The sequence below is a fragment of the Lissotriton helveticus genome, chromosome 8, assembly GCF_964261635.1.
Source record: "Lissotriton helveticus chromosome 8, aLisHel1.1, whole genome shotgun sequence".
Lineage (NCBI taxonomy): Eukaryota > Metazoa > Chordata > Amphibia > Caudata > Salamandridae > Lissotriton > Lissotriton helveticus.
In genome coordinates, this window is record NC_136069.1 from 1,690,423,090 (window position 1) to 1,690,567,268 (window position 144,179).

A 144,179-nucleotide genomic window follows, 5' to 3' on the forward strand; every position below is an offset into this window, starting at 1 on the left:
GAACTTCTGAAATGACAATCACTGCATACCAAATGTGCAAAAAAATTGGAATGCATTCTTTCCTTTCTTTACGTTTCTTGAAGTAACATTCAAGATGATAAATTTACATCCAGGGAAAAATGGTAAACAGGACTCTTGAAAAGCTGAATGACAAATGTATACTACATTCCTGCATGAGATTTCTAAACTACCAAGAAAATAAAGATACACAAGAATCTTGTGATTTAGAGCACAGAATTCCCAGAGCCCACATCGAAGCCTCCCAACCCGTATACAACTGAATCAAAGTGAAGTTAAGAGTGAGGCATGTAGCGAAAGCTCAAACTTGGTAGAAACAATCATATTTTAGAAGTGGAAATTCAAAGATGTCCATAGACAGTATGAATGAGAAAGTAAGCGATTCCTTACTTAGTTTAAGAGAGAGTCCTTTGTTCTTTTCCAAATAAAAAAAAAATTAGTTAGTAGATCTTGGTGTTGGGACCAATCTTTTGTAGAAGTTCTGGAAATGGTGAGTAGGTTTCCTTCAAACGTCGCCAGTGTAAAATTAAGTAAGATCATTCAAGAAGAGATGATTTAAAATGAGTTTATTCCAGAGTAGGAATGGTCCCATCCACCTGTCAGCTGGACTCAGGGAAACTGAACAACAGCAGAACATGAACATTCCGTAACCATGGTAATAATCAAAGAAAAACATAGACATGGTGGAAGCATGCAAAACAGTTTCAGATATAAGAAATACGATTAGATTAACACTATATTACAATTATAGTTCTTCGTAAATATATATGGAGAAGAAGGGGGAACACATCTGTACCACTGTGGGGGATTTTCAAGAATACAGGAATGGATGATGGCAAGAAGGGCACCACAAGAAAGCTAGAGATAATCTCATTATTAATGGCACACAGGTCCTGCACTTATCTGTAAATGTTGGTCTTTCCCTCTATCTTGATGAGAAATCTGGACGTGTTACATCTGAAAATAATTGCCAACTAATCACCTTGGTAGATGAGGTGTCTGTTGACTGGTCGAACTTCTGCTTCTCTCTTTAAAGGATGCTGTGGAATAGAGGGCAGATGCACCCCAATATTGTGGACAATATTGTGAAGTCCACTTGGGAAAACAACTCCAATACTTATTAGACATTTTAGGGTTATTGGTAACAAGCTGCCCATCTGTTTTGCACAAAAGGGCAAGGACATTCTGGGATACACTGAAGTGGAGTCCTTTGGATATACAGAAAATGGTGAAGGTTAGTTTGCAAAGTATGTCTTGAACCAATCAATAAGCTGGTGAGGTACCTGGGGTGATTTAAAAAAGGTCAGACATTTAGTGTGGAACACACTGATTTCAAAAACAGACTGTGTCTATGGACAAGCCAGAGAGAGGTAATGAAGGGAATTCAGATGTTTTAAGGGCACAGCAGTTTGCATCGGTATCAATAAGTCAAGTGGTATATTTACCATTTATCAAACAAGTAACATAGGGCCCCTTCTGATCTATGGGAATCAGGGTATTTTGAGTACAGCCAACACCTTTAGAGCTGTCCTAGTGGGCAGGGTAAGAGCGTTGTGAGACTTGGTGAAATTCAGGTGGGTCTGTAAGGCAAAGCACATTTGAAACAGCTTCAGGACAATGCCTTTTCCAATGCCCCAAATGCCCACAGGCCAAACATGACTCCCCACACCTGTGGCTTCTCCTCTGTCCCTTCTGTTTCCTCTTGCGAGGTGTCCTCCACTCTTTCCCCTCCTTTGGTCCCCTGTGATGTGCGCTTTCCTTCCTCTTCTCTTCACATTTGTTGTGCATGTTCTAATTTCACGGACATCAGTTGAGTTTCAATACTCTTTTTCTTTTGTTCCCTAGTAGCCACACAATGGTTTGCAATGGTTATTAATCAAGCAATCGTTTTAATGTATCATGCACTACAAATATTCATCAACTGACTCCACACCTTCTGTAACACTCTGCACATAAAAAGCACCTACAGCTTCCTGAGCCAACCCCATTAGACATGCAATGCCTGAATATCTTTCAAACACATTCCAATGCCTGTCTAGATAATGTGCTGGGTATTCTACTTTAGTTTGGTTGCAATTCAAAATTGTAGTATTTTACAGGGCACTCATTCAAGATCTCGTTCAGCAATGTACCCTTTGCCACACCAGAGTCCAATCATTCCCAGGATCCTGCCTCAGCCAACCTGACTTGTCCACCAATCCATCTCTCATTTCACTGGGCACCACCAGGTGCAACAATTGATCCACATCCACCCAGTTATGTCTTTTTACCTCCAACAGCCTTTGCAGTTTCTCATGGAACTGGATAGGGTTTTCTCCAATGTTGGTGGACTGTTGTTTAATACTCATTAAATCAGAGTGGGTACAAGGGATGTGGACAGTGACACACCCTTTGGACTGAAGTTATCTCTTAGCAGAAGAAGTGTGTCTGGTACAGGTAAAGTGGGGTCCAAAATGTCTCGGATAATAGCGGGGCTGCATTTGCGGGGATCTAGATGACCCGCAGGGTCTGAATGCATTCTCCATCTAGACTGTTCCACAATAGTGGAGTGTTCATCTCATCTGGTTATTTCAGCTCCTCCATCTAGCACTTAACTGTCAGTGGATCACATAGCATCGCTTGCTTGTTCGTTACCTTCTTTGTGCTCCACCCACTGGCACCCCACTGGTGTTGCCCTGTTTCCAGGTGAAGCCACTGGAGCATGGGGTATGATTTTTCTTCATGCTTTCTCCAACTGAGAATTTTAACAAGATTTTACACTTTAGTCTCCTCACAGCCTTAATGGGTTGATCAGCCATTAATTTTCAACTCAATTTTGAAAATGTCTGTTATTGGGACCTTCCAGCTAGATTGATTGATTGTACAGGTCGTAGATGATACAGAACCCCTCAGCATTCCTCTCCCGCTCACCCTTTATTCCTTCTAAGACCCTCATTAAAAACGGTCCAGTAAATGTTGTGATGTTTATAAGACTTGACAAATAAATTTCACCCAATTGTGACTTCTTGTGGAATAACGTCTGTCTGCCTGTCTGCCTGTCTGTCTGTCTATCTATCTATCTATCTATTACAATGCACATATTGACATGATTTTCCGAAACGTTCAATTACTCCACTTGTCAATGCCAGCGCTAAATGTTATGGAACTCTTGTCCCCCTATGGGAAATCCACAGTATTGTGCTTGTGTGAATGGAACATGTGTGCAACTATGTGGAAAGTGACTATCTTAGCATATTATAGAAACTGGCAAGTGTCTGAATTCTTGTTGAATTACCTAAAAATTCTAATATGTTATTTACATTTAGTTTGAAATACAACTGTTGCCCAACTATCACTAGGAATTTTGTGTTAATCTTTGAGTTAGAGCTATATTAATACATTTGCTCTGATCACATTCATGGCAACTGATTTATATTAAGCTTTAATGTCACTTATTATTGCGTGATTTAACAAACAGTTATGAATTTTTAGACTTAGAAGGATCAAGGTACAGTGCTTTTATACAATGACTCAATAAGTCCATGGCAACCATATTGTCCAACGTGTCAAAGTGTTGATGTCTAAAGTTTAATCATTCTCCTTTTTTATGGCCAAGTTTATCTTTTCCAACTAAGTGCTGCCTTGTGTTCCTGTCTGGCCTCAGCAGTATAATATAACACTTCGGAAAGAATATACACCCGAGTAGTCCAGCACTGGAGCATAGGATTGCAAACACCTCCACGGCCACCATGTACTTCCCCCGTGTGCTCAGGTACGCCGGGATGAAGGAGATCCACACACTGACAAACACCAGCATACTGAAGGTGATCAGCTTGGCCTCGTTGAAGCTTCCAGGCAGATTCCTTGAGAGAAAGGCCACTACAAAGCTGACTGTGGCCAGGAGGCCCATGTATCCCAGCATGCAGTAGAAGAAGACAGTGTGCCCTTCATTACATTCAAATATTATCTTTCTAAAATCAGACTTCATGTTGAATTCTGGGAAAGGAGGAGACTGGATCAACCAAATGCAGCAAATGCAAACTTGGACCAGAGAGCAGAAGATGACGGTACAGGAAGGAGTTGTTGACCCAATCCATTTCCTTGCTGAGCTGTTGGGATTGGTCGCTTTGAAGGCAATGACCACAATGATAGTTTTAGCCAAAATAGACGACACACTGAGAGTAAATATGATACCAAAGACCATCTGCCGCAGCATGCAGGTGAGCTTCCTGGGGCGGCCGATGAAGATGAAGGAGCAGAGGAAGCAGCACATGAGTGCGATGAGGAGCAGGTAACTGAGCCCACGGTTGTTGGCTTTGACAATAGGAGTGTCTCTGTACTTGATAAACACACAAAGGACAGAAGCAGTGAGGAAGGACAGCAAACCAGCTGTGATGGCCAGGGTTAGGCCCAGTAGCTCTTCATATGACAGGAACTCAACCACTTTTTTGATACATTCGTCATTTCTCTCATTAGACCATTCTTCATCAGGACACTTTTGGCATCGGGCAGTATCTGAAAAAAAAAAGTGAATTTATAAAATTCCCTTTCTAAGGCCATCATACAATGTAAAAGTAAATACGATATACAGGAGGACCATTCTTAAAATAGTAGTTCACAATTGCTATCATTATTAACATTTTTTATTCTTTATTCACAATACGTTCACAGTGATCTGCAACAGGCAAGTAGGTGGTGCAAATTCATTGCAAGATGTAAAGTAAGCGTTCACCTAAGGAATGGGGGGAAGATTCTAATAGTAAATGTATTAAAAAGAACAGTTTTTGCCACAGTTATTACAATTTCTAATCCTCTCCAGGCCGATATGATATTGGGTTCATTTCCAGAATTTTGGGACAATTACCTTTCTTGTACAAACTAATAGCTAACAAACTCTGGGATGTTTTTCCATAAACACCTGCGTTCCTTCAAAGTGGCTTTCTTCCGGGTAAAGCAATGCATTTCCTGTACCTTAAGTAGATAAATGTCTATGGCTGTTAAAATGCATGTACTATATATTTTGAATAGCATTCACATAGTCCCTTGGCCCCTCAAGAAATCGTTTGTAGTTGCGGATGATCTTGTTAATAGTTCCCTCCTTATGGCACATTCCTTGAAATACTTATGAACAGCTATTCCAAAGCACAAAAACATCTAACCCACAATGATCATCTTTAAAGCACAGCCACCAACATCAATGTATAACCACCGACATCAATGCACCACCACTGACATCAATGTACCACCACTGACATCAATGATTCACCACCAACATAAATGTACCACCACCTACATCAATGCTTCATCACCAACATCAATGCACCTCTACCAACATCAATGCACCACCACTGACATCAATGCACCACCACCATCAATGCACCACCATGGACATCAATGTACCACCTCGGACAGCAATGCACCACCAACATCAAAAAAACAACATTGACATCAATGTATCACCAACAACATCAATGCACCACTACTGACATCAATGTACCACCGCCGACATTACCTCACCCCCACCGACATCAATGAACCACTGTAGACATCTATGCACCACCACCGACATCACTGTTCCACCACAAACATATTCATCAGTAATCAATCTTGGATATGTGTAGTCATCAAGACCTAGCAAGGTGATTTTCTTTTGTGCAGCTCCCCACACCTCATCTGTTTCTGCATCTGTGAGGAGCTGTACAATCCCAAGATTATGGAACAGCAAGTCTAGAGTGGCAACACCTGATTTCTAAAAAGTGTATTTATACAGCAGATGTGAGTTCTTAATTTGTGTTGTGAGGTTGAAATGATCAATCCTATTGTTAGCAGATCACTGTTGTTACATACACATCACTCAATGAATGCTAAGGCTGCTAGCAGGAACATTTTAACTATTTAAATTTTGAAGGATCGTTAACATCCTGTAGCCATGTGTATGGCCAGAAGTCACTTGGCAGAAGTTCTAGATATCTTGTAAGTTATCAGCTCATAAGTAGAGTATTCAATTCTAAATCGCAGAGAGTTCTCCCAAAGTGGGTCTCTTCCATCCATATATCAAGGCCATGGCATGTCTCCAACTATAATAAATTGAAGCCAATGAATAATCCTGGTGATTTCATCAACATGGGGCTAGAGCTGTATTAGGTTACAAAGCCTGACAGGTCACAATTTCATCCATGATTAAAAAATATTCACAACTTCTCATAATGTGAAGCTGATGAATATTTTTTATATTTAAAAAAACCTGAAAGAAAGGTGCCCTACTCTGCAGTTAGAACATTCATGCTGCTGCTCAGAGTGTATCCCAAGGCAGAACTTCGAGGAGCAACTACGGATATGACACAGTGGAACACTGTACATTGTGGTGCCGATTTATTAAGGTTTTGGGTAGCCCTTGCACCTCACAAGGCAATGCAAAACCTACAATAAGATTTAAAATGCCACACAGATACATCCTGCGTGGTCCTGAGTGGCTTGGTAAATTTGGTGTAATGCCAGGCAGCGCAGGTCGCTTTACACTGCAGCACGAAGGCATTACATAGGTGGAGCATGGGTGTTCCAACACATCCATCCATGTATTCTGACACATCCTCAAATTGACCCAAACTGGAAGCCTCAGAATGTGTCAGAATTGAACGCCTTCCTGATAGAGGTGCAATGAGGAGTAATATCTTCATTTATCATTGTTGTTTCCTCCAGTGGCGTCACTAGGGTTGGAGTCACCCGGTGCGGGTAACTCATGGTGTCACCCCCTCACGACCTACCGCATGGACCTCCTCCGCTCCAAGTCTGCCAGTGAACACAGATGGCAAATACGGGACCATACAGAATCCTTACTAACGTTTGTAAATTTAGTTCCTATATTTCCTGCATTTTTATATTGATAATTTCATCCATGTAGTGCATTGCTACATCATAAGTGAATCCTCAACAAAAACAAAAAAACAGATCAATGCCATTAAGGGCATTGTACTTGCACACTGTACCCGGCGCCGGAGGCGTGGTTGCTCAGGGCAGGCCTGGCCTCAGACTCGTCACTCAGTGGTTCACTTCACAGTTCACTTCATACATATGAAGTGAACTGTGAAGTCAATCACTGAGTGAGGAGTCTAAGGCCTGCCCTGAGCAATCATGTTTCCTGCGCCGGGCACCGCGTGCAAGTACAATGCCCCGGGCCAGGACTAGGAGGCTGGAAGTGAAATTAAATGTGAGCTTAAAGAAGAAACATTTGTGGAATTACTGAAAAGAAAGTGCGCCCACAGACTAAATAATAAAATGATTTTTCTATTCTGTTTGCTTCATATTCTTGCCATTTTGTAGCAATGTAATTAATAATTTCCACTAATGCAAAAGTCGCTTTATTTTTTCACCTTTTGAGAATGAAGGTATTAGTTCAGCTCTATTAGAATTCACACTTGTTCCCAGCAGGCCTTAGTCGTGTAGTGGCAGCAAGCATTTAACTGACTGAACAAACTAATGGTCATTCACAATAGAATAGGTTTTTGCAGCATGTCCAAAACAATATTACTGCTTATATAAGGTCCCAGCAGTGAGAAAACATCACCATATCTGACGGGGTTGCAGTTTGTCTACTGGGAAGATCGTCACCTTTTCAAAGACAGCACATAATTAGTTATTTATCCCATCCTCCCAGTCCCTGAATCTGTAACATCTTTAAAACACACACACACACACATATCCATATATCTATCTATATATATATATATGTGTGTGTTCATACAGTTTCTCTTTACTGCGGCATGTAATTAAATCACAGAACCATATTTTCATCTCATGATTGACTGTCTCTTTCACTTTAAAATCTGGTTCCTCTTCTCTTTGTGGGCACTTGAAAGGCGCAGCATGCATGCTCTATTTTCTAACTGGTAACCCCATAACGCCAATTTTACCTATAACAGACCAGAAACCCAAAAGAGAAATGGCACAGCCAGTGTGTACCCAGAGAAGCAGGGCCCCAACCGAGGGAATGACCAAAATAACAAATCACAAGTCAGCAGAAACACAAATCCACAGCCAAAAGCACAGGGACATAAAAGCTATCAGGATGGACAATAAGGCAGCAGGATGAAGACCGGCCAGCAAAGCAGGCATATTTCAGCCAAGCAGTTCACTTCATAGTATACGTATGAAGTTAACTGCTGTGAAGTGAACCACCTGTAAGTGAAGTGATGAGTTCAAGGAAAGGCCTGGCCTGCTCCCTGCCTTGAGCAATGAATCATGCAGGCCGGCCGTGTGCAACTGCAAGCACAATGCACCGACCGGGTCAGGACTAGCCTAGGAGGCTGGAAGGGCGTGGCCGGACAGGGCCTTCTATATATTTATGCGTTTTTATATAGCGCAGACTTTACCCAAAGTCATCCGAGCGCTTCACAATAGGAACAGTAATGAAACATGAGGAGAAAATTACAAGTGAACAAATTACAAAAGCAAACGTTAAGTTATAAGAGGCAAAAGTGACAATTGTGAGCATACAAAATACATGAGGTTGCAAACGGTGCATTACAGGAGGAAAAAGTAACATGTGCGCAGGTTTAGGTTACAAGAGAAAACAAAGTACAACAAAGTACAATTAGAGGTATAATACTGCAATATATGGTAGACACCCAAGCACAAGAACAAACGTTACGTAGGCAATGGTGGCACTTGTGCAAGTATCAAAAAGCAAACAAAATGCCATTACCGCAGTCCCCAGGCCTATCGTGACTGCCCAATGAAGAAAGCTTTAGCCTGGTGCGCTAGACCCGCCCGAAGAGGGCCGTGTTTTTGTTTGTGCGAATGTGCGCCCAAGAAAAAAGCATTGTTTGTACTGAATCAGATTCATTTGTGTGCCACTGCACTGCCACATTTCTATCTTAGTTCATGATTCATATTAATTTATAAATAAATGATATTATTTCCCTCTCACCGACTGCCTCCGAGTCCGGAACCAAGAAGTCAATCCCAGATTTAAAGGGGGGAGACCACGTTGGTGCTCGCGATATCAAAGAAGATGGTGGTATGGTGGTGTTGTGATGTCGGTATTAATTCTTTATTCTAGTAGCAAGCACTCCCCTGCGCTGCTGTCAGTTTCGTCTCCTCCCTGGCGCGTGACCGCCGCAACCCGTCAGAGCAGGAGCGCACAGCACGCGGGGGCTGTCCAGGACCGTCATTGGTAGCGCTAAAGATTGACGGCACTGGGACCCACAAATTGCTGGGTACGCCGGCGCCACTGCTGCTTGCACACATGTGAACATGCTAATTCTAAAACAGTACAACTTTTACTGTAAACAAAAGAAAGGTCTGCCTTAAATTGAAGTCGAATAACATCCTCATATGTCTGGAAGCTTTGGTAATGAGGCTCGAGGATGTAGCAGCAATGTCTAGGTCTTTAGTTCAGGAGTTTGTGCAGAGGCCATAATTCAGGAGAGGGTTTGCCTCTCGTGTGCCAGGATGTCTAACAGTACTGGTAAAAAGCTTATTACACTTTGCACATCTGCATTTATGGTTTAATGCCAGGCCATTTTTTCCATATGTATTTGTTTTAAAATAAACCATTTAACCAAAGTCAGTAGGCAAGTGTTAAATTTGTGTAGTAAAGTCAAATCCATCTGAAGAGGCCAACTCACTATCAGGATAGCAGTGTAAAGTCATTGTAACCTGGCTGAAACAGTGGATAAGAGTGCAATGAGTTAATGGCTGCAAGATACATTTCCTTTGCAGCTGATATTTCAGGATACAGGGCACAACCCCGGTGTCCTGAGAAACAATTTCAAGTTTTCAAGGCCACTTAAGTGGGTAGGGCGAGTACAACCTGGCCTATAGACCTTAATTGGGAGACTCTCAAAGGAAATCGGCTGGTTTACATAAAAAATAAATTAATAAAATAAGTTGCCGTTTTAGAGGATCCTTTCAGGATTCATGGAATCTTGACATCTAAATTGGCGTCTGTTGTCCTCAGTCTTTGACTGAGTGTCATTTACTGCAGACACTATTTCTGGTTTCAATGTAATGCGAATCCTGAAAAAGATCCATCAACCAGGCAAGCTTTACGCCAGAGTACCGCAAACCCATGGTAAACTTCAACCCATACCTCACCATTGGGGGTTTACCATCATAGGTTAGGACCACAGAACCTCACATGGTGAGGTATGGGTCACAGAAACTTGCTGTGGGTTTGCGATACTCAAGGAGGGTTCACTGAACTCATGAGCCATGCTGGGGCAAGGCCCAGCATCAATGCACAACTAGGTTTACCTGCATGTATATGGTTGTATGCAGGGCCTAGTCCTGGCTGTGCGCAATTCAGTATGTCATTAAAAAAGTAGGATATTCACTGAAAAAAGCACAGTTATAAACTGACTTATACTTCGTTCTCAAAGACGCAAAACCACTAAACCTTGCAGTTTTGGTATGCAATGCATCCCATAATTCACACCACCCCAATCAAAACAAGCATTTAAAATAAGACAATAAAGAAAAGGTGACTAACAAGCGCAAAACCTGGTGAACGACTTGAGTTATGGCATTTTTCACTGATTTTGCTCTATTGGTCAAGAACCATAATTAAGGTACCTAACTATTTTTTTCATTGAGAGAACACAAGCAGAAGTGTGTGTGTCCTGGAACAGTAGTAAGTTTGCTTCGCCATGAGGTGGCATGAAACAGTCCCACTGCCACACACGTCAGTCTTGAGACATATCCAAAGTGGAAGATAACCAAAGGCACAAAGAAGCTGGAAATGTAAGGACCATACCACTAGTCAGGGTGTTGCATTTTGTCCAAGAAAAAAACAGTTATAATGCTTTTTGACTAGGTAGCATGCCAACAGGTCACCACCACCCCATGCAGGGTCAATTTTAAGCACGCAGCAGGCTGATTTTCATTTTTGATCCAACCAAATTGATTTACAAATGTTTTAATGGCACATAGGATCCCTAATGAAAATCACGAAGATATCAATCTGGAAACATTTGTACAAGAATGGCACATTAAATCTGCCAATAAACGCATGCGCCATCTGTGCGCACAGGCATACCGCCACCATGGAACAATTGAGTCCAAATATAGAGAGGGTAAACATTGGGACACAAACTTTATACCGCAGTAAAGATTTCACACAGGCTCCCGTTCCCATGAGAGGCAAAACAAAAAGAAAGTCTGCTAAGTTGATGAATGAAATACTACACAGTTTCTCAAAAGCCTTATACTAGCACCGTCATGTTTTCCACAGACGTAATGTTGACAGACACCTCCAACAAAATAGCGAGTTACTTTTCTCAGGCTTTGCAGAAGCAGACATTTCTTTTGATTTCAAAGTATTTTTTCATTCCTCTTGCGAGGAACCCCTTCACTGGCATCTTCCCTTATGCATGCAGTGGTGGTGGTGGTAGAAGGCAAAATGATGGGGCCCCTCAGCAGAATGGGGAGAGGGGGCCCCCGAGACTCCCATATCTCACTAATATTCATTGGCATGTGACCCTCGTTGAAGGGTGCAGGAACTGGCCGCGCGACGCATCCGCATCGCACCAGAGACCAGCATCATCACAAGCATCTGGTGCGTGCGTGCGTGGCGAGGTGCTGCTGCAGTGAGTAAACACACTCACTGCACTGACTGCAGTAGTACAGTAGCAGTATTTTTTTTTTTTTATGGCGTGCGCTTGCGGCTTGCACGCACTAAGCAACAGCGTAATTAACCGGATTTGTGTCACCCCAGATGGGGTGACACCCGGTGCGGTCCGCACCCCCCGCACCCCCCCTAGTGACGCCACTGGTTTCCTCTTTGTAAGTGTGCTGCATTCTACAGCATGCTTCAAAGATGAAAATGCCTCTAAGGATTGTTTTCATACTCGAACTTATCCCCGTAGTCGGGTATATAAAGCAGGAGAATATGAAATTTGAAGACATCAACCAGGAAATCAATGGGTACCGGGACTACCTGATTAAAAAAAAGATCATGAAACTTAAAAAGGACATTAATAAATTCAGCTATGAGTTAGCTTACCCCGATCCTAATAAAGAATACTACCAAGAAAGAAAAGATCAGACCTGGGAAAGACAACCTAGAAACAAATCCACACACTTTAAAGGGGGGAAAACATGCAACTGTGTCTGGCTCCTCTAGGTCCAGAAGTGAAGAAGAAGGCTGTCCCATGGGACATAGCTCAAAAAGTGAATATGGGACTTTTATAGAACAGAGACAAAAGAGGAGAAAGAGAAACAACCTGAACAGAGGGAGGGGCCAGTTTATGAGTAACCAACCTCCTCAAGATTACATAAGAACAGTAAGCCAGAAATACTGGAGGTAGACAAAGCACCCATCATTAATAAATCCAGTAGAATATCCAGAAAACAGAGAGGGAAGTTTTGGAAAAATAATTCAGTTTTGTACCCACCACAGGCATAAACAGGTTTGAGATTGAAAGGGATCTTAAATGCTTCTTTAGAAAGATTTGGCTATACTTTTCTTTGAGAGCCACAATGAGAGGCAATACACCAATAACTTGGGACTTAGATCCAAATCAACTTTTACTCCAACAGTAGCACTGGTAGGTAAGAAAATGGACACCTTTGAAAGAGTGATTGAAATGATTATACTAAAAATCACGGATGAGGCTTGTTTTCAGGCTAATGATCTAGCAACATTTCACAGGAAGCAGTTGATTGGTTGAGGCAGGATCTTAGTATTACATATTAACCTGTAGAAAAGGGGGGAGGGGCAGTCGTTTTTGATACGATAGACTATGAAGCAAGGGCACTTGGATTATTATCCACTAGTGAGTACTCTCAGAGTGTCCCTAATACTAGATTTGCTAGACTCAATAGAGAGATATTCAATCAACTTGAGGAGGCCAGACATGAAGACTGGATCTGTGAGAAAGAATATAACTTATTTAGAAATAATGATCCTATCATTCCGGCATTCTATGAATTGCCACAATCCATAAGAGTATACAAATCCACGCTTGAGACCCATAGGGACCCATTAAGATGTCGGGCGGATTGCAATCCGCCCGACATCCACACTCGTTTCCCCCCCGCCATATTAGTATGGCGGGGGGACCTCGGTGGACGGAAAAACCGCCCGCCACTTTTCCGTCCCGGTCGCCTTGTGGCCGGGGTGGAAAAGGAATAATATGGTGGCGGTGTCTATCAGACACCGCCAGCCATATTAGGATGGGCAATTGACGATGCCTTATTGCCGCCACGGAAAGGCATGCGGAGAATCCCTGCAGGGGCCGGTTGTGGGCCCCCTGGGACTCCGGGGGGGTGGGGCTGCACATGGTACCCCGCAGCAGTTCCATGCAGAGTATGGCAGGCACCGCGCGGTGCCTGCCATGCTGTGCACGCCCGCCACAATGGTAGGAATGCAGGATGCGCCCGCCACAGTGGCGGGCGCATCCTAATGCTGGCCACGGGACCCCCGCCCTTAAGGCGGGCGGTCCCTATTACCACGAGGATGGCGGGCGACAAAGTCCGCCCGCCATCCTAATGAGGCCCTTAGTCTCTTGTTTGGTCTCATTGCTTGAACCCCTTAGCAAATATGCAGATTACTACTTAAAACCCCTAGTAAGTAAGTAGACTTTCTGCGTAAAAGACTCAATACACATGATCTCAATATTGGAAGGAGTTCAATTTAACAGCAATAGAGAATTCTTAGTTACCCTCAATACCAAGGCGTTATATACCAATATCCATGAGGGGGGTGAATGTAAAGTGTGTGTCTGTGGTTCTTAATAACAATATCTTTCTTTTCAACTCAAGGGCGCCAGCATGGGAGCCACCTGTGCACCAAGATTAACTCTCTTATATGTAGGCGATTTTGAAAATAAACACATTTATAAGGGACTGGATCCCCTGTATGAAAACATTAGATGTTGACATTGTTTTATCAATTATATTTTCTTCATTTGGGATGGCTCAAAACAAGACCTGGATGAATTTTTTATTTGGTTCATTTTTGGGGATGCAAAACTGAAATTCAAAGCACATGTGAGTAATCAAAAAGTGGACTTTCTTGACAATGAGATTAAAGAAATGTCGGGACATCTAGAAGTGGAGCTTTTTACAAACGCCTCTGATAAAAATACGTTGCTCCACTACTGGAGCTTTCATCCAAAGGCACAAAAGGACAGTATACCATTTGGACAGTTTCTGCAACTCAGGAGAGAGTGTTTACCAGTAGATGATCTGCAAACATGCATAAAATTTTAAAAAGAAATGTAAGGAAAGAGGTTATCCCGCAAAAATATTCAACCACTCCTTCAAAAGGGCCTGTTTTTACAATAGGGACAATATGTTCTACAAACCTAAGAGGTATGAAAATAAGAACGGAATTGTTTTTGTGAGTCAGTTGTCTGGGATAACCCCCTATTTGCCTTTCGGTGGAACAAAAATTAAAAACATTCCATAATGCTAACCTATAGAGAAGAAAAAACCCTGTGCACAGGTGCCTCTAAATATGGAGAATGCCACAGGAAATTACAGTCGTGAAAACTACAGTATCTACTACAAATCCATAGTTACTAAAATGATTGAATGCTAGGGACTTACTCCCTTAACAATTGTCGCAGCAGTAATGGTGTACATCTTTTGATTTGCCTATGTAGTTTAGGCTATGTGGGGGAGATGGGCAGATAACTGTGCTTGATGGTGTGTGGACATAGGTCTGCAATCAGGAAGAGAAAAAGTAATGCTCCACTAGGTGATCAAATAATAGAGAATGGTCACAAGAACAATAATTTACAGTGGTTTGTCTTAGAAAAAACCATTGGCAAAAAAAAGAGGTGACAGCACAGAAGAAAGAATCTATTTGTAAATGTAAATGTGGGTGTACTTGTAAAGCGCACTGCGACTCCATGAAGTATCCTGGCGCTAAAGACCGCTGGGGAACCCGTCCTGGTTTTCCCTGTGAGATGGTCCCTTTCTGGGTATCTCCAATGTGAAACCAGGCATCCCCGGCGTCTGTGGGGGCCCGTTGTAGAGATGAGGCAAGCTTAATGCCCAGAGTTGCCGAGTGTGTTCCCTGGTTAGAGTAGGCACCGAGGCGAGAATTATCGAGTCCGTTTTTGACCCTGGTCCACGACCCTGCCGCGTCAGGAATTGAACCCTGGTCCCGGGCCGTTCTCTGCTTACGGGTCTGCCGCCTCTAACCAGTGAGCCACACCACTCCACTCCATTTAGGGGAACAATTGGGGAGAGGATGTGGCCTAACAGCTACAGCGGTGGACCTCGAAGCTGGGGAACTGGGTTCGAGTCTCGGCAGGGACACTCACCATCCTGTGATGCTGGGCAAATCATTTGTTCTCCCTGTGCCTAAAAAAAGTGAATGTGTCCATCTGTAATGCAACTGGTGCTCATGTAAAGAGCCCTGATACCCTCAGGTCGAGCTCACGTGATAAGAAGCTCCCAAAAATAAATAAACATATGGTTTATTTCAAAGCTTAATACAGTTAGGCGAGGATTAAATCAGAGCAAGGACTGGGAACGTTTTACCCCCTGAATGGCGGGCACCGGTTTTGGAGGAGTATTTTAATTCCACATAGCCTGTGGGTCAATTGGCTGATCAGTTGTATCGCTTTAAACTTGTCGATGACAACTGCTCCCGGATATAGACAGGAGCGAGTGGGATGGGTTACTGCATTCAGAAGGAAATGGGAAAAGCTAGACAATCTTAATTAAAAAGTAAATAGAAAAAAAGATCTGGCAAGGCAAGAAATTCTCACTAGAACTTATGAAATATTGCCCAACGATTGAATATAAATCATACATGATACAAACAAGGGCAATTTAGATACTTTGAATCTATTTTTTTTAATGACCTTGCTCTATGTATATGATTGCTTCACTTATGAAATTATATATTTCTTAACTGACGAAAATTGATTAATAATATGAAGCCCGATTTTGATATCGCCTAAGGGAGTGAATGAAACCATACAGTGACGTTTAACAATACAAATTATGCAGTAACATCAAGGCAGAGTCAAACAACACCCAAGATGGCGTTTGTTTTATCTAAACAAATAACGTGGGAGGTGTATCGCATGACAAATGGGACATTTCCCACAAGGCGTGAACTCACCAATCAGTGGGTATTTATGAAGCCTGGTGTCACGAGGGATTGTTTTCCCTGTAGAACATATACCTGCCCCGCTGGAGCATCAAAAACGAAAGGTATCAGAATATCGGACAATGGGTATATGCTCAGCCCTGCAAAATGCCACGCATCAGGGGTTAAACTAACACCAATTAAATCATTTTCCTCCTTCATTCCAGCACTTTACCAAATTGTCACGCAAAGTAAAGTGCTCATTTCGAGCTCCAGGAGAATATTCAAGCTACTTACAGTCCAAATTCTGTTGCAGGCCCTTCATGGGTTAAATCTATCATGAGCTGACTCTGCTAGCTGCAGGCTGAGGGTGGAACAGAGCCAATTACTATGGATATCTATCAATCAATCACTTCTAAAACACTGCTTCTCACCTGAGAGGGTTTCAAGGTGCTATACTGTGGTCTCAGTAAAAAAGCCCTTTTGAGACCCTTCCTGAAGTTGGTCAGCGAGGATGAAGTGTGGAGGTGGAGGGGAAGGGCGTTCCAGGTCTTGGCAGTGAGGTGGGAGAAGGAGCGTCCTCCGGCCCGGCAGCGTCAAATGCGTGATATATATGTGAGGGTGAGATGAATGGATCTGCGGTTCCTATGAGGTTAGTGGAAATTTAGGCAGTGGTTCATGTAGGCAGGTCCTTAATCTCGGAGGGATTTGTAGGCATGGTTCAGGAGCTGAAATTGACATCTTTTCTGGGTGATGTGGGTCCTCTTCAGCAGGCGGAGGATGAGTCTGGATGCTGAGTTCTGGATAGTCTGGAGTCTCCTCATGATTTCGGTGGTGGTACCTCCATAGAGTGCATTGCAGTAGTCCAGGTTGCTGGTGATGAGTGCCTGCGTCATGGTTTTCCTGGTGTTGATGGGGAGCCACTTGATGACTTTGCAGACCATGCAAAGAGTGTGGTAGCATTCTGGGGAGACAGAGTACATCTGTTGTTTCAAGGAAAGTTCACTGTCTAAGATAATTCCGAGGTTGCGGACATGGTCTCTCGGAGTGGGGGTGGGTCCGACTCCCAATGGCCACCAGGAGTCATTGTAGAGGGAGGTGTGTCTGCCGAAGATCAGTACTTCAGTTTGTCCGTGTTGAGCTTCAGGCAGTTGTTCTTCATCCAGGCTGAGACATTCTTCATAGAGTTGTGGAAGCTAATCTTTGTGGTGGTGGGATCTGCTGAGAGCGTGAGGATGAGCTGGATGTCATCGGCATAGGAGACTATGTTGATGTATGGGCTCCGACAATGTCTGAACTGAGGGAAGAGCCTTGAGGGATGCCACAGATGGTGTGCTTGAATTCACAGGTGAAAAGAGGGAGACACATTCTCTAGGTGCATGGCATAAGAAAAAAAGCCATCCATTTGGGTACATCTTCTGTGATTCTGATATGTCGTAGCCGAGTGATGAGTGAGTAAAGGGAGGTGGTGTTGAGGGCTGCAGAAAGGTCGAGAAGAATCAGGGCGGCTGATTCTCCTCTGTCGAGTAGGGTGCGGATATCGTCTTTTGCAGTGATTAGTGCTGCCTCAGTGCTATGGTTGATTCTGAATCCTGATCGAGAAAGGTCCTGCAGGTTGTCTCTTGCCAGGTGGCCGGTGAGTTGGAAGTTGGTGGCCTTCTCCAGGACTTTGGCAGGAAACAGGAGCAGAGAGGTGGGACAGTAATTCTGGTGTTTGCTGGGTCTGCCAATGGTTTCTTGCGGAGGGGTCAGGTCTCTGCATGTTTCCAAGCATCTGGAAAGGTAGATGCAGTGATCAAGGTGTTGAGGACGGTGGTGAGCTGGTGGCTGATCTCTTCTCTTCCATGGTTGAAAAGTCAGTGGGGGCAGGAGTCGGTGGGTGCTCCAGATTGGATGGAGTTTATTCGCGTATTTGTGTTCTGTGTACTGAGCTGTTCCCATGAGGAGAGTGGGTGGTCGGCGGCGTTGGTCGATGGGATGCTGAAAGAGGTCAGTGGGTTGAGGATTGAAGTGTCTGTATATGGTTTCTATCTTGTTGTGAAAGTGGGCTGCGAGGGCATCACAGAGTTCCTGTGAGGATTGGATCAAGTTTTTGGTGGCAGACATGGATGTGAACTCTTTGATGATGACAAAGATTTCCATGATTTGTTTGGCACTGGTCTCAATCAGGCGTGTAAAAGCATCCTTTTTAATGGCTTTGAGCTGCTGGTGGTAGTAGTTGTTGAGGGCTGATTTATAGGTGGCTCGGTCTGTGTTGTTCCTGCTGGTTTGCCACTTTCTTTACAGTTGTTTACATCTGTGTTTAGTTGAGTTAAGTTCTGGGGTGTACCAGCTGGCTCATTTGTTGGATATGTGTATTCTGGCAGGTTTGATGGGTGTGACTTAGTTGGTGGAGCTGGTTATCAAGGTGTTGTAGATCTCTACTGCCATGTTCAGGTCTGTGGTAACGTAGGGTTGGGTGATGCTGAGGATGTTGGTGCATTGGTGCTGAGTGACCTTGGTCCAGCTGCAGAAGGGTGCCCTGTGAGGGTCTGGGGTTGTGCAGGGAGGTCCGGTGAAGGTGAAGTGCATGATGAAGTGGCCTGATCAGGTGAGTTCAGTGGTGTGGCTGAATCTGATTCTGGTACTGGATGTGAAGATGGGGTCTAGCGTGTGTCCTCCTCTGTGTGTGCGGTCTGTGACCAGGTGCTTGAGGCCAATGTTGTCCAATCGTTTGAGGAGGTCTGATGATTTGGTGTCTGAGGGGTCGTCCAGGTGGAAGTTGCAAGCTCCCAGGAAGACTTAGAGCTCTGATTCGATGGCAACCTGGGTGTGCGTAAGGCCAGGGTTCCTGGCACTGGTTGTGTACCAGGGACAGTGACTGGCACATGGGGCAAACAGCAACAGTAGCTTTCAAAAGTGAAAGCAAGAGGAAAGAGGAGGAACAACTGGGTAGCGAAGTCCTGCGTGGGAAAATAACTTTTGAATTGTATGTGTGTTCTGCCCTCTGCTAATGTGCGACATTATGCCAATCAGGTTGCCCTGTAGCCAGCAATGCCTGTGCCACTGTAAACATTGAACGCAACTTACCCAGCAGTCAGCAGGTGTTAAGCAGAAGTATAGATAGAGAATAGAACTCCCGGTGCAAGGTATGCGGCCTAGGAATCTCGGCAATTTCTTAACGTTATTGCGCTCCTGAAAAGTCAAACTTCGTTCAGCTCAATTAGAGGGATGTATGACGTTACAACGCATGCTTTTACCACGCATGCTGCTACAACGCAAGTATTACAACGGAAACCTTTACAACGCATAGCGCTTTGGGGTGCTGGATAGTGAATAGTTTAATTTACTATTCCAACTCCAGTCCCCGTGGACACTAGGGAAGGTGTTGGATAGTAAATTAAATCTATTCCCTATCCTAGAGCGCCCCCCCCAGCGCAATGCGTTGTAATGGTTTTCATTGTGAAACCTGCGTTGTAAAAGCACTGCGTTGTAAAAGTTTTGTTGCAAAGGATGTTTCCCCAATTAGAGAGTTTACAATAAACATTCATCGTTTATATTAATGTGTCCTTAGAATATTTTCCCTAACAGACGGGTGTAAATAAATCATATGCATCACAATTGTTTCCTCCTTGCCCAGCCCTTCATTGATTGCCTCACTCGTACCCTCCAACAGTGCCCCTCATCTCTCCATAGACCCTCTCTCACAAATATTTATTTTATTTTATAGCACCTCTCATACTAGTTTAGGGTGTTGGAGCACTTTACATCCCACACCTATACACAGACAATGAATCATAGTGTGTAAATCAGTGTATAGGAAATGTTACAATAGACACATCATTCATAACAGTAGACATTTTTTAAGAGCACTTGCTCTGGAGAAGCACAAATTCAGGATTCAAATGTAACATAGTGGTTAAGGTTGGCTTTCCTAATAAGAATGTATTTCTAACCAAACAAACCCTTTTTAGGAAAATCAGGATAAATGAAAGACTGGAAAATAATCATAACTTTCTAACCTGTACCATGCAATTTGCTTAAAGCTCTTTGATGTCAGTTCAGAGCTCACTGTGCTATATTGCGATTGTAATTTATGAACTGTGAGGATAAAAACAGTAATGAATTGAACTAACTATACAAAATGCAGTTCTGTGATCTGTATGGGACATGTTCTCTGCAGCAGGCACATTAAACCTCAGCCCTACTTTAGTTGAGTCAAAACTGCCACTAGAGAAAACTCCAATCTCTCTTCAGAAGGAAGATTAAAAACTACAGGTATCTTGGCAGATTTATTGTTGCCTGAGAACTGCTGGATATACAAGGAACTCTGCAGCAAGTGCTTTTAAACCCATAACAAATTTCGAAACACAGTGCCTCAACCCTCCCCCTCTTAGCTCAGTTAACAGTGTGGTGGGGCAGCAGCTGTCACATTGGCCTAACACCGGAGTGGTTATGCTGGCCTGATGACTATGTCACTGGGGGGGTGATATTGTAGCACTGCTGCAAACCAGACCCCAGTGCATAACAGACCCCCACCTTACCAGCCTCACAGGGAAAATCCTGATGCCCTGTACGGCCAGTCCAGCCTTGCCTGTGCCTCTGATGCAAAAACGTACAGCAGCAATGTAAAGCTTCTTGGAGCTCTGCTCCATGGCTGCTGCAGGCAGTTTTCTACTTTGGATCTCCTCATACTGAGAGATAGTTCTGCAGCTGCCACAATCAATTATACATTTGCAGGATTTATAAGCAGTACACGACAAACAAGTTCCACAAATCCAGCTATAAGAGAAGAATGACACTGAGAGTAGAGACTGCAACTCTATATATGATGAGAGACAGAGAAAATACAATAGATAATTGTGTAACAGGGACCAATATTGCCATTGAGGGCTCCTGGTGACATCATAAACCAGAGGCTGCAAATATACTTGGATTGGAAACTTATGAGCACTGGAAGAGACTGTACACCCCTGCAGAAAGGCACATTGTTTCTTATATGGAGGTAAATGTTGAGAGGAAAATATCTACAGCAAACTTACCATTGCCATTACTGATCTCTCCCTGGGAGCAGGGGACACAGTCAAAGCAGCACAAAGGCTGCCCCTCTCTGGCAGCCTTCCTGTACCCAGGGGGACAACTCTCACTGCAGACAGACAGAGGAACCTGCAGGTGGGCAATAGAGAAAAATATATAAACAGCAAGAGAGAAACAGAAAGAAGAGACAACAACATGAATTAAACAGAGATAGAGGGACAGTGGCAGTGAGAGAGACAGAGAGATAGAGGAGAAGAGGTAGAGTTAGTGATAGTAAATGTATGTGCTTGTGTGTGTATTTGTGATAGAGAGAAAAACAGAAGAAGCGAAAGGTGAGAGGGAAAAAGAGTCAGATAATGCACAATAGAGCAATGAAAGGATGGGGGAGGTGAAAGAAGAAAGAGAAAGAAGGTAAGAGTATGAGCAAAGATGGAGTAAGTAAGGATTCAAATGAGAGATAGATTGAGAGCGAGAGAGGAAGAAGAGGTTGTGTGAGAATTCTAGGAGAGCGAAAGAATGGAAAGAAGAACAGTGAGTGAGTGATGAACCTACAATACATGTATAGACACAATAAAGGAGAAAGGAATTCAAGAAATATATAAAATAAAGCAAACAAATTTTGACATATCTGAAATTACCACAGAAAAATAAATAAATCTACGATTTGCAAAGCAGGGCTAATCAACCCTGAGTATCTCAAGGGGCTGAAATATAGGCACGTGGAGATTAAGGGCCAGATGTAGGTAACTTCAATTTGCCGATTCTTAAATACCGAATTTTACCGATTCGGTAAATTTGAAGGTGGGAGATGTAGGTAATTTTTAAATGTGAATTACCGAATCGGTAACATTCGGTATTTCCCATTGATTCCTATGGGCTGTGAAGCCCATAGGAATCAATGGGAAATACCGATTCGGTATCTACCGAATCGGTAAATACCGAATCCTGCAAGGGTGCAGGGGGTGTCACTTTGACACCCTCTAGCACCCCAAGTACAGGCATGTGTGACATGTGGCACACATACATGCCCTAAGGGCATGTCTGTGTGTCACATGGCACAGGTGTGCATGCACAGATGTTCATGCACACCTGAATTCGGTATTTTACCACCCAATTGGGATTAGTACTACTGTTTAAGAGCTTCCTCGGTGGTCGGCGGGCTCTTCGCAGCCCACTCCCTCAGCTCCCTCCCATTGTCCAATCAGGAGAGCGCAAAGCAAAGGCAAGGGACTGGTCTGCTTAGGTTGTTGCAACACCCACTGCTCTGTCTTGAGAGGGGTCGGCCCGGCCCCTCGCCATTCATTTCAGTGACGTGCTGCTGAAGTCGCCTGGGGCGCAGCATAGGCGCCCCATTTGAAAGCAGCCATTTTCCGCTTTCACTGGCCACTCCCTTCACGATGACATCACTCCTCTTGCATGTGCTGTGAGGGCGAGCAATAGCCCTCGCCCCAGCTAGCATATGCGCAGGAGGTGTCTCTAACCTGCTGTTACCTCATCCCTTCCTAGGAAAACAGTCACACAAAACAGTATTTGATTTTTTTTCGACACGGGGCAGCCAGTTAGCACTTTATTTGAGGCTGGTGGTTGTTGCATTGCGTGTGGTGTCTCTTTCTTGTCTCTAGTCCCGATCCTCGTCTGAGTCTAATGGGGCAACGCCCCTTTCGCCCCTATGCACCAGCCGCCACTGTTTTTAAAATCAGGGGTTAATACTACAGAAATACTAGGTTAAAACCTAACTGTAATGAATATGATGTCCCTAGTATTGGGTTGACATGTTTCGAGCTGTTCCCTAAAAGCTCTTCTTCAGGACCACTCAAGGGTCAGCCACATGTGTACCCCTCCTCAAGAATCCTGTGAATAGGAAACAATGAGGTGCCCACCAATGTGTATACACCTAATACTTAATGCATACGGTTAAACACTGACTCACTGTATCTGTAGAAAATAAAGCAAAAGGAAAATTAAAAGTCGCCTGCCTACCAGCCAAGCTGGCCGACCCTTAATACATGCAGCGTCTTATCTCGATTAATGTACTCCTCTAGAGTGGGTGTACTTATCAGCTACTTTGTGCGATCAACCGTCATGGAAGAATTCTATCACACACGATGTCTTGTGAAAATAAGTGGTTATGAACAAATTAAAAACAACCGTGAAGAGAGACGCCACATGACATACAACATATAACAAGCACGTTTTAGTTGTTGATGCAGCCCCCCAGCGCCTTGAGACCCTAATGGGTGAGTAGTACACTTTACAAACCCCTGATTGATTGATTGATTGAGTGAGTTGATGTTTGAAGATAATCTGAGCTGAGGTTGGTTGGACTAATAATAAAACAATGGTGGAATTAATGAACATTTTGGACTTCCACATTTATTTCTGTCTCGAGAAGAGAGAAAACTAACTTTGGTCTTGAATTGGGCCCATTTTGGAATATTACATTCAAGCCGCTATTACGTGGATGACTGAGTGGCCTATTAGTTTATTGAAGAGAGTGCTGGAAAGAAGTTTCTAAAACGATTATTGTTTTGAAAATATTCGTTTTCTAATCTGCAACTAGCACCTTTTGGTAGTAAGGTGGCTGGACCTACATAGCACCTTGAACTGAATGAGGTTTATTCACACAGTATTTATTGGGGATTACATATAGTATTCTTTTTGATGTGTGGTATGTTCCTGTTGGGAAACCACTAATAGCATTTTGGGAAGTGATTATAATCTCTGATGGGATCATCTATAGCCATTTTGGAGAAGTAAAAGTGACTTTATTCAGTGAGGAAGATGGCCAAGGTGGCTCTCTGGAACAGTTCACATATCATTGGTCTTGGTGTCAGGCTGGAACAGTGCAGGCCATTTGAATATGGAACTGCATTGATGTTGGATAGAGCGGGCGAACATTGATTCATCATATTAAAAATAAGTTCAGCGTATGTGCAAGGTACAAATGGTGGAGGAGAGGCCTTTGTCAGGGGCAGACCTCTGAACAGATAAAGACAGATATGAGTTCATACATGGGAACATTGGAAAAAAGTCCAACATTGAGTTGTAAATCAAGAGGTTTATGTTAGGATATTCGGTGACAGGAGTCCGAGGCATATTTTGAGTGGGGGAAGTAAGGGACCAGGAGATGTTTGAGTTAATCGTGCTGGAGATAGTGAGAGGCGCATCGCACACATTGTGACAGAACACGTCATCTTCCTGCAAGGATACAGGGGTCATGATATTACCTGGATCTGATTCAGGAGACTAATCTGGGTAGATCCAAAAGAGATTTTAAAAGATGGAAAGCCCAAGTCCGGGGAATTTGGACAAGAAAATGCAGTTGGAAAGAGGATGCAGGAAGGAGTGGATTTGAATATGGAATAACTATTGGAATCAATGACACCATCAGGAGAGAGTGTTGGGGTATTGGAGTCACTAAAAATATGACGGAGACTTTGAAAATGAGGTAAGAGATTGAGCCTCCCTACCTGTGGAGAATCGTTGGGACGTTGAACCCTGGTCCTGCGCTGCTGTTTGTGTGTCCCTCCCAACGCTGCTTCTCGCGGAATCCGCTTTGCGGGTCCCGCATCGCTGTGTGCACAGTGTTGGTGTACCTTGCACCGAAGGAGGTCCCGGGTGCTTGGTGACTGCTGCCTGTGGGGTGTGTAGCATCGCAGCAGGGCTGCGAGCGGTAGAACCAGGGACTCCATCTTCCAGGAGTCCCTGCGAGTTCAACCCGAGACACCTGGGCCGCTCTCCCTGCTTGCCCCGCCCCCACTAACTAACTATCCTATATCAGAAGGGCACTTTCCCCGCTGCGCAGGAGCGCGCGGGAGCCCCCCGGGAGAAGCCCGGGACAAGGGCGGGACCTTCTGTGGCCGGCCGTGGTCGGCCGAGATTGGGTTGGGCCACCCCCCTTTTGATTTGTTTGATTCGTTGTAACATCTAGATATATCCTTTTTATGTTATTGGTTTAATTATGCTTCTACGCTCTGGAAAAGAACGAACTGTTCAGCTGTAGACCACCAAGGGGGTGGTCTCTGGCCCTTTGGATGCATTTATTACCAGGGCAACAGGTATTTTGGAAAAAGAGATTGCTATGGCTGAAAAACGGCTCTCAATTGACCTAGTTGGTGGGAAACGCTCTTCGTTGGGCACAATTGCCGCAATACCTAGTCCTGAGGCATCGGCACCGAGTGCTAGTCTTCTTTTGGTCGTAGCATCTGTGGATGTGCATTGTGAGGCGGAGGGGGAGGGCTCGTCCGTGATCTCCTCTGACAGTGAGATCAACTCTGGCAATGCACACGGCAGTAGGGCAGAGGGTAGTGTGCTTCTGGCTAGTCAATCTCAGCCGGATTCTTCCTCGGATGAGGACCCCATGAGAAATATATCACGTAAGAGGAAAAGATGTAAGGGCCGCCAGAGGGGAGGCGCAACCAAGATTCCAAAAACAAACGGTCTATTTCAGCCAACTATTATTCCTGAAGCTATCCCTAATCCACCCACTACCTCGGTCCTAAATGATCCCCTGCATCCTCCAAATTATCCTTATGGGTCTTCAGATCCTTGTCCTACGTGTTATAACAGTGATGGTGGCTTGTTGGGTAAAATGGAAGCTTTATTTAAAACCCTTTTACTGCCGGTTTTGGAAAGAACTAGATTGATGACCGCAAAATTGGATGCACTTGAGAATTTTGCTAACATCAACACCGGTCTTTTAAAATAACTAGTTAATTCTCAAAGTTCTTTGGCGAACCCGATCCCCTCTAGCAATTTCAAATCACAGGGAGCAGTGGCTACGGGTAAGTTGCCACCTATAGTACCCGCTAAGCCAGGATCCATAAGGTCTGCTCTAAATAAACCCGAAGGGTCAGGGGTAAGGGGTGGAACCACGACGAATAATGATAACATACCCATATTGGCCACGACTTTACAGGTCCCAAAGAAGGCTAGTTCTAAATCCAACCACTTGGGACAGCTGAGTATCCCCAAGCCCGTTGTGACTACATTGGCCCAAACCCATGTGAGGGGTGATTCCAATACATTTACACAGCCCAAAAGAAGTAATGTAGTATTAGGGAGTAGAACTACCAATACCTCGATACTTTCCTCAAAGGTCAAAAACGGGCCCCCCCCTGCACAGATTTACCTGCTGAAGCCACCCCATACATGATTGTCCAAACAGGTGTCGCACCAATTAGGGAGGATCAAACTGAACACTTTTGGGGACCTCAAAAACAAAGTCATATTTTGGTTAAATAAACATCGTCCCCTCCCTCCGTCCTCTTCCACAGACATATTGTATGTGAGAAGAGTTGACTGGGTGGGCCACGGCAGTAAGGACTTAGAAGGGGATTGTGCTATCATATATTTCAAGGACCCTTGGGTTGTGGATTTTATACGCAGGGAAGCAAGGTTTGGCAGATTGGGTGATGTGCAGACATTGGGCCTTGGGTATTTTTATCCTCATCGTTTCTGTGAGTTTCCCCCCAACCATATGATTCCAAGAAGACCTATTAGGAGATTCCAAGCGGATAGAACTCCCTCTACCCCGTATTATCCCACACTGTTTAACCGCTTCGAATCCCTTTCTGGTCTGGAGGGCATCGATTGACTTCATCCTGTTGTTGGAAGCGAGAGTGACCCCAGCAATCATGTAGGAGGGGCTGATGTAGCCTGTAACACGGCATTGAGTCTGGGGGGAGGTACCCTGGAGATAGAGAAGGGGACAGCCCCAATATATAAGATGGATGTTAATCTGGAGGTGGGTCCTCAACCCAACAAGAGCGAGATTTTGGGAGTGGTTCAATGTGTCCAGAATGCCACTGCATCCCCCAGTCAGGCAGTGTCGCTTAAACTAGCTTCGTGGAATATAGCGGGGTTAAAGGGGCGCTTGGGCTCAGAGGATTGGGTAGAGTTCATTGACACCTATGACATCTTATTGTTTCAAGAGAGCTGGGCTCCCGGTCCAATGCATAGGGTGGGATTTTTAATTTTTTTCAAACCAGCAGTGAAGGGTCATAAGGGTAGAGCTTCAGGGGGCCTAGTTATCTGGGTCAAACAGTCCGTTGGCTACAGGCCAGTGAAAATTGATGTGGATAACCCGGATCTCCTGGGAATTAAATTATGTAAGGAAAACTGCCAGGATGTAGTAGTTATTAACATCAATGCCCGAGGCCGCCCTGGAGGGCGTAGCCCTGCTATATTAAATGCATTAGATTCCTACCTTGAAGGGATAGGGAGAGACAAGTTACTCATTTTAGCGGGGGACTTTAACTACACCTTTGAACCTTTGCTCAGCGCGGGGGAGGACCTGGGGTTGGAGGACGACACTGTGTAGAATATCCCGATGCTGTACTTGAATAACATTAAAAGGGGTACAGAGGCGGCACTACATTGGGCGGGGTTGTGTCTGGACTGGGGTCTGAGAGCAGCCAATGGTCGTACGGCCTCTGACAATGCCGGAAAACCCACTTTTGACAACGGGGTTAGTAAAAGTAGAATAGATTACATCCTGTTAAAAATGGAATACTGGTCATTTCTGGCCGACATGGAAGTCATGCTTCGCCCCGAAAGTGATCATAACCCATTGTCTCTTAGTCTAAGACTCCCTGGTGACCACGGTAGGTCTACCTTTGTTGCACACTTAACGGGTGATGCCCTCCTGACTAATGATAAAAGAAGGCTTAAATGGTCAAGGGTTGTGGAAAATTCCTCCCTCCTAGATGACATATCGGAGGCAGTATCATCGACTCTGAGTGATATCTTGAAATTATCGCCCACAGAGGCTGCTATTGACCAGATCTGTGACCTCCACGAACAGTGTTTTAATAAACTTAAGGCCCTTCTAACCCTCCCATTAACACAAGGAAAGGCGAAGGCACAGGGTTGTCAGGAAAAATGGTAGAACAAAAACTGTGGGGTTGCGCATAGCGCTTTAATTAAAGCATTTAAATCCAGGATCACCAGCGACATAAAAGAGGCACGTTTAAGGTACAAAAAAGTACAGTGAGAGGCGAAAAAAGAGTGGGACGAAAGTCATTGGTCAGATCTACTAGAGGCTTGTAGCTCCTCTAACCAGGTTAGATTTTGGGAAATAGTGAAGTGGGGTAGAAACCCCGATTCACAAATCCCTGCTAATCATGTGTCTGTGGAAGCATGGGTTGAATTTTATTCCAGTCAGTTTATGGATCCTGATTTGGAATCTTGTACTGGACAAGCTAAGTGGGAAATCTCCCTACCCACCCACAACCAAGTGTTAACTTTTACGCTCTTAGAAACTGAGTCTGCAATCCGTTTGGTTCAGCGTGGGAAAGCGCCAGGGATGGATTCCATCCCGGCTGACTTATTTAAAACTAATCTCCAACTCTGGGTTCCCTACATAACTTCGGTAGCGAATGCCATTGCTAAGGGGGCACGGATTCCGGTCTCCTGGAAGGGGGCGGAAATCCTTCCCATCTTTAAAAAAGGGGACCGTTCGGTCCCGGGTAATTACCGCCCCATAAGTTTAATTGACTCCCTACAAAAAATCATTGCTAGGATGGTCCTTGCTAGAGTCCAGGGTTGGATGGAGATGGAAGGTATCCTGTCTCCCTTGCAGGCCGGCTTTAGATCAGGCACCAGCACCATCGACCAGGTTTTCAGATTTACTCTGATATACTGGAAGGTGGTGCTGCTGGGCGGCGGATCCATCTACGCCACCTTTATAGATCTAAAGTCGGCCTTCGATCGCGTGCCAAGGGCAAAATTGTGGGCCGTCTTGAAAAACCTGGGACTGCCACCGGAACTGCTTGACCTGGTAGTACGATTACATGAGGGCAATTCCGCTAGGGTGAGGTGGGGAGGCCAAGGGCAGGTCATGGACTGCTTCCCTGTAAACCGAGGCGTCCGTCAGGGGTGTGTATTGGCACCCACACTTTTTCTGTTGTTTATCGATCAGGTGGTGAAGTTTTTTGCTGACACCCCCACTGATGCTCCTTCACTTGGTGGGACCAAGTTCCCCATGCTCATCTTTGCCGATGACACTCTGCTCCTCTCAAAGACCCGTAGTGGTCTGCAAACTGCACTAAATAGATTTGAGGAGTTTTGTTTGGCCAACGATTTGAAAATTAACGTGAGCAAGACCAAATTCATGGTCTTAACTAAAAGTCGCCCCATTAAAAGTTTTGTGAGCATGAATGGAGTAAGTCTCGAACAAGTAGAGGTTATGACCTATCTAAGAGTAACCTTGGACCACCGCCTCAGTTGGAAACCACAGGTTGACACACTTTACCTAAGATTTGCACGCCTTACTGGTTGTCTTTTTGCAGGAGCAAAAAAGGTCTCTAACCAAACGGGTTAAACCAGCCCTTAGGATATATGATACTAAGGTCAGGTCCGCAATTTTGTACGGGGCAGATCTTTGGGGGTTTACGGACCGATCAACTTTGGTAAAAGTTCAAAATAAATTCCTGAGAAAACTGGTAGGACTTCCCCAATCCACTCCGATAAAACCCCTTTGTTTGGATATGAGATGCAAACCAATTAACGAGATGGCCCGATATCGGTTAGTAGCTCTGTGGAGGCGCATTTGGACATCCCCAGATCTAAGCCTCTTTGCCAGGGAATTAGAGGAAGTAAGATCAGTTTGGGGCTCCAGTAATATACCCTGGCTGCGCGAAGTGAAACTGATCTTGGAAGATATGGGCTGTAACCAGCTGTGGGTCTCTCCGGGGACCACTATTTTTCCCTCTAAACAAGACTTTAAAGCGCTATACTGGGCCTTTGTTCGACAGGAGTCTGTCATTAGCTCAGATGTTACCAGCCTAACTGGTAGATTCCTGTCCCACAACTTGGATCACTCTTTTTAGAACTATTGGGACGTCATAACCAAGACATTAGATAAAAAGCTTTACCACCAGTTCCGAGTTGGTTCTTTGCCTTTAAGGTCTTTTACTAAGAAGTGGTCCGCCCTTCTAACTGATTGTTGCCCTTGGTGCATTGACCATAAGGAGAGTGTTGGACATTTCTTATTTGCATGCCCTGCCTATTACGTACTAAGAAACGAATGGATTAGGCCCATTTGTTACCATCTCAGAGTCGGAGGGAGTGCCGAGGCGTTGTGGGCGCTACGTACGACCACCTCTGAGGTGGTGGTCGTAGGTGTTGCCAAATTCCTGGGTTGGGCATGGGTTATTAGAGCCAGACATTTGCAGGCATCCTGATTCTTAATAATTTTTTGGGTTTTTTGTATATGAGGTCTTTATCACACTGTTTAATTCTTTTTTAACGATGAACTGTCTATGTAACTATGAGGATTTTAAATTAGTATTCATGTATGTCTTATTCCTATTTTGTCGTAAATCGTCTTTTATGACGTAAAAATCGCAATAAAGACTTTAAAACCTGAAACCTGAACCTGAGATTACATTCTACAATGTACAAACTGAACACGTGTCCGAGAACGTGATGTGGAAACAGAGGGGAGAGTTAGAAGGAGGAAGGTTACTAAAAGTGAGTTTCAGGTCAGGGAGGTAAGCAAAGAGAAGAACAGTGGGAGCGTGTCATTTGACACCCTTCATTAGAATGAAATACTGCAACTAACATATTTGCTGTTTTCAGATCTGTGTGGTGGAGCTAGTGAGTTGAAATAGAGAAAGTACAAGGCATGAGTGTAGTGAAGCCTTATGGAAGATAAGATGAAGGTGTTTCGACTAGGTGCTGGAAAGAGGCGTGTTACATAGAGGAATTAGGGCTATTTCAAAAACAGAAGCACAAGGGACTATGATTTTCCAAAAGAGGTGAGCAAGGCAGTGTGGGCAGCAGGGTCTAAGGCCAGGAGGAACACTGGAAAAAATATATCTGTCACATTGAAAGATTGGTTTACTTTGTTGTCTGCAGCTCATTACGTCATCAACTAGGGTGGGGCAGAGGGCTTCAAACTGATCAACCTGTCTCCCAAAGCCCAAAGAGTGACAGGCACCTACACCTCTCTAAGTCCAAACCTAACTTCAATGTAATAAAAGGCTGAGTATACTAGCCACGCCTTGAAATAAGGACACCCTTTATTTGATACTCTGTATTTCTTGCAGCAGTGAACAGACAGCATTGACCTGGCTCTGATCTCAATGTTAAGGACACATCTAATATGTGCATGGGAGTGAGACGGTGACAAATCGAACTGGAATGATAGGCGTTCAATAAGGGATTGCTTTATTGGTGCACATTCTATAGATTTCCCTCGATCCAAATATTTTGTGAACTGAAACTGTACCACAGGGAATCATTATTAGAAGAAAATAGCCTGATAAAGGAAATTCTTAGGTGTGAGCCAGCCTACTCTTCAATTTATAACCCATGATCCATAAATTACTCATTCATTTATGAGGTGGCTCTATAGTGTACAATATTGACTGATTATTGCACATTTTTAGGTCAAGCATTCAAGACCTCTAGTATACTTCAGTATATTTTTTTAGGGGCTTATAGATATCCCCTGCTTTTCATTTGTTTGCTTCGGTGTCCTTTAAAAATCCTTGCTTGCTAGTGGTCAGTCTTGCCTCTTTATCCCTCCTTTTCAGGTCTTGCCTAGCGTTGCAGCACCCATGCCGTGCTCGCTCTGCAAGACATATTGTGGATGAGGAGATTTCAGAAGGGGACCTGAAGCCCCGGCCCTCATTTTCATTTGCTGGCGATTGAAACTGAGGATTTTTGATTTCCACCCTCTCCCCTTTTTGTCTAGCCCATCAGTACTAGATCGTCTGCTTTTTTGGCTGCCGTGAAGCAATTTCTTATGTTTAGGAGGCCTGTACTGCTGGATCATATTTCTGACAGCTTATTTTCGGTTTGGCACGGCGGAGATTCATTACTGTGTTCCGAATACCTGATGTGGATCGCACACCCTGGCTTGAACCGGGTTCCTTCGCTTTAAAATCAGAAGCTTTGACTGTAAGGCCATAATCTCTTCCATGGTGTATCCTTCCTCCCATCCCCTCCCATTGTCTGTACCCGTTCCATTTATTCCCGACCGCCTCCTGTGGTCTGTGTTTTCCATGCTCACGCTCCCCTCCTGTTGTCCGAGTTCCCTTTGTTTCCGCCCCACTCTCTGCGCTTGAGATCCTGTTATGTTGTATTTGGTAATTCCAGACCCTTGCAGCGGTTTTTGGGAACAAAAGCCCATCCACCGTGCCCTGTGTTTCTTTGTCTGCCGCTCACTCGCCGAACACGTGCAGGCGCTGGCACGTGGCGCACTCACTGTGTACCATACAAACGGCAACGCCTGGGCTGCCAAGACGGCGGCCCCTTCCTGCAGCCTCCTTGCTCTGGGGTCATATTACCAAGGAATAGCGATATTTATCGCAAACTGCGCTTAGCGCATTTTTTGTATCGCTGCCTTTCGCTGGATATGTTAGTGGAGAAAACATGCTATTAGCAACGTTTTTCTCCATTGTGCTAAAATATCCAGCGATAGCGGCGAAATGCGTGAATATCGCTGAGAATACAGCGATATTCACGCATTAGCGACGAAATGATCTTACCCATGTTATCCACCTCCCATTGGATAACATGGCTAAGAACTGGTCTGAGCAGGTGTTAGTTTTTGGCGATAGCGGGAATATTTCCATCGCTACGCCTGCCTTTCTAATAGGCGATAGCGACGTTAGCGACAGGTTGGGTATGCAGACTTTGCATGTCATTAGCGATAAATATCGCTCACATGCAAAGCGGGCCCCAAACCGCTCACTATCGCCTAAAAGCTGTCGCTAACATCAGTTAGCGACAGCGTGCTAATAGAGCGATAGAATTATCGCCGTTTAGCAGCCGAAAACAGCCACTAAACCGGCGATAATTGCCTATCGCCACCCTTGGTAATATGCCCCTCGGTGTTTTGGTTTAGCGCTTAAAAATGTTACTAGTCGGGAAAAGTCCTGGAAGGCGCGGTTGTTCCCTCACACGGGCGAGCAAGCAGCTCACCTGGGCTGGGGTGGGGGGGGGGGAGGGTGTTGCAGTTTTTGTCAGGCATGACGGGCCCGGATTTCCACTGTATGCGTCTTGGTGGGAATATAGACCGAGGTTGTGAGTCGCTTTCACCAGGTGTGTGGAAAGGGTAAACAAAATGTAATGCGATAATTCCTTTTTTTTTTTTTTTTTACAATAATTTTTATTGTTTTTTTTACAGACATATAATACACTACAGTACAGAAAGGCGCAGCTCGCTGTCTGGTAACGCGATACTTCTTTAATAAAAGAAAATGTAAGCATAACTCTTGCGTCTGCTCCTTGCATGCATTCTAGGACACACAATTAAAAAAAAAGCTCTGAAGCAGATGAGATGAGAGGGCCATTGGGAGCAGCAGGTCAAACGTGGCCTATTTTTCCAGTGTGATGCTTTCTTTATCGCCATTAACACCTTCCATGCTGGTGACGGAACTGCTCCGTCACCAGCCTTGGTCGCGCTGTGCTGGTGACGGAGCGATTCCGTCATGAGCATGGGAGCTTGATTACACCCGTTGATATGTCTCATGAGTTTGGAGTTAGTCCATATGCGCCCTTTAAAAGTACATTCTCTTCCCTGCCCTGACAGTTGACACGCAGAAGCCCTTACTCATTGGTGACTTGTTCACAGCTGTCTGGCCTGCCCCAGCTCGGATCCACCGCCCGGGGGTAGGTCAACATGTGCAGGCGTCGAACCTGCCGAGGCAGGCCTGGCCTCCGAGCACGTGAATGACGACACGGAGGAATGCAGAGCTGTACATATTCTCAAGGAGAAGGAGCCTGGACAATCTAGTATTATAGTTGTATATTTGGGTGGGGGTTAAGTGCAGACCATGGCAGAATCTGTTGTGCACTCATGGGCTGGTGAACCCTTTACAAGCCACCACATCCTACGTTTTGAGGGCCTCATTAATGAGGCCTTGCTTCAGTTTTGCGCTTCTGATGCGTCACTTTTTGTGACGCATCGGCGGCGTAAAACATGCCTCCTATTGCACACTATTTGCAAAGTGACGCATCTAAGCAGATGCGTCACTTTGTAAACCCCTGCGCTACATTATACCTGCATCAGGTATAATGTTTGCAGAGGGGGCGTTACCCCGCAAAAAGCCTCGTAGAAGTGACGCAGTGAAATCTATGAGATTTCACTGCGTCACTTTTAGGACGCTGTTGCGTCAAAATCTTGCGACTGCCTCACAGCAGGCGTAAGACTGATGCAATCCCTTTCACATGGCGCTTGCCCCATGTGAAAGGACGCATTGCTGGAGTTGCGTCACTTTTGTGACACATTCCAGCAATGCGTGACTTTTGCGCTTACAGATACGTCAGAAATACTGACGTATCTGTAACTCCTTACGACATGATGCGTCATACATTAAATATGACGCATCAGGTATGCCGCAAGGAGTGCGCACTGAGAAGTCACGCATCGCTGCTTTCATGCAGCGATGCGTCATTTCTCATAAATGAGGCCCTGGGATTTTAGGAGTCATGTGTGTGCGTGGTTTTTGTCTCCGTGCCACTCCCCTTTGTGAACAGTCCTCTTCCTTCCGAGACTTCTTTGCCGGTATGTGGTGTTTGAGCGGGGGGGCTGGGTGCGCTCACATTTCATGGACAAATTAATCGTCCTACTGCCCCCTTTTCTCAGTGAGGGGTGCAGTATTAGAGCACCAAAAAAAAAGGCCTTCGAGCAGGTTAAAAACAGGTGGGATTACAGCACATTCTTCAGATTAATGTGCAGCCTTGAAGTTACAGCCTGGAGATAAATAAAAGGCATTGTCATTTAAAATGCCACTAGCTTAAATATGTCGCAAATGCAAGACCTATTGCATTGCAAATGCTTGTTGTCTTAGGGAGCAGGAGCCGAGTACTGTATCATTACTCTTTGTGTGATTACCTGGGGCCTCATTTATGAGAAATGACGCATCGCTGCGTGAAAGCAGCGATGCGTCACTTCTCAGTGCGCACTCATTGCGACATGATTGATGCATCATATTTACAGTATGACGCATCATGTCGCAAGGATTTACAGATACGTCAGTATTTCTGACCTATCTGTAGGCGCAAAAGTGACGCATTGCTGGAGTGTGTCACAAAAGTGACGCAACTCCAGCAATGATCCCTTTCACATGAGGAAAGCCCCTTGTGAAAGGGCCTGCGTCAGTCTTACGCCTGCTGTGAGGCAGGCGCAAGATTTTGACACAACGGCGTCCTAGAAGTGACGCAGTGAAATCTCATAGATTTCACTGCGTCACTTCTATGAGGCGTTTTGTGGGGGAACGCCCCCCCTTGCATACATTATACCTGGCGCAGGTATAATGTGGCGCAGGGGTTTACAAAGTGACACATCTAACTAGATGCGTCACTTTGTAAATATGGCGCAACAAGGCGCATTTTTTACGCCACTGGTGCATCACAAAAAGTGATGCACCGGCGGCGTAAAAGTGACGCAAGGGCTCATAAATGAGGCCCCTGGTGTTTTGTGGGACTGTTTTCTTGTTTGCTGCCTGCTGGGGTTACTGTTTGCAGCCTACTTCACTTAATCCCCCAGTACTGTCTACAGAATGAGGAATGCAGCATCTGGGTCACTGCCCCAGGCTCCCCCCATAAACAGGCTTGTAAAGATTACAATCTCCTCACATTTGCCCAAGGGCACCCAGCGTGTGCTATCAACCCAGTCTTGTTCCAGGCAAGGCTCTTTATTTACTTTCCACATGCTCCCCTGTTTCCCTGTAACCTCACCATGCAGAAGGGGAGACAGAGAGGTTCACATTGTGCCTGCTTTAACACTTTCTGGTGCGTGGGCAGGAGCAACCGGACAGAGTTTTGCACTTTTTGGAAATTACCTTGTATAATTTTGATCCCGAATTGAATTTGTGAACTGCCACCCGGGCCTGCTCGTAAGTTTACAGTAATACAATTCACTATGCAATGAAATGTTCCAGAAAGAAAACACACTAAACAGTGCTGCCACCTGAAGAGCTTATTTCAGTTTCGTAGCCGCACGCTGTCAGTTAGTTTGTGGCTTCTTTCGGGATTTGGTTCATTTGTAGATACAGCTGCATGAGCCGCGGGTGCCAACTCTTGCCCCTTCAGAGCGGCATGGCTACCGACTGCCTGTGAGCCCCTTGTGCCCAGTTTCACATCTGGGGGCTGTACATACCTGAATGCAATACCAGCCAAGGGGCAGTCGGTGTGAGCCAGTTGTTATGTTATGTTACAAGATTTATTTCAAAATTGCATTATTACCTTTCATTGGTTAAATTTCAACAATAATATTTCAACAAATTTTTTGTATATGTGCCCACATACACAACAAGGAAGGGGGGTGAAGTGAGGGAAAGTGTCAGGGATATAGTAAGATTGGGGGAATAGTCAGAATCATTCGTGACTGATATCAATCATAGCTTCACAAACAAAGTTCATGTGGTTCCTTGAACCAAGTGCCACAATATTATGCTCGTATAGAGTCCAAAGATCAAATGATGCAACCCACCTAACTCTCCTTCAGCTGCTCCCGTCTAGCTTGGGGGTAAGAGTTGGTGAAATTTTTATGGTCTACGTTTCGACCCGAAAGATGTGTAGGATAGTAGTCCTTACAAAAGGGGTCTTCTTCAGGACAGAATGGTTGTGGGTGGGCAACCTCCTATCGCACAAGAGGAGAAGGACCGGGATAGATTACTGGTCCTAGATTCACACAAGACTTGTGGAATGGTTCCTCAGAATTTAGTCTGTATTGCACCAATGCGTTAATTAAACGAGCCCTCCTGAACCAACGGTGCAGAAGTCAATGTATTTAAGCGCCCAGGTCTCACTTGCATTCCTAGCCATGTGGTTCCACTCTCTCAAGTTGAAACGGGATGCACCCATGCGTTAATTATTATCAATGGGGTCCGCCTGATTCACTGGTGCAGGAATCAATGTAATTCAGCAGCGCATGGCTACCCCAGCAACGGGGCGTCCCAGCGCTCGTGGACATGTCAGAAGGTGCAACAGCGCAGCCGGTGAGAGTGAGTTAAATGGAAGAAAACAACCAGGTTTTGATCTGTTTCCGGAAGATCAACAGGTGTGTTTAATGTTGTGGGCCCTAGGCCCACATGCTTAGTAAATAATGACACAGACACTATGATTGCTATAACTGGACCTGCCCACGAGCGTGTGCACCCAGGCCCTTTTATGAACAGGCTGTGCTCTCTTCTGACGCCTCCCGTATCCCTCAACGAGGGAGCATCGGATGCCAGCCGCACAAGGAGAAGCAAACACTTTTCTCACGGCATTGGGAGACCGCAGCATTTGTGCATTTCTGTTATATTACCATGTCTCAGCGTACACTCAGGCTGTCGTCAACGAGCATGCTACTTAAACACGTTTAAAACAGTGATTTGGAGTAAAAGGTTTGTAGATAATTGTTTCTTTTTACCATCCCATTCCTTGCTGTTGTACTGCATCTTCTGCCCAGTGAGTGGCTTGGTTTGCCTGTGCCCTGTCTGCTGCTCAGTAAATGCAAGTAACCCTTTCCAGTCCTTTCCAGTCTGTGAGGGTGACTTCCTCCCAATTACAGAGCAGCAGGCGGCCCTTGTTCCCATGTGGTGGGGAGGGATGGGCCATTTGTTTGACCCTGTTTATAGCCATTGGGTATCTTTTTCTCTACCTTACTGCGTTTATTTTATCATGATTAATTAAAATCTTTACAAAACTATAAAACATTACTAAAAATTGTTTGGAAAGTTCACTTGTGCGCAATCTCTCTAATTAAAAGTTGATTAATATCTATTCATGATTGTCCATAAAATCTTTCAATGTTCATCAGGCGGTCTTATATCTTCTTTCTGCTAAATCAGAGAACTTTACGACCTGGCAGTTTAATTTGGTTTTGCTGGGGTTAAAACACAGTTTAACAGCCTGCCTGCATGTCTGAAGGACCGTAATATATTGTACCTCAAGTCATTTAGTTTGGAACAAATACAAATCGCGTGGACAATATCTTCCTTGTCTGCTTTGCACAGGTGGCACCGCAGTAGTTTTTAGGTTCATACCAATGTTGAGGTATGCTTGTGGTTACGGTTTTCTGTAATCACTAAGCGTGATCCAGCCATGTGCTCTTTTTGCTAATGCCCCCTTGCCCTCAATAGCTGAAATAATACGTGCTGATTTTTTTGCAACATATTTCAAGGACAAGAGGTCTGTTGGGGTGTCCCAGATATACCTAGGACTTGAAATGAGTCAAGTAGGCAGTCTCCGGCTGAGGATTTATGGTGTCGAAGTAGCTCTTCCCATATGTTGGAACTTAAAGAGCCAACCTCGGCAGTGTGAATCTTATGCCAGCTGGTAACATACGCACTCCGCCTTTCTAGTGTTTGTTTGAGAATACCGAATTCTAGCCGGATCTGTGCAGGCGAGACGTATCTTGGCAGGTTAAAGATAGCCCTGTATGAGTTGGCTATGACTGTGTCCAGTAATGTGGCATCCTTCCCTTGAAGGGATTCGCTCCCATATTTTGGAGTCGGCTGTAACTTTGCACATAGGATCTGGAGGAGAGGGTTCAGCATTAGGTCAGGGAGTTTGGCCTTTAAGGATTTTATAGCCAGGTAGGTCATGGTTCCCTTTCCTCGTAAGGAGTCTAATTGAGGCTTGAACGTATACTTGGTGTCCAGAATTACACCTAAGTACTTGTAGGTAGTTACCAGGTCCAGTCTTTCTCTGTTTTAGTGCCAATTAAGTTTCCTTTTTTGTAGTTCACAGCCATGACCTTTGATTTGTTGAAATTTATTTGCAGGGCATATTTTACTGAAAAGGAGTGGGCTACATTCAGGAGGTGCCGGAGGCCCATAGGTGTCCGGCTTATCAGTACCAAGTCGTCCGCATATAGCAGATTGGACAGGGGAATTTCCCCTAGTTTAGGTGCATGACTAAGGCATTTATCGAGTTCCCCTGGTAGATAAGCAAGGAAGAGATTGAATAAAATTGGTGCTAGCACACACCCCTGTTTAACCCTTTTGTTGTCCGGATGGGTTTAGATAGGTGTGTGCCCACCCCTAGTTTGACTTTTAATCCAGGTGTTTGAGTGGAGTAGTATCAGCACATCTGGGAGGTGTTTAGCTATTCCCCAGTTATCCAGTTTCTGCCAAAGCTTGTTGCGATCAACATGGTCAAATGCAGCAGTATAGTCAATGAAGGAGAGGTACAGTGTTTTTTTTTATCTCTTTTGCTGCTTCCATCAGCAGGGTCAGTGCCATGATGTTGGTTGAGGTCCCTTGGCCCCTGCAGAACCCCGTTTGGTTGATTGGGATTACTGAGTTTTCAGATGCCCATAACGTTAACTCCTTTAGGATGGTTCCTGCAAAATACTTGGCCTCCACGTCTATGAGAGCGATAAGCCGATAATTGTTTGAGTGTTTCTTGTTGCCATGCTTAAAAATTGGGCTGATAATTGACCCATGCCAAGACTCAGGAAGAGTCTGGGTGTTCTTTATGCTATTAAATATTGGTGTTAGTGCTGCACTCCAGAATTCCGCGTCTGATTTGTACAACATTGGTGGAATCCCATTTGGCCCGGGGGCTCCTGTCAGTCTACCCCTTGCTATTTGCCTTTTGAGGTCAGCTGGCACAGTCATCGGTAGTCCAATCTCAGTGTGATAAGAAGAAGTTGCTTCAGGCGTTAGTTTATCAGGTCCGGGTGGGAGCATGGCCCTATTCTCACAAGTTTCTTCAGTCCTTGTCGCCGTATCGCAATTATCTGTTTTTTCCCTCAGGGCTTCTTTACTTATTTTTTTTGACACCACCTCTTCAAGGCTATCCTCATTGTTAAAGTGCTTGAATAGATATTTTGTTCATACCTCCTCCGATATATTTGAATTTAGGCCGAGATGTTCTGGGCTCTTTATACTTTTAATCATTTGCCAGAACCTAGAGCTATTTTTCCGTTTTCCTTCGTAAAGAAGTTTTGCCCATAGGTCGTCATTTCTTTGTTTCTGTTTTTCCCATTTCTTCCGTTTTAACAGTTTTTTCGCTTTCCGTAAAACAGTTTGCAGGTCGCAATTTGTTGGATCCTTTCGCATCTGCCTCAGTGTTTGGTTTATTAACCGTTTTTGCATTTTCATTTCTGGGGTAGGTTGTAATTTATTTGAAGTTCCCTTCACTTGACGTAGACAATTTGGCGAACTTTTTAGCAATTTCTCACTGATGTTTTGAATACAATTTTGCCAAACTTCTGACAACTTAGTTGTAGAGTTAGCGGTTTGAGTGAAAACGGTTTTTGCTGCAAGGCTTATGGAGTCGATGTTATCGGTGTTAAACTGAAGCCGCCTTAGATTCGAACTTACTTCAATGTCAACACCTATGTATGGATCATCTTCCAGTTGTGGGTTGACTTTTATTGTGAATTCTTGAGGCAGGTGGTCACTGAGGTCGCTCGTCCCTACTTTGAACGCTGTTACCCAGCCACACATATTTAAAGATGTGAACGTATAGTCCAGGTGGGAGGATTGTTTATTGGAATGAAATATTGCAACAGGTGGGTCGTCTTAGCGTAACGCCCGTTCAAGGCTCTTAAATTGAGGTGTTCTAGTTGTCGAAGTAAGTTGTTCGAATACTTTGTTGGTTTGTTAATTTTTGCGGAGCCTTGTCTTGGCACACCCCATGCAGCGTTCAGTTCTTGGATTAGGTCGTCATCTGGTTCTGAACTAACGAGGAAAATGTTGAGGTCTCCTGCCATGATGATCAAATCGGAGTCCTCTTCTTCCATTATTTTCCATTATTTTTTCCAAGGCTTTTGTCAGATTGTTTGCCGCTTTTTGTTTCTGTTTGGGATGGATATAAGTATTGATTATTATTACTTCCTGAGGCTGTTTGTGTAACCGAAGTAAGATCTTTACCACCTGTATTGCACTAGGAGGAGGTATGTGAGATTCTATTGTCTTAATCTCGCCTATTGTTGCTATTGATGCAAAAGTAATTAGGCCTCCCGATCTGCGACCAAAGATGGAGTTTTTGTTTGCTGGAAGGCAACAAGATGTAAACCCTTGTAGCTCAAATGCCTTTTCCTTCCAGGTTTCTTGGAGCAGTAGCAGATCAAATGAGTTCAGATATTGTAAGAACTCTGGATCGTTGCTTTTACTGGCTAGGCCATTGATGTTCCAGGAGCACGCGCTGATTACCCTGGCCTTCTCTGAGGGATTATCAAGGTTTTTTCCCCTTTGTCAATTTGTGTCATTAGTTGTATTGATTGTTCGTTGAATTGACTTCCAATTATGGAGGGTGACTGGCGAGACGTGATCACAGTGCCATGGTTCTTGTTCGGGTAAAAATATTTTTTTATCATGGGAGTACACCTTTGGAGAATTGCTCCTAGTTCCCTTTAGTACTGAGTTGGTATTTTTTCGCGCCGGTGGCTTAAGAGGGGTAAAAACGGCGTTGGATAGCGAGGTTGCTTTTCAAGTCTCAATTTTATTCCCAATTGTTGGAACGTTGCTTCTTCTTCCAAAATTTTCTTAGCTGTCTCAAAGGAGTTCCAGGTTGTTTTTGTTATTTCTGAGCTTTGTGAATCGTTGCTTGGCAGGAACTCTATTTGAATGAGATCAGAGGAGATGATGTTTTCTAGGCTTGTAACCGAGTGTAGAAGTCTTAGTATGTTTCCCCTGTTCAGTATGTCGTCCCTGCCTCTGGACGTATATTTAGGGGTGAAGAGGATGATCATCGGACTGTCCTGATTGCGGACTGTTATTGGGCTTATTGATGGTCCCTCTTGGCTATGTTGACCAAACTGGGGGGGGGGGGGGCGGCTTGGGCTGCCAATATGTTGGCAAGTTGATTGCTCACTTTGATTGTTATCTGTCCTCGGTGCTCTTGTATTGCTATTCGATCTTCGTATTGGTTGCTGGGTTAGCTCTGTGTAATTGATCATAGCGTCGTCCTGAGTTTCTATTGTTGGAATGTGTTCGGGTGTGGTTAGGTCTATATTGTGTGCTAGGTGGATTGTTTTTGGTTGAAGAAGCTTCTGCTTGCTCGGTCGAGATTTCTTGGCAGAACTGCCTCTTGATTTTGTTAAAATTGCTGGAGGCGATGGTAGGAGACGCTCTGGGTCCTTGTACAAGGATATGAGTAGAGGTTGTTCCTTGTCTTTGGATTTCCGACCACAAGTCGTTACTACTGGGGATGAATTTAGTTGTGTTTCTGTACTGGATCTTGCGTCAGTTGAAAACCGGTTTCTTCCTTTCCTTTTTTTCTTTCTACAGGTCTTGTTGAGGGCCTGAGCGTTGACTGGTGCCGATTCAACTAGAGTTGCGGTGTAATTCGTGGGTTCAATTTCCATGACCCCTGACAATGATGGTACAGCTTCTCTACCACCTGGGGGTGAATTGATACTTACAGTCTGTTCGGCTGGCGGCTCGGTCACTGACGTTGCTTGTGTCTCAGGGTGTTCTGAGCTAAGATCTGAAATATGTGGGACTGTCGATTTTAAATCGCGTATCAGGTCCCCTACATGGATGGTAGAGATGATAGTTTGTCTAAGATCGGGTCACAGGGGTATGGTGGTGGTATCGTTTGAGTCATGTAAACCGTGTCTTGGCCCCTCTTTATGAGCCCATTTAATTCTGAAATTTTCCAGTCGATTCCTGAAATAGAGTCGGCCATTGTCTGTAAGACGCAGAGCTGCAAGTCCATTTTATGTGATTGAAATTCTAGAGCTGTAGCTGAGTTTTGCAAGGTGTTTAAAATTGTTGTCCATACGGATTCGGGGAGCAAATTTCCAATGTTGTTACTTTTATCTGGTCTTGGGAAATTATTTGCTTCGTTGGGTGAGTTAGCGTGGACTGGTTTAAGGTTAAAAGAAGCAACAAGTTCTTCCCATTCCTGCATTGCTATAAAGGTTATATCATTGTTTAAATAGTTGTTCATGGATTGGGAGTCATTATATGGTAATAAAACACGGCGTGCCGATGACATCTGTACTGTTGGTTTGCTATTTGTTACTGTTTGTTCCCAGGTGCCATTTGAGAATATTTGAGATGTCTTAGTTTGAATAGGTAGGCTGTTGGTTGATTGGCAAAATTCCTTTTTTTCTTCCCGGCATTCCTGCTCTTTAATCATTGTTGGTTGTTCTGTCTGTATTTCTTGGATTGTCTTCATTGGATTTGGCGAACTACTAAACAGTTGGGGTAGAAGTGAGCCTTGACCTTTTCCACCATTGTGTATCTGAGCCTTGATTTTGATTAATGAGTGTCGGTTTTCTAAATGCGATGTGCTTACTTGGCTAGAGTGTGTCTCTGCCTGACTGGCTGAGTATGAATAGGTCGCTGTCTCGGCAAGCCTGACTGTCTTCAGTGGACTCCGTGAGCAGTCGTTAACAGTCTTTTTTCTGGAGCATGCCGTGTCCAAGTTATCACTGCTTTCGCTGTTTTACTTGTTAGCTCCTTCACCTGCTAAGTAGGAGGATTCAACCTCTCTTCTGGTTACAGGTGATGTTAATGCTACAGACGTTACCTCAGTGATGGGGTGACTAAGACCCCTGGCGGAACGGGTTGAATCAGCTAGGTTGCTGTAAGTATGACTGCAGTCATATTTGCTTGGTAGAAGCGGTGTATGCAGTCCTTTTATGTTCCCCGTCTTGGAGTAGATGGCTGTTCCAGGGTCTTTTAAAAAGGAAAACTTAGTGTATATCTTTGGTTGATGGGTGCATTTCTTTTTCCTCACTGGCGTTCCTTCGATAGTTATGAGGTCGTTTAGGTCCTTTAATGATGACTTTGATGTAGGGGGCGATGAGAGCTGTGAAATCTGTGGGAATTCCTCTAATATGTTTGGTGGGGTCGATGATCTTAATGGCTGCCGATGAGCCATAGTTGAACATGTAGTGGAGTCGTTTGCCGTCGGAGGTACAATGTCCCTTTTGTTTTCATTTTCATTTGAGGTTATAATTGAGGTTATAGTTATGGTTGCAGTTGGCATTGAAGTTGCTATAGTAGCTCCTTCTTTGTCTGTATTATAGACATTGGGGTTTGCTTCCTCAGGGTTGACTGGGTGTAATGACATTATTGCCTCCAGTTTCCTTTTCCTCGACTTGGGCTTGGAGTTGGATTTTGGTTTGAGTAGGGGTTGCCTAACTCTACCGGATCTCATAGCTCCTATTTGTTGTGTAGTTTAACCCCTTTTTCCTTTTGGTTAGTTGTGTCGAGTTTATAACTTGAGTGCTTAGTGCTTATGGTGCCTCCCCCTTGATGACCCCCCCCCCCCGGCAAGGTCAACCACGGGGGTTCTCACTTAGACCAAGTCTTTTGAGCCTTTAGTATTGGGCCTTGAATGTCGATAATGTAACTGATTTTGGTGCTGGGACTATAGTTGTCGCTAAAGCCTTGAGCTTTAACTTAGTACTTTTGGTTAGAGTTAGAGATTAGAGTACGTTAAGGACATTGACTCATCCTGACCTCATCCTGATCAGCTCCCCTCGAGAGATTACTGAGGTGTGAGAAAAAGATTGAAGAGGTTAACAGAGCAAGGGTAAGATTCTTAACTGATCAGTCTGGCTGGCCAAGAATGCCCCAATCCCAGTCCGGGGTACTAGCAGGTACTAGCAGGCGCTAGGATGCCCTAGGCAAGCTCAGAAGGCTCTGTAAACAATGGGGCAGTGAAGGGTAGTTGGAGGAAGGCAGCAGGAAAGCAGCAATGTGGTAACTGATGGTAGCTGAATAGTAACAGGATTGTTTGAGAGGGCAAGGGCGGAAGGCTGGGGCTAAATTAGAATTGCAACAAGCTGATACTAGCTGGAACGCTGCTCTCACATACTGAAACGCTGCTTTTGCACTTTGCACTTTCCATTGATGAATTAGGCTGTTTAATATAATTTTTATCTTGAGTTGGTAACTTTTTACAATTGCTGCCTAAATTAGCGGTTCACGTGAGATTTTCATTCCGCTTCTTGTCCACTCCTTGCCCGCATTGCCTGCACATAAAATTGAATTATACACAACTCACCATTTGGGTGAGCCCTCGCGTCCTCTCTGCTCCCAACCGCCATTTTGGGTGAGGGACCAGGGACTCCAGCACGCTTCCAAGACGCCATCTTGGTTAGCGCACTAGTGTTGCAGGGAATACTGCTCCAACACTATTTAGGGACCAGGGATGCTAGCGCGCTGACAATTAGAATTCCAACACGCTGATACTAGCTGGAACGCTGCTCTCACATACTGAAACGCTGCTTTTGCACTTTGCACTCTCCATTGATGAATTAGGCTGTTTAATATATTTTTTAACTTGAACTGGTAACTTTTTACAATTGTTGCCTAAATTAGCGGTTCACCTGAGATTCTCATTCCACTTCTTGTCCGCTCCTTGCCCGCATTGCCTGCACATAAAATTGAATTATACACAACTCACCATTTGGCTGAGCCCTCGCGTCCTCTCTGCTCCTGACCGCCATTTTGGGTGAGGGACCAGGAACTCCAGCACGCTTCCAAGACGCCATCTTGGTTAGCACACTAGTGTTGCAGGGAATACTGCCCAACACTATTTAAAGATCAGGAATGCAAGAACTCAGTGCGCGCGCAGCGGGCGCGCCCCTGGCGTGCCGGTGGCGCGCCAGAAGCAAGCCCGTCTGCGCCCGTCCGCTCCCTGCCGGGCCCAGGGGCCAGGACCCCTGTTCAACACCATATTTATTCAGCTGAGACACTTCTAGCACTGAAAACAGGCATTGAGGTGTTAGAGGGTACCGCGCAAGTTAGGCTACAAGAGGAGTCATTATTGAGGGATTCCATTCAGGGAGGGAAAGGATCTACACTGGCTCAGAGACACTCTCATGTGAATACGGTTCAGGGCCTGAAGGTAGCAGTGCTCAATACACGCTCTCTGCAAAAACACCAGCTTGAAGTGTTCTCCCTCCTTTTCGAAGGGGATATTGATATCTTAGCTCTTACGGAAACCTGGTTGGGGGATACTTCCATTCCAGATATTCTGACAGCACTGCCTATAGAATTTGATGCGCTATGGTATAACCGACCTGGGGATTCTAGGGATGGGGGAGTTGCGCCTATTTTTAAAAAGAGTCTCATGGTGACCCAAATTGTAGCAGAAAACTGTTACAGTGCAGAGCTTCTGGGAATAAAAATCTCCCTGAAATCCTCCTGTATTGTGAAGTTGGTAGTGTATTGCCCACTGAAAGGCTCTCCAGACTTCAATGATGCTTTTCTTGGTCTCCTAACAGATCTCGAATCAAGATATAAACATCTCCTGGTGGTAGGGGATTTTAATGATCACTGGGATAAGTTACCTAGAGACTCTGTAGAGGCTGGGTTCGAAACACACATGACCTCTCTGGACTTGCTACAATTGGTAATTGGCCCCACTCATGTCAAGAGCCACACTCTTGATTTGATCCGGTTCTCTATACCTCGGGTGGAGATAACTGACATCAGTCCTTGTGTCTGGTCGGATCACTTCCTGATAAAATGCTGGGTCCCGTGTGACTGCTCACCTTTACTGTCAGTCCCCTTGTGGAAGAAGGTTAGATCTTGGTAGAAAGTGGAGGCTGAATCTTTAGTCTCTTTACGCTTCTTTCCACCCCACTCCCAACCATGCGTGAGGGTAATCTAGATCAAAAAAGTGTAGCATTAATATCTTGGCTCCAGGTCGCAATTGATGCACTAGCCCCTGAACGGATAGAGAGGGTTAGAGTGAAAGGGAATGGAGCCTCTTGGTTCGATGCCACTTTAAGAGAGAAAAAACAAGCTCTACGCCAAGCAGAGAGGAGGTGGAGACTTAACTATAAGCTAGCGGACTCTGACACCTATAAGGCTCTCCTATCTAAATATAAAGCAGGCATCCTACTCAGGAAGGCAGCCTTTTACGAGGACAGAATTGGCCAAGCTGGTAACAAACAAAAAGAGATCTTCTCCATTCTGAAGGAACTTACGCAGATGGGGGGTAAAGCTCCAATAAATGACCTCCTGGACTGTGACACTTTCCAGGAGTTCTTCCTCCAGAAAGTCCGGGATATCATCCTGAATATTACTAGAACCTCGACTGACCTCAGTGTATTAGATCCACCCAATCCCCCCGACCTGAGCAGGAATCTGAATAGTATTCCATGCTTTGATGAAGTGAGTTTGGCGGTAATAGCTCACCAGATCAAATCAGGCTCTAGAATGGACCCTTGTCCCCCGAGGATATTTCAAATGGCCCTGCTGGGTTTGAAAAAGCAGCTGCTGGATCTACTCAATTAGTCATTAGACTCAGGATATCTGCCAGTGAATTTGAAGGAAGCTAGGGTTATCCCCCTTTTGAAAAAAGTAGGGGCGGATACAAAAGTTTTAAAAAACTACAGGCCCATCTCCCAACTCCCTTTCCTGGTGAAGATCCTGGAAAAGCAGGTCCTGAATACTCTGGCTAGCTATTTGGAAGATCATGAACTTCTCCATCCCAGACAGGCAGGTTTTAGATCACACCACAGCACTGAGTTGGTGATGGCCTCCGTTGTCGACAACCTGAGAATCAGGGCCGATAACAAACAGTCATGTGCCCTGATTCTCTTAGATCTGTCAGCAGCATTCGACACGGTCAGCCATGCCATCTTGCTGAACCACGTATCGAAACTGGGAATAAAAGGGCACGCATTAAATGGCTTAAAACCTTCTTAACCGGCCGGACGCAGAGAGTGCAAATGGGAGATCAATTATCATCTGCTAGCTCAGTGACCTGCGGCGTGCCCCAGGGATCTGCATTGTCCCCTCTTCTATTTAATATCTATCTGCAACCCTTAGTGGAAGAGCTAACGCATAGAAACTGCCAAGTTTATAATTATGCAGATGACACTCAATTGCTGGTCCAACTGGATAACACCAGCCAGGCTCAAGACTCAGTAAAGAATCTTCTTATGTTCACGGTTAACTGGATGGCAAATAATTTCCTGAAGGTTAACCCGGATAAAACTGAGGTGCTCATCATCGCAACACAAGACAGCCCCTGGTGTGAGCTTTTCTGGCCCCCCGACTGGGGGAGGTACCAACCCCAGGAAGAGTAGTAAAAAGCTTAGGACTAAAAATTAATGCAGATCTGTCCATGGCCCCCCGAGTCTCCACGGTAGTGGGGTCCTGTATAGGCCTACTTAGGCAACTCCGGAAACTTGTTCCTATTCTCTCTGTCCCGGCATTACAATCCATTGTGTCTGCCACAGTCATCTCTCGGCTGGACTATGGAAATGCTCTTTATCTGGGCCTCCCTCGGAAGCTTCTTAGGAAATTGCAGGTAGTTCAGAATGATGCAGCCAGGCTCATTTTCTCCCTACCGAGGAGAACACAAGCGACGCCCCTTTTACAGAAATTGCACTGGTTGCCCATCGAACACCAAGTGCAATTTAAATGTCTCTGTATAGCCCATAAAGCCATTTATGGAGAGGCTCCCAAATATATTAAAGATCGCATTTTTCCATCAGCGGACGGCTGACACCAGACCTGGGACCACTCACCTGCCTGTTGCCTCGCCGCCTCTGGGGTGCTCACGCTGCAGTTCTCTCCCGCCGCAGCGGTCCAGTGAAGCCTGTGGACGCCGCGGGGAGACTACAGCTCCCAGAGTGCTCGGCGAGCACTTCCGCCCACTTCCGCCTGACAGCGCGCCCAGAGGCGCTTCAAAGGGCGTAGGCTCCATCTGAGGAGCGGGGGCATTTTCCATCAGCGGACGGCTGACACCAGACCTGGGACCACTCACCTGACTGTTGCCTCGCCGCCTCTGGGGTGCTCACGCTGCAGTTCTCTCCCGCCGCAGCGGTCCAGTGAAGCCTGTGGACGCCGCGGGGAGACTACAGCTCCCAGAGTGCTCGGCGAGCACTTCCGCCCACTTCCGCCTGACAGCGCGCCCGGAGGCGCTTCAAAGGGCGTAGGCTCCATCTGAGGAGCGGGGGCATTTTCCATCAGCGGACGGCTGACACCAGACCTGGGACCACTCACCTGCTTGTTGCCTCGCCGCCTCTGGGGTGCTCACGCTGCAGTTCTCTCCCGCCGCAGCGGTCCAGTGAAGCCTGTGGACGCCGCGGGGAGACTACAGCTCCCAGAGTGCTCGGCGAGCACTTCCGCCCACTTCCGCCTGACAGCGCGCCCGGAGGCGCTTCAAAGGGTGTAGGCTTCGTCCGCGTCGCGGGACGTGCGCGGGCGTGCGCCGGGCAAAGGGCGGGCCCTCTGAGGCCCTCAGAGGTCAACAGTGGTCGGGCGGGCCACCAATCTAACCTCTACTGGAAGGTGAGACTTATCGTCCATTATGGGGGAATGTAACAACACCTCCACTAGTGCAATTAATATAGACACTAAGATTACCGAAGCCCCTGCATCACTACAACTTTCCTTTGAGAGTCTCCTGGAAAATGCGTTTAATGAGATTGCTGAGACCGAAAGGAGATTTTCTCTGGCTTCTCAAAGTAATGGCCAACCGACCATTGTTATAAGTCCTAATCACACTATACCCCTATTGCCAGAGGTAATTATAGTAAAATCTAGCTCTGCGGTGAGCTCATCTGTTGTATCGCAAGAAGGAAATACCCTTGTTATAGCTACTGATGTTGCTAGCGAATCTGCACCTTCAACCGTAAATATTAAGACTGCAGGAGCAAAACGTAAAAGGGGCCCAGCAAAGACTGTTATAAACAAGAGGAAGCAGGCCCCTAGGAGTGTTAATCAGCCTACCCCACAGAGTATGTGGTCTAGGGGGAAGAAGCGTCAAACAGAAGCCCCAACAGTTTGTTTGGACATAGGGGAACATTGTGATACCGTGAAAATAAATGATGGTACTAATTCAATCTGCACACAGACGGATTTTCCTATTGAAAATGTTCATCAATTTAAACCACAGGGAAACCTTATAGAGACTGTTGCAGAATTTTTAAACAACTTGAAGGTCAAATGATGAAACAATTTAATATTATTTTTAAAAGGTTTGACAGACTGGAGACTCTTGTGAAAAATTATGAAGCTAAGAGGAAAGGGATGGTTTGTCTAGACCAAATTAGAGGTGACCGTTTGTTAAAAGATTTAGAGTCTATTACCAGTACTCTATCCAACGGAGAGCCCAATAAAAATTGTAATTTAGCTAAAATTCAAGGGGTCACAGGGGTACCAATTGTTAACATTCCCTCCTTGACACCAGCGGAAGCTAACACAAAGCAAAATGACTCTCCACAAATTTTGCAAATCTCGCCTCCCATTCCTCCACCACCTTCCGGTCTGATTAAAATCACAAACATTACCAAAAAGAGCAACCCCCCACCGGTACAGCTAAGCAGAAAGTACCTACCAGACCAGGCCAGCACAGGGCTCAACCTGAGGACAATAGACCAATAAAACATCAAGGTCCAGCTTTACATCTTCCTCCTGAGTCGTGCCCTTATGTCTTGGTCTTGGCCGGTATACCACCACTTAGGGAGGGCCAAAGCGAATCTTGGGTACAGTTACACAACAAATGTATTGACTGGTTAACTAAGCACAAGGGGGTTGGCTACGACATAACAAATGAAATTCTCTCTGTTCGCCGGGTGACCTGGGTCGGTCCCCTGTTTAAAAACATCAATGGGGATTGTATCACAATCAACTTTAGGAACCCGGGCGTAGTAAAATATTTACTAAACAGGAAGAATACTCAGAATGGTCCATCTACCGTGGTGACCCCCTTACCTCTGAATTACTTTTACAGACCCCCCAACAGATTGTTGCAATCACCACCAACATTTCCGTTACATAATAGATTCTCAGCATTATCAGACCAGGGCACTTTAGATTGACTGCCTGCAACCCTGGAAGATTCTGCTGCAGTGTTGCCCATTGCTGATGATTTTTTAAAGACTGTAGATTCTGGGATGGTCTTGTCATTTCCCCACCCTCCTTTGCCATTAAACCCTCAATGTGATCAAGTGTCTAATTTAACAACTATCGTCACTTATGATGTTTGTCCACGTGTTTATGAGAATTTGTCTATTGTAAGTTGGAACATTGCAGGGCTAAGGGCAAAATTAGAAAACAAAGCTTGGAAGGATTGGGTAAATTGTTATGATGTTTTAATGTTCCAGGAAACTTGGAGTACAACTAATCTGTTATTAGAAGGGTATAGCTGTCACAACAGTATTGTGCCATCCCCACCCTTAGGCCGTCCAAGTGGGGGTTTATCAATTTGGATAAAAATAATAGCAGAGGTAAAAATAGAAGCAATACAAACTAATAACCCAAGTTTTATGGCACTGGTATATGTAAGAGAGGTAAAATTATGTCTGATAAACTTTTATAATAATGATTTTTTATCCCATCCGAACCGTAATTTTTTAGACTTGTTTAATTTTTTCGATGATATAATAGAGGGGCATAAATACGGGAAGTTTGATGGGATCTGTTTAGGAGGGGATTTTAATGCTCACATCCATTTAAAGAATCCCCCATGCAGGAGAGGCGTAGAATTATCCGATCTCCTTGCAACTAGAGAACTCATAAACTCTATAGAATTTGCTGGTAACGATACAAGCACTAAACCAGTCCCTACTTACATCGGTCATGGGAGTGCAACAACTATTGATTATATATTTGTTTCATCTTCCCTTGCCGATGTTTTATCAAAGGCAGAGGTAGTGTGCAATGTATATAGTGACCACTACCCAATTGTGATTCATCTGAAATTGCCAGGGGGGAAAATATCACATAGGGAAATTGGCGCAGCTAACTTGGCGGCGACAACGGATGGATTAAGGGTTGTCTGGAGGGGAGTGGATAACAGAGGTGTTTTGGGCACCGTAATTAGGAAACATCCTGTATTGATCTCGGACTGTCTAGACATCGATAACTGCGGGGGCAACTTGATTAAATCTTTTGGGGAACTCTGCCTCGCAATAAAAAGCGAAATTTCCAAGCCAACATCAAGGAAAGCTGAGGGAGCCCCAAAATGGTTTGATGCCTCTTGCTCAAAGGCAAACCGGGATCTAAGGGTTGCTCTCATGGCCGAACCACGGGATATTTCCCAGGTAAGGCTTCTGAGAGCAAGATACAAATCCACGCTGCGCATTAGATCAAATGAACTAGTTAAAGGTCATTGGGAATCTTTAGTACTTTCAGCCGCCCTAAAAGACACCCCGGGTTTCTGGAAGGAGGTAAAGAAGTTAAGATCACTTGGTTCGAATATAACATCGATTAATTGTAATATCCTGGGACCTGCGTGGGTGGAGCATTTTTCAACGATTTATACTGTATCTGATCACCCTGTAGTAAACCTTCCTTCCCCAACTCCCCTAAACATCACATTGCTTGAGGTAGAGGATGCTATTACCGAATCCGCCAGTAGTAAAGCACCCGGCCCAGATGGTCTTTCCATCGACCAATTAAAATGTGAAATTAATTTCTGGGCTCCATTATTATGCAATGTTTTTAACAATTTAACAAATGAATCCATCCCTGAAACTTGGTCAAATAGCACTATCGTCCCCATCTTTAAAAAAGGCAATAGGCTTGACCCTGGGTGTTACCGCCCAATATCATTGATTGATAACACCCTGAAAGTATTGGGCAGGGTAATTTTTAAAAGAATTAGAACTTGGGCGGAGGAAAGTTCTATTCTACACCCAAGCCAGCTAGGGTTTCGTAGTAAGGTGGGCACGGTAGAACAGTGCCTAAATTTAAACTTGATAATGGCTAAATATACAATTGCCAAAAAATCCCCCTTATATTTTGGTTTTATGGACCTGAGTTCTGCTTTTGATTTTGTAAACCGCTCCCGTTTATGGACTGCCCTTCTTACTTATGGTTTAGATGAAAATTTGGTGCATTTCCTATCTTACCTTCACAGCAACCTAAGAGCCCGTGTGCGCATTAACTGTTATGGTGAAATTTCAGATGATATTTTAATCGACAGGGGGGTCAGACAGGGTTGCGTTCTGGCCCCGCTGCTTTTTATTTTATATATTAATGAATTGAGCAGCTCATTAGGAATCCTAACTAAAGATGTACCTTATATTAAGGGCATGCCGTTACCCACTCTTCTTTATGCTGACGATGCGGTCCTAATGGGCCGCACTCCAAAGGCCCTGCGTACTCTAATCTCAGGGTTCGTTAGTTTTATGGCTGATCTGGGTTTAAGTACAAATTTCAAAAAATCCCTTATTATGTCCTGTGGCCCAACAACGCATAAAATCACAAGGATAACCTCAGGGGAGAATGTTTTACATAGCACATGTACTTTTCCATATTTGGGGCTGGTGTTTTCGAACAGCGGTTCATGGCAACCGCATGTTTCTTATGCCAGAAACAAATTTGGTAAAGCCATTAACTCCATAATTTCTTTACGTCAACCCAACCATGTGGATGTGATAACACCATTAATTAAGATTTACCAAACACAATGCATCCCTACCGGCACTTATGGTGCCGAGGTATGGGGATATACAAATTGTCTCCATATCCAGACGGAAGAAAATAGATTCTGTCAGAAATCGTTGGGAGGAGTTATCTGTGCTTCAAATTACATATGTCATAGTGAATTAAACATCCCCTATATTGAGGACTTTGTTAGATCAAGGCCTGCCCTTTTTTGGTTAAAGTTATGGACGAACCCGGCAGCCATATTGACCCAAGACATAATATTAGACTGCCTAAAATGTGATAGGGCACATTATATACCATGGTTAAAAGCAGTAAAAGAAAGCTTAATAGATGTTGGGTATGGCTATCTGTTTACATCTCCTAACCTTATTGATCGTTCTCATAGGAAGTGTATTCAAGGGGTTTTGTACAACCTGTACAGAGAAAAACGGGAAAGGATACACTTCCCTAAATGTACAGTTGCCAAATATTTGGGCCATTCAGAGCTCATTTCTAGTTACACTGCCCCACCCCGGAAATACCTACGTTTAAATCTTGGTAGGTGGAATAGAAGTTTACTATTCCGTTTCCGGGACGGCAGTATAGTAAATTTGTTAAATTTTCCACTGGGTTATAATAAACATTTGGAAACATTAGGTTGTCCTTGTAACCCGTGTATGAAACAAAGCCTCATGCATTTCATGTTTTTCTGTGATTTTTATAAATTGTTTACTATGCACTTTTTAATGCCTTATTGCAGAAACACGATCTGGTTGATTTTAAGATTTCTATGAGGAATCTGTTAATGTTAGGTACTGATGAAATTATATTTAGAGTGAGCTGTTTTTTAAAGGCTGCTGTTCGCTCACGAGCTACTTTGAGCATTGATTGATAGGAACTTACAATCTGCATATTGCACCTTATATCACCTTCGTTTGTTATATGTTTTAAGCTGTGTATATATATATTTATATGTATCTGTTTGGATAATTGTCGTTATTTTTAAGAATTTTTTTAGAATTGTATATATTGCCTTGTCTCTTTTTTAAAAATGTTTTTGCACTTTTTGCACATCAGACATAACCTCATATTTGCCAGTTGTTTCATTTCTTGTATTGTATTGCATGTCATAACATTTGTTGTGTACTTTTATGGATTTATTTTTTTCCGAATAAAGATCTTTGACTTGACTTGACTATTAAAGATCGTCTGATAAAGTACATCCCAGGCAGAGCCTTGCGCTCCTCTAAAGCCTGTAAGTTAACCCCATTGAGATTTAATCTTAAAACTAAGGGGTCCATTAGGATTGCGGTTTTTCCGCATCCTCCCGGTCGGCGGAAGTGTCCGCCGGCCCGGAGGATGCGGAAAAACCGCAGCGGAGACTTGAAAGACCCCCCCGCCAGATTAGGATGGCTGGGGGGTCAGGAAGACCATCCGCCGCTTTTCCGCCGCGGTCGCCTTCCGACCGCGGCGGAAAAGCTCTAACATGTCTGGCGGTGTCTATCAGACACCGCCAGGCATAATAGGATGTCTGCACTTCTATGCTTTTCCGCGGCGGCTTTTCCGCCGTGGAAAAGCATACGGACCTTCACTTTGGGGGCCCATTGCGGGCCCCCTGGGTGAAGGGGGGCTGGGGGTGCACATGGGGGTACCTATGGTACCCCCTGCATTTGCGTGCACAAAGCAGCAGGCACTGCGCGGTGCCTGCTGCTTTGTGCATGCATTTTTAACCTTGCGACGGGTGCAGCTTCAAGCTGCACCCGCCGCAATGTTAAAGATAGAGGATGTGACCGCCACCCTGGCGGTCACATCCTAATCTGCTAGGAGGGAACACCGCAGCCCCTGCGGACATTCTGCTGTGTTGGTGCTGAGTGGTGCTGTGGTGATGCTGAGTGATGCTGTGGTGGTGCTGAGTGATGCTGTGGTGGTGCTGAGTGGTGCTGTGGTGGTGCTGAGTGACAATGTGGTGGTGCTGAGTGATAATGTGGTGGTGCTGAGTGATGCTGGGGTAGCGCTGAGTGATGATGTGGTGATGCAGAGGGCAGAAAGGCACAAAAAGCAGTCTAACAAAGGGCAAAAGGGCCGAAAAACAAGGGAAAAACGAGTCTAACAGAGGGCAGAAGGGCACAAAAAAACTGTCTAACAGAGGACAGAAGGGCAGAAAAACAAGGGAAAAACGAGTCTAACAGAGGGCAGAAGGGCAGAAAAACAAGGGAATAACAGAGGGCAAAAGGGCACAAAAAACGAGTCTAACAGAGGGCAGAAGGGCAGAAAAACAAGGGAAAAATGAGTGTAACAGAGGGCACAAGGGCACAAAAAATGAGTCTAACAGGGGGCAGAAGGACAGAAAAACATGGGAAAAACGAGTCTAACAGAGGGCAGAAGGGCAGAAAAAACGAGTTTAACAGGGCGCAGAATGAATCCCGCCCTGCGTGTTTGTCCACGAAGATTTCACCTTTTTGTGCAATACCTCTACTCAACTGGAGTACTTTCTACTGTCTAATCAGTAAGTGCTCCCTCGTTGGCTAAATGTATAGGGGCAGATTTCCAATAACTGGCGCATCCCCAAGGATGCGCCAGTTATTGTGCGCCGCAGCTCCGCCACCCATGGTGCGCCGCATTTACAATGCGGCGCACCATGTGGCAAAAACGGCACAGATGCGTCACGCATCTGTGCCGTAAAAGCGCATTGCTGGAGCTGCGTTGCGAATGGTCTGGGGGGCCCTATCTCCCCAATGCTGCGTCAAGCCTTGCGCCTGCTTCAAGCAGGCACAGGGTTTTGATGCAGCATTGGCCTAAAAGTGACTGAGTGAAATCTTGTAGAACGCCCTCCCCTGCGCCGGAACGCCTCCTGTTGGCGCAGAGCTTTACAACGTGACGCATCTCTCAGATGCCTCACGTTGTTAATACCCAGCACCATTGCAAATCTTTGGTGCTGCCGCTGCGTCACAAAAGTGACGCAACTGCGGCGCAAAAGAGGCGCAAGCGGCTTGTAAATCTGCCCCATAGTGCTTTTACTACACTGTAGCTGCGTAAAGGGCCAGAAGATGTGTCCCCAGTGACCATGTGTGCCTGTGTTACAGGCACACATGGTCACTGGAGACACATCTTCTGGCCCTTTACGCGGCTGCAGTGAAGTAAAAGCACTATACATTTACCCAATGAGGGAGCACTTACTGGATTAGCTAGTAGAAAGTACTCCAGGGCAAATCGCAAAAAAATCAGCGATTTCGTGGATTTTTTTTGCGATTTTGCGGGGAAATCTGCGAATTCGCGGAAAGCAAATTCGCAAATTTCGCCCATGCTTAATTATAAGTAGTATTTTATTGATTCAAAATAATTTAAAAAATGCAACCTCCCCTATCATGGATTGTGGGTGCTGTTGTATGAATGGATTAATTATGTGTTACAGGATTTTGCCAGTCACAATAAATTGTTGCTTTATCGTAAAACTGTTGTCCAGTGGGACATTTTAATATTCAACAATTTTTTTTACCACCCTTCCTATTTCTTCTCTTAAAGTCTTAAAGTCTCAGCAGGAAGTCTTGGAATTTAGTTGGTCAGAGACTGTCACTTGTGAGTGTGATCTGTCAATTCATTGGGGCAAGTACTGCATTTGTGCTGGTGGTTGCCGGTACCAGTACTGCATTTATGCTGGTGGTTGCCGGTACCACTACTACATTTGTGCTGGTGGTTGTCGGTACCAGTACTGCATTTGTTCTGGTGGTTGCCAATACCAGTACTGCATTTGTTCTGGTGGTTGCCAGTACCAGTACTGCATTTGTGCTGGTGGTTGTCGGTACCAGTACTGCATTTGTTCTGGTGGTTGCCAGTACTGCATTTGTGCTGGTGGTTGCCGGTGACAGTACTGCATTTGTGCTGGTGGTTGTTGGTACCAGTACTGCATTTGTGCTGGTGGTTGCCGGTAGCAGTACTGCATTTGTGCTGGTGGTTGCCGGTACCAGTACTGCATTTATGCTGGCGTTTGCCGGTACCAATACTGCATTTGTCCTGGTGGTTGCCAGTGCCATTACTTCATTTCTGCTGGTGATTGCCAGTGGGCATCAGCACCCCTTACTTTGGGGGGCCAGGATTCTTTTCACTTCTTACCACATTGCTGCCCCTGCCCAGCCCCTAGCCAAAGTGCCTTGAGTGCCTCTGCTTCCTGTCCCTTATGCCCACCACCAACTCAAACTGAAACTTTTCTGATCATCTCAGGTGCACTCACACTGTACACCGCTAGCTTTGCACATCAAGAAACGTGTCGTCTCGCCTACCTTGTTGTGCTGCCAGAAAATGGCGACAGCCTGCCCGCAGTGCTGCTCCCTGCTTCAGTCTACAGCCTGAATATGAGTCCGGATCCAAGCCCCCATGAAGTTCTAGGAGGTGATCTTCTGGGCAACAAAACCCAACACCTGAATCAGATAAACTCACCAGTAGCTATTAAGCAATGTTGTGACGTTGGCCAAAGCACCTATTTTTAAAAAAAATAGAATAAGCACTGACTAGAGCACCTAGCCATCTACTTTCACTCATTCTACCATCTATTCATCCATGCATCAATTTTACATATGTACATCTATCCATTAAAATAACGGTTTCCATCATCCAGGGCGTTCGTCTGGTCCTGCATGCATTCATCCATCCTTCTAGACAGACTCTGCCATTCACTCATCTACCCATCCATGTACACATTCACACAAACATCATTCATTTATTCACATGCAATTTTCATCCTTCCTTCTATCAATCTATCCAACCACTCATCCATCCATCCATCTGTCCATCATGCAGAGCATCCACTCTTGCAGACACACTTTCCTGGACACTGTTCCAATGCAGCACCAGTACAGTATCACCTCAGCATCACCTGAGCACCACCAAAGCATCACTCACCATCATCTCAGCATCACCCCAGTATCACTAAGCACCACCTGAGCACCACCAAAGCATCACTCACCATCATCTCAGCATCACCTCGGTATCACTCAGCACCAACTGAGCACCACAAAAGCATCACTCACCATCGTCTAAGCATCACCTAAGTGTTACTCAGCACCATCTGAGTGCCACCGCTGAACAAGCAAACCACCACCTCAGCACCTCCTCCATATCACTCTGCACCAATGCACCACCACCTCAGCACCAGCACATCAGTGCATCACAACCTCAGCATCAGCACAGCACCACCTCAGCCCCACCTCTGCATCAGCACAGCACCATGTCAGCATAAGCATAGCACCACCTCTGCATCAGTGCAGCAACACCACCATAGCAGCACCAACTGAGCAACAGCACAGCACCACCTGAGCACCAGTGCAGCACCACATCATCAGCACAGCACCACCTCTGCAACAGTGCACCACCCCACCACAGCCCCACCTCAGCACTATATGTGCACCAGCTCAACCCAACCTCAGGAGCAATCCAACACCAACACAGAACCACTTAACCATCAACACAGCATCACCTCAGCATCAGTGCAGCACCATATCAGCATCAGCATAGCACCACCTCAGCACAGCACCAACTTGGCATCACTCAGCATCACCTGAGCACCAGCTCAGCACCACCTGAGCACCAGTGCAACATCAACACCTCAGCATGACTCAGCACCACCTGAGTACCACCACAGTGTGAGCACAGCACCATCTCAGCATCAGCACAGCACCACATCCTCATCAGTGCACCACCGGTAGTGCAGCTCCATCTCAGCGCCAGCACAGTAACACTTCAGCGCCAGTGCAGTACCACCTCAACATCAGCACATCACCATCTCAGCATCAACACAGCACCACCTCTGCGTCAGTGCACCACCCCAGCATAGCCCCACCTCCTTAGCAATATAGCACGAATGCAGCACCACTTCAGCATCAGTGAAGCACAATCTAAGCATTCGCGCTGCATCACCTCAGCACAGTACCAGCTCAGCATGACTCAGCACCACTTGAGCACCAACTCTGCACCGCCTGAGCATCATTGCGGTACTACCACCTCAGCATGTCTCAACACCACAGCATCAATCACTACCACTCAAGTGTCATTCAGCATCACCTCTGCACTAGCACACCACCACCTTAACATCCCTCAGCACCACTTAAGTATCATACAGCATCACCTGAGAATCACTTCCACAGCAGTACACACCTCAGCTTTACTCAGCACCACCTGAGTATCACACAGCATCACCTGAGCATCACCTCAGCACCTCTTCAGTCTTCCCTCTGAATCTGGCATCTGTTGATTCTCCCCTAGTGTTCGTCCACTGTGCGAGTTGTAATTCAGGCACTATTTCCCAACCTCCACCATCCCATTGTTTATTCCATTAGAACAGACAGGAAGTAATTGCCAGCATTACAAGGACAAAAAAACTAGAAGACATTTTATTTGCTAATTCTTTTTTTAATAGGGCCGTTCAGTTGTACATAATGTATTCTTGGTTATATATACGCTAACAAAAATGCCTATAACACTTTATTATAACTATTCAACATTCTACACAGCAGCCACACTGCCCCACAACATAGTTTAAAGACATTTGCAAAGCCAAGAGCTCTGGCTAAACACTTATAACGTCTTAAATATGAGACCTATTGGCTATGCCAATGCTTGTTCTTATTTCCATTGACAAGTTTAGATATGTTAAATGTGTAACTTCTTTTGTTCAGGACATTGAAGATGTTTTAAATAGGAATAGTGGTTTCCCCAGGGTGAGCTGGCTATGAAATTAGAGTTCTAAAGATTTATGACTTACTTTATGCTACAAAACAACCATTCTAAAGCCTTTCAGTTGACATGGTGAGCCCCACCTGGGCAGTCATACTGTCATGCGTGGTGGTCTGATGCAAAGTCTACCAACGCAACTCTACATAAAAGGCCTCTAGCACCTTCACCCCAACATGGTCTCTGGCATTAACAGGTATTTGATGTTCATTGTTACCCAAATCGAAGGCTGCGACAAATAGGTGCTTCTCACTAGGATTCCGAAGCAAGGCCTTTGTAAAGATCTAGAGGCTCTGTAAGTTTCTGTGAATGTCCTAAGTTTAAGAGACCCACACTGTTCATGGAAATGCCCACTTAAAAAAAGAAAGTCTCTTTTAATTTCTTTAAAAATGTCATACTGTCGAAATATGTGCAAAGCGGAAAACCAGAGTAGAGCAGACCATACTCAAGATATGAAACGCATAGAAGTTGGCCTATGGGAGAAACCCAGAGATTAGGAGATGCAACTACTGTAAGGTATCCCAGCTCCAAGACCTTATAGCCCTATACTGATTCTTAATTTTAGGGGAATTTTGACCAAGGGTTCTCGCTCTGACCCAATCAGCATCTAAACACCTTTGAGTCTCATGTTTTCAGCACCGCCTGTTGCCAGGCTTCCCCAGTTTAGGGCCAAGGGACTCACTGGCCACAGACCTTGCACAAGAGAGGCTGTGACCAGTGGCCTCTGACATCCTGGCCCAGGTAGCTTTGGAAAAGAGGGTGGGCAGCGGTAAGTTTACACTCTAAAGAGCGCTTTCCCTGGAGCCTGCAAAGCTCACCGCTCCCAGGAATTGCAGCCAGTATGGAATGAGTCGCCCATCACTAGGTGTCCCAAGTAACCCTGCTATTCCCAAGCACATCTCTGCAGAAGAGATAATACACCATTATTGTAGATGAATTCAGCAGAGAAAGATACAGAGCAAAGGTATTTTGGAGGATGGTGAACACAATCACAGTCAACCTGTGTCCTTGGTCATATGTACCATTTCTCATTTTTTAAGGAAGCCTCGCTCATTTTCAATGGAGCTGCATGAATTGGGACCTCTAGAACTAGACACTTGCATAGGGAGATAAGGACACTAAGATGCAGACCCTGAGATAGAGACATAAACACTGTGACTGGGGAAGTGGACACGTACATCCTATAAGAAGACACAGTGGGGCACTGAGACACTTACCTGGATTGCAAAATGGGAAGAACAACTTGTATAGTATGAGATCCTAACATAAATATTATCACAGGGAGACACAGCCTCAGGAAATAGAAACAGAAGAACAAAGGCCTAATTGTGACTTTGTCAGAATCCAGGTGCTTTTAATCATCTGAGATAAATAATGTAACATTGGGGCAGGTTATGTATTGGGTGAAAGTCATAGCACCTATTACGAGTTCCTGGGGGAAAACATGGATTTTGGGGCTTCTCTACTAAAATCCACATGGTATGGTAACTACCATACAATTTTAAAGTTCAGGCAAGTTTGATTTGCTAAATTTTAATAGAGTGAGATATTTAACATACCTGGTGATTACTGGATGCAGTAAATTCCCCAACCTTGTATGTTCAACCCTTGAGCACACATCAGTTTATGTAGGGGTCAGAAAACACTAACCCAGTTGTAATCAGGCCAAAAGATTAGTCATGGGAGAGGTACAAACAGGAGTGTGGAAATGCACACAAGCACAGGGAGACTTAAACACTCAATCAATCAATCAGGATTTATAAAGATAAGTAAATCACCCGAGAGGGTATAAAGGTGCTAGAGTTGCTAGCTGCTTCATGGAGAAAGCAGTGAAAATGAGGCAGAAGCAGGAGAAAGCACTTAGAAGAATGTGGGGGGGGCAGAAAGCAATACAATACAAGTTAAAAACAGGAGAAAGCATTCAGAAAAAAGGGGGAAGGAAGTAAAAAGCAGTAAAAAATGTAGCAACAGCAGGAGAAAGCACTCGGAAAAACAGGGGCAAAGGAAGGAGAAAGCAGTAAAAAAACAAACACTCCCAAAGCAAGAGAAGGCGCTTAGAAAACCAGAGAGGAAGCACAGCAGTGCAGCCACACAGGAGAGTTGTGCCTGGGACTTTCTCAATGGGGTCGCATGGCAGCCTCGAGTAAGTACATCCGAGAGGGAGGAGGGCTGCTGGGAGGAGTTTGGCAGGGCTAGGTAGAAGGTGGGAAAATGGGCGAGTGCAGAAAATGAGCAAAAAAACAAAGAGAAGCCGTGAAAAACATGGGAAAAACAGGAAAAAGCACTCAGGGAAATGGGGGAGAAAAAGGAGAAAGCAGGAAAAATTAGGCAGAAGCTAGAGAAAGTACTCAGGAAAAGAGGCAAATGAGGAAAAAACAAGAAGAAGCAGTGAAAAACAAGGGAAGCCGTGAAAAACAAGGGAAGCCGTGAAAAACAAGGATAGCAGGAAAAAGCACTCAGGAAAATGGGGAGGAAGTTGAGCGGTGCAGCTGCACAGGAGAGCTGGGCCTGAGATAGATAGGCAGGAAGAAACACAGATAATAACCAATAATACAAAAACTGGCAGTGAGTGTGGCAAGCAAAGTGTGTGCAGGTGTCTCTACTAGATACTTATTCTCAAAGTTCTGATCATGCTATACTTTATCTGGTCCCACCGTCTTTGGGCCACCAACAATAACTACAAGCTATACAAAAGGAGCTTGTGATTCATCAAAATAATGATAGCGTTCCAAGCAGTGCACTCATATATCATCCATTCTCTGAGTCTTGTTTAATTGGAAAGCCAATTCCAAATGTATTATTCAATCCAATTATCAAACACAAAGGTACATTATCCAATTTATCCAACCAACGTGTTTCGTCCTACATGAGCATCATCAGGGCTTCTAATGTCATAATCGCATGTCTTTAAATTCCATGTTGTGCCCCCCTCCTCCTTCTAGTATCAATCTTTGTTTATTGCAAACGTCTTCTAATATCATGATAATCATATGTCTTTAAATTCCATGTTGTGCACTCATCCTTCTTCTAGTATCAATCATTGTTTATTTATTTTTTTATTTATTTATTTATTTATTTTCGTCCTCATAAGTGCAATATTTGAAGTAAGGAGTTGTCGGGGCCCCTTTCTCTCATTGAATCTTACCCTTCACTGTCCTAACATAGGGTGTGTGTAACTGGACAGTTCCCCTGGAGCGTCAATTAAGAGAGAGGAGGGTCCCCTTGTTTCCAATACTTTGTAGAAGGATTGAGTACGGGGGGTGGAGCTAGCCATTATGGCTACTCATGCAGGCCTTCTCCTGCGTTTCCATTGCTTACACATAATCATTGGACTTATGTAAACGTTTGTCGTACCAATCACACAGCCAGTTTTACATCTTGGATACCTCCATTATTTAATTTGCACCTTGCTGGTAATTTTCCCAGATTTCCCAGAACTTGAGTTTTTTTCTGGGGGCCTTTCTTTTATCAAGTCTATAGATTCTTAGTATGGAGGTCAACCAATCACTATGAGTTGGAGGAGCAGAGCTTACCCAATTTATACAAATTTCTCTCCTTGCAAGCAAAATTAATAAAAAAAGGAGATTTTCCTGGAGAGTAGAAAGCTTATCAGGTGCATTTGAGCTCCTTACCCCAAAGATAATTAAGTCGGTACTTACATTTAGATGTCTTCCTAACACCCCATCCAAAGTCTTACCCACATCATTCCAGAAGCCGTCGAGAAGGGGGCACTGCCGAAACATGTGTAGATCGTCGGCTCTTTCCAGCCCACATTTGGGGCAGGCCTTCACCGTTGACCCAGCAAACTTCGATAACTTTTTAGGGGTCCAGTAGGCTCTATGAGAGGTGAAAAGATGGTTTCTCTTTAAGGCAGCTGAAGACAAGATTGTCCAGCATTTACTCATAGATACTTGCCATTGGTTGTTCAACTCCGGCGTCGGCAGATCTTTCCCCCATACTCTCTCCGGAATCCTGAAATCTTCCTCTCCTCCCAGAATCAAGGCCCAATACCAAAGTGCGATTTCTTTATGAATAGTGTCTGTTTTCTGCATTTCACTTTCCAGGGAAGGGTTCCCAGATCTAGATTCTTTTAATGATTTCGACCAACCTGAGAGTTGATAGAACTTGAATTTAGAAAGTGTGCCCAAAGTCTTGGAGGATAGGGTATTCCACTCCAAAAGGTTGTTTCCAGACATCAGTTGACCCCACGTGGTTAGACCAGCTGCTTTTATAGGGAGAGCTAGTTTGTCTTTAAGGCACTCAGGGGTGCCAGGAGAATCCCAGATGGGGGCCAGGTCGCTATAATAGGGAATGTTTAGAGTGCATCTTATGCTAAACCACAATTTGGCCGCGGATTTCAGCATCTTTAGTTTAATTTTTTTAAAGAACTTCGGGTGTCCGAATTTATATAGAAAGTGGCTGGTTTTACCGGTCATAGTCTGGAAATACAAAGGGTAGCAATTAAAAGCACATAGGAGCTTTCTATTAGATTTAAATTGGAAAGCTCTACAATAATCATAGAGATCAGGGCTTGCAATGCCCCCCTGGATTTTTTTCCTTCTTAACTTGTTCCAGGCAATTCTAGGATTTTTTGAAGACCATATAAAGCTTGTGATCTCGCTCTGGATTTTTTTTAGATTTATTTTATTAAATTCAAAGGGGATAGCACCAAAGATGAAAGTAAATTTTGGCAGGATTGACATTTTAATTAAGTTCGATTTGCCTTGAAACGACAAAGGGAGACCCCCCCAAACTTTCAATAATCTTTTAACGTCCTTGTCTATTCTTTGGAGATTTATATGGGTGACTTTGTCTAAGTCTTTGACTAGGTCTATACCAAGATATCTGATTTTATCTTTGTTATGGGGGCTAATAAAGTTGTCGTTCCAGGTCATGGTTTCAGTCTTGTCTTGATTGACTTGATAGCCAGAGATACTCCCGAACCTGGTCAGTGACTCCTCAGCTGTAGTTAGTGTCCCCCTAAGGTTATCTGTAAAGATCATAAGATCATCTGCGTAAAGCGCGATTTTTTTAGACCAGTCTTGAAAAGTAAAAGGAGAGATTAAGGGGTCTGATCTAAGACGTTCCGCCATCGGTTCTATAAAGAAATTAAACAGGAGAGGCGAAAGGGGGCATCCCTGCCTAGTTCCTCTCTTTATCTGGATGTTTGGGGTCAGACTGCCATTTATTAGGATTTGGGCTCTCGGAGAAGTATATATTTTAGAGACCGCGTTTAGTATGTTTCCCCCTAAATTAAACCTTTCCAAAACTCTGTTTAGGTATACCCAGTTAACTCTGTCGAACGCTTTTGCGGCGTCGATGGTAATTATCGATAGAGGGGTTTTCTCATTGGAAGCAATATCTATGGTGGCAAACAACTCCTGCGTTAAATCCTGTAGTTGTCTTCCCGGAATGAAACCCTTCTGATCGTTGTTTATTAAGAGCCCTGCTATTTTTCACAGTCTCTTCGCCATAATCTGCGTGAAGATTTTATAGTCGCAATTAAGGATCGAGATAGGACGATATGACTCACATTTTCTTGGATTTTTGCCCTGTTTTAAAAGGATGGTAATTATGGCTTCATTCCAAGAATCGGGAAGATTAGCTTTATCTACAAATATTTTATTCAGCAGTGAAGTTATAGGTGGAATCAAGACCTCTCTTAATTTTGAGTAAAATTCATTGGGAAGGGCGTCTGGCCCAGCTGCTTTACCATTCTTAAGGTTTTTTAATACTTCCTCCACTTCCTGAGTTGAGATTTCCGCATTTAGTTCCTTTCTCAATTCAGGCGTTAAACTGGAGAGATTTAGGGGGTCTAGGAAGTGATCTATTTCTTCCAAGTTAGGATGGCAATCTTCATTGTATAGATCAGAAAAAAAGGAGAAGAATTCTTGTTTTATTACTATATCATCGGACCCATTCTCTACAATGTTTCTAGGGTCGACACAAACGACTTTATTCCTAGTTTGTTCTGTCTTCGTTTTCCAGGCAAGAAGTTTGCCACATCCTTCTCCATATTCGTAATGAGCTAGTTTGCTTGCTTCCCATTTTTCTCTCACTTTATTTTCTAAAATTTCAGCTAGATTTTCTCTTTGGTTCATTCTGATCGCCTCTAGATGTTCTTTAAGAGCGGAAGATGTAGCTGCATCTATTTGTATATCCAGATTTTTTATCTTATCTTCCAAGATTGAAATCGATTGTTTTAGGCCTTTTGATTTGTGCACCGCCAAGTTACGAATATAGCCTCTTAATACAGCTTTATACGCATCCCAAGTGATCTGTGCAGAGGTACCTTCTTTATTTTCCTCAAAGAAAGTGTTAGTTCGTGATTTTAACTGGTCAATAATCTGGGGATCTAAGAGAATTGTGCGGTCCAGAGTCCATCTAAAGATGTCATTATTCGGCTCTAGTTTCATGGTGATCTGGACTGCTGAGTGATCTGAGAGATGGGCGGGGATGTGTTCTACATTGACTGTTTTTTCAATCAGACTATGGTCCACAAGAAAAAAGTCAATTCTTGATTGTACTCCAAGTTTTTTGTTTTTAAAAGTAAAGTTGTTCTGATTGTCCCCTTTTAATTTCCATATATCAACTAACCTCAAATCTCTTTTATAAACCCCCAGCCAGTCTCTAATTTTCGGCAAAGTTGTTTGTCTTCTTATGGGGAGTCGGTCTGTTTTTGGGTCAAGGATTATATTAAAGTCACCCCCTAAAACTATTGGAGCAGGGACCAAGAGTAAATGAGAATATAGTGATTGTAGGGGGGCTGGATCATCCGAGTTAGGGCCGTAATACCCCACCACTGTTAGGGCGTTATTTCGAATCCTTACTTTAGCCAGGGCCCATCTCCCCTTTGGGTCCGCTTCAAAAGCTTCCACTTTGACATTCAGAGATTTTTTAAAAAGGATGGCAATGCCTTTAATAACACACTCCTGGTTGGTGCAGACATATGAATCGACCCAGTGAAGTTTTTTCACGATGTCTTCCCACTCTTTTTTTAATAAGTGAGTTTCCTGAAGTATTATTATCTCGCTGTCTACCGTTTTTAAGTATTCTAGTATTCTCCTTCTTCTACTCTTGATTCTTAGTCCATTGACGTTCCAGGAAATAATTTTAACTTGGGTATTATCTTTATTCATTTTATGTGGGTTTTTTTATTTTTGTTTTCATCTTTTGGGCGCTCCGAGTTCTCCTTCTGTTCATTCTGTTGCTGCTGAGGACTATTTTTTCTTTTTTTTCCCTAGTTTGCTCCCGTACCCCGTGCATATTTTTTATATTTTTTTGTTTCATTAAATCAATAGTGTACCTATAAAAACGAAGTATATTAAAAGAGTCCCCCCCCCCCTGGGGAAACCTCCCTTTCTTCTTCTTTGGGCTTACTAAAGCCCTCTTTGAGCTCCGTGCTTGACAAACGTGAAAAGAAACATGAGGCGCCAACTAGTTCCTCATCTGATCTCGCAGTTGTTCTAAGAAATTTTCGGCTTCCTTGATGTCTTTTATGTTATGCATTTTGTTTCTCCACATTATCCGTAGAGATGCAGGAAATTTCATCTGGACTGAAGCGCCCAGAGCTTTCAGCTCCGGCATCAACTGCCCCAGCTCCCACTGCCTGTCTTGGGTAGCCTTGGAGATATCTGATCTGATCCGAAAGGACCAATCGTCTTTGTTGTGAGAACCACTTTTTATTGCTTCACTTAGTAGTCTTTCCTTGATGGAGTATGTTCGAAAGTTAATCAGAATTTTTCTCGGGTTCTTCCTCTCCTTACTTCTACCAAAGGGGTCTCTGTGAACCCGCTGTATGTCCTCCTCCAGTCCTAGGTCCTTGCACCAAGGGAAATACTCCTCTAGAAGTGCGATAATGAATTTTTTGATGTCCGTACTTTCTCTGCCTTCCGGAACATTTAAGACTCTCAGATTATTACGTCTGGAGTGGTTTTCTAGCGTCTCCAGCTTATCTGCAAAGATTTTATCAGTTTCTCTTAGCTTTCTTATTTCCTTTTGGTTGGAATCCACTCTCCTGCATAGTGAGACAACCTCCGCCTCGACTGCCGTGACTCTGTCTCCAAGGGCATTTAGTTTTGTGTCTAAGAGATCACAGGCTACCTGTATCTTGCCTTGATTTCCCTCCGAGATCTCAAATCTGGACCTCATTTCAACCATCATTTTCTCTAAAAAGACTTCAGTGGAGGATTTTGTCGAGAGCTCAGAGTGAGACTGGTCTGAGGTTAAAATAGGGGTCTCTGATTGAGGCTCAATCTGAATGGAAGGAGGGTCTTGGGGGATTAGAGGTCATTGTTTATTGCAAATGTCAATTACGTCCCACGCTTCCTTCTTTCATACACCGTCCATGACGTCGATTACTGTTTACAATAAACAAAGATGTACATTTTATAGTTGCCCCTGCAGCATGGGGTTAGAATATTGAATAAGTGTGGAAGCGATCATTGTATTAGGTGATTTGATTTTATCCTTAACTTTTAACTTAGCGCGGGCAATGGCCAGTGGTTGGTGCTTTGTGGTTTTTGGCTCGAAAACTTAAATCAAACTTAAAAATTCATATCTCTGGTTCCCTGGTTTGTGGTCTAATTTTGTTCATTAAAATATTCTCTATTTTTATGAATTGGAGATAGAATTTTATTGGGCTGTATATTTGACATTTTAACTGTTTTGGTACTTTTAAATGCTTTACACATTTCTTAAGTTCAGCCTGTGTGCTCTGTGCCATAGCTACCACATGTTGAGCATAGGTTTGATTTACTGAAACCTTTACTGGACCTATCAAGAATAGTGCCATTATTACCTGTGGTGGTCCACTATCACCCCAACTAATACTCCACTTTCTAACATACAAGTATTGATTAAGGATCACATATCACATCCAATAAGACTTCCACTGCTCATAAAACTGGTTTAAGATATTGATAGCATCACATATTGATGGTCCACGTTGTACTTTACTCTCACCTTTGAAGATCCATCTTTCCAGCGGATGGTGTCCTTGCTGACATGGACATTGTTCCCTTCTGATGCTTTGGGGTCCAGCTTACCCACTTTAATGAGCTGGAATTCTTCATCTGGGGATATCTGAACATTTAGAATTAGATAGGTAGCAGGAGCATCTCCGTTGGCATCAAAGATCAATTTCTCCCCACTAGCTGTTTGAAAAGGTTGATTTTTCATATAGTGAAGAATCTGTATAAGTTAAAATAATTCCATCTGCAACATTACGCATGCACACCCAGAATATCATATTTCCATATCCACAAATATTATCTTAACTTTTATCTCATGATCAATGAACAGATAAAACACACTAGATAAATACAAAGATAGATAGATAGATAGATAGATCGATAGATCGATAGATAGATACATAGATAGATAGATAGATAGATAGATAGATAAATAGATAGATAGATAGATCGATAGATCGATAGATAGATCGATAGATCGATAGATAGATAGATAGATACATAGATAGATAGATAGATAGATAGATAGATAGATAGATAGATAGATAAATAGATAGATAGATCGATAGATCGATAGATCGATAGATAGATCGATAGATAGATAGATAGATACATTAGCAGATATATATCCACTGACAAAGAGACGCGCTGCCAGGGAGTAATCACCTGGGCATCATTACAAAGGGTGATGCTGACTAAGAGCACCATGCCTGGAGGACTAGTAGGATCTTGTGTCAGTTACCGTGCATCCCATTGTTTCATACGGCACGCATTGTGACGTTAGGCCTCATAGATAGTCTTCGGGACTGCTAACCTGTGGAAACTGATCAACAGATTTAAAGGTCCCCATCACTTTTATGGGAGTTTTCTCTAAAGATAATACAAGCGATTAGTCAGGTGCACTTTTGATAATAACATAATACCGGCTGGGCCATACCATGAATTTTTGTTTTATTTTTTTAAATAAATGAGGTGGAATCTCTCTTTATAAAAAATAGAAATACTTTACTGCAAAAAGTGTACCTTAATTTCCAGGGTTCTTGTTGCATTGGATGCTGGATGCATCTTGCTGAATTACATTTCTGACACATAGGGATTGTGGTTAATTGCACCTTGCTTCATATCTTTCTTCTGTAATTACACCTAAATGTCTATTATTATCATGCTTACACCTATTTTTCTACTTCTTAATGAGTATTGAGACATGCAGATTTACACCAGTCTAAATCCAAATACGTAGCTGCAACCAGATTTGGGGGTTGATTCCGAAAATCCACAGTTCCACCTAGTTACGTCTGGCTTGAAAGCTTGCTGTCGCAGATCTTATGTGATCAGCAGGTAAAGACATTTCATAAGTACTATTGAGAGGGGGCTAAGGCTGCTCCCCCATGTTGCTTCCCTTCAATACAACATTTGATTGGGTAGACGTGTGCTTCTGCTGAACAAGAGGGCTTGCATTGCACTTTTTGACTTGTGGAAAATCTTATGCTCAATAGAGGCAAAGACCAGATTTGTTATGAAGACAAGATAATGATCAAAGCCATGGGCCGGATCAGTTTAATGAGAAAAGTTATGACAAAGGCAATAGATCTGACATATTTATTGTGAAAAGCATTTCTTTAATCCGATAGGCGTTTAAGAATGGGCTGTTATCACACTGTGTTGCAGCCTAGAAAGAGGTATTTAGTTAAAATGAAATCTCACAGATTATCGTATGAGGCTAGTATTTTGATTTTTGTTTCCCCTTGAGACAAACCCTTGAAGTGGAAGATGTGCACTGAGAGAATCCTTGTTGGGCCCTCTTCCAAGTCTATTAGCAAACTAATAAAAAAACTGACTTGGACACATGACTAACAAAGTCTACATTTTAGTTGGTTACAGGAGGTGATTGAAAGTAAACATTCACTTGTACCTACCAAGGCAATGAAGCAAATGTGTGTTGTGACTAAACTCTCTACCCAGTTCGCATTATAATGGCATTGTGGGAAATTCACTCAACAAGACAGCCTCCATGATATTAAACAGAAAGAAAGTAAAAAGGTACATTTCCTGGTACTCTACTATGTTTTTTATGATGATAGAAACACTCTTTGGTGTATGTAAAAATGAAGGGTACCCCCTTGTGCCGGATGTATGACGTTACAACGCATGCTTTTACCACGCATGCTGTTACAACGCAAGTATTACAACGCAAACCTTTACAGCGCATAGCGCTTTGGGGTGCTGGATAGTGAATAGTTTAATTTACTATTCCAACTCCAGTCCCTGTGGACACTAGGGAAGGTGTTAAATAGTTAATTAAATCTATTCAATATCCTAGAGCGCCCCCCAGCGCAATGCGTTGTAATGGTTTTTGTTGTAAAACCTGCGTTGTAAAAGCACTGCGTTGTAAAAGTTTCATTGTAAAGGATGTTTCCCCTTGTGCCTTTAACATAGATTTATATAAAAAAACATAATACAAAAGAAAAATGGTTTATTACCTAAAGCAACCTATTTATGTAAGTAGCTTACTGGGGAGAAAAACAGACTTAGAAATGTATTTGAATGTTCAAGGAGTAATGCTTTGATGTAGCTAAACATGGGAAGGATTCATTTACAGGGTAATTTTGTCCCTGCTGACGGACCCACAGCCGGATTAGGTATGAAACCATGGCTTCAGCCATCTGAGCAGATCGAGAGATCCCTGCCTGCCTTATGGGGATCTCGCTGCTATAAAGGGAGGCACTGTGGTGTCTGGGTTACTGGTTGTCATGCAAGTAACTTAGGGCCATATGTATCAAGCCAAAGTGCATTCGCAAATGCCAAAATTCGCAGAATTTCGGTGTTTGCGAATGCAATTTGGCCAAATGGTATGTATTAAGCAAATCTGCGTGCAAAATAAGGAATCGCAAAATTTGCGATTCCTTATTTTGCGAATGCATTTAAGGAATCGCAAATTTTGCGATTCCTTAAATGCAATGTAAGAAGCATTTAAAAAATGCAAATTGGCCTTAAGGAATCACAAATTACCACCAACTTCAAGTTGGTGGTAATTTGCGAATTTTTTGCACTTTTTCAAAGTGCACTGTGAAGCACATACATGCCCTAAGGGCATGTATGTGCACCACAAATGCACCCATGCCAATTTCAGGGGTGCAACAGGGTGTCCTTTGGACACCCCTGCACCCTTGAAATTATTCTTAATTTGCGATTCTCAAATTACAAATCGCAAATTGAGAATAACTTCCCATTCATTCCTATGGGCCTCCTGGCCCATAGAAATGAATGGGAAAGTATTCCTTAATTGCGATTCACAATTTGCTAATCGCAATTAAGGAATTTTAAGAAATCGCAAAAAAAATGCGATTTTCTACATACATACCTGATGAAGCAAAGCTTCGCATCGCGACGTGCTTTTGTCATGAACCTCGTTCATGTATAATCAATTAATAATTTGTGTCTTACTAACTTTTATTTCATGTTTGAACGAGGTAAATGAAGCTTGCACATGTGTATTTCTAATACGATTAATTCGAGTCTTTAAAATGGCCGCCGCTTTGAAAAATGCTTCTGCGCATGCGTCAGTCATACTCACGTGACCTGACATATTCGCAGGTTTGGAGGGAATAGGTGCGCATGCGTAATACATAGCTTTGGTAATAACGTGGTACTGCTCGTGCAGTTGCTCTTGTGCCGGTATATATGTAGCTAACATTTAGACTGCATAGTATATTTTTATAGTGATAAGTTGAAAGTACAAAACCAATGATGTGTTTTCATATCGTTATTTCTATGTATTAATTTGTTCTCGCTTACTTTTCATGTACCGCGGGAAATGGGGGTCTGACTGAGCCGAAAGCCATCTTGGAGGTCCTTTCTGCGCAGGACCGTCCATCTGGGGAAATGGCAACCTTGGTTGGTGGAACTCAGCCAGCTGGCAGGGATGGGCAAGATGCTCCTGAGAAACTGACCTGCGAACCCAGCAGGACGGAGTCATGTGTCCCTATTCTGAAACAATGTTAAAATGTCATTGTATTTCCCTGGACTTTCTCATGAGAACCCCAATCTCGCTAGGCGGTACCCAGAGATGCAAAGTAGGCATCCAAATAGTGTGTTCTGATTGGTGTGTTACCCAAATCCTACCTTAGGACCAATCCAAATTGAGGGATTCTGACACTTTGCAACATTGGGGGGTGGTACACCGTCCCCAAACAGTATAACTACCCTGGGTTCACCTAGGGAAATTGTCCGACTTGTCTGGTTTAGCTGACCTGTCACTGACCCAACGCACTCAATAGGTGACTGAAGATACAGAGCACTGCGGAGTACTCTGTCCGAAATTGACCATAGACTAAGGTTTTACTGAACCTTAAAAGTGCTGGCGGAGCACTTTGCTGGGAGTTCGCTGACCCAATCGGGGTCTTGATCGATAGCTGCAGAGAGGGTGGAGCGCAGGCGTTGCTTCCGAACTGCGGGTGCTGGTCCTGTCCTGAGGGTCCTGTCTTGAGGGTCCTGTCCTGATTCCTAATCTGAGGGTTTCCTGTCCTGTCCTGGGTGTCCATTCTGCACCTGCTGTCCATTGAGGGGTATCCTTCCTTGAGGGTTTCCTGTCCTTAACTGACCTGTGGCCAGGGTTTGGTTTCCACACCAGTCTAGGTAAATATTGCTCTGAAATCTTTAAACCTTGCACCTTTCTATTTTCTGTCTTTTGCTTCAATAAAGACACCCCTTTGCATATGTTAATTTTTCCATGCTTTTGCCGCAACCATATGAAACGTAAAGTCATTGCATATTTTCATAACGTGTTCCCATGTTACCCTACCTGTTAGAAATCGTATTTTGCATTGCAGTTTGTCATTTTCTGATATGGTCTAGAACGTCCTTACTTAAACTGTCCAAAGAACTTTTGCCCTAAATGCATAGCATTTCCCATTGCATCTCATATTTGCATTTCAATGATTACCCTGACTCTATTTCTCTATAGTTATGTACTTTTCATTATCTTGATTATTGATTGTCTTATTCTTGTAAATCTAATGCTTAATGAGAACGAACTTTAGATAAAGATTTTAAAACTTCCAGTTGTCCGTGGTCATTTTACAAAAGATTGTGAATGTTATTTGGGTTGGTATTTTGCTGCCTTTCCTTTTACAGCTAGCTCCCTGATCCATTGTAGTCATAGGTACCCGTGTCGGTGGATGGTAAGTCGGGTACGCTGAGGAATAACAGTAGGGAATTCACACAAATTGGTAGCAGCCCGTGAAGTCACCCGATCAATGTATATGGTGAATTGAAATATATGGTCCGGAAGCGGCGAAATTATTGGTTGGGTGACCTCGCGCGCTCTATCAGTTTTTCTGGTAGCAGAGGTATGGTTAGGGACTAGTTAAAGGTTAGGTAGGACTAGTTAGGCTAGTCAAGTCGGTAGCTGCTAGTATATTGATGCTGCTATAAGAGCGGCCGTTCCGAGGGACCTGATCATTCTCTTGAGAATACGCTGCTTTTGAAATTTATGAATTGTTTGGAAATTGTTATTCTTGTTCTTATATTGTTATATGTATTAATCCATGCGTTTGTAAACCGTCTCGTTAGGTGTTGTCAGAACTCCCCGGGTAATTGAATGGCAAAGTGGTGAATAGAATCCATTTGCCTTGAGGTCGCAGGCTCAAGGAAAGTTAGGTGCAGGTTAGGTACAACCGGGAAGCACTAACTAGGGTTTTTTCTGAATACGTGTGTGAATAAATGTCAGTAACGAGGTTCATTGGCAAAATTCCAATAGTGGCGTAACCTGGTAAGGGTCACATCGGAAGAGAAGCAGGTTCATCGGAGCTTGGGTGAAAGCAGAGGGGTCCGCTGGGAAACCTTAGACTCGGATATATCCCGGAAAAGTGGATGGGTCTAGGGAAGTAACAGGTTCACTGACGCTAGAGTGAAGGGTAGGCGGAAGAGATCTACCCGCAGCACGTGAAAAGTAAATGGAAGTAGTTTACTTGCAGTAAAATAACTCTTTCTCTGTCTAGACACTTGAGCACTGTGGCGAATGTGTATTTGTTGTAAAATAACCAAGCACTAGCACTTTAGAAAGAAAGAAAGTTTCCGTTACCTTGTGAAGGGAGGGAGTCAGTCGCGAAGCGTCTCTGACGTCACTCCATGCCGCGCTGGGAATGGTAGAAGCAGCGGGCGGGTAGCGGGGCTGGAATTGTGAAGGAGGGGTGAACGCCGAAGCGTGAGAACTGTCTCGCGAAAAGGCCGCGCACCCATTGGCCGAAAATATTTGAACGTGTGCACCCCATTGGTCGCACGGAATTGCAAGACGCGTTCTGATTGGAGGTAACTTTGTAAACAAAGTTAAGCGTAGAAATCGTATGTGGCACTCGTATTGTCCAGAGACTAGACCCGATCCAAGAAACCAAGGGTTTGAAAGGGATCAGTGGAAAGCCAATAGATACGATATTATGTACGGAACTAAGAGAAAAATGTCCCTTGTAAATAAGGTAAAGAATTACTTCAAAACGGACAAACCGATTAAGAGCAGAGAGGGCGTTATTGTTCCACCACCCAATACTCCCGCCTCTTTCATGATGTTTGACCGAGGGTACAATACCTGTGTGTGGTTGGAAAATTGGGTAAAGTACACAAAAGATGACGGAATATTGGCTTTTCCGTTAGACGGTACTTTCAATGGTAGGATTTTATTTAATTTGAGAACCCGAATGAATGAATTGCATCCCAGACCGAGACTAATGCAGTATGAGGCATTAGAGGAATGGGAGATTGAGGCTTTCGAAAGAGAGAAACCCCGAATGGACAAAGGTCTGACCAAGTGGTACCCAAGGCTGAAACAAGAGACCAGGGATAAAAAGATGAAACAGTGGAGACAGAGCATGATTGTTGAGGGTCTGTTTCCCATGATGCCAGCATGTAACCCTTCTGCGGGAGAGAAAAAGACAGAACAGTGTAAGCATTGGGGGGCTCTTGGGGAGTCAGACGATGAATTGTTAGATGACATCTTTACGAGAAGTCCGCCTCCTTATAATGAGGGAGCCCGACCTTCCAGTTCAGGAGAGAATCCCCGACGTCCCTCTATTAAGGAGGAGGACAGATCCCTAAGTAGGGGAGGAGGTGGTCAGATACCGCCCTATTTTGAGAAGCCCAGACCTGCGGAGGTGAGGGATGTATATCCTAGAATGCCCGTGAGCCAGGAGGAAAAATATTCCCGTGAGAGAGTCTTTTTCCACAGACCACTTTATGAAAACGAAGAAAAACCATCAAGTTCAGGAATGCCCTTTTTACAGCCTCCATATGAGGAAGAGCGTAGGTCATTTGGCACCGGAACTTTGTTCCCAAAACCAAATTATGGTGGGGGACCGAGTGAAACGCATCCTACTGCCCCGAGTTTTACCCCTCACCTGACCCCACAGATAATACCTGACAGAACTTTAGGAAGGATACTGGAGGAAAGGGAGCAAGAGGCTCTAGCTAAACAGAGAAGAGAAATAATTCAGAGAATCTCCCAGTTAAATACCAGTCCTGAGGCTTTGACCATCCCGGTAACAATTGGACCAGTGGTTCCGTTATATGGGAATAATCAGGGAAGTCCAAACCCTCCAGTTATTACCCCGATCATGGCACCACCAAGACAGGAACCCATAATCATAGATGATCAGTCCAGTGAGTGTGAGTCTGAAGTTGCGTTCTTGGACCTGCCAAACAAACAGACCGGAAAGGGAGTGCAGAAGAGGCATAATCCTTTTAATACGAAAGAAATTAAATTAGAATCAACGTCAGGTACTAGGAGTGTCTCTCTGGTAACTCCGGAAGAAATTGAAAATTGGAGTCGTGAATTAGAAAAACAGACTCCGCAAACGAAACCTTTAGACCTCTACAAGCTGAGAATAGAAATAGAGGAATTGATGGCAGGAAATGTGGGATTAGACAGATTAAATACCTACTCAGAAGAAGAGTTGCTGTTTATGTGTAAAAGTCTTACCAGAAGTACCAGAGTGCTCCACGAAAAGTTGACAGACACTGCAGCTAGTATGGGGGTAGATATTTCAAAATCCAAGCCCTTGCAAAAACCATACCGAGCTGATTTCTCAGACAAAGATATAGAGAACCTGAATGTATCAGGGAAAAAGTTGCAGATTAAAGAGTTGTTAGCAATTCTGCAAAAATGGGGAGATGTGGAAAAATGGAAAAACAGGTGGGCACGAAAGAAAGATGAGGCTCGATCCAGACAAGCGACCCCTGAGTTCGCTTTGAGAGAAGTAGACAAGCCCGAACAGTTATGTCCCATGCGTGAAGTACCAGGTGGGAGGTATGTGCACGTTCCATGGTCCAGACAGGATATTGTGTCCTTTACTAACGATTTCCCGAAATTGCGCGAAAAGCCAGTTGACTGGTACCGGCAGGTGGAAAGGTTCGTAAAGGTGCAAAAATGCCTGTGGAAAGACCTGGATGGGTTTTTCGACATTGTGGTCCCGGTGGATCTATGGACCGAGTGTAAAATAGCCATAGCCTGGCCTAGTGAGGAGTACCCGAGGGACTCTAACACAGGAGAACCATCGATTGAAGTGATGAAAAAATATGAACAAGTAATTCAGCATTTAAAAAATAAGGTGCCCGCAAAGGAAACTGATTGGACCAGGATAGATAGAACCATGCAGGAAAGAGACGAGACAGTGCACTCCTATTATGAAAGGCTGTTGCAGGTGTTTAAAACATACAGTGGTATAGATAACATCGAAATGAAGGATATGACGCATTTTATTTACAGGTTTGTAAATGGTTTAAGGCCTGAAATTTGTCAGTGGATAAAAGATAACAAAATCTGTTGGCAGTCCAAAAAGATAGACGAGGTCCTGCGGTACGCAAAGTACTGCGAGGACGAGATGGCAGAAAAGAAAAAGGCTCTCAAAGAGAAGGTTATGTGGGCTCAAGTGAAGCTCGCAGAGCAGCAGGAAAAACAGTTGAGTAATATGGTCAAAAACACTCAGAACCAAGGTCCTGGGGGTGGGGGAGGAGGTAAGCCCCGGCCCAAAATGAGCAGGGAAGAAGCTATGAAGAAATTTCCCTGCCATCAGTGCGGAGAAATTGGACACTGGCGAAACGAGTGTCCTTATCTGCCAGATGATAACCCCAAAACACCTGATTTAACTCCACAGACGCAGAAAGAAAGACCAAGAAAGACTCAACCACAGGTAAAAACGATTCAGGTGCCCCGAGCACCAAAGCAAGTGTACAAGGGAAAATCCACGGAGGGTGATGAGGTAGAAGTCTGGGAAAGCAATGAGAACAGAAATGCAGCAACTTCGCAGTATTTGTTAAAAGATACCTTCCTTTGTGATGACCAGTACTGACGGGGCCTGAGAGGGGAGGACGAGGAGTGCGTACTTGGCGCCTCCTTGCCGGTAGACCAGTCTGGACCATACATTGAAGGAAAGGTTGACGGAAATGATGTCACTTTTCTGTTGGACACTGGCGCTACCCGTTCTACTGTGAGAACAGTGGACGTTCCAAACCTACCCCTCTCGGGAGAAGCCATCCAAGTAGTGGGTGTGTCTAATCAATTGATTAGTACTCCTGTTACCGAGCCCATGGAGATCTCAATTGGAAACTTTAAGGAAATGCATAGATTTGTCGTGTGTGACACCAGTCCGGTGAACTTACTGGGACGTGATTTGCTGTGCAAAATGAACTGTACCATCTTTTGCACACCAAAGGGTGTTGAAATTCAGACCCCAGATGAAGATGGCATTTATAAATTAATGTTAATCAGACCTGACTCAGAGATTAAACGAATGACTATGCAGGATTTGCCCAAAGAACTCCAAGAAGCAGTAAAGCCAGAAGTATGGGACTTTACTGGGAAAGATGTAGGGTTAATGAAAAACGTGGACCCCATACAGATAGCAATCAAGGACAATGCAGTATACCCCAATACTAAACCCTACAGAATGAATGCAGAAGTGAGAGCAGGTGTTACTCTGGAAATACAGAAATTACTAGAAGGAAACATCATACAGGAAGTAATGAGTAGCCCATGTAATTCACCGATTATGGGTATCAAGAAGCCTAGTGGCAAGTACAGAGTAGTGCAGAACCTAAGAAAGGTAAACAAGATAGTGGTTCCCTGCTGCCCTATTGTCCCGAACCCAGCAGTGATTCTGTATCAGATTCCCTGGGATGCTGAGGGGTTCACTGTGATAGACCTATGTCATGCATTCTTTTCCATTCCCTTGCATCCAGACAGCAAATTTCTTTTCTCATTTGCCTTCAATGGTCACGTGTATGTCTGGAACAGGGTCCCCCAAGGGTACACAGAGAGCCCCTCTATCTTTAATCAGATCTTGAAAAAATGTTTGGAAACTTTGGTCTTACCTGGAAACTCTGTCCTAGTGCAATACATTGACGACCTCTTGGTGGCGTCCAAAAGTCATAGGGATTGTGTGATTGACACCATTGCCCTACTGAATCACCTGAGTGAGAAGGGACATAAAGTGGCCCCTGACAAATTACAGTTCTGTGCAAAATCAGTGAAATATCTGGGGCACCAGATAGAGAAAGGTGTCAGGAAAGTAACATCAGAAAGGGTGAGAATAATTCAAAAGATGCAGTTACCCCGTACTCAGAAAGAGATCAGAATGTTCCTGGGAGTGATAGGATACTGCAGGCAATGGATTCTGGGATTTGCAGTCCTAGCTAGGCCCTTGATAAAAATGACCAAGAGAGGAACACCGGATATTGTACAATGGGATGATGAAAGCTTAACAGCCTTCACGAAACTACGAGATTGTCTGTGTACAGCCCCTGCGTTGGGAATGCCAGACTATACCAAGGAATTTGCCCTGTTCTGTGACACTCGTGATAATTGTGCATTGTCAGTCCTAACACAAGAACATGGCACAACCAGAAGGCCTGTGGCATATTTCTCTGCCACCCTGGATCCAGTGGCTGCTGGATTACCAGGATGTCTGAAAGCAGTAGCTGCTACCTGCGCAAGTTTAGAGCAGAGTGAGTCCATTGTCATGGGACATCCTGTAACTGTGTATGTTCCACATGGAGTGGTAATTTTACTGACCAGAACGAAAACTCAGTACCTCACCCCTAGTCGGCTGACTAAATACGAGAGGATTCTTGTGGGTGCTGCAAATGTAAACATTGTCAGGTGCAGTATTCTGAACCCCGCCACTTTGCTCCCCGATCCAATGGATATGAAAGATGGGGTGGATGATGAGCATAACTGCATTGATTTAACAGAATTTAGCACAAAACCACGCCCAGACATTAAAGAAACACCATTGCCTATACATGACAAGGAATTGTTTGTGGATGGTTCATGTCTAAGACATGAACAAGGAGGCCTGAGTGCTGCCTATGCGGTAGTCTCCTTAACAAAAATTGAAGAAGCAGGTTATCTATTTGACGTAAAGTCTGCACAAGTAGCCGAATTGATCGCTATGATAAAAGCTTGCAAAATTGGGAAAAACATACGCATAACAGTGTATACTGACAGTCAGTACTGTTATGGAGTTGTGCATGACTTTGGCCAGTTGTGGCTACAGAGGGAGTTCCTGACTTCATCAGGTACCCCTATCCGAAATGGAAAAGTTGTTCAAGACCTTTTAGAGGCAATCCAGTTACCAAAGGAACTGGCAGTGGTAAAATGTGTTGCTCATAAGAAGGGCATGGACACTGTATCACTGGGAAATGATTTTGCTGATCGAGTGGCCCAATGGTGCGCCAGAGATCGATATATCATAAATTCAAAACGAGGGGGGCCCGGAACCAGCTGCCAACTTCAAGTGTTTGAAGAAGTGCCTACATGGGATGAAGTGAAAGAGTGGCAGCAGGCGGCACCTTGGCAAGAGAGAGAGAAGTGGAAGGAAGACGGGTGTAGACCAAGACGTGTGGATGGTGTCATCTTGGGCCCAAGTGGTATGCCTGTGTTACCTAGACACTTACTTGGCACAATGGCGAGATTGATACATGAAGGATCACACATTGGTAGGGACGCCATGATTCTGGTGTTCCAACAGACTTGGTACAGTAAAAAGTTCAGGAAAGTAGCAGAGTCCCTCTGCCAGAGGTGCCTGCCATGTCAAAGGATGAACGCAGGCAAAAGAACGATGGTAGAACTGGGGAAAATTGGGAGGTCAGCGGGTCCCTTTGTCAGAATGCAGGTTGATTTCATCACCATGCCCCGTTGTGAAGGGAAGCGATATGTCCTTGTCATTGTCTGCCTATTTTCAAAATGGGTGGAAGCTTTCCCTACTCCCCAAAATGACGCGCTGACAGTAGCCAAGTGTTTACTGAAAGAACTGATACCTAGGTTCGGGGTTCCAGTCACTATTGAATCAGATAGAGGCCGACATTTTCAGAATGATGTAATCGACGAACTCTGTAAAGCCTTTGGAATCAAACAGAAGCTTCACTGTGCGTATCATCCAGAGGCTTCTGGAGTAGTGGAACAAGTAAACGGAACTATCAAAAACAGATTAGCAAAACTGTGTGATGCATCTGGCATGACCTGGGTGAAGGCCCTGCCCTTGGTCCTGATGGGACTCCGAAGTGTTCCTGACTGCAAGACAGGCCTGAGCCCCCATGAAATCCTGATGGGAAGAGTGATGAGACAAGCATGGGTACCAGGAAGCAAACTGTTGAGTATTACTGATGATTTGGTGCTTGAATACTGCAAGAGATTAGGTGACCAAGTGCGTTCTATCTCTCGCCAGATCGGAGAAGACGCCATCCTCAATCCAACGACTCCTCTCCACAAACTGGTCCCGGGGGACTGGGTCAAGATAAAGAAGCATACTCGGAAGAGCTGCCTGGAGCCAAGGTGGGGAGAGAAGCGTCAGGTGATCCTGGTAACAACCAGAGCAGTAAAGTGTGCAGGGGTTCCACATTGGATACACGCCAGCCACACCCAGAAGGTATTACCAGACGAAGAGCCTGAAGAAGAAGGGCGTCCAGCAGAGGACTCTGCAGGAGCCAGACCAGAAGTAGCTGACAACGTACAGCCCAGTACCAGTCAAGCTGCGGGATCAGCAGACGTTGGCCCAGGAATAGTTGATGACGAACTACCAAGAGTCCAGCCTGCTGAAGGGGTCCAAGAAGCTGAGCCAGAAGTAGCTGAAGACGAGCTGCCGAGCATATCAGAAGTAGCTGAAGACGAGCTGCCGAGCATATGGCCAGAAGAGTGGATACCATTAATTGATCTCACCGAAGACCCCATCAGAACAAAAGAGCGACTTTGGGAAGGTAGAGAGTGGACTAGAGAGGAAAAGCAAGGCACAGGCGAAGAACCTCAGGATCTTGAGATTCACATCAAAACTGAGGAAGGAGAAGGTCAGACAGGGACAGAACTAGTGATTGATACTCCTCCACTGACTCCTGATGCCGAGAAGGGACAGACTAGACATAGCGTAATAGTTCGAGCGGAAGAAAATCAAGAGATCGAAGTGCTTGAACAGGATCAGATAGGATTAGAAGAACGTGTTCAGGAAACAGAAACAGAGACATTTGAGAGGCAAACACAAAACTGTCCTGAACAAGGCCAGATTAGTAACCAGGCAGAAGAAATAGATGCTAGCCCTGGAAATAGTCAGATAGAAGAGGGAGAAACTGAAACAGAATTGCCACAAACTAATGAAAACAAGAGGGCAAGAGAAGAAAACGAAGTCCAAGTGCCAACTAAAAGACTTAAGAAAAGAAAGCACATTGAGCCTGGCTTCGTAAAGAAATTGAGGCTGAGGATAAAAACGGTGGCAGAAAAACGTGCAGAAGAAAGGAGAAGTGCTCGCATAGCTGAGCAACAAGAAGGTACCTCCAAAAGAAGGAGTGATCGAATAAAAAGACAAAACAAAAAGTACAAGTCTCCTGAATGGACGCTCGTTTTGGAAGAATTTGAAGATCTTGATATAACTGACGAAAGCGACGGAGAACCCGTCCCTGAGTACTCTGCCGAAGAAGAAGATGAGCCACCGTGAATTTGCACGAAGTAAGCTACTTGTGTAAAGACACAAAGAGGGGTCGAGAAACTTCTTCTGAGCCAAAATGTCTGATTCAAGCGTGAATGGTAGACCTAGTCGCAGTTGTTGCAAAACATGCTGCAAGGTATGTGTATGTAGTATAGTTATACTGATATTAGTTTGGATAGGACTAACAGTGTTCATTCCCTTTGCGGTGAGCAAAAATACTAATATTTACCCTACTGAAATTGTAAATACTGACAGTGAGGAGCTGACAACACAGAGTGTAGCAAGACATGAGAGAGCACTGAAACAAACAAAACGAGACCTAGAAGCATCAGATGAGGGAGGACTACATTATCATGGAGTTAAAAACAGGACACATTTAAATGTTTTCGCAAACTTGTTAATACACTATGTAGAGACTATGGAAATTGAAGATTGCTATGTCTGCATGAAGCTACCTACCTCTGTAGCTGAAGGCGTGACATACCATCACCTGCCCCTGACATATGGAATCTCCTGTAGCATTTTAGCAAGCTTATTTTACAAAAGAGGACCGTTACAGTACTATTACTCTAACAATGACGTGATCTTTTCTGAACTTCCTATACGTGGGAACTTGAATCCTGTACATACCAAAAGTGACGTTACTCGCTATATGGGTGAATACTTTCTGACTATAGGTAATATCGACATAGGTGACGCACACAGAGATAACTTGACTTGTTCTTTGCGTGAGCAGGAAAAGATGTTCCTGAACATGGCAGAGAAAAGGAGAATAAAAATACAAAGTAAGGCAGATGACGAAAGACAGAAAAGGCCAAGATCGGCAGAGAACATGGAAGGCACCTCAACTGGTGGGGCGGGTCCTGCTCTGTTGCTGGATTTTGAAAAGAAAGGCAAGCTATGTCTTCACCGCGAGAAGACTAGCTATTATAATAACATTTTCATTGGTTCCAGTGAATGCGAACATAATTACAAGGTAATTGGAGGTTGGGGTTTCAAAAATGGGTCAGAGCCTGTGTTTCCTGGAATTTATTATATTTGTGGGGACAAGGCTTATTTCAAATTGCCGGATCACTGGTATGGAAGCTGCTATTTTGGCATAGTCTTCCCGAAAATATACCATGTGAATGGAGTTGCTGGAAGCAGTGAAAATACTAATGGCTTAGTGCGTAGTAAAAGAGAAAGCGTAGGTGAAATAATGGGTAGTATTTTCAGTGCACTGATACCTGGAGTGGGAGTGGTTCTGAACACTCACAGAATTTGCAAATTGTCCACTATAGTGGATGTGTTGTCTACTGACACAGCAAATGGATTCCTGCTGGTCAATACCGAAATGGTTGCGATCAGATCAATGGTTTTACAGAACAGACTTGCTCTTGACACCTTATTAGCAAAAGAGGGCGGAGTCTGCCGGATGTTGAAGGCGCAACATTGTTGCACTTATATTCCGGACAAAAGTGTACAGCTCAAAAGATACGTGAAAAACATTACTAATTTGGAAAAGGAACTCAAACCACTCGAGGTTGACAGTGCCTGGAAGAGACTGGTAGATGGTCTCTCAAATGTAGGTCATTGGCTTGCTAGCTTAGGTAAAAGCTTATTGTTCAAGGTACTGATGCCAATTGGAATTATAGGTCTTATCCTATTCTTCATATTTGTCTGTTGCAAATGTCGTAAGCACACCCGAAAACATCAAGTGAATGCGAGAGGAGTGAAACGAAGTGTGGATGAGCTTGAACTAGAGGAAATAAATAATCAGATATACAAAAGGGTGAAAAATTCTCACCCTACCAAAAATGAGAAAGAAAAGCTGAATCGCTTGTTGGAAGAGATAGAGCTGTATAAGGTGTGAAAAGTTGGCATCTGGTTCCATTATTTTTGTGATGATAGTAAATATCATCAAAGAGGGGATTGATGAAGCAAAGGTTCGCATCGCGACGTGCTTTTGTCATGAACCTCGTTCATGTATAATCAATTAATAATTTGTATGTCTTACTAACCTTTATTTCATGTTTGAACGAGGTAAATGAAGCTTGCACATGTGTATTTCTAATACGATTAATTCGAGTCTTTAAAATGGCCGCCGCTTTGAAAAATGCTTCTGCGCATGCGTCAGTCACACTCACGTGACCTGACGTATTCGCAGGTTTGGAGGGAATAGGTGCGCATGCATAATACATAGCTTTGGTAATAACGTGGTACTGCTCGTGCAGTTGCTCTTGTGCCGGTATATATGTAGCTAACATTTAGACTGCATAGTATATTTTTATAGTGATAAGTTGAAAGTACAAAACCAATGATGTGTTTTCATATCGTTATTTCTATGTATTAATTTGTTCTCGCTTACTTTTCATGTACCGCGGGAAATGGGGGTCTGACTGAGCCGAAAGCCATCTTGGAGGTCCTTTATGTGCAGGACCGTCCATCTGGGGAAATGGCAACCTTGGTTGGTGGAACTCAGCCAGCTGGCAGGGATGGGCAAGATGCTCCTGAGAAACTGACCTGCGAACCCAGCAGGACGGAGTCATGTGTTCCTATTCTGAAACAATGTTAAAATGTCATTGTATTTCCCTGGACTTTCTCATGAGAACCCCAATCTCGCTAGGCGGTACCCAGAGATGCAAAGTAGGCATCCAAATAGTGTGTTCTGATTGGTGTGTTACCAAATCCTACCTTAGGACCAATCCAAATTGAGGGATTCTGACACTTTGCAACATTGGGGGGTGGTACACCGTCCCCAAACAGTATAACTACCCTGGGTTCACCTAGGGAAATTGTCCGACTTGTCTGGTTTAGCTGACCTGTCACTGACCCAACGCACTCAATAGGTGACTGAAGATACAGAGCACTGCGGAGTACTCTGTCCGAAATTGACCATAGACTAAGGTTTTACTGAACCTTAAAAGTGCTGGCGGAGCACTTTGCTGGGAGTTCGCTGACCCAATCGGGGTCTTGATCGATAGCTGCAGAGAGGGTGGAGCGCAGGCGTTGCTTCCGAACTGCGGGTGCTGGTCCTGTCCTGAGGGTCCTGTCTTGAGGGTCCTGTCCTGAGGTCCTGTCCTGATTCCTAATATGAGGGTTTCCTGTCCTGTCCTGGGTGTCCATTCTGCACCTGCTGTCCATTGAGGGGTATCCTTCCTTGAGGGTTTCCTGTCCTTAACTGACCCGTGGCCAGGGTTTGGTTTCCACACCAGTCTAGGTAAATATTGCTCTGAAATCTTTAAACCTTGCACCTTTCTATTTTCTGTCTTTTGCTTCAATAAAGACACCCCTTTGCATATGTTAATTTTTCCATGCTTTTGCCGCAACCATATGAAACGTAAAGTCATTGCATATTTTCATAACGTGTTCCCATGTTACCCTACCTGTTAGAAATCGTATTTTGCATTGCAGTTTGTCATTTTCTGATATGGTCTAGAACGTCCTTACTTAAACTGTCCAAAGAACTTTTGCCCTAAATGCATAGCATTTCCCATTGCATCTCATATTTGCATTTCAATGATTACCCTGACTCTATTTCTCTATAGTTATGTACTTTTCATTATCTTGATTATTGATTGTCTTATTCTTGTAAATCTAATGCTTACTGAGAACGAACTTTAGATAAAGATTTTAAAACTTCCAGTTGTCCGTGGTCATTTTACAAAAGATTGTGAATGTTATTTGGGTTGGTATTTTGCTGCCTTTCCTTTTACAGCTAGCTCCCTGATCCATTGTAGTCATAGGTACCCGTGTCGGTGGATGGTAAGTCGGGTACGCTGAGGAATAACAGTAGGGAATTCACACAAATTGGTAGCAGCCCGTGAAGTCACCCGATCAATGTATATGGTGAATTGAAATATATGGGCCCGAAGCCGGAAGCGGCGAAATTATTGGTTGGGTGACCTCGCGCGCTCTATCATACCAATTTGCAAATCTCAAATAGCGATTTTTTAGAAATCGCTATTTGAGATTCACAAATGGGTGCCTTCATACATATGGCCATAGGTTCTGGAATGTTGGGGTAAGTTGAACCAGGGAACTATAGTTAGGAGATGTTGAGGAGTTGAATGTACATGCTTTTGTTTTTTCTTGATCTAGTCCAGTGTACGTTCTTACAATTTGGCAATGATGGAGCAGGGTTTTTGCTAAATAGAACCTGCTCAAATTGAACCTTCAGTAACATTTATTAACAGTGTGTGGTGAAAACTAATGCGTAAAAGAGCCTAACACAAGGGAACATGCTCCTTAGCAAGCACGTACTAAAAGCACTGAAGTAGGCTGCAAATGCTTCTTGACAAATAAAAATAAAAGAATAATGATGCTTTTTGTGATCTTTATTAACATTTGCTAGGAAAATATTAACTCGGGTTGCGCATGGATCAATGCAGCATTGGGTGGGTGCGTAATGGTGATGTAGCTCAGATTTCATCTGGAGTCAGGCATTGCTTTATTTTGTGCTTCAGACAGACTGCATTTAAATTGACATGCACATTTTGGTGCGAGGCCTTGTCAGTCTGAAATGCTTGTGCTGAATTAACATGTGTTTTTGCAGTGTAGAAGAAAACTCATGATTTCAGTGGCCTTTTTTAGCTTAGAAGATAACCATGGAATGTGTTCTCTCTTCCCAGCTCTTTTTCTTGAAATCTACACCCCTGTTCCTGTCTTAAGAGGCTTCGTTGCATATTTAGACATGTATGTTCAGTTTATAACACATGTTATAATGTGTGCTAATTAAACATGCACAAACATTACACACAGGGAAAAACTCTTTTTTTGCTATCTAAAATATTAGAGCATGTTGCTATGAGTATGTATTAACTGTGTGCGCTTTGAAAATTACACTAGTGCATGTTTTTATGCTATGTTGTAGATTGCACATTTTTGTTCATGTTGTGCACAAATAATAGAAGACCTGCTTTAAACTAATAGCTTTTGCTAGGTAATCATTTATATAGGGTACTAGTATGGGGTGGGAAAACATAATGGGTTTATTTTCATAAAAATAATACTCTTTTGTGTTTGTTTTGTTTTTGGGCCTAAGATTAAATGGCTGCCTAAGAATCCAGCATGGCTGAGAATCATGCTGAAAAACGCATGCTCAGGACTGCCAAGTGCTTCAAGTAAAAAGCCAAAGGAGTCAACGCTACCATGAACTGTACATTCTTGGTATCTTGCAAATGTATCAGTGTTTGTGGAATGGGCTCGTCCTGCGTGCGATGTGATAGGAAGGAGGAAATAGACTGAAACATTTTTCTTAGTAAATGTTGCTAAAAACATATAATTGTATTAATCATTAATGCTTTTTTTGTTAAAACCGGAATGGTTTGGAATTTGCAATGAGAACAGGATGGTGAGACCCTCTGGTCATCTCTGCTGACCAGCAAAACACACAAGATGATGGATGGAATGTTGCACAATGGCAAAACATTCAGCCCCAGTCACAGATCTGGGTTTAATCCATCGTTATATTGCTCACCAAGCCACCCCAGTTCAGACTTGACCCTGTGCCTCATGGGAACAGTCCAGCCTGAACTGCCAAGCCATGTCTTTCCTGGACCGGAATCCAGCATCCTAGGACCGGTTTCTGGCTATCAGCCGTCTTGAGCCAGGATAGCTTGACTCCAGAGGCCTAGTGAGCACGGGACCCACATCTGGGCATTCCCTTTCCACATAGGGTGAACAGCAAAACACACAAGATGATGGACGGAATGTTGCACAATGGCAAAACATTCACCCCCAGTCACAGATCTGGGTTTAATCCATCGTTATTTTGCTCACCAAGCCACCCCAGTCCAGAAATGGCCATATGCAAATCAGTCTTGACCCTGTGCCTCATGGGAACAGTCCAGCCCGAGCTGCCAAGCCATGTCTTTCCTGGACCGGAATCAAGCATCCTAGGCCTGGTTTCTGGCTATCAGCCGTCTTCAGCCAGGATAGCTTGACTCCAGTGGCCTAGTGAGCACGGGACCCACGTCTGGGCATTCCCTTCCCACATAGGGTGAACAGCAAAACACACAAGATGATGGTTGGAATGTTGCACAATGGCAAAACATTCACCCCCAGTCACAGATCTGGGTTTAATCCATCGTTATTTTGCTCACCAAGCCACCCCAGTCCAGACATGGCCATATGCAAATCAGTCTTGACCCTGTGCCTCATGGGAACAGTCCAGCCTGAACTGCCAAGCCATGTCTTTCCTGGACCGGAATCAAGCATCCTAGGACCGGTTTCTGGCTATCAGCCGTCTTCAGCCAGGATAGCTTGACTCCAGTGGCCTAGTGAGCACGGGACCTACGTCTGGGCATTCCCTTCCCACATAGGGTGAACTGCAAAAGACACAAGATGATGGACGGAATGTTGCACAATGTGCTGACCAGTCACAGTGCAGGCTTTGCTGAGATCTGATACATTATTAGTGTAGTCTGCCAAGAATTAGAGTATAAATAGTTACCTCTTTGGAGGCATGTTAGGCTTTAGGGGGGGTGTGAGCTGTTGAGAGGGAGCAGATTAGACCAGATATCATATGGGCTAGGTACGTGATCGTCGCAGGTGCAGCCTGGGAGATTGCGTCCGAGGAGAGATAGAGAGAGGTGGGGGTTTCTTGCTCATATTTTTTCATAGAGTCCCAGCACATCATATTTTTGGCAAGGCAGATCACATTCCTCTGTGGACTTGTGCAGGGCGGGCTCTCTTACTCCTGCTTTGACTAATTAATTTTTTTAGAAAGGTTTATTAGTCTTATGCATTTATTTCTCTTTATGGGATATTTTTGCAAATTATTGATTGCCTTGCAAGATTTACTCTTTTTTAGAAACTCTTTAAGAGACATTTTGCGCCACATTTTCTTTTCTACATATGATGCTTTATATGCAGACTGTAATATGTTCTGTATTCATGTTATTTTTTCTAATTCCCAAATTCTGTAACCTGATCGATATTTGACTAATGAATAAAGGGTCAGAAAAAAAAACTTCATTTTTAACTAGAAAATAAAATCCTTTAAAATACTCACCAACTCTCTTCATTGGCGTAAATAATAATTGTATTTTGATTTTTCATGTTTATGTAAAGTCTCCTGAAGGTAATATATTGTGTCAAGGGCCCGACACCTTTTCAGTGGTAAAATAGAGGTAGATGAGGTTTTGCATTGAGAAATTAACATGAAATTACCACTGTATCAATGGAAAGCATTATAAGTGATTAATAATCCCTGTGTTTGTTTTTCGTAGAAGCAAGGTTTTCTACTCTGCTGGGATCCTTTGGGGTTAATGAAATGAAAAATATAATTCAGAAAATAATATTGAACGAAAATGGGGAAAGCTGAAGATGAGTGTCCTTCATGGGTCCTGTGTGCCTGCCAAGACTTTGCTTGAAGAAACAGTTTTTTCATCGAGTAAAAGAACATTTCCTCTGAATGTGGCACGGATGGACAAACGAGACACTGAATTTGCTACATGACCTGGAATGAAGGTAATGAATACGATGAAAGTAGCTTGATATTTGTATTTCTTGGGGTGGAAGTAGATACATTGAATACATAAACAATAAGACATTGAGTGAGATGGGCATGCCAAGTGTGGTGTGACAGTACACCCCTTCCTCAACCAATCTTTTGTAGAGAAATGTTCTGTTCTGACACGAATGTGGTTTGGATAGCTGGGTTTTAGGGTAAACCTGAGGTGCCTGGTGGGAGGGGTTAAGTTAGATGGTGGCTTGCTCTCCTACCTGCCTGAGGAGAGGCCTTGTTTGCTTTCTCCTATTCTTGGGCTGGCTGTTCCTGTCGGCTGATTCCTGACTTACTCTCTGCCTCTTCAACTCTTCTTGAGGGGACTTACTGTTCTCATGGCCAGGGAGTAGTTTTCCTATTTCAACTGGGTTAGTATAGACAGAAAACTGAATTTGCGTAATCATTTGCAAATGTATTTGTATTTGACCCTTTTGTCTCTTTGCCTTTCCACTCCTGTATACACCATCTGATGAGATGTGTTTTTTTATCATTATTTCTTTGATATTGTTATTCTGTGATGATCTTTGATTTGTACTCTATGTTGAGTATTGATGAGCATTTATTTCACATTATTTATATCAACATTATAAATATACAAATGAGTCTGTCTTTATTAGGGGTGTTTTACTAGTTTATGAGTATTTTAGAACCAAGTATTAGTTTGCCAAACCCTGTCAACGATATAGAGATCGCATCGCCATAATTGGTATATTAGAAATAAAGATACAAATTGGATTTTGGTAACTTTGGTATGTGTTTAGTAATTCACTAACCCAGCGTTAAGGGACTTGTTGGGTAATGGAAGTGGGCCTTGTCTGTGAAAAATTATTAGTCCCAGATTGCTGGATCAGCAACAAGGAGAAGGTGATTGCTTGCACCTCTATCAGGTAGCTGGAACCGGTGAGACTCAAGTGAAAGACTGCAGGATCTCTGTTCCACTAGGAAGTTGATGAGTGTGAGAACAAGTAGTGAGTGTGAGAACATGTAGTGTAGGCAGTAGAGATTGGGTGTGATGAATGGAGACAATTCCACCTGGCAGCACGTACTGGGTGTGAAGGGAGTTTTTTTCTGATTTTGGGGTGTTTTGGAGGTGTGAACCACATGGTTTGGAGTTGGATCAGCACGAGCTGTGTGTGCGAGTCCCATGGAGAAGGGGGATGTGCAGGGATACCTGTGATTTGTGATGCACTACAACAATGTCTGACATTTTAATTTGGGAAAGAAATCACTTTAGCAATATTACATCTCATCCATTTTGAATTGGCTGTGATGCCTCAATTTAGAATGCGTAAGCAGTACTGTGTGTCCACAGTGAAGTGCACATCTTATTAGATATGTGGTGCTTGCTACTATTATTAATATTTGTTACACAAACCTAATTAAGCAAGTGTTGATCATTCTTGTGCCTTGATCTCTGCAGTCTACGGTGATGCGTACACCTTATTAAACATGCAGAGCTTAGTATTGTTACGCATTTAGTAAGCGCACCTATTGAGCAAGTGCTGGGCACTTTTGCCCTCATGGTGCTGTAATTTCTGAGTGTTTGCAATGATGCGCACTCCGGATTGGATGTGATTGATGTTATTCTGAATCTTTGTGTCCACAGGAATGAGTACACCTGATGAAGCACGCCTTGAGTTTTTCCTATTTTCTGGTGCTGTTGTGTCCTAAGTTAGTGTGCAAAGAGTACACTTTAATTTGACATCCTGAATTTTACTCACTCAATATCGTTCCTTCTGTGTGTGTCAGTGAAGTACACCTTTCTTTTATGTGCGCCCAAATGTTTTCTCCTCCTACTCTACTACTCGGACTTCCTTATCTTGGTGAACCGCAAATGAAGGAGTATTTCCCTAACTACATTACAGCTCTAGATGAGCAAGGGTGTATTGACTTCTCACCTACAAGGAAAAAGAGAATTATACTGCACAGTTTAGGTCCCAAGGGTTTACAGATGTGTGAGCAAATAGAAAAGAAACCAGGACTGGAGTAAAATGTTGATGTGTTTCAGCATGCCTTGGAAGATTTAAATTGTTATTACCAACCAGTTGTTTGTGCTGCTATTGACATATGCAATCAGTTCCAAAAGAAAGCAATTTGGAAACAGTGGAGTATTATGAGTCTGTCCTTAAGACGTTTTCTGTAAATGTCGGTCCTTACAGGAATCATTTATCCAGGATCAGATTATTATGCACACAAATATATCTAACATACAAAAATAGTTATAAGTGTGAGGGGATGCCTTGTTGAAGGAAATCATTGTGATTGTCAAAAAAGCAGAAATGTCTAGAAGGTGTGCTCAAGCTTCCATACAAGTTCTGAGTCTGCTGAGCTGGTGACTGTATGCAAAGCTTCTGAGTCCTCTTCCAAAAAGGAGAACAGGAGGTGGAAGCAGGATGGGAAAGATTAGAGAGTTAAGGCTTGGATTGACGTAATGACAATTCAGGTTTGGACAAGCAGCAAAGCTGTTTTAGATTCTAATTTAGATGTGGAAACAAGGGTAATTTAGCTAGAGATAAATATCCAGCGAGTAAGTTATAATTTTCTTATTGGGGAATTTTAGGTCATGTTGTAAAGGTGCGCAGGAAAAAGAGTGGGAATGTGAAAATAAAATGTGTAATGGATTTTTCAGATGTTGAACAAGTGTATGAAGAAAGACCAACAAGCACTGAAAGTATTTTAAGCATTGATGGTCCCAAACTCAATGTTGACACATTGTTAAGAAATAAGCTGACTTGTATAATGTACATCAGGGAAGTGGATATAAATATTGTGGCCGACTCAAGCTCACTGTACACCATTGTGTAATGCTCAGTGTGGGAGGACACATTTTTAAGAGCTTTGGGGGATACGTTAGATCCCACTGACATTCACCTTGTTACTTTCACATGTGAACGAATTCTGATGGTAAGGTTTAGGACTCTTACTTTTGAATTCAAGGGTAGGAAGAAAGAAGGAAAATTGGCAAGTGGCAAGTTTTCACAGACGTGTCTTCATCTTGAATAAAAACTACCAAATATGGTAATGAATTTTCTGGACATATGCCATCAACATCGCTTCTCTGAATCTGTCTTCTGTAGTAATCAGCAGTCACTATGCTCTTTCCCTAATGGGGGTTCAAGTAGGATTTAGAACTTACAGGTGTCTGCTTCTAACCCTAGCTAAGGGAGGTGGCAATCAGGGACCCCAATACTGGAACCTAGAAGTCTTTCTAGATCCTTTACTAATGCACCACCCTTTGAACTGGTCAACGGAGAATCCTGGTACTTTCAATGGGTGCTTCAGTTCCAATTTATACTCAGAATACAGACAGAGTTTGCAGATTCAACAGGCACATCTCTGGGACTAGTGTCAAAATGTTCCTGACATTTTGGGTCTAAAGTGAGCATCATATGTCACACACAGCACTGACCTCAGGAATGATATGGCACTCTTAACCATCTATTTATTTATTTTCAGTGTTTATATAGCGCAAACATGATCCAAATGTATCGGGTATCAGAGCACCTTACGTGAGCACGAGTTGCGTTATACAAGGAGACATTCATGTTTGTTAGGCACAGGGAGATTAAGTGATTTGCCCAGAATCACAGGATGTTGTACATCATTGCCAGGACCCAAACCCGGTTTCCCAGATTTTAGGGTGACCGTCCTAGCCATTAGGCCACATCCTCTCCATCTGTTGTGTATTCTACTCCACACAGGAGATCACAAATGGATTACAGTCACTCAAAGCACAGTCTCCAAACTTATCCACATACAGTCTGTGTAAACATTCAAGTGACATCAACGTACAAATGAATGGAGCAAGGGGACTTGCAGATCATTTTAGAAAAGAGAGGTGAGTAGGGATATCTTGCTCTGCAGGCAGAGGTAAAAATACCTCTCTTACTACTATGCTCTGTTGCTGTTGCCACTGTCAGCCACATACAACCTGGAGAGCTGGTGATAGTCAACCTCATTAGAGGAAAGGTGGACATGGTGTTCTCCTCCAGACTACAGAGCCCAGCTCTGGATCACAATCTTTGTCATAGCTAAGTGTCATGTAGTCTGAGGCCAAAACTCAAAGTAACTACACACTCACTGTATAGGAAACTCAAGCACGGCTGCATGCTCTCTTGAGACATGCAAAAGGACATTTTTGTCTGATCAGTGTGCATTTGTGTCTACTGCAGATTTTAGTCTGGTCTCCTATGACAATATTCATATTAAAGTAAACATGTCTTGCCTGATTACGTGCATCATACTCCTTCAGTAAATATACATTTTTTTTATGACATTCAGTTCAAGGTAAGACATCAATCCTAAAACATCTCTCACTGATGTACTTGGCCCTTTCCTAATAAGTAAATGACATCTTGCTTTCTGTTACCTGCCATGATCGGATGTCATTGATGTTGGCACACGTTCTGTTCACAAATGGTCCTTGCCCAGGTGTGCAAGATATCAGGGTATGTAAAGAATGAGCAAGGGCATACACCGCTGCATAAGCATGGTAGGTATAGCTAAGATCATCTAGCTCAAATAGAGACATGGCCTGCTTGTCCAACCTTTGATCCCTGGAACAGAACACACTATTTTCTCCCTGTGCTTCTTTGGAGAAACTTTGAGTGTCATTTGTCTGTGGCCATCTGCAGTGGAATGCCTGCTCCCAGAAGTGTTTCATGAAAATATCATCTGGAGATGTGGATGGGTGGAGATGGTGCAAAAACTCTTCAAATCCTGGCATGTTGCCAGTGTAAGGTGCAAGCCCAAGAGATCCATTCAGTATTCTCCAGACCTGCTTTCCAAAGAGCCCAGAAGCCATAATAAAATTTGCAGAGTAAACCCAGACTTTATCCCTAACATTCAACTGGTGAAGGGTTTCTAGAAAGAGCTTGATGTTCACCTCTTCACTATGGACGATGATCACTGATGCTGAATGATTCTTTATCATCTGAACCAGTCTTAAGACCTTCACCTGAGAATGAAGGAGGTGAATCTTCTCCATAAAAGCCACGCATCCACCATTCCCTTCAATCTGCCTTTTCATGTCCTGCCCTCCTTTCAAACCTGATTCAGTGTCAGAGATGATCATGCCCATCCACGTCCAGCTAAAATATCCCATCAGCCGTGCCAAGGCTATGTTCTGGAAGGTGTTTCCAGGCACAGTGCGGAAGAAAGATGGAAAGAGCCGTTTGTCGCTGAGGGTGGAGAGCACTGATGAATGGCTGATCTGGCAGAAATTGAAATTGTTTTAGACTTTGACTTATGAAAACACATCTGTGCTCATACTTCAGTTTATAATCTATATGAGTCAAGCAGTCACCATCTCAAATCTAAAAATGTTGCTTTTTTTCTTGTCACAAGTATCCTAAAGAGTATAATATAATTGTTGATTTGATTCATGGTAAATCAAACCAACATATTTTCAGAAAATAATTTTCTCCTGTCATGATCCAAAAATCACACCAATAAAATGTCAACCCATTTGAGGAATCCTGCTCATTTAAAATGATGATGTAAGCATGCTGAGCACACAAATTGGTGAGAATCCCACACCTTTTCAACTCCAAAGTGATGTAAGTCTTGCCTCTGAGCCCAACCCTGCCCGATCAGTATCTAACTCCAACCATGCCTCTTGTGACTATGCTCTGCTCAATAACCACTTCTGTTCCCAGCCATATCCCTCAGCCATGACCGCACCTTACAATCCTATTCCTCATTGCTGTATGACAAAGAATAGGTCAGAAAAACGTAATCGTTGTAAGCATATATCAAGATTCATTCTCTTTCTCAAATTACTGTAACAATCTTACTTTGTGTTGTTCATGTTCAAATTCTTCAAACATGATATGCATTAACGCACTTGACTGTAGCTTAATACCTATTTCCATTTACACTATCCAGACTAATAGCTCTCTGTTGGTTTTTCCAGCTGACTGCTACAGTTAGATCCTATGATTTCATTTGTTTATTTCAAATGTTTAAAAAGCCATTAAAGATATTCCCAATACAATTTGAATATAGGTATACAAAGTACCAGGTTGAACACCAACTTACTTCTTGCTACTCAAGCAGGAACACATATTCACTTGTTACCAGGTTCATCTATCGTTGAAAAAATCAGTTTTAGGAGGAGTAACCAACACATACTCAATTACATAGCTAATAGGCATAAAGGTTCAATTACACTGAGCTAGTGTCCAGTGTGCTCACCATGACCTGCGCTGATGATTTATAATCGTAAGTGCTGAGCATTGATCAAGTATTTGTGAATAGCATACACTAGGGGCCCTGATGTTTCCACTCTGCACACCTTAAAGATCTCATAATAATGTCTTATGCCTGTGTTCTATGCCACTATTGATTTTTGTGGTTTTGTGAACTGTGGGGAGGAAATGATAAAATATACATGTGTTCCCATATTATCTTGGCAAAAATTGCAATATCCTAAGGGGCTGTTTTTTTGTTGCATTTAACACATAGGTAAGTCCTACAGCAGCTGAGTCCTCGTGCGGAATTTTGTGACCATTTCCCAGGCACCTTTTGGCTCTACATAATCTACATATTTCTTGAACTATCCGAGAAAATAAACATGAGACACTGATCTTTTAATGTATCCTAGCTAGTATGCCTCAAGGTTTTTTGCTAATTTTACAGCTTAGAAGCTGTTTATGATCTGGGGGGACCCTTGTTAATTGACACAGGAATTGACCAATTTTTGACCAGACTAGTCAGCTTCAGCAGCACCTGTTTGGGGTTTAGATCACCCTTTCCCACTGTAGAATGCCTCTGAAGAGTTTGAATCATTTATTCCTTAGTTCACCTGATACAGTAGTGTTTAAAGTGGACCACGGACTTACTGGTTCATTGCCCAGCTCAACATTCAGGAGAAGGTTTGATGTGTTTCATGGAAGATTCATGAGGGTTTTTAAAAACCTATTCTTAGTTATGTTTAGCATACAAGTGTTAACATGGCCCCAAATTTGGATCAGAAGAGAAAGGACCGCAGTGATCTAGATAAACACGCCGAAGTGGTTTAATAGATATGTGCAGCTGTGTTTGTGGTGGACACGCAGCTTGTCGAAGTTTTAATCTACTGGCAAATGTCACAATTAAGGACATATTCACAAGTCTGTTTGTACAATCCGTGCCGCCAGTAACGCTGATGTAAGATAGATACAGTCGCTGAGACGCCGGCATGAGCCGAAGCCATGCCCTCGTGAGCGGCTGTTATCAAGGAGAGCCTGCAGTCCGCGTTGGGAATCCATTTGTCACTAACGTCGTTAATTCTCACATAAGGAACTTTATCAGGACTTAAATGATAAGAGTATTTAGAAGGGAAACCCTTAGGGTAATTACTTCCCTTCTCTGTTGCAGCAATGGCTGCCAAGATATCATCATCAATCTTACTTTTGGAACGTGTAACTGTCTCTACTACATATGTTGCTACTGCTGTCTTTGCTGCTTCATCAGCAAAACAATTACCAACAGCGTGTACTCCTACGATTATAAATTACATTCACGAGAGGCAGACGCTCTTTTAATTCTGTGACTTAAACCCAAATAATTTTGTGTTTAATTGTGCTACCTTTGGAATGAAGATATTAATTCTGCGTCCAAAAGAATAAATTATAAGGAAGCCCTCACTCACCACCCTGGGTGGTGACATGCTTCATCATCGGGCCCACCAGGAGAAGCCGAATGCCTCCCTGGTGTGCTACAACGACAGAATACTGCAGAGCTGGTTTTTTCGTGACAGTGATGTGAAAAAATGTGAGTTTAAAAATGTCAAGGTAGTGTACCACGCAAAAACTTTATTCAGTGGTCAAGCTGACATGGTTAAAAGTATGTGTGGGAAATTGCCAAATAATGTTTTGGGTATTTCCACCTAAAGTGGGGTCGACATGTTTCTGCCCGTTATGTGTAGTTTACTTGGCTTTCTTCAGGACCATGGGGAGTGTACCCCGGCGGTGTGGGCGCGCTAAGGCCCACCCTACCAGAGGACGTGAAAGTTAAAATATAGTGTAAAAATTAATAGGTGCAAAAAACAAACCAACAAGGTGTGGGATTTACCTCAAAATTGAGAGGAACCTGTATAGTTTGTTAGATAAAAGATCCACACCCCATAGGTCTCGGGAGGGGGTGGAGGCGACAATGGCACACCGTCCGCAACGCCTGGAACCCGCTCAGCACCTGGGATCACCCTCGGCCGGACCTCGTGCGAGGTCCGGCCGAGGGTGATCCCAGGTGCTGAGCGGGTGCCATTGAGTGAGGGCTTCCTTATAAATTCCAATGTGATTTATTAAGATTCACTTATCCTTTGTATTTGTGCTTATACACTTATTACATGTGACACTCTTTTGTTGTTTGACATAGATTTATCTGGGGGACTGAGAGTGTCCCGAATTTCCCTCTCTCTCTTATTGTTGAAACAAAAGAATAAATTGTCATTGAAAGACTGAACACAGTAGTAAGAGTCACTTACAAAAAGAGTAGTCACACGCGGATAAGCAAACTCCAGGGCAAGCACCAGAGCACATAGCTCTGCCAACTGGGCAGTACAGTCTCCCAGTGTCTGTGTGTGCACGACATTGGACTTGAATTTGCCATTCACTATAGTACCCACCACTATTGCGCAGGCCGCTGGATAAGCATGCTTAGATACCATTGCCGGGTGCGCCGAACCGTCTGTGTAAATGATACAATGGTAATCCTCAAACGAGCGCAAGGACAAAGGAGCAGGATGAACACATTCATACTGTAAGTATTCCTGAGTTTGCAATGAGGAATCAAAGATAAATGTGACATTTGGAGACATCAAGGAAGTGGCCCATTGCATCCAACGTGGATGCAAAGCTTTAGAATTTGATACACTGGCTTTTATCACCACCTCAAGGGCAGGATGTGTTTCCCCTATGACAGTGCTCTCTCTTTTAGAATCGCCATCTGCACTGCAGTCAAACCTTTTTCGGCAGTAGAAAATTGCATTTCAGCCGAAGTGTACAATTGTGACTTGTAAGCAATAGGGACTGTTTCTCCTTCATTAAATGTTAAGTAAGTGAAACCCAGGCCTCCAAGCAAACTTGCAAAAAACTAGAGAAGAAATGGCACCATGAACTGACACCAGACAACTAATCAGCCCACAAGATCGCCACCAGCAGACATCATCACCTCATCAGATCTGCCAAAAGGGCCTCCTTCAAAGACTCCAACCCCAGCTCCAACACCAACAACATCCCACCCTCACAAGACCTGTGTGAGTCCCTCACCTCCTTCTTCCATCGCAAGATCGCAGACATCCACAACAGCTTCAACGTCATGACCACCCCGTCAGCCACAGAGGCATCCGCCCCCACAGCCACCATACTCACCGATCCCCTGCTCTCCTGGACCAACATAGGGGACGACGAAACCATCAAAATCATGAACACCATCCAATCCGGGTCTCCGTCAGACCCATGCCCACACAACACCTTCAACATAGCCAGCACCACCATCGCACCCCATCTCCGGAAAACCATCAACATCTCCTTCGAGACAGCAACCTTCCCGGAGAGCTGGAAGCACGCCTATATCAAAGCCTTATTCAAAAAACCCAAAGCTGACCCTAAGGACCTCAAGAACTTCCGACCCATCTCCCTGCTCCTGTTCCCGGCGAAGGTCATCGAAAAGACCATCAACAGACAACTGACCCGCTACCTCGAGAAAAACAGCACCCTGGACCTCACCCAGTCCGGGTTCCACAGCAACCACAGCACCGAAACTGCCCTCATCGCTGTGACTGATGACATCAGGGCCCTGCTGGACAATGACAAAACCGCGACCCTCATCCTCCTGGACCTAACAGCCGCCTTTGACACTGTCTGCCACCGCACCTTACGCACGCGCCTCCACGACGCTGGGATCCGGGACAAGGCTCTGGACTGGGACACCTCCTTCCTCTTCGGCAGAACCCAGAGCTTCCGCCTCCACCTTTCCGCACCGAAGCCACTGAGATCATCTGAGGCATTCCCCAGGGCTCATCCCTCAGCCCGACACTGTTCAACATCTACGTCGCCTGACTGCATGACCTCAAAATCATCTCCTATGCCGACGACACCCAGCTGATCCTCTCCCTCACTAAGGACCCCCTCACCGCCAAAACCAACCTCCACGAAGGAATGAAAGCAGTCGGCAAGTGGATAAAGTACAGCCGTCTGAAGCTAAACTCAGACAAGACAGAAGTCCTCATCCTCGGTTCCACCCCCTCGGCCTGGGACGACTCCTGGTGGCCGACCACACTGGGAGAAGCACCAACACCCACTGACCACACACGCAACATGGGGTTCATCCTCGACTTTTCTCTCTCCATGACAAAACAGGTCAATGCTGTCTCATCCTCCTGCTTCAACACCCTCCGCAGGCTCCGCAAGATCTACAGGAGGATCCCCACCGAAACTAGAAGAACGGTCACCCAGGCTCTAGTCAGCAGCAGGCGGGACTACGGAAACGCCCTCTATGTAGAAGCCTCGGCCAAACTCCTGAAACGACTACAACGTATTCAGAATGCCTCTGCACACCTGATCCTCGACATCCCTCCCCGCAGCCACATCACACCCCACCTGAGAAACCTACACTGGCTCCCCGTCAGCAAGAGGATCACCTTCAAAAATTCTCACCCACGCACACAAGGCACTATACAACACCGGACCAGCATACTTCAGCAGACCACTCACCGTCAACAACCCAAAATGCCAGCTCCGCTACACTGACCTCACCCTCGCCTCCTTCCCCCGCATCTGATGAGTGACCTCCGGCAACAGATCGTTCTCCCACCTCGCTGCCAAGACCTGGAACACCCTCCCCATCCTCCTATGACAGACCCAGGACCTTCTAACCTTCAGTAGACTATTCAAGACCTGGCTATTCGAGCAGTAGCAGCATCCCTCCCCCCCACCAATGCCTTGAGATCTCTACGGGTAAGTAGTGTGCTTTACAAATGTTCTGATTGATTGATTGATTGACTGCGCCTGGCACAATTCTTTTTACCAGGTTTGTGTGGTTGTCATGCGTCAGTAAGTATTTAGATTCAAGAAGATCAGACTGCAAATATTGCAGTATAGCTGAATTTTCTGGCAGCCAGCAAGATTTGGTAAAAGTAGGTTGTATCAAGGCATATAGTGGCTTGATACGCTGTGCATAATCAGGAATGTAAGTACAGAAATCTATCAGGAGACTTCATTCTCGCGCGGTCGCGCAAATCATATGTGCGCTCAGCAGACACAGGTATTGGTGATGCAGGGCGTGACCCTTTTTTCTTTTGCTGCTTCCCCTGTTTTTTATTTTTCCAATTTTGTTTTGGAAAATTTGGACGGTCGTCTTTATTAGACTTAGCTGTCTGAATTTGCGGTTGAGCTGCTGTTTTAGCAAAAAGCTTAACACCCAATCTATTGCGGCCAATGGTCTTGTAAGCCTCGGTAATAATTTTTGGCAACTGCCGGGGTTTATCGGCTTCTGGGACATCTCGCAAAGCATTAGACACCTGGAAATTAACCAAACCTCCCTTGACATTAGCAAGGATGAGATCGGAAACTACGTCAAACACAACTACAAGCCTCATCCCCAACTCGACACCCTCCCCTGGACAGTGTTGATCCTGAACACGTTTGATCACAGAGGGCAGGACAGTCGTAGACGGTGTGCCGAAGCACTTTGCATAGACTGCCGCAAATACTTTACCCCATGTTTCGCCTCAGGCACCAAGGTTTTCTGCAAACTAATGGTTAGAATCCTGTGTTTCTCCACAGGAGTCGTATTAGGAAATACTGCTTCAAGTTGGTCAAATTTCTCGACAAGCCAAAAAGTCATCCGGTCCTTATCCTGGGGGCACTTGCCCATTACTGAATTAACCATGATGGGACAAATTTTTACCCCGGCTGGTCCAACTGGTTGCGCCGCAGCTCCGGGTGCCCCCACCTGGATGTTGTGGGAAACATATTACACTAATGTCCTATGTACCCCGACTATGAAGGCATAGAGTAAGCGTAACTCAGCTATAGTGACTGTTTAATGACGTGGATGCGGTGTAAACCCGGCCAAGACTGGCTAAGTGGCCCCGGTAAAGGACAAGGGACCTAACCGAACTGCAGATACTGTGTGGGGAAGGGCACCATGGAACCGAACTTGATGCTGCAAAGCAGAAATTGGAATCTCCTGGGTCCTATATGGTGCATTGGCCGCAGGCACCACTGAGTGAGTGTACTTATGGAATGTACCATCATCCGCATTCGCAGCAGGGAACGTAAACCAAGAGTAGAAAAGCTCAAATGGGTATGCTGCATCCACACTAACCACAAAGAGCACCGCCATACCATCAGCTGTTACCCCATACTGCGTCAAATGATTCCAGAGCGGCACGCGTCTATGTAGAGCAATATCACTATCACCCACAAGGACACAGTAAAGAAAAAACAATCTATATGATTTGTAGCACAAAAGGGTAGTAATTCAAATCTGAACCTTTTTATAAATATCAAGCTTGAATGAACTTATGACGCATTCGTATAGGTAGGTTAATCTGTCACTCCTGTTATCCGAAAACAGTAGTGAGGGTATTGTGGACAGATATAAGCACTAATCGAGCGCCTCAAATATAAGACCAAACGTTAGGTGTGCCATGTTGCGGGGATTCTGCTCATGCACAGAACTATGTCCAGGAAACCAGGACTTCAGTAAATTGTGGTGCACCAAAAAACTCAGTAACCAGAACCCCTATCCGACTAGCATCAGTGTCTCGTTAGCTCTCCATCCTACAGCGAAGCTACCAATGATTAGACAACCCAGAACATGCGACTTAGGGTACTCTCAGGAATGGTGGGAATCAAGAACACTCTTTCGTTTTTATTCTCATACCAGTCCACAACGTGAGTAATCAGAGACACGGAAAAGTTTAAAATGTTTATTTTTAACGACGTGCTCTAAGATGCAGTATTTTGGCTAACATAAGCAGGCATGTGATTAGAAATAAAACAATCAGCATTGCTACAATTCCATAAAACACAATGGGAGAAATCATGGTATAATGATAGTGGAAACAGGTCATATAGCAGCTTGTGAACCACCCTCCCCTGCTAAGAACTAGGATTGAATGGGGAACCCCATACCTTCAAGATCAGCAGAGGTGAATCACATCTCAGGATCAGCAAAGCTCTCTGTCTCTGGAAAGGTTTTTTCTCCAAGTGTTCAAATCATGCATGCAGTGCGATATTAAAGGCACCTGAATTTCAGTTGGTTGCAGCTGTGTGCATGTTGTGTCTAGAGCGTGGGTCGATCAACCTGAATAACAGCATACATTGCTATTACGACCTTGAAGGCTTCTGCACGCCGTGTACAGACTAAGGTCACGGTGTAAGTCTAGGGATGTGAAATACGGACCGTTCTCATGCGAAGAACGTCAAGCAGTATAACTTACAAAAACTTACAAAAACAGTTACATGTAGTGTCCTGTGCAAAAGCTGCAAAGTAGCAAAATGCAGTTTAAACCTCTAATACGCTTATGCTAACATAGCAATGTGTGCAAGCAGAACCCTGTCTTCACTACAAAATCTATGTTCTCTTTTTGCAGTGAGGTCGAAGATCGCGATGATGTTGGAAATCATGATCCCCACAGTTACGTCACGAAAAAAGATAGCATAAGCAGGAATTTGATAGCCACCACCACATTAAGAATATTTTTGCTATATAACTAATTCTAAACTTCACAGTAGATACTTCACTATATAAATAACTCTATAAAAATATTTATCAAAAATCTCTATAACATGAATGATTCATTGATATATTTTGTATATTTTCGCCATGTCCCTGTGATGGTACACGGTACTGCAAATATCGAGCACAATTAAAAAAATCAATTTTTTTAACATAGCTTGGGTCACTAACACACCCATTTTTCAAACATGAGGTCATAGTACCTCTTCTCTGAGCCCTTATGTTAGATTTTTCTAAAATTTTCAGCCCCAGCAACTATTCCAGATAGATAAAATGGCAGCCACAACTTTCTGTTCAGGTTTCATCTAGCCAATCAGTGCACTCCTGTTGGCGCATGGATTTCTGATTCATGCCATGAGAAATTTGGTGTAAGATCATTCAGGGCTGTAGGTATGGCCAAAGGTTCCTATGGGAATTAACATTACAAACACAACCTTATTTCACACCCCAAATTCTTAGTCCCCACTGCATGGATCACCCCCAAACGTATCATAACAACAGAACCCACCTTGACACTTTTTCGGGAAAACTTCATGAAGATTGTTCAACCACCGCCACGGTTATAGCCAAGTCAAAAATGTTTTTCCTATGGAACACTAGGTCTTAAGTATACTTACTTACTAGGAAACACCAATTCAAGTGCATTCAATATTCTGGGTCCGTTTGAAAAAAAATACTTAACATTTTGAACTACAATGGTACTTTAGGCCAATATTTTCTGCTATATTTAACTATGAGAGAATTACATTTTTCCTGGTGTTTACCATCCCTAAAACTGCACTTGGCACAGTGAATTGCCCTTTGGAAACTCTAGGCCTGATTTAGAGTTTGGATGACTGGGTTACTCTGTCACAACATGATGGATATCTTATTCAACTTATTGAAAGTGCAATGTATCCTAAGACACCTGGAATATGGTGGACAGGATACCTGTCACATTTTGAAGAAGTAACCCATCCACCAAATTCTACATCAAACCCTCTGTTGAAACTGGGGTATGTTGAAACGCATAATTGCTGCACATTTCTCTGAGATACACTATGGAAGTAAGGTGGTACAAAGTCTGTGCGCCCAGGTTCTGGTTTTATGCTAACTCTTTTTTTATTTTTTTTTATTAGTGATGGTGAAGTGAGGACAGGAATACTAAAGACTGCTGACCACACTCAAGAACTATAACCCCATTCCCTTCTTTATGTCAGCCATTGCTCTTTGCAGTCTATTAAATTGGTAAGGCTTTCCCCGAACTAGTAGATTGAAGGGAGCATCTACCTTTCAGCTCACCAAACTACTGTATACCGCAGCAAAAAAGACTAAACCAGAGAAGTCTAGATGACTATCATTGACCTCGATCAATAACAAAAACCCTGCTTTCTCCTCACTCACAATTAGATCAACTGAGGAAGATAATGCACCACAAGAGTAGGCACTATCCGGCCCTAAGGCTCAGGGTCCTTGATGTCAATAGATGACAATTCTCTTCAGAAAATCCTGGAATAAAGAAAACATGGTGCCACTCTATGTCGAAAATTGTCACCTGATTGTCACATAAGGAAGACTAAAACTCCTCACCCCTCCAAAATGCCACACTTCCTTGCATATCCACTGCTTGCAGAACTATTCATGAAAGCAGACTGATGGAATATTCTGAGGCTGTTCAACCACAGTTCTCTGGTGAGTAACCACAACAATAAAATAACAGCATTTAAATTACACAGGGAATTAACCCTTCAAGGGTACCTTTGCTTTAACCCAATACTGTTTCATCTATAATCTGGTCAACAATCACCATGAAAAGCTCCATAAGTATGATTTGGTAGCCAAGAGTATGTCCACAAAGAGATGTCACAGAATTATTTTACAGTGAATGCTATTCTCATGGCAGTGTATTCCTGACACTTTAGATAAGTAATTCAGAGGGGCATTTATTCAAGACCACCAGTTACAATACTAAGCAACAATCCTGGCACACTTGCAGCCCTTAAGCAAAAGGTTTGCTTTGCACACTATCACAACCAACGAGCACTATGAAAAAATGAAGTGCAATGGAAGGAGCTCTCATGAATTGGGACTCACCCCTGGTGTTAGTCCTTGGAGAGGCAGATAAAACCATTTCCTATATTGGAAAACATATGAACAGAGGCACAAGACAAATAGTTTACCTGCTTGGTGCTATACCATTCCAGAAATCAAACATTAGGGGTCAAAATACAGGTTGCCTGGCTACAAAATGTGTTGAAAACCCACTAAATTGCAGCTCCTTTTCTGAAGGGAGTGATTGAGATCTAAAACCTTCATTCCACACCAATTAAACTGTAAAATGTTACTAAACACAGGATTAGTCCAATTAAGAGAGAAGCATCCAGCAATAGAAACTCTACAAGTCCATGTAAAGTTTTGCAGATGAGTTACTCACAAACGTGACAAATATCCTTTGTACCTTATTACAAGTGTGATGGGATATAATGCACTTTCATACCATCATGAAGGAGTTCTCCAATCCCCTAGCCACTGAAAAAGACATTACACCCTCCCAGGAACTGTGCAACAACTGTGCTGTCTTCTTCTACAACAAGACGTTGGTCATTTATGAAACTTCCTCACCACGCAAAACACTATCTCTATCATGAACTCAGTGCAGTCTGTAGCACCCACGGACCCCGGACACCTCTAAGTCTTCAACCTCAGAAGCAAGACAATTGATGACGAGCTCAGGAAACTTCTGATTACCTCAATCATCTGAGCCACCTTGCCTGAGGTCTTAAAACACGCTGAAGTGAAATCTCACCTGAAAAAATCATCAGCCGTCCCAGCCGAACCATGGATACACCAGCCCATCTCTCTGCTCCCCTATCCTCCAAGGGTCCTCTAGAAAGTGATCAACCAGGTAACAACCCATCTCCTAGAAAACCACAACCTCCTAGATCTCTCCAAGTATGGATGTCAAGCTAACCACAGCACAGAGACAGCCCTGATTGCAGCCACCAACGACATCAGAACCATCATGGACCACAGAGAAATGGCTGCCCTCTTCCTCCTGGACCTGTTGGATGCATTTGACACAGTCTGCCATCATATCCTTATTGGCAAACTGCACCACATTGGGATCCAGCGAGAAGCTTCCAAATAGATCACTTCATACCTTACTGGTAGAACCCAGACGATCCATCTTCCAACATTCACCTCAGTGCCAAAGAAGAACATCGGCATAATCCACCAAGGATCATCCCACCATCTTCAACACCTACATGTCCCCCCTGGCTGACAACATCAGATCACATGGACTCAAACGATCTTCTATGCCAACAACACCCAGCTCATACTGTCACTGTCCAAAGACCCCTCCACCACCAAAGCCAACTTCCCCAGATCGATGATGAACAGCGTGGACTGGATGAAGGAAAACTATCTCAGACACAACATGGAAAAGATGGAAGTCCTCATCTTTGGGAACAACACCTCGCCATGGAAGGATGCCTCATGGTTCTCGGAACCCTGCCCACACCCCACCCTAACAGACCACACCAGCAATGCAATCCTGTCTGCCTGCTGCCACATACTTCGCTTGTTCCACAAGATTTTCAGATAGCTTCCAGTCAACACTAAAAAGACTATCACGCAGGACCTCATCACCAGCAGACTGGACTACGGAAACACACTCTACATAGGAATCATTGCTCACCTCTAGAAGAAAGTACAAACAATACAAAACTTAACAGGAAGAATAATCCTCAACTCCCCAGAAGAACCCACCTCAAGAAACTACACTGGCCCCCAATCCAGAAGTGATGTCAGTAGAAGATACTGACCCATGCTTACAAGGCTTTGCACAACTGGCGGCCAAGGTATGTAACAACCTCCCCTTTGCTTAGGACAGCACCGCCACTCCAGCAATTCAGGAAAGAACTCAAGACCTGTATGTTCAAATGAACTAACTACCATGCAACAGCCAATATCTTCAGTGCCTCAAGACCATCACGGGTGATTTGCCGTACTTTCTAAATGTCTGATTGATTGATTGACATGTAATAAGGTGGACGGTATATCCGTCAAACTTGTGATGGAGTAACCCATCTTCCAAACTCTAAATCAAACCTACGTTGGCTAAGTTTAACTTTACCCCCTTGTGACCTGTAGCAGTCCCATGCAGCTGCACATAGTACCAAATACTCATGCCCGAGCTGGGGAACGGAAACCAGCCCTGAAATTTTTTTCAAACCAGCCCTTTTTTCTCCTTGTGCAATCTCTTTCATTTCATCCATGCAGTTTCTCTCCTTCTCACCTTTATCTTCTCCCTCTCTTATTCCTTTTGTCCTATCTTTCCCCTCAATCTCTCCCTCCTTATCTCAGTATCTTGAAATCTCCCAGTACCTACTTCAATTAACCTGGGAGAGCTGGGGAAACTTACAGAGGGACCAGGAGTGACCTTGTAATGTCAAACCAGTTTTGTGAGGTTGCCAAACCACCAGAGAAATGGCTGGTGGCATGAAAGGCCTGTCCAGTCCTGTAAATACCTCATCTTGGATGAACAGCGGTGCACATTAAACAGGAGAAGAGATAGACCCATAACTCTGGTGTACCAAGAAGCTTGGGTATACCTCGGCTGTTCACCAAGATCCAAAAGGCATTTTATAGTGAGGGTATCCTTGCTCCTTAGCTGTGGAAACCGCAGCAGACCGTTCAGTCAAATTAATTTAGTAGTAGCCTTATTCCAACTAGTTGGCAATGTTACCCATTTCAGTAAGAGTGGGCCTCTCTCAAATGGCACCATGGACCCCATGTTGCACAGTTTTCAACAACACCAGTGCAAACCTTGAATCATAACATTAGTCATCCAAAAAACTGAATACTTGGGCTATATACCAGAAAAGTGGAAAGTAGTACCCAGCAAACAAGGACCACCAGATACCTGTGCAGTGGAGCCTATTATACTCTCCTGGATCTGATGTCATCATAACAACAAATCCTGCCTCAACCAGAACCATCTGACTCTAGTAAATGTAAATTCAGTAGAAGACTGGTAAGGAAATAGGGGGCAGATGTATCAAGCCTTTTGCGACTCGCAAAGGCCGAAATTCACAGAATTTTGGCCTTTGCGAATCGCAAACGGTCTATTTGCATGTTTTGGCATGCATCAAAAATTCGCAAAATAAGAAATAGCAAAAATTTGCGATTCCTTATTTTTCCATAGCATTTAAGGAATCGCAATTTTGCGATTCCTTAAATGCTAGTATGTAGCATTTTTGAATTGCGATTTTTGGTTAAGAAAACGCAAATTACCACCAACTTGAAGTTGATGGTAATTTGCGAAGTCTTTAAAAAATGCACAATTTGGCATTTTTGAAGGTGGCATGTGATGCACACATATGCCCATAGGGCATGTATGTGCGCCATATGCACACACATGTACATTTCAGGGGTGCAGCAGGGTGTCTTTGAGACACCCCTGCACCCTTGAAATAATTCTCAAATTGCGATTAGCAAATTGCGAATTCGCAATTTGAGAATTACTTCACAATCATTCCTATGGGCCTCCTGGCCCATAGGAATGTATGGGAAATTATTCCTTATTTGCATAAGGAAGATTACTGGGTTCGCAAAAAAATAGAGATTTTTTACATACATTCCATTTTGCGATTTCTAAATAGCGATTCCTTAAAAATCGCTATTTAGGAATCGCAAAATGGAATCTTGATACATCTGCCCCTAGATGAGGCAACATGAATTAAAGTCCAAAGGGTACCTCTCTCCTAAGATGAACCTACCTCAAGGAGAAGAGGATGATGTGACGATCGAAACATTTTAAAAATATTTGAAGGAAAAAGGTCAGACTTTTTTGAATTGCAAAAACTTTGGAAATTTAACTTCATTCCTGAAATTTGGAAAGGTTAGATGTTGTTTTATAACAAATAGATGACACTAATAAGTGCTTGGCATTAGGGAGGTATTACTGCCTTACCTGTGGGTAGTGAAGGACTCCCAATATTCGGGCCATCGGGACACTCAAGGTTGAGAATGTTTCTCCAACGATGCCGGCGAGTGGAGGGTGGTTTGGGCACCGGTACCCAGGGACAGGCCCATTCTTCCCTGAGAGCAGCTCTAGTGTCCTTTTGACTGCTCTGTTCTCAGAAATGCAAGAATCAGAAATATGGAAACCCAGAGTGATATTTGGTAATAAGCTTGAACTTTGGTTGATTTCTTCAATCGCAAAGACCATAGCAAGCACATCCCGGTAATAACGAATATAGAATCTATGGTAAAATGAAGCATAGATATATTTATATAAGCCAGCATGGTGACTAACATTACATTATTTTTCATTGTACAACTGAGTAGAATGAGTGACAACATTAACATCAGTCAATGGTTGTTATGTAGAGGATACAAATGAATCAATGGCACAAGAACATTACGTACACATGGATCTTGCCTCCTTTCCTTCATTTAAAGTTATGACGTATACAGAAGCAATCTGTATTCATTCAACAAATGCCACACATGCCTTACGTAGCTCTTTTTCTAGGAGGCTTCCCTTTTAGGGTCAATCCCTTTTTTCTAGATCCTAGCAGCCAGACGTGACCATGCAGAATCAATTATGCCAGCTGTCTTTGGATCTTCAATAAAAGTACATGTCCACTAAACTGGGCGGATGCTCCTTTAAAACTATGACTTACCAAGGATAGGAGCTGGATGTACAAACAGACCGGTTGCAAAAAGCAGCTGAAAAATGTGGACTTGCTTTATGAAAAACAGTCAAAATTTTGTGGTGTGACCCACATTTCCATTTGCAGGGACCTACAACATGACCTGACCAATAAATACTAATTAGGCAGGCTTACTGTTCCAGGCCTCCTTTATTTGGCTACAAACACTGTAATGGTGGCTTGCAAGGAACAGCAGACTAACATCCCTGTTTTTCTGATCTCAAATGGGAAACTTTCTTAAATCAGCACATGCTCCTTTAAGGATTTAGGGCCAGATGTAGGAAGCCTAAAACCGGTCGGTACCGGCCGAAATTACAGAATTTCGGCTGTTACCGACCAGTATTAGGCATATGGGATGTAGGGGCCTAATTTAAGGATTCGGTAATTTACCGAATCGGTAATTTAAGGAATCGTTAAATTACAGAATTCTTAAATACCGATTCGGTAAAGTAACTGAATCCTTAATGTAGGAAGCACTCAAGTGAGTGCTTTTCACTTGTAAGAATTTGTTATTTACCACCAACTAAAAGTTGGTGGTAAATAACGAAAACCGTTAAAAAAGCAATGTTGTGCTTTTTTAACAGTGCCATGTGGCAGACATAGGGCATGTATGTGTGACACATGTGCACCCATGCACTATACAGGGGTGCAACAGGGTGTCAATGTGACACACCCTGCCACCCTTGTAGGTATACCCCCGAATCGGTAATTTAAGGAATCGTTAAATTACAGAATTCTTAAATACCGATTCGGTAAAGTAACTGAATCCTTAATGTAGGAAGCACTCAAGTGAGTGCTTTTCACTTGTAAGAATTTGTTATTTACCACCAACTAAAAGTTGGTGGTAAATAACGAAAACCGTTAAAAAAGCAATGTTGTGCTTTTTTAACAGTGCCATGTGGCAGACATAGGGCATGTATGTGTGACACATGTGCACCCATGCACTATACAGGGGTGCAACAGGGTGTCAATGTGACACACCCTGCCACCCTTGTAGGTATACCCCCGAATCGGTAATTCTCATTCATTCCTATGGGCCTCCAGGCCCATAGTAATAAATGGGGAATACCGATACGGTAAATACCGAATTGGTATTTACCGAATTTTAACAATTCCGTTCCAATTTTACTGGATCATTAGCTACATATCATTTACCGATTCTAAAATACCGAATCAGTAAAATTCGGTATTTTAGAATTGGTAAATGATATTTACCACATCTGGCCCCTAGTGCCGCATTTAAAAAAAAATCCCACTTGAGTAGATCTTCGAACCACTGCCCACTCACCCTGAAAGTCCCTTGACCCAATTCCCAAGCTGGAATCTATTCAAAGGGGACAGCTTCCTATGTGCCATTGAATGTTTGTATTATGGAATATGGAAGGACAGAATAACATGACAAGACTATTGAGCGACAAACTATTGAAGAGGTAAGTGCACAGAGGGAGATAAGGGTTTACTATTTTTACCTCCACATCTGTAATCCTTGAAGATATGGGCATCAGTGATGTACATATGTGTGAATCTATACATGTACCATTTATATATTGTGCCTTGGTATTCAAGGCAAAATATTCTGTTCTGTCGATAGTCTGTGTCCGATATATAGGATGTACACCCAAATAGAGTCAGTAACTTTTCAATTCTTTGCGACTACAATTGTAATCACAAACTATTAATATATCTTGTAGTTCAGAAGTAGGTGGACATGCCCCATTTATGCCCTGTTTAAATTTTAAATGGAATAAGTAAGTAAAGCCATTTTCTGATTCAGAAAGTCTACTGAATCACAGAATATGTTGTATACATTACAAAACACCTTTCTGTGGTCAGAATACCTGTGACTTTGCAAAACCTAAGGTTTGTAACAGGTAAATGGTGCTGTGCAACAGCCTTTTATCTTTAGAAAATAGAGGTGAAAAAGATTGAGCAGGTGAAATTAGATGCAGAACAGTAAACCCTTTTGGGCTGAGGTATAACCCTCAGCTTTCTGATAGTGCTTTTACTGTTCCAAAGAAGACCCTTTCCCTTTGAGGATCTGTTTTCCACCCCCAACATCTGAATTTGTAATCGTTTGAAATTGGAATTACATTCATGACCCATTGATAAGCCAGGGTCCAAATCACTATTTGGATCTCCTAGGCACCTCCCTTTCAAATAGCAATTTGGAAAGCAGTTCTGCACCCATTTAGCAATTTGGTAAAAACCTTCTGAATCATGACACATCAGACACTTAGGGCCTGATTTGGATGTCAGGCGAAATTGCTTCATTCATGGTTCATTGTGGAAGAATGGGGTAGAATGTTCCACAATGTATTTCATTATGATAATTGCACAAAGGAATTGCACATTAGTGCTTCCACCAAGGATCTCCTAAACACTTGAGACCCTACGTTGTTATTGCATACAAACATCCATCAAAAGACAGTGGGCCTGATTTATGAAAAGTGACGCATCGCTGTCTGAAAACAGCGATGCGTCACTTTTCACTGCGCCCTCCTTGCGAGACCAATGATGCATCATATTTACAGTATGACGCATCATGGCGCAAAGAGTTACTGATACGTCAGTATTTCTGATGTATCTGTAGGCGCAAAAGTGACGCATTAATGGAGTGTGTCACAAAAGTGACGCAACTCCCGCAATGTGTCCTTTAACATGGGGCAAGCCCCATGTGAAAGGGCCTGCGTCAGTCTTACGCCTGCTGTGAGGCAGATGTAAGAAATTGACGCATTTGTGTCCTAGAAGTGGCGCAGTGAAATCTTATAGATTGCACTGCGTCACTTCTATGACCCTTTCTTGCGTCAGAACGCCCCCCTTGCATACATTATGCCTGGCGCAGGTATAATGTGGCGCAGGGGTTTACAAAGTGACGCATCTACCTAGATGGGTCACTTTGTAAATATGGCGCAACAAGGCACATTTTTTACATCACTGGTGCGTCACAAAAAGAGACGCACCGGTGGCGTGAAAGTGACGCACAGCCTCATAAATGAGGCCCAGTGCATCCAGAAAGGGTGAGGCAACATTCTTACCACACTTAGGATAGCAAGGGAGTTGCTGTAATGTCTTGCAGGACAAGTTTACCGGATCTCTATTCACAGTACTGGACTACACCTTGCATACAAGTGCATTTTGCTTTGCAGCAGTCTGTCTCACGCTAAGTGTGACCATCTGCCTCCATGGAGTTACAAGTGTTGTAAACAAAGGCAAAGCCATAATCAAAGACATACACACCAGAGGCTCACACACAGGCCAAACACACCTTTCTCAGTCAGGTACATACAGTGTGTACATTTTATTTGCATGTTTAATACAAATCTTACATTACTACAGTCTTAAAAAAAAACACCAATTAAAATTACAAACAAATAATTTAAAAATTTCTAAAAAGTCTCAGAATAATTTTCTAAATGAAACCTAAAAATAATTTATTTACATTACATCCGTCCGTCATCTTTCCAGGACTTAATATAAATAATATCAGTTAATATTACTATAAATGTATGCACATTCATAAAAATAGTCCTACATTGTTATCCCTGATTGTTTCAGACTTCCAGATTTCCTGTGGTCAACTCACAATATCTAACTTCTTTTTTACAAGTATTAAAAATGTAGTAAAATAGGCGTACATTTTAGTATCCATTGGTCTGAAACAAACCACCATAGCATGTCTGCAAGTACGAACACCTCTGTCAATGAAGCAGTTTTTCAAATATTGTTTTCTTTCCGCCATCATTGCTGCAGATATACAAACAAAATGCATAATGCTTTCATCCCATAGGTTGCTTAGTATGCACATAGTCGGCTTAGATGTTCTCAACTCAGGGCATTGCATGTTTTAAGCCAGGTAAGTTACCGAATCTTGCTTTCATAAATAGGTTTTGATTTGTACAGACCATTGTATTTCTAAATACAGTTGAACCTTAAGACTGGTACATACGGGCAAGACCGATAACTAACAATTAAACACTGCCCTTCTCCTCAACAACTTTGGGGGTTTACTTTTCCCTTCCTCTACTTGTAAGGGATTCCTGAGCTCGACTAGAGGTACTTTACTAGGATTCGGCGTCACAGAGGAAAGTTCACCTAATCATTTTTGGTCCCTGTTTTTACAATATAAATACGGTGCTATAAGGAGAAGAGAACCACATCCCCTCTTCTAGTTTGGCAAGAGCCACAAAATGCTTGATACTCCTTAGCACACGTTAGGTATTGCGATTTCAACAGTATACATGTGTTTCCACCATACATCAGTCATACAATCATGAAAAAAAAAAAATCGACTTGTAAGGGATTTACTGCTCTCTTTTTCTGGAGTACATCTCTGACCATTTCCAGAGTGGAAAAAGGATTGTAGAGGAGTTGAGAACACAGCAATACTCTAGTTTGCGAGTGTTTTCGTAAACACACCAGAGACGCCCCCTCTTTTATTATATACTCTCATGGGCTTATTTACAAGCCTCTTGCGCTACCTTTGCGTCATTTTTAACAATAGAAAAGAGACGTACGGGTGGTGCAATGGGCTTGTAAATCGGCCCATCATTATGTAAAATGATTTCACTTGCAAAGTTACCTTTTATGAATACTCTGCACTCGTAAATCCAATCAGTGTAATGCAGACTTACACATCAGATGACTTTTAGAAGCAGCACTCCTTCAGTCCTGTGTCCTCACTCATTAAGATGTTATGTATTTGCAATGTGTTTAGGACATGAGTTGGTGAATAGAGCTTTGCCAGAACACAGATGAACAGTTAAAGTTATTTTCTTATAATAATTAGATACTTTGAATGTCACCTTCTGCATACTTGGAGTAAGCATGCTTTGACCTGGTTGGTCCTGTCAGCAACACTGGACAAGGTGGGGTTACAATGTCCTTGAAGCTGCATGGGATCTTGTACATGGCAGAGGACACTCATAATTCTTGTCTTTGAAATGCCATTTCCTAATATGCAACAACAAGGATGTGTGCTCCCCCCTGTGATTGTTCAAATAAAATACAATTCCTTCACAGTTCATGTTAGTGTTCTAGTCATGCCCATTTTAAATCATGTTCAATAGAGGATTGCAGGTGTTGCCACACCTGGTTGCTTGTTGCCTTTAGATACACAACTCTTGTTCACTGCACATGTGCAGTACGTGGCCCTTGGTGTGTTGGATGGAGACGCCTCAGCCACTGTGACCAGCCGAGCTCGTCACAAGCACAGCGGCGCACGGCCCCTCTCCCCCTGCACCGCGTGGAAATTAGCCTCGTAGGGAAGGGGTTAATATGCCACACAGCTAATTTAAGTACTTGTCATTGGGGAATATAAGAATGGTGTTGATGTGGTCACTGTGAGACAGTGAATTATTAGTTGTGGTGGATGGTAGTCCACTAGAAGTAATAATGTGACTATTTTTGTTAGATCCAGTAAAGGTTTTAGTAATTTAAACCTGAGCTCAATCCTTGGTAACAATCGTACAGTGCAGATAGAGTTAATTTAGGGAAATGTGTTGAGTATTTAGAAGTACCAAACCGTTAAAAAGTCAAACACACAACACAAGAAAAATCCCACTATAAGTTATGAAAATAGAAAACAACTGAATGAGCAGATCAACGCCAAAACTACAAAAATGCAATAATTGGAACTGGAAATATGTATTTTTAAAGTTGCAAATAGAAATAGTAGCAAAAAGCACAAAGCGCCAACCATGGGCGTTTCGTTGGCACTTGTAGGTTCTTGAGTGTTGGTCTGTGTTGGCTAGTCACCGCTTGTCATAGCACATCACTATTTTCGTGCCACTCTCCCCAGTGGCACTGGACGTAGATCTAGATCTAGGACATCCTCCTTCCCACCAGGACTGCTGTGGTTACTGATGGAGACACATTTGGGCCCCATACCTCATGATCTGGATCTTTTTTAGGTCTGAACGAAATGTAAATTATGCCGGCGCAATCTGCCATCATTTTGGTAATTTTGCATTATGTATCTGGCATACAATTTTCAAAAATAGTGCTATAATGGCACTTTACTCCACATAATTACGCATTGTTCACAGCAGAAATGTACTCCAAGCAAACTGAATGACGCGAAAGACCAAACGCAAGTGGCTGCTGTTTGCACTGCTTGCGTTTCTTGCATTTTTATGAGAATGCATTTTGATTTTATATATAACTCCAAATGCTGGTTTCACATTTTGCATAATTTCACATACATTTAACATTTTGCATAATTTCACATACATTTAACATTTTGCATAATTTCACATACATTTCCCCAATTGTTGCATAATTATAAACCCCCTAATCTTTTTGTCACAAGTCATGTCGCGGCGGAGAAGCCCGCTGCCAAGGCTGAGACCTTGGCCGGGCTCACGTCCTCTGGGCTTCAGCCTCTTCTTTCAAGTGCACCTCCAAGGACCCTCCTGAACAGTGGTTATCTCTCTCCCTCAAAGTTCACTGGAAGTAGACACCCCTGGGGGGTTTGCCTGATCTTCCCATGGTTGAAGTATGAACTTAGAAGGAGAAGCTGGCAGTCAGTACCCCAACCCTGGAGCTCAGGGGATTCACAAAGTCTGTACACGTGGGAACCCCTGGGATTTTGGTAGAGACATCTCGGCATGATGACTGGACGTGTATTACGCTCCTTTATTCCCAGGTTGAAGACAGACTTTGTGCATTCCAGTGATTGGGGGTCATATTATCAAGCAGGGCGTTAAAATTATCGCCGGTTTAGCGGCAATAATGGGCTTGATAATATGCCCTGGAGAATTCCAATAGAATCCTAGGTTCACACCAGAACAGGGGCTTCTATGGGAATTCTCAAGGCCATATTATCAAAGCCCATTATTGCTGCTTTAGCGGCAGTTTTCTGCCACTAAAACAGCGATCATTTTTAACGCCCTGCTTGATAATATGCCCCCAGGTTCTGGGACTGTCTCTAAGTAATTCTGTGTCTTTGTGTTTTCAATGCAGATTAGTCCAATCACAGTCTGAAACCGAAAACACGGGCAGTAAAGATATAAGGGAAGTCCCAATCAGGTATTTCTGAAGCAACAGGGGATCTGGGGGTTGCCTGGCAGATCAAAGGCCCAGGAGAGGGCAAGGGGAAACTCCCTAAGTTCAAAGATCCTCTCCTAGGGCCCGATTCACAGAAGTAAATTAAGACAAAATCCTAAACTTACTACTTTTGGTATTCACAGAAGGCATTTAGTAGTAGTAAAGTTAGGATTTTGTCTTACGTCTGTCTTAAGTTTGTCTTAAGTTTGTCTTAAGTCTGTCTTAAGTCTGTCTTAAGTTTGTATTAAGTCTGTCTTAAGTTTGTCTGAAGTCTGTCCTACGTTTGTGTTAAGTATGTCTTAAGTCTGTCCTACTACTTTTGGTATTCACAGAAGGCATTTAGTAGTAGTAAAGTTAGGATTTTGTCTTAAGACAGACGTAAGACAGACTTAAGACAGACTTAGGACAGACTTAGGACAGACTTAAGACAAACTTCTAACTTTACTACTACTAAACGCCTTCTGTGAATACCAAAAGTAGTAAGTTTAGGATTTTGTCTTAAGTTAGTTCTGTAAATCAGGCCCCTAAAGTCTTTCCCCCAAACTTGCTCACTAAAACCTTGCAATGTCTAAAAAGGCAAGTTCACATCAGCTGCCTGGGCTCCTCTCTTCCCATCTCAGCTATCACGACATTTGGTCGCACTCGTAATAAAGTGTGGCCATGGCCACAAACACCACACATACCTCATGCAAAGCTGTAACTCTCACATATGTGCAGACGTGAGCTACTTGACTCCTACATGAATGGGCGAAGGTCCTGCTTGTTGGGCCAGGCAGACAATTCAAAAAGCAGGCATAGGAGGCAACAGGTAAAAAACACCTGTCCTTAATAAAATCATTATTCCTTTCATCACAGTTAAGACCACATGTATCAACATTTGTAATAGATTTCCTGTGAATCGCAATTATGCAATCGCTACTACAAATGTATGAAACTCCAAGAGTTTCATATAGTGATTCGTAGTGGGCCGCAAATTGACCTACTTCATTAGTATTAGTGAGGTAGGTCACAATGTGCGACGCCCTAGGAATCGCTAAAATCACGGGGATGGTGGCCTGCTGGGGTCAGCAGACCACAATGTCTGTGATTACTTTTTAAAAAAGCGTTCTTTTTTTAAAATGCAGCCTGTTTTCCTTAAAGAAAAACTGGTAGCATTTACAAAAAATAAATTAGAGTTTTGGACCATTGTCTGCTCTTAAAAAATTTTTTGCATACATTCAGAAAGGGCAAGGGGTCCCTTGGGGATCCCTTCCCATTTGTGAATGGGTTACCACCTACTTGAAGTAGGTAGTAAAATGTGAATGGTTTGCGACTGCATTCTGATCACAAAACAATCCTACATACTGATGCGAGTCAGTAATAGGAAGGAACGCCCTAAACACACCCCTTCGTAATAGCGAATCGGTGACCTATTTTGTGATTTGGTAATAGGTTTCTGAATCGCAAAATAGGGTTTGGTACATTGGGAAAGCCTTTTTTCCGGTTGCAAATGGCCCGATTCTGCGAATCAGGTAATTGGCGATCTTAAAAAAGGTGCATACATGTGGCCCCAAGTCCTCTACAGCCCATTGAGGAGAGAGTAGCCTCTCTTGTGCAACCCTGGAGTCCTGCTCTGGTCTATTTCATTGACCAAAGAGCCTTCATCACACATGCATGGTCACTATGTGTTCTGAGGCGGCGTCTGAAACACTACACCTTTGGTATGGTGAATTCAGACCAGGCCGACATACACTCCAAAGACATGTGAAAGAACAGGAAGTCAAAGACCCTCTCCTCCCACAATCCCTTGCACGTTGGGGTAGGTCAGTGCTGCAAGAAGAATTGGGGTGCTGCCCTATGCCAATTCCCCATCAATAAGCCCCTATGTATGCCTCACCCACAGCAATAGGAGCTTCAGTAGCCTGTAAGGCATTCTTTTGGCAAGCTGGTACCTCCGAAAGACATGTAGGGATGGATGTGTTATTAGCAAGAGCATTTCTCTGCACTATGTGACATCTTCCAGAAACACTTGTATCTAGTGAAATCTCCTGATGGGACAGTACTGTGCCTCAGGTACCACCATACTTTCATAGGTTCCCCAGAACAAAAGCATTGAGCATTTATTAGCAAAAGTGTAATCTTGCCTCTATCCAGGTACCTGCATGACTTCCATTGTCCATGCTGGTTAGCTCCAAGTGAACTCAGTTGTGGGGACCAGAGGACACTCTATAAAGGTGTGTGGGTCTCTGCCATATGATGTGGATCACTCTGGTGGGGTCAGCAGCATCCGCTGGCACGAGAAGACCACACTCCGCTGAAGGGGGCTAGTCACCTCTTGCATACATATGAGGACATTGTTGTGGGGGATTACTCCCCATGCTTCATGTCTGGCAGGTACCTGGGGGTGGGGTCTGCCAATCTGCAGGAGCATAGTTGCCCTCCGGTTAGGACTTCAGCAGCCTGGTAGGAGATTTAGCAATGGTGTTTCCTCCCTGACAGACTCTTCTGAAAAAGATTATACTTGTGATAATTCTACCCAGGATGTTTGGCACAGGGGCTTGCATCAAATCAAATGATTTTCGTGAGTGTGGGCACTCATAGGGACAGACCTACTACCAAGCAACCCCACACCTGCAAAGCACTGCTCAATGATAAGTAGCTACACTGGGGTGGAACAAGTGGGAATAGTTGTAAAAAGAGAGGGATTGGGCTGTTCTGTGTCCAGTTGGGACTTGTAAACTTGGGATTAAATAGATCCTTGAACTACACATGCAGCTGATCAGGGTATACCTTTAAATGGTCATATATTTACTATCTCTCTTGTCTACCACCACCAACTTCAAGATACATATATAAGTGGGACTGCCTTGCTTTTATTCCAGCTCTGTGAACCCTAGGAGAAAGCAAGGGGGTGTTGTAGCCACAGCAGTCACATGCAAAATAGGAGACATAATTAAAACTGTATGTAGAGAGAAACATCCTTGTACACTGCTGTGGTCACAACAGTGTGCCATGTTGTTGACATTACACTATTGCCTACAAACCATGTTCTGGGCCAGATAGTCTAAAAGACAGGTCACAGAAAGTGGTCAAAAATTGCACGCTGACTTTTTGCAACCTGCGTCTGATTGTGTAATGCAATCTATGTAATAATTCGTGGTTTTGCAAAATCTCCAGTCACACACATTTACTTGTTCAATACATTTTTTTTAGTCAAATCACTGTTTGCGATGTCCTGTGGTTTGCTGCAAACCAATAGTGGTGGGCACAGACCACCATTCCTGAGTTAGCCTTTCCAAACGGGAACCTTTGGTTTTCAAAGCAGCCAGGAAGAGTTTCACTTTGAAAATCAGTCCCCACCTCCTTTGAAGTGTCAGTAAATGGTCAATGGATTCGGACGTCAATTACCAATGTCTGGTGCACACGATTGCTTTCATGGCCTCACCAAAGTTTGATTTGGAATAGAGCACAAAACCAATTTTCTGAGTTTGAAAGTTTTTTCTGACACTCAAAAGGAGTTTACTATGGTGAAAAAGGCCCTTTTGCAGGGGCATACCCTGTAATTTTACAAACCAGTTTGTGACTGCAAAAGGATTTTTTACATCTGGTTCTTATTGGGAATCTTTGTGTAGGGTTCCTCCATTTCTTGAGGAAATTAATCTCGATTTCCCAGAATGCTTTGTGCACAGGAGATGGTAACCTGCTCCCCTTTTCAGGGGCCAGAGCTGGCAGCTCGCTCTCTGGTTGGGGGTCAGTTCACTCACAGCTGTGATGCCTGCTCAATCTTCTCATGGTGGAAGGTGGTTTTGCGGGTCTATGTGTTGTAGGTGGCCTGGCTGGTCTGTTGCTCCTTTTTTGCAATGGAGGAGACTGTTTGTGCATATCACTGCCTTTGATTCAAACCAATTGAAAAAATGCAGCATTAAAGAGCGGTGTTGTCCTTCGATCCAGCTCAGACGATGGTATTGTGATCTGTGTCAAACTTTGGAGCATGGCCAATAGGTCCAGGATGGAAAATTTGGCTACTTTCTCCCCATTGCAAATGCACTGACTAGCCTTCAATCAACCAATCAGATGCTTTCATTTCTGGGCCCTCCCACTTTACCCTGATGCTCATGTTAAGGATGCTTCTATCTGGTGAGATGAATGTTTCGTGCCAAAATATACTGTTCAATGGAGCTGGTTTCATACTGGTTCCAAAAGTGGATCTCCCATTCCAAAAAAGTCAGCCAATATCTGCAGTGCCCTCAAGTAGAGTGTGTCGGCGAGACAAATGGTGGCAGGAAGCAAGCTCCTGGGTTACAAACGCTCAGTAGTAAACGCCTGGAAGCCAGGTAAGCTGCAACCCATAGACTAGCTTTCATGGTCTTCTTGTGCTCTAATTCCAAACTACAATCTCATCTGAAGGAGCATAAAACACATGTTGGATTCGAATCATTCCCGCATGACCTCTCAGACGCTCTCCTTAAAGGTCTATTGGCACTAGTATTGTTGGACGTGTGGTTCGCGGTCTCAAGGCCTGTGCACCCCGCATTCCCACAGCCAGTCAGTCGACTGTGGCTGGGCAGCATGGGCGTGACCTAACTTATAGCACAGGCTATTATTACTGTGAGTCTGCCTGTGAAAATTGTGCATGTGCTGATAAGCCTCACACATAGTACATTGCATGGCATCTTCAAGGAGTGGGACCTGAGGAATAGGCCTGCCCTTCCGCCGCTCCCATCTGCACAGTTTCACAATATTGGGGAAGACACCTGAACCCCAAGTGGCAATAGTCGAGCATTGAAAAATGCTGATGGAAAAAAGAAGTAGGGTCCAAAGGTCAGCGCTTCTGATTTTATTCCTGTGGTAGGGTGACACCAGTAAACAAAATTTTTAGTTCACCTGGATACAAAAATAGGGTTCCTGTAAGTGGGAGACTAGTGCAAGATGTACATCCTGCTGCATTCTACACTAGGTAGGTAAGCCTTCATCATCCTATATGACTACATGAATGTAGTACATGATTCTGATTCTGATTCTGATTCTGACTACATGAATGTGTGTTAGTTCCATAAGAGGCGTGGCTGTTAATTTCAAGATTTTTGTATTTCTTGTGTGTGTATGGAATCATTCAATTGTCTCTCACTTGCTCTTTAGTGTGTCAGACACCTGTGTTGTGCCTGTCCTGTATGTGAGAGAAGTGTATTAGTTCATTCTTCTACTATTACCTGTCCTTAACTTATCTGAGTTAGGGAAAATTGTGCTGTCGTTGTTGTATATTTATGGTGAGGTGAAGCTCGGTATAAATCGTTTAAGACATAATCATTCACATTGCCAATGCTTGTTTTCATAAATGATGTGAGTGAAAGAGTGAACCCTCAGAAAACATATAAGCAGAGTTTACTTTTTGATTTACATTTGAAACAAGTGTTTTTAAATGAAGTAGGTGACTTCTCAAATGTTAAAACAGCTTACATGATGACTTTGCAAAATTTGAAAACACAGTTAAAAAGTGGCCAATTCTGGCATTTCACCCAGCAGCATCTTGGATGAAGGGGTTTGGAGTCCATTATGCAATTGTTAAAAAGCAAAACTACAAGCCCCAAAATGCAACAAGACATTTGTTGAAAATAAATAATGATATCCTATGCCATAGTGCCAAAGCACAGATTTGTGAAATGCAAACTAAAATGTGGTTCCTGGGTTTCTTCTTTAGGTCCAGCATTCAAGACCTCTTGTATATACTGTAGTATAAACTTATATGTGTATGTACTTTGGGGGCTCTGGAGATCAGCCTGAGGTAGGGTTTATCTGCCTCCATTTAGGGACTTTTTATTCTGTTCAACTGCCTCTAACTGTCTTGATAGAAAACGACCAGTAGAGGTCAGTAAAATACCGGAATTGATTTCTGCTTCTTCAAATGCCTCTATTTAACTGTCTTAATAGAAAACGACCAGTAGAGGTCAGTAAAATACCAGAATTGCTTTTTGCTAAGGGACACACTCTGCTAGAAAATGGCCAGCTAGGGTCAGTAAAATACCAGAATCACTTTAGCATTCTCTAAATCGCAGTCCATAGAAATTGTCTTCCAGGAGCACTTGTAGACAATCTTATTTTTTTCAAATCTTGTATTTTCAGTGATCTGACCACCGAAGGCCCTGATTTTATATTAAAAACAGAGCTTTACACTATACCATTTTCTGCTGAAAGGCAATATTTCTCTCCATGTGTTCCCATACCTGCAGTTTGGTGCTTACTTTCCCTCCATGTTAAAGAACAGTAGATGTTTCAGCACCCAGGCTAATGTGCTGCAAAGCTACATACATATAAGGCCCCAAAGGTGAGAACGATTGCATTGAATATGCTTGTTTTTACTTGTAGACAATCACACGTTACACTGCCCAGTGGGTGAGAGGGCAGAGATGCCTTTCAAATGCAGTTAAGAACAACTCACTGCTAATTGGCCAACATTAACAATCCTTAGACAGTTGGACGTGTCTATAGATATTTGGAAAATTAAAATGATGCCCTGTCACTGATATTCCAGAACACATCCTTGGCCTAGAATGTGGTGCGCCTAGGACTCACAATGAGGCGCCCGCTTGAACGACTGCTTGAAGAATTGGCTTGGTAGTTTGGTCTGCCCTGTTCCCATGATGCACTGGGCCAGGGTCAGACTAATTTGCATGTAGCCAGGTTCTGAACTGGGATGGTGCAGTGAGCTAAAAAACGGTGATGGATCAAGCCCTGATCTTTTGACTGGGTAGAAGTGTTCTGCTTAATTCAGATACTCTGTCCATCACCACCCGCTTTTGAATCGTTTTGGCAACCACAAGTGTGGAAGAGTATGCTCAGATGTGAGTCCCTTGCTCACTGCACCATCAGGATTCAAGCAAGCCGGGCCGAAGACGGCTGTAATGCCAGAAACTGGTCCCCGGGAGCTTGTTTCCTTTCCAGTAAAGAATTGGCTTGGTAGTTTGGTCTGCCCTGTTCCCATGATGCACTGGGCCAGGGTCGGACTAATTTGCATGTAGCCAGGTTCTGAACTGGGATGGTGCAGTGAGCTAAAAAACGGTGATGGATCAAGCCCTGATCTTTTGACTGGGTAGGAGTGTTCTGCTTAATTCAGATACTCTGTCCATCACCACCCCCTTTTGAATCGTTTTGGCCACCACAAGTGTGGAAGGGTATGCTCAGATGTGAGTCCCTTGCTCACTGCACCATCAGAATTCAAGCAAGCCGGGCCGAAGAGGGCTGTAATACCAGAAACCGGTCCCCGGAAGCTTGTTTCCTTTCCAGTAAAGAATTGGCTTGGTAGTTTGGTCTGCCCTGTTCCCATGATGCACTGGGCCAGGGTCAGACTAATTTGCATGTAGCCAGGTTCTGAACTGGGATGGTGCAGTGAGCTAAAAAACGGTGATGGATAAAGCCCTGATCTTTTGACTGGGTAGGAGTGTTCTTCTTAATTCAGATACTCTGTCCATCACCACCCCCTTTTGAATCGTTTTGGCCACCACAAGTGTGGAAGGGTATGCTCAGATGTGAGTCCCTTGCTCACTGCACCATCAGGATTGAAGCAAGCCGGGCCGAAGATGGCTGTGATGCCAGAAACCGGTCCCCGGAAGCTTGTTTCATTTCCAGTAAAGAATTGGCTTGGTAGTTTGGTCTGCCCTGTTCCCATGATGCACTGGGCCAGGGTCAGACTAATTTGCATGTAGCTAGGTTCTGAATTAAGATGGTGCAGTGAGCTAAAAAACGGTGATGGATCAAGCCCTGATCTTTTGACTGGGTAGGAGTGCTCTGCTTAATTCAGATACTCTGTCCATCACCACCCCCTTTTGAATCGTTTTGGCCACCACAAGTGTGGAAGGGTATGCTCAGATGTGAGTCCCTTGCTCACTGCACCATCAGGATTCGAGCAAGCCGGGCCGAAGACGGCTGTAATGCCAGAAACCGGTCCCCGGAAGCTCGTTTCCTTTCCAGTAAAGAATTGGCTTGGTAGTTTGGTCTGCCCTGTTCCCATGATGCACTGGGCCAGGGTCAGACTAATTTGCATGTAGCCAGGTTCTGAACTGGGATGGTGCAGTGAACTAAAAAAACGTTGATGGATCAAGCCCTGATCTTTTGACTGGGTAGGAGTGTTCTGCTTAATTCAGATACTCTGTCCATCACCACCCCCTTTTGAATCGTTTTGGCCACCACAAGTGTGGAAGGGTATGCTCAGATGTGAGTCCCTTGCTCACTGCACCATCAGGATTCAAGCAAGCCGGGCCAAAGACGGCTGTAATGCCAGAAACCGGTCCCCGGAAGCTTGTTTCCTTTCCAGTAAAGAATTGGCTTGGTAGTTTGGTCTGCCCTGTTCCCATGATGCACTGGGCCAGGGTCAGACTAATTTGCATGTAGCCAGGTTCTGAACTGGGATGGTGCAGTGAACTAAAAAAACGTTGATGGATCAAGCCCTGATCTTTTGACTGGGTAGGAGTGTTCTGCTTAATTCAGATACTCTGTCCAACACCACCCCCTTTTGAATCGTTTTGGCCACCACAAGTGTGGAAGGGTGTGCTCAGATGTGAGTCCTTTGCTCACTGCACCATCAGGATTCAAGCAAGCCGGGCCGAAGATGGCTGTAATGCCAGAAACCGGTCCCCGGAAGCTTGTTTCCTTTCTAGTAAAGAATTGGCTTGGTAGTTTGGTCTGCCCTGTTCCCATGATGCACTGGGCCAGGGTCAGACAAATTTGCATGTAGCCAGATTCTGAACTGGGATGGTACAGTGAGCTAAAAAACGGTGATGGATCAAGCCCTGATCTTTTGACTGGGTAGGAGTGTTCTGCTTAATTCAGATACTCTGTCCATCACCACCCCCTTTTGAATCGTTTTGGCCACCACAAGTGTGGAAGGGTATGCTCAGATGTGAGTCCCTTGCTCACTGCACCATCAGGATTCAAGCAAGCCGGGCCGAAGACGGCTGTAATGCCAGAAACCGGTCCCCGGAAGCTTGTTTCCTTTCCAGTAAAGAATTGGCTTGGTAGTTTGGTCTGTCCTGTTCCCATGATGCACTGGGCCAGGGTCAGACTAATTTGCATGTAGCCAGGTTCTGAACTGGGATGGTACAGTGAGATAAAAAACGGTAATGGATCAAGCCCTGATCTTTTGACTGGGTAGGAGTGTTCTGCTTAATTCAGATACTCTGTCCATCACCACCCCCTTTTGAATCGTTTTGGCCACCACAAGTGTGGAAGGGTATGCTCAGATGTGAGTCCCTTGCTCACTGCACCATCAGGATTCAAGCAAGCCGGGCCGAAGACGGCTGTAATGCCAGAAACCGGTCCCCGGAAGCTTGTTTCCTTTCCAGTAAAGAATTGGCTTGGCAGTTTGGTCTGCCCTGTTCCCATGATGCACTGGGCCAGGGTCAGACTAATTTGCATGTAGCCATGTTCTGAACTGGGATGGTGCAGTGAGCTAAAAAACGGTGATGGCTCAAGCCCTGATCTTTGGACTGGGTAGGAATGTTCTGCCTAATTGAGATACTCTGTCCATCACCACCCCCTTTTGAATCGTTTTGGCCACCACAAGTGTGGAAGGGTATGGTCAGATGTGAGTCCCTTGCTCACTGCACCATCAGGATTCATGCAAGCCGGGCCGAAGACGGCTGTAAACCAGAAACTGGTCCCCGGAAGCTTGTTTCCTTTCCAGTAAAGAATTGGCTTGGTAGTTTGGTCTGCCCTGTTCCCATGATGCACTGGGCCAGGGTCAGACTAATTTGCATGTAGCCAGGTTCTGAACTGGGATGGTACAGTGAGCTAAAAAACGGTGATGGATCAAGCCCTGATCTTTTGACTGGGTAGGAGTGTTCTGCTTAATTCAGATACTCTGTCCATCACCACCCCCTTTTGAATCGTTTTGGCCACCACAAGTGTGGAAGGGTGTGCTCAGATGTGAGTCCCTTGCTCACTGCACCATCAGGATTCAAGCAAGCCGGGCTGAAGACGGCTGTAATGCCAGAAACCGGTCCCCGGAAGCTTGTTTCCTTTCCAGTGAAGAATTGGCTTGGTAGTTTGGTCTGCCCTGTTCCCATGATGCACTGGGCCAGGGTCAGACTAATTTGCATGTAGCCAGGTTCTGAACTGGGATGGTGCAGTGAGCTAAAAAACGGTGATGGATCAAGCCCTGATCTTTTGACTTGGTAGGAGTGTTCTGCTTAATTCAGATACTCTGTCCATCACCACCCCCTTTTGAATCGATTGAACGACTGCAGCAGGGGCTGCAGGTGACCCCCACTCCCCCCTGGGCCGCCAGGGTCTCCTGTATGTCACACATCTGCAGAGGGAGGGGCGTGTCCTGGGCCAGATGTAGCCCAGTGTTCGAATACCTCCTCGGGACCAGCCAGACACATAGGGCCTTATTTATGAGGCTGTGCGTCATTTTTACGCTGCTGGTGCGTCACTTTTTGTGACACACCAGCAGCGTACAAAATGCGCCTTGTTGCACCATAATTACAAAGTGACGCATCTAGGTAGATGTGTCACTTTGTAAACCCCCGCGCTACATTATACCTGCGTCAGGTATAATGTATGCAGGGGGGGCGTTCTGACGCAAGAAAGGGTCATAGAAGTGAAGCAGTGAAATCCATAAGATTTCACTGCGTCACTTCTTGGACACAAATGCATCAATTTCTGACGCCTGCCTCACAGCAGGCGTAAGACTGACGCAGGCCCTTTCACATGGGGCTTGCCCCACGTGAAAGGACACATTGCTGGAGTTGCGTCACTTTTGTGACACACTCCAGCAATGCGTCACTTTTGCGCCTACAGATACGTCAGAAATACCGTAGACTGCGCAGCAGTGTCCTGCCTGAGCTCCGTGAAAATATATGGAATAGAGAGCCAACACCAGCGAGAGTCTAGCCGAGGCTTATGATGGAGGATTCGTTTTAGTGGCAAAAATCTCAAGCCTGGAGATTGTAGACTGCAGCGGTGGCAGTGATAGCGGCAAAAATAAGATGACACCATAGACACCCTAGACAGGATAAACTATACACAGACTGACCCATTCAGTGGAGGCGGCTAATGAGAGAGAAAAAGTTTGCAGAGGCGGGAAAACGGAAAACGGAGCAAAAGTCGGCTATCAAACAATATGAGCCTACCTGCTACCGTCACACAACCTTCCCCCTATGAATGCGGCTTACCGGCGGCCGGCTCATCAGTTTGTAGAGAACTGATTATTTTGCTTGGATGGGGTGTCTCTAGCGTTACGCCGGCAGACTCTCAGTGGCAGTCCCTGCGGGAGCGGGAGCGGGAGCACTGGCGTAGCGGCTCCGCGGAGCTCAGGGCGGAGCTCAGGGCGGAGCTGAATGCGGTAACATCGAGGGTGTGCAGCAAGACACTGGAGCTGAATACGGACACCCTCGATCATCCCAGCAAGGAATTTGACATCAACAGCCTGTGCCTACGATTGGGAAGAGCTGTTGTGGAAATATTGAATTTAGCAGAGCTAGTATCGTTTGAAGGCTTTACCAATTTGAGACTAGCTCTGGAGATGCCGGCTAAATCAGCTTCATCAGCAGCTGCAAGAGTGAGACTTGCGAAAGCGGCAAGAGCACTCCGTGAGGCAGAACTGGAGGAGCAACAGCTACAACAGGTTGGGGAAGGCAGTCAAAGCGCTGGTGTGTTCACTGCTCCTATAATTGGTGCCAAAACGAGGAAACAAGCCCAGAAGACACCAACTACCTGTTTACCACGCCAAGAGGTCTTAGCCACCAAGCGGAAAATAAATAGCGCCCTAGAGGTAGCAAGCCCTGGTAACACGGTTATGGACCTACTCAGGAGAAAGCAAGGGGCCCCGGGGAATGTAGGAAATACAGAGGATGCCCTAGTACATTCGCCTAGCACAGGGGCACCCCTCGAGGTTCTACTATCCCCGCAACAATTAGAGAAAAGTGGCCCAGCCCCTACACTAGTTACATCGGCGGAGAGTCCGGAGGAAAATCTAACTGTAAGTACTTTAAGCGCTATTAATGGTGTTGCTGGCATTAACACTAACTGCCATACAGATATTGCTCCAATCACCTCGCCGAAAGCTATTAACATCTCTCCTAACACTCAAAGTGATACAACCTCTACATTTTCAATGTCGTTTTCTGGGACTGGTGAGAACATAATGGGGGTAGTGGATGATAATCAGCCCCAAGATAATCAAGCAGTTCAAAGCTCCCCACTACCTACGAACGGCTCAGCAAGGGACCATTCCTTAATGACTGCGACGGAAGAAATACCCTTGGGGGAGCATATTTTAACTCATGGCCATGCGAATGCCGACACTCAACCGTTATTGATTGACAGTAATGATGAGAACAGGAGGGCACTTCCAACTCAGGGATCTTCCCTTCTTGAAGCCAAAAAAGAAGGGAATATATTTTACTCTTTTTCTGATGAGACAGGAGTAGAGGTGGAGACCGAGGACGGAGAGTCAGATAAAGCTAACTCTAGTATAGAGTATGATGAAGATGACCTGGAATACGAAGAAGATGGCGAATCCCTTCTTTTTACATCTTCTGCAGAAGAGAGTATAGAGGTTGGAGGCGCAAGCAAATACAGTCAAATCCAAACCTAAACCTTTGTCCAGGACCAGACAACGAGACCCCTGTAGCACAGATCTGTCTAACCAACATGTACTTCCCCCTAATGCAGTAGAAACCATCCTGCAGGCCATCGCGGCCCATAGGGAACAGACGGAGGAGGACAGTAAACGATCAAGAATGGCTCTACGCAAGATTCAGGGGGTGGTTAAAAAATTGACCAAAACTTGTAAATCAATTGGTGAAAGGGTTACGGAAGTTGAGGCAAGAGTAATGACTACTGAAAATGAAACTCAAGCAAACGTAGAGACGATTAAACTCCAAGAAGCTGAGCTAATGGATATGAAATGGAAGCTCGAGGATTTTGAGAATCGTCAGCGCCGCAATAACTTACGCTTATTGGGAATTCCGGAAAAAATGGAGGGGGAGAATGTACGTGCATTTGTTATTAAAATATTCAAAGAGTCCATGCCCGACCTAACTAATTGGAACTGGGAACTTGAGATTCAACGAGCTCACAGGATGCCGTTCAACCCTCCTGTTAAACCTGGCCCCTATCCTCGTGCTATCCTAATCTACTTTGGGAATTTCTTATTGAGACAATCAGTGGCCGAGAAAGCTAGACCCGATCATAAACTTACATGTAATGAGGTTTCTTTTTTCACTAGGCCTGACTTCTGCCATGCTACAGTGGAGAGGCGGTGGCGGTTGCGATCTTTAATTAAACCCTTTCAAGAAAAGGGGGCCCAGGCTTATTTAAATAACCCCGCAAAACTAAAGGTTGTATGGGCGGGGCAGGCCAAATTTTTCGTTACAGAAATTAAAGCAAAGGCTTACCTCAATGAGATTATTAAAAAATAGGGGCTAGTAATGTTGTAATATAGAATATAAAGCCTCTTGCTAAGCCGCTACCATCGATTGATTATTGCTTGATTATTATTTTTTTTTTTTAATTTTTTTTTTTATATTGTTTATCGTTTAGTATGTAACTTTCTATTCCTATAGGCTTAAACATGCACTACATTTTTTTTTAAAACGGATACGGTAGCTCAGACGCTGCACAGCTAGCATCACCAGGACTCTGGTAGAGTCTGATTGCCCACTAATTGTAGGGGGGGTCCCTAGAGGGGAAGGGACCTGCAGGGGGGGGGGTTTGCGGGGGGGTTGGAAAAAGGAAAAGAACCTGATCCAGAGGGTGAAGCTTTGTTTTGTGTACATTTTAAGAGTTGTATAAATAAAGTAAGCAACTGTTTGATGAAGAAATCAAAGATCCTTGATAACTATAGTGAGAGAATCAGAGAGTTTTTTATACATGCTGTTTCATTGACTAATGGTTAGATTGAAAATCCAAACTTGGAATATTGGGGGTCTATTGAATAGGGAAAAACAACGTCGATTATGTGAATTAATAAAGCTTAATCCTGTAGACATCTTATGTCTACAAGAGATGCATGTTTCATGGGATAAAAGATCACAATTGAGGCTAAGAGGATATAATATTCTAGCCGTCTCTACCCAAACATCTAATATAAGAGGGGTGGCGATTCTCGCTAAAACTTATCTTGGTCAACCAATACGTGCTGCCTCTGATCCACATGGTAGATGGGCAATAGTGAAATTACCAAATAGTCTGATTATCTGCACAATTTATGGTTCTAATCAGGACGATCCGACAGTATTTTCACTACTCGAAGTTGAGCTTGCAACCTGGCAAGGTTCGCTAGTGATCTGTGGAGATTTTAATATCTCGTTAAAAACACATTTATTTAACGATCAAAATAACCATAATCCACAGAGCTATATGGGACGCAAACCTAAAGTATATAAGGCTATCAGGAGACTCGCAAATAGTGTGGGACTAGTAGATATATGGGGTGTTAAGAATCAGCAAGACTCAGGATGTACATACTTCTCCCACCCACATCAAAAACATGTTTGTATAGATTATTTTTTTTTCTACTAGGGATTTAGTGGCTCAGGCGGTAATTACAAAACATCCTAAGATCTTATCTGATCACAACGCTCTGGTTCTCACACTGACAGTTGGCGATAGAAAGCAGCCGCGACAGTGGTCATTTGATCAAAAATTGTTGGTCGATAAGGAATACATTAAACACATTAAAAAATGGACGGGGAATTTTTTGATATCAACCGCTTTAGTGCCTCCAGAAAAACAGTATGGGATTCCTTTAAATCTGCCCTTAGGGGCGAGACCATTAGCTACCAAGCTAGAGCGAAAGAGCTAAATAAGAATGATTTTAACGCTAAAGTAATAACCTTGGCTAAGGCAGAGGAAGATCATACCACAGCAATTTCCTATGGGGCAGATGCTACACAATCAATGTATTTAAATACTCTATTAAAAAATGAGCTAAACAATAGCCTTAGTCAAAAAGCAGCACAGATTTACAGTGCTCATAGGAGAGATATTTATGAAAATGGGGAAAAAGTGAATTTCTGAACAACTTTGTCAATAACATCGAGGGTATAAAACGATTAGACGATACTACACGTCAGGATCTGGAAAGAGAAATTACCCTAGATGAGGTATTACTATCTCTAACCTCTCTTACATCGGGCAAAGCAGCAGGTCCTGATAAACTTCCTATAGACCTATATAAAATTTTGAGCCCTCAGCTGGGACCAATACTTCATGATCTGTTTTTAGGTATTCAATGGAACGGGCTAACTCCGGATTCCTGGAATAGCACAAATATAATTGTCTTCCCCAAAAAAGAGAAATCACCTCAGCAATTAACGTCATACCGTCCCATATCATTAATCAACGCGGATTCCAAATTATACGCCAAGGTGTTAGCCACGAGACTTAGTAGTGTTATTGAGCAAATCGTCTCCCCGTGGCAACATGGCTTTGTTCCTGGCAAAGGAACAACGGACCATACATCTAGAGTAACTGCCTTGTTTGATGCCATGACGGTCATGGGGGGCCGAATGTCAATGATACTATTAGATGCCGAGAAGGCATTTGACCGCGTCTCGTGGAAATTCCTGTGGGCAATTATGCAACTAAACAATTTTGGCCCCAAATTTATTAAGGCGATAAGATCAATGTACCTGTCTCCCAAAGCTAAAGTTCAACTGATGGGATTTGAATTTGATGATATCAGTATAACTAGAGGTACGAGGCAAGGCTGTCCCTGCTCTCCCTTATTATTTGCTCTATATATCAACCCTTTGATTTTAAAACTTATCGAGAGCCCTAGTATTAACCCAATCGTTCTTGGCCCGTTTTCTACTAAAGTCTTAGCATATGCTGATGATATCGCGGTCTTAACATCAAACCCGACTGAGGCTATGGAGCAAATTGAGGCTATAACTACAGAATATGGCATCTATTCTGGATACTCTTTAAATAAAAGGAAGACAATTGTATTATGTACTGACAACATCAACTTTAATGATCAAAGGAGAGCTGCCAATGCTACTTATCTAGGAATTGTTATTGCTCCTACTGTCAAAACCATAATCAACCATAATTTCATCCCATTGATTAAAAAAATTACAAAAGATTTGGATAGAGTAAATGGGCTCAACCTGTCTATTATAGGGCGAGCTAATTTCCTAAAAATGAATATACTTCCCAAATGCCTTTACCTGTTTCGAGCAATTCCACTCGCTATAGATCCTAAGATCTTAAAAACTCTTGAATCCCTTATGATTAAGTTTATTTGGCAAAATGGTAAAATCCGAAGGTCTCATAAGTTAATGTCTCTACCTAGCGAAAGAGGTGGGCTGGCAATACCTAATATTAGTATGTATCACTGGGCCGCACTTCTTAAACAAATGATCCCATTAATTAGCTCTAATATAAGGGTACCAACCCCTGATAACAATATCCCACCCTCAATATATGAGCTATTATTAGGGGATAAGGCCAATGGATTGTTTTTACAACAGACTGAGGCACGAGATTACAATAATGATCGGAAATATGAAATTATAAATGGGGCACTAAAGGTTTGGGGCAAAGTTACTAAACAGCTGCACATTACTAAATGGAATAGGTATACCTCTTTATGGCATACGAAGGCGACTCAGCCATTTTCAAACGACATTATAGCAAGGAAATGGCAGAGACTTGGAATCCTGCGTGTTAAAGATTTTCTTGTACATGAGCTAGAAACTACTTTCGTAGATGTTAAGGATAAATATCATCTTTCTAACGGGGACTACATTAAATATGTGCAAATATATACGATCCTCAAAGCTAAGGGACCCACCCTCGAGTTACAGAAAATAGATCTTTTTGAGGCTATTAATAGATCTTACACAAGAATTGGTGTTATGTATAATCTTCTCCTTGTTAATGTACAAGATGATCTGGAAAAAACTGAATCTAGCTGGGCAGCCAAACTTAGCAATCCCAATGTTGATATATATAAAAGTTTAGAGTTGACCCAAAGACTTTTTAGGGCTAGTAACCTTAAAGCCCAAACATATAAAACCATTTTTGGCCTCTATTATACACCCGCTAAACTGTATTCTTGGGGTAAAAGGGAAAATGATTTATGCCCAAGATGTACACAAGGACCAGCGAACCTAATACATATGCTAAGCAGTTGCCCCAAACTTGCTCAAATCAAACACATGATTGCTGATTACTGGGAGGTGCTGTTTGGCCATAAACTTCCAGAAACAGATTCATTGTTTATTTTAGGACATGATTCATCGATCGCTCTATCAAAGAATGAGCAAAATGTATTATTTATAGGTACGGCGGTACTCAGAATTATTTTGTCGGCCCGCTGGAAAGAAGCTGAACCACCAAGCTTCCAGATGTGGCTGGCTCGCTTTTTAGCTGTTTTCAGCTTCGAGAGAGCCATATATTCTACAAGAGGGCATAAATGGAAAAGAATGCGAGAATCAATTTGGTCTCCAGTTTTGAGCTGGAAAGCAGGATTAAATACATCTATCTAGATTTGCTTTGATGGGACGGAAGCCAACATATAATCTATAATATATGTAATAGGGTATTATCAAAAAAAAAAAAAAAAAAATTCTTGCTATTTGATGTAATTTATTTTGTGAATTATTGGGGGAAATCTCTGACTCATCAAAGGTCTTGTATTACCTATTGTATCAAATATTGTTTTACTCTACTATTCTGTTATTCCTTCTCTCTTACCAATGGGAAACCCTTGAATATGAATATGAATATGTGTTTGATTATGATTATGATTATGATGGTTTATGATTTCAATTTGTACTCTTCCTTAATATGCTTTTGTTCTGTTATGTACCTGTCTGGATTGAGTTCAATAAAAAAAAAAAAAAAAAAAAAAAAAAAAGAAATACTGACGTATCTGTAACTCCTTGCGCAATGATGTGTCATACTGTAAATATGACGCATCATTGGTGTTGCAAGGAGGGCGCAGTGAAAAGTGACGCATCGCTGTTTTCACGAAGCGATGCGTCACTTCTCATAAATGAGGCCCAAGGTGTAGCCAGCTCCAGCCCCTTGTTGGTTCCCCAGTTCCCCATAACTTAAATAAAATCATCTCGTTGCACATGACATTTATTACACTTGCAATTCAGATTGCTAGCGCCTCAACACACATACTAACGCCCCTGCACTTTGTGCCTTACCCGAGCTGCGTTCAGCACAGCCAACAAACCAATGACAGCAATCCTGGACCCACAGACTGGCTCTAAGGGATGTGCGCTCAAGCACAGGAGATGACGTGTTTTCCTGCAAAAGGGGCTGTTTGCAAAAGGACCCAGAGGGTTCTAAAAAGCTCTAATGTTCCGAACTCCCATCTAATGAAACATACCTAGTCTCAAACTCTCTGCTACACACAGTGACAGTACTATGGTAAAGTATTTAATCACAGTATGCTCTCATTACCTTCCATTCACTGCCCCTACATTATATATTCTATTTGCACATTTTTCCCTTACCCCCAAATCACAAACAAAAGCCTCTTAAGAGCACTGGGTCCGCCATCCTCCTTTCCATGCCTCTGTAACTGACCCACACAGAGTCTTCCATACTCCTTGCAATGGCCTCAAAATATACTGGAAGGCTATGGACCAGTGGCGTAACAGCCTCCACTGAGCATGGGGGACGAGCTCCAGGGGCCCCCTCCTGTACTGTACACAGGTAGCAGTCCCCTGGCCTGGGAGCTCCTGACTGGCTTTGGAGCATGGGGGGCCCCTCAAACTTTCCAGGGAGAGCCCCCAAGCTTCTTTACATCCCTGCTTTGGGCTTGAAACATTAGAGAACAGAGTCCAAAGGCCTGACATACCAGAGAAGGGTGAGAGAAACATCGAAAGACTCCACAGCCAGGAGGTTCCTTTCATGCCATCTGCACTCACTTGTCATACTCATGAACCCATCTGCCAATATTTAATTTGTACTGGTGGTTTCCGGTGCTTAAGTACCAGCACTTATTTCTATGGTCCGGTTATCTTGACATACCTGCCAAGTGCCAACTCACACGGTGGCAGTGTGTGTCACATGCAAAATTGGCTCATTTCACACGGTCTCCAGACTCCAGGTGCAGAGACGATACCACACACACGGTAAATCAACCCATGCCCATTTTCAGTGTTGCCAGATTGTGCGATTTCCCACTCAAATGGGAGATATTTTTCTCATATTTCACTGATTGGGCTGGATTTGATGCTGTGCAGCGAACAGCGCACAAACCTACTTAGGTTGAGCCTGAGTCAGCGCGCACGCGCTGCTCCAGCAATGATCTGTGGTAGTTCAGTACGGGAGAGAAGCTCCGCCCACTCCCACCCGCCCTTATTTTTCATTGGCTTGTATCTTGGTCCTTTGTAAATGCAGGTGTCTGATTCCTTTATAGGCTTGTTAATCCCTCCTTAGGATGGCCATTTCCTCATTTGTCACCTCCCATGGCTACTGGCCCCTTTACTTGGTTGTTACACGGCATGTGTACTATTTCCTTTAATGCGGTTTTTCCTACGTTAGGCACAACGACGTGCTTTGCTTACATTCAGCCGGCCACATCTGCTTTCACTTTAGCAGCAAACGGCACAATGGCGGCCACTGGTTTGTAATGCTATAGCATTGTAATTAGTTTTTTTTATTGTGGAGCCTCGTATTCAGCATGCCTTTGTTTGCCCATATTATTTTTAGAAAAACACATTCAGCTGCTGGCATAGCACGCAATGGCTCACTCTCTCGTATGGGCATCACAGCCTCAGGGTTCCTTCTGATTCCCTTCAAATTTTAGAGAGCAGAAGGCACCAAGATAAGGCTTCAGAGGGGTTGGCCAGATTGAGACAAGGGAGCGTGTCACCGCCAGGGAGGTTATGTTATAGAACGCTCCTCTCTGTGTGAGTTAAAAATGCAGCTGCACAACAGAGATACATCATTTTTACCCACGGGAATGGCTGGACCAACCCCCTCGTGATGATTGGAACAGGTTGATAGTTTGCTGGGTTGCGCAGGGTGTGTCATGTGATCCCAGAGTTTTTGTGTGTTTGGGAGTTTGTGGCGCATGTGCTAGTTAGCGCTGCTCCTCACAAGCTCCTCTTCAGTGCGCTGCCTCCTCATACCTGGCTAGCGCTCTCAGGATAGGTGACGTCAAGGACTGAAGAGTAAACTCTGCATCCTAGCCTACCAAGATAGGGGGCAACAGCTCTGACCCTACGATCTCTATCTGGGAGGGCAGAGGCAGCACCCTCTCCTTCGGGTTCCAAAAGGTACTTCCCTCACGCTCTAGCTCTCGTGCCGCTACCTTGCAGGCTGTTTGTGTTAGCGCTCAGATCTTTTAAAAAATTTAACTGTCATAGAAATTAATTTGTATGTGTATTTTGGGTGAATTACAACTTAAAATTCCTTGCTCGCATCCTCTTAGCGACGCTGGTTACCTTGCGCTCTCCTAAGCACACCCCCTAGCTGTAGCCAATCACTTTACATGGGGGAGGAGTCTGAGGCGGGAGCGGCTACTAATGCTACACGCAGCGCGGGAGCGGGCACTCTAGCTCTCGTGTCGCTACCTTGCAGGCTGTTTGTAGCGTTCAAATCTTTTTAAAAATTAAAAAAACTGTCATGGAAATGAATTTGTATGTGTATTTTGGGTGAACAACAGGCGATGGCCTGCAGGATGGTTTCTACTGCAGATCAATGTACCTGTCTCCCAAAGCTAAAGTTCAACTGATGGGATTTGAATTTGATGATATCAGTATAACTAGAGGTACGAGGCAAGGCTGTCCCTGCTCTCCCTTATTATTTGCTCTATATATCAACCCTTTGATTTTAAAACTTATCGAGAGCCCTAGTATTAACCCAATCGTTCTTGGCCCGTTTTCTACTAAAGTATTAGCATATGCTGATGATATCGCGGTCTTAACATCAAACCCGACTGAGGCTATGGAGCAAATTGAGGCTATAACTACAGAATATGGCATCTATTCTGGATACTCTTTAAATAAAAGGAAGACAATTGTATTATGTACTGACAACATCAACTTTAATGATCAAAGGAGAGCTGCCAATGCTACTTATCTAGGAATTGTTATTGCTCCTACTGTCAAAACCATAATCAACCATAATTTCATCCCATTGATTCAAAAAATTACAAAAGATTTGGATAGAGTAAATGGGCTCAACCTGTCTATTATAGGGCGAGCTAATTTCCTAAAAATGAATATACTTCCCAAATGCCTTTACCTGTTTCGAGCAATTCCACTCGCTATAGATCCTAAGATCTTAAAAACTCTTGAATCCCTTATGATTAAGTTTATTTGGCAACATGGTAAAATCCGAAGGTCTCATAAGTTAATGTCTCTACCTAGCGAAAGAGGTGGGCTGGCAATACCTAATATTAGTATGTATCACTGGGCCGCACTTCTTAAACAAATGATCCCATTAATTAGCTCTAATATAAGGGTACCAACCCCTGATAACAATATCCCACCCTCAATATATGAGCTATTATTAGGGGATAAGGCCAATGGATTGTTTTTACAACAGACTGAGGCACGAGATTACAATAATGATCGGAAATATGAAATTATAAATGGGGCACTAAAGGTTTGGGGCAAAGTTACTAAACAGCTGCACATTACTAAATGGAATAGGTATACCTCTTTATGGCATACGAAGGCGACTCAGCCATTTTCAAACGACATTATAGCAAGGAAATGGCAGAGACTTGGAATCCTGCGTGTTAAAGATTTTCTTGTACATGAGCTACAAACTACTTTCGTAGATGTTAAGGATAAATATCATCTTTCTAACGGGGACTACATTAAATATGTGCAAATATATACGATCCTCAAAGCTAAGGGACCCACCCTCGAGTTACAGAAAATAGATCTTTTTGAGGCTATTAATAGATCTTACACAAGAATTGGTGTTATATATAATCTTCTCCTTGTTAATGTACAAGATGATCTGGAAAAAACTGAATCTAGCTGGGCAGCCAAACTTAGCAATCCCAATGTTGATATATATAAAAGTTTAGAGTTGAGCCAAAGACTTTTTAGGGCTAGTAACCTTAAAGCCCAAACATATAAAACCATTTTTGGCCTCTATTATACACCCGCTAAACTGTATTCTTGGGGTAAAAGGGAAAATGATTTATGCCCAAGATGTACACAAGGACCAGCGAACCTAATACATATGCTAAGCAGTTGCCCCAAACTTGCTCAAATCAAACACATGATTGCTGATTACTGGGAGGTGCTGTTTGGCCATAAACTTCCAGAAACAGATTCATTGTTTATTTTAGGACATGATTCATCGATCGCTCTATCAAAGAATGAGCAAAATGTATTATTTATAGGTACGGCGGTACTCAGAATTATTTTGTCGGCCCGCTGGAAAGAAGCTGAACCACCAAGCTTCCAGATGTGGCTGGCTCGCTTTTTAGCTGTTTTCAGCTTCGAGAGAGCCATATATTCTACAAGAGGGCATAAATGGAAAAGAATGCGAGAATCAATTTGGTCTCCAGTTTTGAGCTGGAAAGCAGGATTAAATACATCTATCTAGATTTGCTTTGATGGGACGGAAGCCAACATATAATCTATAATATATGTAATAGGGTATTATCAAAAAAAAAAAAAAAAAATTCTTTCTATTTGATGTAATTTATTTTGTGAATTATTGGGGGAAATCTCTGACTCATCAAAGGTCTTGTATTACCTATTGTATCAAATATTGTTTTACTCTACTATTCTGTTATTCCTTCTCTCTTACCAATGGGAAACCCTTGAATATGAATATGAATATGTGTTTGATTATGATTATGATTATGATGGTTTATGATTTCAATTTGTACTCTTCCTTAATATGCTTTTGTTCTGTTATGTACCTGTCTGGATTGAGTTCAATAAAAAAAAAAAAAAAAAAAAAAAAAAGAAATACTGACGTATCTGTAACTCCTTGCGCAATGATGTGTCATACTGTAAATATGACGCATCATTGGTGTTGCAAGGAGGGCGCAGTGAAAAGTGACGCATCGCTGTTTTCACGAAGCGATGCGTCACTTCTCATAAATGAGGCCCAAGGTGTAGCCAGCTCCAGCCCCTTGTTGGTTCCCCAGTTCCCCATAACTTAAATAAAATCATCTCGTTGCACATGACATTTATTACACTTGCAATTCAGATTGCTAGCGCCTCAACACACATACTAACGCCCCTGCACTTTGTGCCTTACCCGAGCTGCGTTCAACACAGCCAACAAACCAATGACAGCAATCCTGGACCCACAGACTGGCTCTAAGGGATGTGCGCTCAAGCACAGGAGATGACGTGTTTTCCTGCAAAAGGGGCTGTTTGCAAAAGGACCCAGAGGGTTCTAAAAAGCTCTAATGTTCCAAACTCCCATCTAATGAAACATACCTAGTCTCAAACTCTCTGCTACACACAGTGACAGTACTATGGTAAAGTATTTAATCACAGTATGCTCTCATTACCTTCCATTCACTGCCCCTACATTATATATTCTATTTGCACATTTTTCCCTTACCCCCAAATCACAAACAAAAGCCTCTTAAGAGCACTGGGTCCGCCATCCTCCTTTCCATGCCTCTGTAACTGACCCACACAGAGTCTTCCATACTCCTTGCAATGGCCTCAAAATATACTGGAAGGCTATGGACCAGTGGCGTAACAGCCTCCACTGAGCATGGGGGACGAGCTCCAGGGGCCCCCTCCTGTACTGTACACAGGTAGCAGTCCCCTGGCCTGGGAGCTCCTGACTGGCTTTGGAGCATGGGGGGCCCCTCAAACTTTCCAGGGAGAGCCCCCAAGCTTCTTTACATCCCTGCTTTGGGCTTGAAACATTAGAGAACAGAGTCCAAAGGCCTGACATACCAGAGAAGGGTGAGAGAAACATCGAAAGACTCCACAGCCAGGAGGTTCCTTTCATGCCATCTGCACTCACTTGTCATACTCATGAACCCATCTGCCAATATTTAATTTGTACTGGTGGTTTCCGGTGCTTAAGTACCAGCACTTATTTCTATGGTCCGGTTATCTTGACATACCTGCCAAGTGCCAACTCACACGGTGGCAGTGTGTGTCACATGCAAAATTGGCTCATTTCAAACGGTCTCCAGACTCCAGGTGCAGAGACGATACCACACACACGGTAAATCAACCCATGCCCATTTTCAGTGTTGCCAGATTGTGCGATTTCCCACTCAAATGGGAGATATTTTTCTCATATTTCACTGATTGGGCTGGATTTGATGCTGTGCAGCGAACAGCGCACAAACCTACTTAGGTTGAGCCTGAGTCAGCGCGCACGCGCTGCTCCAGCAATGATCTGTGGTAGTTCAGTACGGGAGAGAAGCTCCGCCCACTCCCACCCGCCCTTATTTTTCATTGGCTTGTATCTTGGTCCTTTGTAAATGCAGGTGTCTGATTCCTTTATAGGCTTGTTAATCCCTCCTTAGGATGGCCATTTCCTCATTTGTCACCTCCCATGGCTACTGGCCCCTTTACTTGGTTGTTACACGGCATGTGTACTATTTCCTTTAATGCGGTTTTTCCTACGTTAGGCACAACGACGTGCTTTGCTTACATTCAGCCGGCCACATCTGCTTTCACTTTAGCAGCAAACGGCACAATGGCGGCCACTGGTTTGTAATGCTATAGCATTGTAATTAGTTTTTTTTATTGTGGAGCCTCGTATTCAGCATGCCTTTGTTTGCCCACATTATTTTTAGAAAAACACATTCAGCTGCTGGCATAGCACGCAATGGCCCAGTCTCTCGTATGGGCATCACAGCCTCAGGGTTCCTTCTGATTCCCTTCAAATTTTAGAGAGCAGAAGGCACCAAGATAAGGCTTCAGAGGGGTTGGCCAGATTGAGACAAGGGAGCGTGTCACCGCCAGGGAGGTTATGTTATAGAACGCTCCTCTCTGTGTGAGCCAAAAATGCAGCTGCACAACAGAGATACATCATTTTTACCCACGGGAATGGCTGGACCAACCCCCTCGTGATGATTGGAACAGGTTGATAGTTTGCTGGGTTGCGCAGGGTGTGTCATGTGATCCCAGAGTTTTTGTGTGTTTGGGAGTTTGTGGCGCATGTGCTAGTTAGCGCTGCTCCTCACAAGCTCCTCTTCAGTGCGCTGTCTCCTCATACCTGGCTAGCGCTCTCAGGATAGGTGACGTCAAGGACTGAAGAGTAAACTCTGCATCCTAGCCTACCAAGATAGGGGGCAACAGCTCTGACCCTACGATCTCTATCTGGGAGGGCGGAGGCAGCACCCCCTCCTTCGGGTTCCAAAAGGTACTTCCCTCACGCTCTAGCTCTCGTGCCGCTACCTTGCAGGCTGTTTGTGTTAGCGCTCAGATCTTTTAAAACATTTAACTGTCATAGAAATTAATTTGTATGTGTATTTTGGGTGAATTACAACTTAAAATTCCTTGCTCGCATCCTCTTAGCGACGCTGGTTCCCTTGCGCTCTCCTAAGCACACCCCCTAGCTGTAGCCAATCACTTTACATGGGGGAGGAGTCTGAGGCGGGAGCGGCTACTAATGCTACACGCAGCGCGGGAGCGGGCACTCTAGCTCTCGTGCTGCTACCTTGCAGGCTGTTTGTAGCGTTCAAATCTTTTTAAAAATTAAACAAACTGTCATGGAAATGAATTTGTATGTGTATTTTGGGTGAACTACAACTTAAAATACCTTGCTTGCATACTTTTACCGACGCTGATTCTGTCGTGTATTTCTATAGGTTCTGAATCAGTCCCCCTATTCCTGACCCTATTCTGGTTAAACTAACTATCAAGTTAACTAACAGTCAGCCCATGAGGCAAGAAATCCCCCATGATGCAGATACCGTTATCTGACGCAGTCACACTCCGGCACAGGAACGTGTTATCTGATTAGGTCATAACGCTTGAGATCTAATTAGACAAGCGACATTCCTCCAGCCCCTGATAAGGCATACGACGTTCTCATAACAAATCAAACCTATGACAACCTGGAAAATCCGTGCGGCCATTGTTTTGATTTCACAGAGAACTTTTGCAAAAGAATGTGCTAACGAGCAAGTCGTATGACATCTTTATTGACGTACCTATGTCCATCCTTACGTCAATCTCGGCACCTTTAAGGTATAAATATTGCCGACCTTGCCCTATGCAAACACACGCGTGGTGACAAGACGGAGCAGCCATACTTGCCGAAGCCGAGAGCAGAAGCAGACCCCGCTGGCAACAGCCCCGCCTTCCTGACGCGCTGAGAGACGCGCTGC

The 144,179-nt window shown here is 43.9% G+C and overlaps 1 protein-coding gene across 1 annotated transcript; it reads right to left on the minus strand.

Annotated features, from left to right (window-relative positions):
- Positions 1-3,589: 3,589 nt before the first annotated feature.
- Positions 3,590-110,433, minus strand: LOC144774098 (extracellular calcium-sensing receptor-like). Its single transcript, XM_078659124.1, has 5 exons — positions 110,149-110,433; positions 94,831-95,673; positions 69,004-69,231; positions 21,067-21,190; positions 3,590-4,512 (listed from the first exon to the last, which is right to left on the minus strand). Exons 1-5 carry the CDS (start codon positions 110,404-110,406, stop codon positions 3,590-3,592), a joined length of 2,376 nt encoding a protein of 791 aa, XP_078515250.1. The 5' UTR covers positions 110,407-110,433.
- Between the last annotated feature and the right edge of the window lie 33,746 nt (positions 110,434-144,179).

Coding starts and splice junctions, on each gene's coding strand:
- LOC144774098 (XM_078659124.1), bottom strand. CDS start 110,406: ATGGTCTTTGCGATTGAAGAAATCAACCAAAGTTCAAGCTTATTACCA. Junction 95,674..110,148: donor GAGTCCTTCACTACCCACAG/GTAAGGCAGTAA, acceptor AATTTCTGCCAG/ATCAGCCATTCATCAGTGCT. Junction 69,232..94,830: donor ATGACATCCGATCATGGCAG/GTAACAGAAAGC, acceptor TAACTTATACAG/ATTCTTCACTATATGAAAAA.